Source organism: Pseudorca crassidens, chromosome 7 (assembly GCF_039906515.1).
Source record: "Pseudorca crassidens isolate mPseCra1 chromosome 7, mPseCra1.hap1, whole genome shotgun sequence".
NCBI lineage: Eukaryota > Metazoa > Chordata > Mammalia > Artiodactyla > Delphinidae > Pseudorca > Pseudorca crassidens.
Window position 1 is genome coordinate 88,093,103 of NC_090302.1, and position 120,391 is coordinate 88,213,493.

General features: G+C 39.7%; 1 protein-coding gene and 1 pseudogene across 2 annotated transcripts; one reads left to right on the forward strand and one right to left on the reverse strand.

The window, feature by feature from the left end:
- Window positions 1–13,414: 13,414 nt before the first annotated feature.
- Window positions 13,415–66,907, reverse strand: ZNF169 (zinc finger protein 169). Of its 2 annotated transcripts, none has more exons than XM_067744880.1 (5): window positions 66,770–66,907; window positions 53,985–54,072; window positions 36,664–36,790; window positions 36,088–36,183; window positions 13,415–18,587 (listed from the first exon to the last, which is right to left on the reverse strand). In XM_067744880.1, the coding sequence occupies exons 2-5, from the start codon at window positions 54,015–54,017 to the stop codon at window positions 17,041–17,043; spliced, it is 1,803 nt and encodes a 600-aa protein (XP_067600981.1). In that variant the 5' UTR covers window positions 54,018–54,072; window positions 66,770–66,907; the 3' UTR covers window positions 13,415–17,040. The 2 variants fall into 2 exon arrangements, with proteins under 2 accessions (XP_067600981.1, XP_067600980.1); XM_067744879.1 differs by having other exon boundaries at window positions 13,415–18,590.
- Window positions 66,771–70,326, forward strand: LOC137228373 (heterogeneous nuclear ribonucleoproteins A2/B1-like; annotated as a pseudogene).
- Window positions 70,327–120,391: the final 50,065 nt, after the last annotated feature.

Below are 120,391 nucleotides of genomic sequence, written 5' to 3' on the forward strand. Positions count from 1 at the left end.
ACGCTCTGTTGTTTTTTGTATAAAGCAGCCACTTTTCCCAGTTTTGACAGATTGGCCTTGTGTAGGATATGAACCTCCTTAATCAGCCTGGGCTGGTGGTTGAAATCATTGTCTTTGTTCTTAGTGGCTTCCATAGTTGAGGGTGTTCTAAGACCCATCAGTGTCCTCAAAGATGTGGTTAATGCTCATATGCCTGTTTAGGCTCCTGGACAACTGCTAGTTGCCTGCTGCTTTAACTCCCTGATGCAGGTAAATTGGAAGCCCAATTATCAGGCAGGAGCTGGAAAAGTCAGAATATGACATATGTAGTCTAGCCCCTATCAAGAAGAATCCAGGAGCTGGATGTTTCTGCTTCCTCACTCTGTGCTGAGGCAAGGGAAATAGTTGCTCTGAATGCTTCTGTGTCCAAGTAAAACAGCCTTTGTTTTTAGTGGTCCCAGGGACTTATGAATGCCGAACCCTTTCAGCTCCCAGAGTTAGGTGATTTGGGGATTAGTCCCTTAGGTGGCAGTTGAAAACTAGGGTGCTATGTGTGTGGACAAGCTCCTTCCAGGAGAGAAGATAAAAAATTGGTCTTACTTGGAGCTGGGGGAGATAGCAGGGGACATGCCCACCAGCTTTACCAGGCTCACAAAAGGATCCCAGTGAGCTTCCACATGCAGACTAACTGGAAGCCAGAACCACAGGCAGCAGCTAGGAAAATATACAGCTTCCTTCCAGGCAGAAACTGGGAAATGGGCATTTTTTTGTCCTCTCCCTCCATGCTGGCTCTGGGTGTATAGATATGGGTAGTCCTCATCCATTTAAAAACTCTTTCTTTGTTTGCTGTAGTACTGTGGGACTCAGGAATGCAAGCCCAATTGACTTTCAGAGGTAGGTTATTTTGGGGTCCATCCCTCAGGTGGCAGTTTTTAAAGTCAGGGTTCTAAATGTGTAGACAAGCTCCCTCCAGGGCCATGCAGGAGATTTGGCTTTATTGTTGAAGGAAGCTGGGGGAGAGGGCAGAGTAAGTACCCACTGGCTCTTTTGGGCTCTGGGCAGGATTCCAGTCAGCTGAAATGCAAGCTGATTAGAAGCTGGACCTTCAGACAGTAGGTGGGAAAGTATGTAGTCCAACACCCTCCAGGAAGAAATTGGGAGATAAGCGTTTGTGTGTGTTCCCTCTGCTCTGAGCTTGTGGAGATAGCCAGAGGGAGTGCTCAAGCACCTTGTAAAAACTGCTTATTTTTTTGCTATAATACTATGGGACTTGTGAAGGGAAGCCCTTTTGGCTCTCAGAGCTAGATGATTTGGGGGGCTGTCCCTCAGGTGGCAGCCTTAAAAGTTGGGGCATTAGAAATATGGTCCAAACACTGCACTAATTGGGAAGAGGCTGGAGTTGGTGGTTTCAAAAAGATTATAAGGCAGTGTTCTTGGGTGGGGTTTATAGTAAGAGTGTGTCTCATCCTTTCCTATACATTTCTGAGTGGGTATTTTCTGTTTCCCAATGTGTAGGAGTCACTAAAGTAGTTTCTTGATATCTTTCAGAGGGAATTGATCTGTGTGTAGCTGTATATTCAGTGCATCCATGGAAGGAGGAAAATTCAGGAGTCTCTTGTGTGACCATCTTGAGGTACCTGTTGATCTTTTCTAATAACCGACTCTTGGTTTCATCAACTTTCCATTTGTTTTTCTGTTTTGTTTATATATGGTGTAATATTTATTTTCCCATCTGCTGGCCTTGGGTTAAGGTTTTTCTACTTCCTTAAGGCAAAAAGTTAGATTGTTGATATGAGATCTTTATTCTTTTTTAATGTAAGCCTTTACAGCTATAAATTTCCCTCTCATCACTTCTTGTGCTGCATCCCGTGTTTCTTTTCATTAGTCTCAAGGTATTTTGTAGTTTCTCTTGTAATTTCTTCCTCGACCCATTGGTTGTTTAAAAGCGTGCTGTTTAATTTCCACATATTTGTGAATTTTCGTTTCCCTTCTGTTACTGAGTTCTAGTTTTATTCCATTGTGATAGCAAAAGACTCATTGTATGATTTCAGTAGTTTTTTTGTTTTTTTGCGGTACACGGGCCTCTCACTGTTATGGCCTCTCCTGTTGTGGAGCACAGGCTCCGGACGCACAGGCTCAGCAGCCATGGCCCACGGGCCCAACCACTCTGCGGCGTGTAGGATCTTCCCGGACTGGGGCACGAACCCGTGTCCCTTGCATCGGCAGGCGGACTCTCAACCACTCCGTCACTAGGGAAGCCCATCCTTGTTGATTTTTGTTCCAGTAGTTCTGTAGTTGATAGAATACCAACAATTGTCAATAATAATGAATTTTCTCAATTTCTCTTTCTGCTCTATCAGGTTTTGCTTCATGCATTCCCTCATTTGATTCCTATACATATAGGAACGTTGCATCTTCCTGGTGGATTGATTCATGATTATTAAGTAATGTCCCTCTGTCTCTAATAAATTTCTTTGCTCTGAAATCTACTTTAGTATCCTACTGATTTTTAAAATTGACTGCGTGATATGTCTTTTTCCGCCCTTTTGCTTTCAATCTACCTATGTCATTGACTTTGATAAACAGCATATATTATGATTTTTAATCCACCCTCACAATCTCTGTTTCGAATGGTGTAATGAGAACTGTTACTTGCTGATATGTCTGGGCTTATGTTTAGCCCTTTTATTGTTTATTTTACATTTGTTTCCTCTGGTTCTCATTTTTCTGTTACTTGTTTTTCTGTGGGTTATTTGATTATTATTTAAGATTCCATTTGGATTCATTCTTAATGTTTTTTAGTGCATCTCTTTGTAGTTTTCTTAGTGGTTGCTCTGAGTATTAGACAGTATACATACATGCCTTTTCATGGTATATTACCACTTGTAGTTAAGTGTGAAAACATTACTTTCATTTAGGTCCCTTTATCTTTTCCATTTTTAAATATCATTTTCTAGAGTATGAGTATTATAATTTTTGCTTCAGTCATCACATGTGATTTTAAATATCTTGTGGGTAGAAGGAAGATCTATTATATAAACTCACATTTGTGTTTTCATTTTTTCTTCCTAATACTCCAGTATTTCTTTTTATCATTTACTTCCATTTGAAGAACTTCCTTTAGACATTGTTTAAGGGTAGGTCTGCTAGCAACAAATTCTTTTAGTTTTCCTTCATCTAAAAACATGTTCATTGCACTTCATTACTAAAGAACAGTTTTGCCAGATGCACATTCATCAGCTGACAGTCTTTTCTTTCAGCACTTGCAGAAAAAGATTTGCCATCTCCTTGTAAGCTCCAATGTTTCAAATGATATCTGCTGTCATCTGAATTGGTGTGTTCCCCTCTCTCCTATGGGTAATGAGTCATTTCTTTCTGGCTGCTTTCAATACTTTTTTTGGCTTTAGTTTTCATAATTTTAAATATGATGTCTTAGTGTGGATATATTAGGATTTACTTAATAGTCACTTGGCTTCTTGAATCTGCACACTTAGGTCTTTTGCCAAATATGGGAAGTTTTCAGCCATTATTTATTTAAATAGTTTATCAGTCCCATTCTCTCTTTCTGGGACTCTGATAACATAAATGTTAGCTTTTTTATTCTTGTCCCAGATATTCTTTTTTTATCCCAGTCTATTTACTCTCTGTTTTTCAGATTTGCTAAGTTCTATTGACCTATCCTCAAATTCTCTGATTCCATTTTCTGTCATATCAACTCTACCATCGACCCACTCCAATGAGTTTTAAATTTTCTAATTTTTAATTGTATCATTTCCACCTCACTTTTTGTATACCTTCTTTTTGTTGGAATTTTGTACTTTTTCCTTTGTTTCAAGAGAACTGACAATTGCTTGAAGCATTTTTATGATGTCTGTTTACTGTCCCATCTCAGTATTGGTGTCAGGTGATTATCTTTTCTAATTTGCGATTCCTGGTTCTTGGTATGATGGGTAATTTTCTATTGTATCCTGAACATTTAGCTGTGATGTTAAGGGACTCTGAATCTTATTTAAATGTTTCATTTTAGCAGAAAGTCACTCTGTCTTTAGGTTTGACCCCCAGGTCCTGGCCTAGCACTATGGGCTGTGTTTGTTCCAATGACAGTTTTCAAAACTCTTGTGATACTATGAATGTGTTTGGTTTATTTGGTAACAGTGTTGCTCCCACTTTTCCCTGCTGGTATTTTTGGAGAGTGTGGATGGAGCTTCCCAAAACAGGCTTCTTTGTGTCTCTAGGTAGGGGATGCTGTGGCCCAAAATAGGAAAAGTTTCACTGGCTGAGCCACCGATGTATCAGGGTCCCCCTTCCCAGTGTCTCCTGGCCATCTGGTATCTGTCAGTAGGGGAGGAGAATCTCTTCCTCTGCTGGGCAATTTAAGGTGGGGGAGAGGGGACATGTCCTTGCTGGTGCTGCCTAGCTGCCAGGTGTCTTGCATGTAGATAGGGAGTCTCAGGTATGTGGGGATAAAGAACACTTTGTGGGACAGGGGGACAGGTTATTTCTTTGGCAGAATTGCCCTGCCTGCTACCAGCCAACTACCTAGTGTCTCTAGGTGAGGGGAGGGGAGTGTCAGTCCTGTGAGAAAAGAGAGCACCTCTCTTCTCCATTTACTGTTATCAGTGGTCCTAATTGATACCACCTGCAGGTGCTGCTGGGCTCACCTGGTGTTGTCAGCAGGACTTCCGTTCTACCCAGGGATAAATGAGCCTATTTGGGCTGTCTTTTGCTAGTTTTGGATCCAGGAAATACTGGGCCACTTTCTTCTATAGGGTGGGGGAGTGTAAGAAGCACTGTCACTATGTTGTTATTCTAGTCACAAGGTCCATTCTCCAGGAAGTAGAGCTTATTCCCCCCCCCCCCCCCCCCCAGGAGTATGAGCTGCACTTAGTAATTACTTTTAACGAACAGGGTATGCAAAGAGAAAAATGGTTGATTTTGTAGTGGAGAAACCTGTCCTACACTACTTTATCAAGTGATCAAGGTTAACATCACCAGGATTAATCATGTTGGCATCATGTACCCCTTGATATGGTACACTTCACTTCTGTGGTATTCTTGCAAAAAGTCCATGATGCAAGTCTAAGGAGAAAACTTCAGAAAATCCCAAACTGAGGGGCATTCAATAAAATAGCTGACTACCTCTTTTCAAGTGTCAAGGTCATGAAAGATGGAAACAGTGAAACTGTCAGAGATTTGAGGAGACTAAAGAGACATGATGACTAAATGCAGTGTCAGATCCTAGACTGGATCCTAGATCATAAAAAGGACAATAGTGGAAAATCTGAATACAGTGTGCAGCTCCTAATAGTGATGTCCCAATGTTACTTCCTTAGCTTTAATAAATGTACTATGATTATATAAGCTGTTGATATTAGGAGGAAAAAGTGAAGTTACCAGTTGCCACTGGCATTCTACTGTAAGCAATAGACTTCATTGACTTATATATTTATTGTTATAGACTTGTAAGTTTCTCTTTTTCTTCCCAGTGGTTTATAAGTGTACTCAAGTAGTTTGGTGCTCAAATCATCCCAGATTTGGCCAGCGGGTGGGAATCCCTTCTAACTGGCTCCCCAGTCCTGGTGTCATCCTCCAACATGTTTTTTTTTTTTTAATCACTTTTTTACTTTCTGGATCCAGAATCATCTTGTACTTACCCTATCCTAACCCTGGAAGCAGCCAGTAAGCCAAGAAGCCAGGGTTTCCACTAATGGAAAATGGTGTTAGAGACTAAGATCTGGATGCTAGATGTGCTCACTGCTACTGGAGCATTCTTCTTGCACTTATCAGTGGACGTAGAAAATACACGGGTGTATACACACATATACAAATATATATGCATACAAATATGCATGGGCACATAAGCATGTACAGACACACGTATACAGATCTTACCAAATCTTAAGTTCACACCAATACTTCCCAATTCCCACTCATCCTCATGGGATTCTTCCCTGCTTTGTCCCATTCCATATTTGTATGACTTCTCTTCCACAGTGAGAACCCAGTCTCCCAAGAACATAGACATAGGTACTCATTTGCTGAATCCTATAATGCATCCAAAATAGTTTCAAAACTGCTTCACCATACTGCTATAAGAACCAAACCTACTAAAGAGTGAAAGAGTTCTTTGTAATTCTAACACACATATAAAAATAAACTGCCCAAGACTGAGGATATATAGTCAAATACTATGTTCATTATTTTTCCTTCTTTCTGACACAAGAGGTAAAAAACTATATATGCTTCTTTCCCTTTTCTCTTTTCACTTCATAACATTTTCTCCATAATATTTCATTAATATCTTCTTTCTCAGACTTTTTCTCACATGCATTTTACTCCATTGTGTATATGCTACAGTTGATACAGCCTCCTATGCTTAAACATTCAAGCAATTTTCAATATTTTGCAACTGTAAATAATGCTGTGAAAAAGAACTGTGTGCCTGTGTATATTCATAAAATTGCAAGTGACTCTTTAGATTCTTAGAAGTGTGCTTGCTGTGTCAATAGGTATGTATGTATATACAGTTTAAATATTGGCCAGTTCCCCTCTAAAAGGCTTCTACCATTCTGCATTCCCACCAACAATGTAGTAAAATGTCTATTTCCTAACAGCCTCACATATAGCAGAGTACTGTCAAGCTTTTGAATTTTTGTCAAGCTGATGAGAAATGGTATCTCAGTGTAGTTATAATCTGCATTTCTCTTATCATGAGTGAAGTTGAACATCTTTTCATTTCTTTATACCTCTTTTGGTAAACTGTCTGATCATGTCTTGTGTCCATTTTTCTATAGGACATCTGGTATTTTCCTCTTGATTTTTAAAAGTTCTTATAAAGTGGGGATATTCACCCTTGAACTGTGAAGGATGTTGATTTATATGTTGATATACTTTTCTTCCAATCATTTGTCTTTTGATGTTACTTACAGTATTTTTTTGCCATGTGAAAGGTTTTTGGTTTTTTTTGTTTTTGTTGTTTTTTTGTATACTATACTTTATTAATCTTTTATTGCCTCTGGACTTTAAGCCAGCAAAGCCATCTGGGCCTGGGAGAAATGACGCTGTAGTGACCATTCAGTGCCCAAGGCAAGGGCACACAGCCAGTCACAGCCTGGGTATTTTTCAGACTCTGGATATTAGAGAAATTGAGAAACAATGGTCAATGCCTGGATATAAAGCTGGGTGCTCCCGTTCCTTAGCCCCTGACTGGAGGACTAGGGAGGGCTGTGACTGAAGGCCATGTGTCCTTCGGCTAAATCAGTGGCATGTATGCACAGCCAATGGGCCTAGGACTGCAGGGTTGGGTATTAATGGATGCCTTTCAATCAGCTGTTGGGGGTGGTGCTGAGTGTATGGCTTGGAGCTCTCATATGGCTTTGGAGGACTTAAGAAGGGTAAAGATGAAGGCTATTATAATATTGCTCTCCCTCTACAGAACTAGAGTCCAGAACAAAATAGACAGTGACTTTCTCATGTCCCCCAAGAGGCTGAGTACCTTGAGGCTCTTGAGAGGTGAGTGAATAAGGTACATAACCAGGTGTGCAACTTTGTAAAGAAGCAGTTTATTAAAACACGAAGCCATAAAATATAGAGAAGGACTGCTGCTTAGAAAGCAAGTGATAGACCAACTAATGAACATTGAAAGAAAGCAACATTTTCCCCCTCCATTCCATTTCAGGAAAGCAGAACATTTCTTAGTGATTTCTGCCACGTTCACACTCACGGGGAAAGAAAAGCAAAGGTCAGAACACACCTTTATGGCATAGTTGTTGGCCAGATATAAATTTGGGGTATCCAGAAGGCAGTGTTATAAACTGAATCCTTCCCCCCAGAAGTCACAGGTTGAAGCCCTAATCCCCCAGTATTTGGATGTAGGGCTTATAAGGAGGTAATTAAGATTAAATGGTGTAATCAACAACAACAAAAAAGGATTAAATGGTAGCATAAAGCTGGGGCCCTAATCCAATAGAGCTGGGGCCCTAATCCAATAGGGCTGGTGTCCTTGTAAGAGTAAGAGCCACCAGAGCTCACTCCCTCTCTCCAGCACATGTACAGAAGAAAGCCTATGTGAGGATGCAGCAAGAAGGCCAAGAAGAGAGACTTCAATAGAAAATAACCCTGCTGACACCTTGCCGTTGGACTTCAGCTTCCAAAACTGAAAAAATAAATTTCTGTTGCTTAACCCATCCAGCTTCTGGTTTTGTTATGGCAGCGTTAGCAAAAGAATAGTTTTGGTACTGAGAGTTATATCTAAAAATATGGAATGGCTTTGGAAATGGGTGATAGATAGAGGCTGGAAGAGGTCTGAGGCACTTGTTATAAAAAGCCTGGATTGCCTCGAACAGACTGTTGGTAGGAATACAGACATTACAAGTGATTATGGTGCAGTCTCAGATAGAAATAAGGAACATGATACTGGAAACTGGAGGAAAGACAGTCCTTGTTATAAAGCGGTAAAGAACCTGGCTTGTGTTCCAGTATTTTGTGGAAAGTAGAAATTGTGATATGAGTGACAAATATTTAGCTGAGGAGATTTCTAAGCAAGGCGTTGAAGGTGCAACCTGGTTTCTCCTTCCTCCTTGTAGTAAAATGTGGGAGTACAGATATAACTTGAAGGAAATGTCAAGCAGAATTTTGAGAACCAGAATTTAGAGATTTGGAAATTTCTCAGCCTATCCATATTGTAAAAAATGAGAAAGCATGTTCTGGAAAGAATACTGTGGTGTGGCTAGACAATGTTTAGGGACTTCCTTGATGGCACAGTGGTTAAGAATCTGCCTGCCAGGGAAGAGTGTAGGAAGATGGCGGAAGAGTAAGACACGGAGATCACCTTCCTCCCCAAGATACACGAGAAATACATCTACACGTGGAACAACTCCTACAGAACACCTACTGAACGCTGGCAGAAGACCTCAGACCTCCCAAAAGGCAAGGAAGTCCCCACATACCTGGGTAGGGCAAAAGAAGAAAGAATAAACAGAGACAAAAGGATAGGGATGGGACCTGCAGTAGTGGGAGGAAGCTGTGAAGGAGGAAAGGTTTCCACACACTAGGAAGGCCCTTTGTGGGTGGAGACTGCAGTTGGTGGAGGGGGAAGCTTCGGAGCCAAGGAGGAGAGCATGGCAACAGGGGTGCGGAGGGCAAAGCGGAGAGATTCCCACACAGAGGATCGGTGCCGACCAGCACTCACCAGCCCGAGAGGCTTGTCTGCTCACCCACCGGGGCGGGCGGGGCTGCGAGCTGAGGCTCGGCTTCGGTCGGAGCACAGGGAGAGGACTGGGGTTGGCGGCGTGAACACAGCCTGCATGGGGTTAGTGCACCACAGCTAGCCAGGAGGGAGTCCAGGGAAAAGTCTGGACCTGCCAAAGAGGCAAGAGACTTTTTCTTCCCTCTTTGTTTCCTGGTGCACCAGGAGAGGAGATTAAGAGTGCTGCTTAAAGGAGCTCCAGAAACAGGCGTGAGCTGCGGGATCAGTGCGGACCCCAGAGATGGGCCTGAGACGCAAAGGCTGCTGCTGCCGCCACCAAAAAGCCTGTGTGGAAGCACAGGTCACCATCCCCACCTCCGCTCCCAGGAGCCTGTGCAGCCCACCACTGCCAGGGCCCCGTGATCCAGGGACAACTTCCCCAGAAGAACACACGGCGCACCTCAGGCTGATGCAACGTCATGCCAGCCTCTGCCACCGCAGGCTCACCCCGCACTCCGTACCCCACCCTTGCCCAGGCCTGAGTGAGCCAGAGCCCCCAAATCAGCTGCTCCTTTAACCCCGTCCTGTCTGAGTGACGAACAGACGCCCTCCGGTGACCTACACACAGAGGCGGGGCCAAATCCAAAGCCGAACCCCGGAAGCTGTGTGGACAAAGAACAGAAAGGGAAATTTCTCCCAGGAGCCTCGGGAGCAGCGGATTAAATATCCACAGTCAACTAGATACACCCTGCATCTGCGGAATACCTGAATAGACAAAGAATCATCCCAAATTGAGGTGGACTTCGGGAACAACGGTGTATTATTTTTTACCCCTTTTCCTCTTTTTGTGACTGTGTATATGTATGCTTCTGTGAGAGATTTTTGTCTCTATAGTTTTGCTTTCACCATTTGTCCTAGGGTTCTGTCCGTCCATTTTCTTTTGGGGTTTTTTGTTGTTTTTTTCTTTAACAAAAATTGTTTTCCTTGATAATTATTTTTTATTTTAATAACTTTATTTTATTTTATCTTAATTTATTTACTTTTATCCTTTCTTTCTTTCTTTCTTTCTTTCTTTCTTTCTTTCTTTCTTTCTTTCTTTCTTTCTTTCTTTCTGTTTCCCTTTCTCTCTCTCTCTCTCTCTTGCTCTCTCTCTCTCTCTCTCTCTTTCTTTCTTTCTTCCTTCCTTTCCTCCCTTTTATTCTGAGCCGTGTGGATAAAAGGCTCTTGGTGCTGCAGCCAGGATTCAGTGCTGTGCCTCTGAGGTGGGAGACCCAACTTCAGGACATTGATCCACAAGAGACCTCCCAGCTCCACGTAATATCAAACAGTGAAAATCTCCCAGAGATCTCCATCTCAACCCAACACCTAGCTTCAAGCAACAACAAGCAAGCTACAGTGCTGGACACCCTATGCCAGACAACTAGCAAGACAGAAACACACACACACCCATTAGCAGAGAGGCTGCCTAAAATCATAATAAGTCCACAAACACCCCAAAACACACCACCAGACGTGGACCTACCCACCAGAAAGACAAGACCCAGCCTCATCCACCAGAACACAGGCACTAGTCCCCTCCACCAGAAAGCCTACACAACCCGCTGAACCAACTTTAACCACTGGGGACAGACACCAAAAACAATGGGAACTACGAACCTACACCCTGCAAAAAGGAGACCCCAAACACAGTAACATAAGCAAAATGAGAAGACAGAAAAACACAGAGCAGATGAAGAAACAAGATAAACACCGACCAGACCTAACAAATAAAGAGGAAATAGGCAGTCTACCTGAAAAAGAATTCAGAATAATGATAGTAAAGGTGATCCAAAATCTTGGAAATAGAATAGACAAAATGCAAGAAACATTTAACAAGGACCTAGAAGAACTAAAGAGGGAAAAGGAATGATGAACAACACAAAAAATGAAATTAAAAATACTCTGGAAGGGATCAATAGCAGAATAACTGAGGCAGAAGAACAGATAAGTGACCTGGAAGATAAAATAGTGGAAATTACTACTGCAGAGCAGAATAAAGAAAAAAGAATGAAAAGAACTGAGGACCGTCTCAGAGACCTCTGGGACAACATTAAACGCACCAACATTCAAATTATAGGGGTCCCAGAAGAAGAAGAAAAAACGAAAGGGACTGAGACAATATTTTAAGAGATTATAGTTGAAAACTTCCCTAATATGGGAAAGGAAATAGTTAATCAAGTCCAGGAAGCACAGAGAGTCCCATACATGATAAATCCAAGGAGAAACACACCAAGACACATATTAAACAAACTGTCAAAAATTAAATACAAAGAAAATATATTAAAAGCAGCAAGGGAAAAAGAACAAATAACACACAAGGGAATCCCCATAACGTTAACAGCTGATCTCTCAGCGGTAACTCTGCAAGCCAGAAGGGAGTGGCTGGACATATTTAAAGTGATGAAGGAGAAAAACCTACAACCAAGATTACTCTACCCAGCAAGGATCTCATTCAGATTTGATGGAGAAATTAAAACCTTTACAGACAAGCAAAGGTGAGAGAGTTCAGCACCACCAAGCCAGCTTTACAACAAATGCTAAAGGAACTTCTCTAAGCAAGAAACACAAGAGAAAGAAAAGACCTACAATAACAAACCAAAAGCAATTAAGAAAATGGGAATAGGAACATACATATCGATAATTACCTTAAATGTAAATGGATTAAATGCTCCCACCAAAAGACACAGACTGGCTGAAAGGATACAAAAACAAGACCCATATATATGCTGTCTACAAGAGACCCACTTCAGACCTAGGGACACATACACACTGAAAGTGAGGGGATGGAAAAAGATATTACATGCAAATGGAAATCAAAACAAAGCTGGAGTAGCAATTCTCATATCAGACAAAATAGATGTTAAAATAAAGACTATTACAAGAGACAAAGAAGGACGCTACATAATTGAACAAGGGATCAATCCAAGAAGAAGATGTAACAATTGTAAATATGTATGCACCCAACATAGGAGCACCTCAATACATAAGGCAAATACTAACAGCCATAAAAGGGGAAATCAACAGTAACACATTCATAGTAGGGGACTTTAACACCCCACTTTCACCAATGGACAGATCATCCAAAATGAAAATAAATAAGGAAACACAAGCTTTAAATGATACATTAAACAAGATGGACTTAATTGATATGTATAGGACATTCCATCCAAAAACAGCAGAATACACATTTTTCTCATGTGCTCATGGAACATTCTCCAGGATAGATCATATCTTGGGTCACAAATCAAGCCTTAGTAAATTTAAGAAAATTGAAATCGTATCAAGTATCTTTTCCGACCACAACGCTATAAGACTAGATATCAATTACAGGAAAAGATCTGTAAAAAATACAAACACATGGAGGCTAAACAATACACTACTTAATAACGAAGTGTTCACTGAAGAAATCAAAGAGCAAATCAAAAAATACCTAGACACAAATGACAATGGATACAAAACAACCCAAAACCTATGGGATGCAGCAAAAGCAGTTCTAAGAGCGAAGTTTATAGCAATACAATCCTACCTTGAGAAACAGGAAACATCTCAAATAAACAACCTAAACTTGCAGCTAAAGCAATAAGACAAAGAAGAACAAAAAAACCCCCCAAAACTTAGCATAAGGAAAGAAATCATAAAGATCAGATCAGAAATAAAAAGAAATGAAGGAAACGATAGCAAAGATCAATAAAACTAAAAGCTGGTTCTTTGAGAAGATAAACAAAATTGATAAACCATTAGCCAGACCCATAAGGAAAAAAAGGAAGAAGACTCAAATAAATGGAATTAGAAATGAAAAAGGAGAAGTAACAACTGACACTGCAGAAATACAAAAGATCATGAGAGATTACTACAAGCAACTCTATGCCAATAAAATGGACAACCTGGAAGAAATGGACACATTCTTAGAAATGCACAACCTGCCAAGACTGAATCAGGAAGAAATAGAAAATATGAACAGACCAATCACAAGCACTGAAATTGAAACTGTGATTATAAATCTTCCAACAAGGCTTCCCTGGTGGCGCATTGTTTGGGAGTACGCCTGCCAATGCAGGGGGCGCAGATTCGTGTCCTGGTCTGGGAGGATCCCACGTGCCGTGCAACGGCTGGGCCCGTGAGCCATGTCTGCTGAGCCTGCGTGTCTGGAGCCTGTTACTCCGCGGTGGGAGAGGCCACAACAGTGAGAGGCCCGTGTACTGCAAAAAAAAAAAAACAAGAACAAACAAACAAAAAATAAAAACAAAAAGAAAACAAAACAAAACAAAAATCTTCCAACAAACAAAAGCCCAGGACCAGATGACTTCACAGGTGAATTCTATCAAACATTTAGAGAAGAGCTAACACCTATCCTTCTCAAACTTCCAAAATATAGCAGAGGGAGGAACACTCCCAAACTCATTCTACGAGGCCACCATCATCCTGATACCAAAACCAGACAAGGATGTCACAAAGAAAGAAAACTACAGGCCAATATCACTGATGAATATAGATACAAAAATCCTCAACAAAATACTAGCACACAGAATCCAACAGCACAGTAAAAGGATCATACACCATGATCAAGTGGGGTTTATTCCAGGAATGCAAGGATTCTTCAATATACGCAAATCAATCAATGTGATACACCATATTAACAAACTGAAGGAGAAAAACCATATGATCATCTCAATAGATGCAGAGAAAGCTTTTGACAAAATTCAACACCCATTTATGATAAAAACCCTGCAGAAAGTAGGCATAGAGGGAACTTTCCTCAACATAATAAAGGCCATTTACGACAAACCCACAGCCAAGATCGTCCTCAATGGTGAAAAACTGAAACCATTTCCACTAAGATCAGGAAGAAGACAAGGTTGCCCACTCTCACCACTATTATTCAACATAGTTTTGGAAGTTTTAGCCACAGCAATCAGAGAAGAAAAGGAAATAAAAGGAATCCAAATTGGAAAAGAAGGAGTAAAGCTGTCACTGTTTGCAGATGACATGATACTATACATAGAGAATCCTAAAGATGCTACCAGAAAACTACTAGAGCTAATCAATGAATTTGGAAAAGTAGCAGTATATAAAATTAACGCACAGAAATCTCTGGCATTCCTATACACTAATGATGAAAAATCTGAAAGTGAAATCAAGAAAACACTCCCATTTACCATTGCAACAAAAAGAATAAAATATCTAGGAAGGAACCTACCTAAGGAGACAAAAGAACTGTATGCAGAAAATTATAAGAGAATGAAGAAAAAAATTAAAGATGATACAAATAGATGGAGAGATATACCATGTTCTTGGATTGGAAGAATCAACATTGTGAAAATGACTACTACCCAAAGCAATCTACAGATTCAATGCAATCCCTATCAAACTACCACTGGCATTTTTCACAGAACTAGAACAAAAAATTTCACAATTTGTATGGAAACACAAAAGACCCCGAATAGCCAAAGCAATCTTGAGAACGAAAAACGGAGCTGGAGGAATCAGGCTCCCTGACTTCAGACTATATTACAAAGGTACAGTAATCAAGACAGTATGGTACTGGCAGAAAAAGAGAAATATAGATCAATGGAACAGGATAGAAAGCCCAGAGATAAACCCATGCACATATGGTCACCTTATCTTTGACAAAGGATGCAGGAATGTACAGTGGAGAAAGGACAGCCTCTTCAATAAGTGGTGCTGGGAAAACTGGACAGCTACATGTAAAAGTATGAGATTAGAACACTCCCTAACACCATACACAAAAATAAGCTCGAAATGGAGTAAAGACCTAAATGTAAGGCCAAAAACTATCAAACTCTTAGAGGAAAACATAGGCAGAACACTCTATGACATAAATCACAGCAAGATCCTTTTTGACCCACCTGCTAGAGAAATGGAAATAAAAACAAAAATAAACAAATGGGACCTATTGAATTTAAAAGCTTTTGCACAGCAACGGAAACCATAAAGAAGACTAAAAGACAACACTCAGAATGGGAGAAAATAAGCTGCGACAAAGTGAGAGAGTGGCATGGACATATATACACTACCAATTGTAAAACAGCTAGTTTTACAGCAGCCGCATAGCACAGGGAGATCAACTCGGTGCTTTGTGACCACCTAGAGGGGTGGGATAGGGAGGGCGGGAGGGAGGGAGACGCAAGAGGGAAGAGATATGGGAACATATGTATATGTATAACTGATTCATTTTGTTATAAAGCAGAAACTAACACACCATTGTAAAGCAATTATACTCCAATAAGGATTTAAAAAAAAAAAAAAAAAAGAATCTGCCTGCCAGTGCAGGGAACACGGGTTCAAGCCCTGGTCCAGAAAGATCCCACATGCCGTGGAGCAACTAAGCCTGTGTGCCACAAGTACTGAGCTTGCACTCTAGAGCCTATAAGGCACAACTACTGAGCCCTTTTCCCACAACTACTGAAGCCCACATGCCACAACTACTGAAGCCTACGTGCCTAGAGCCCATGCTCCACAACAAGAGAAGCCACCTCAATGAGAAGCACGCGCAACACAACGAAGAGTAGCCCCCACTCGCCGCAACTTGAGAAAGTGCGTACGCAACAAAGAAGACCCAACACAGCCAAAAATAAATAAATAAAATAAATAAATAAATAAGACAGAGAGGTAAGTTTGGAACCAGTCAACCATCTTAGTAGAACTAAAGGTGACCTAGATGGGACAGAATGAAGGCAGGCTGTCAGATTTCTGAGATTCTACAAGAAGGGAAAATAGAGCTATCTATCTGACTACAAACACATTATCCATCAAGAAAAGGAAAGAATGACCCCAAAGGTGAAAGAGAGACCAGCAGGTCTGCCATTTCCAAAACAGGCCCAGAGAATAAATGTCTGAGGAGCCGTATGGTTCTTCCATGGTTTCAGTGGGCCAGGTATCACCGCTGCCTTCCCAGTGAGACCAGAAGGTGGGGCTGCCACCCCAGTGGGACCAGAGGGCAGGATACATAGCTAAAGATTATTCTCAAGCCTTAACAACTAACATAATTTGCCTTGCAAGGTTTTAAACTTGCTTGGGACCCAGAAATCCTTCTTTCCACTTTTAGAATGGAAATGTGAATTCTCTGATTATCCTATCATTGTATTTTGGAAGCGAATAACTTGTCTGGTTCACAGGTTCACAGCTGGAAAGAAATTGTGCCAAAGGATGAAACATACCTCTACTCTCATCCACACTCAATTTAGAAGAGATTTAGGTGAGATTTTGAATTTAGAGTTGATACTGGAATGGGTTAAGATGTTTGCAGCTTTTAAGATGGGGTGAATGTATTTTGTATGTGAAGAATATGAATCTGGGGGGTCCAGAGGGCTGAGTTGTTAAGACTGAATTGTTCCCCCAAATTCATACACTGAAGCCATAACCTACAATGTGACTTTTAAAGGTAAATATTATGAGGTTATAGGGTGGAGCCCTAACCCACTATGGCTGGTGTCCTCAGAAGAAGAGAGATACCAGGGAAGCACACACACAGAAAAAAGGCCATTCAGGACTCAGCAAGAATGCAATCATCTGCAAGCCAAGGGGCGAGACTTCAGTAAAAACCAAACTGCCTACACATTGATCTTAGACTTCCAGTCTCAAGAACTTTGAAAAAACAAACTTCTGTTCTTTAAGCCACCACGTCTGTGGTATTTTGTTATGGCAGCCCTAGCAAATTAAAACACAATGTTAGTGCAAGAAGTAAACCATAAATCAACTATCTTAAGATCACTGAAAGAATGCAACATTTTTTTCCTCGACTGAATTTAAGGAAAGTGGAACATTTCCTAGTGATTTCTGCCATCTACACACTCATGGGGAAAAGAAAGGAAACGTCAAGAGAACAGCTCTTGTGGCAGGAGGTGATGGCCAGACTTGGTCCTCTTATGTCTGTGGAGGTGAGACTTCTGGCTAAAGCCACGACCGCACTCCCTGCACACATATGGCTTCTCTCCTGAATGGGTCCGCTGATGTCTGATGAGGGCTGACTTGAAGCCAAAGCCACGTCCACACTCATCACACACACACGGCTTTTCTCCTGAGTATGTCCTCTGGTCAGAGGTGAGGTGGGTCTTCTGACCAAGTCTTTGCTCACATACTCCGTACACATCAGCCTCCTCCCCTGAATGTGTCCTCTGGTGTCTGGTGAGGAGTGACTTGAAGCCAAAGGTACGTCCACACTCAGAGCACAGATAAGGCTTCTCCCCAGTATGCGTCCTCTGGTGTCTGATGAGGGTGACCTTCTGACCAAAACCACGCCCACACTCAGGGCACACATAAGGCTTCTCACCCGTGTGTGTCCTCTGGTGGCCCATGAGGGAGACTTTCTGGCTAAAGCCACGCCCACACTCAGAGCACATGTAAGGCTTCTCCCCTGTGTGTGTTCTCTGGTGTCTGATGAGAGTGACCTTTTGGCGAAAGCTGTGCCCACACTCGGCACAAACATAAGGCTTCTCCCCTGAGTGTGTGACTTGATGACTGAGGAGCAGCGACTGCTGCCTGAAGCCGCGCCCACACTCAAGGCACAAGAAGGGCCTCTCAGCCGAATGTGAGCTACGGTGTTGGAGGAGTGATGCCTTCTGGCAAAAGCCTCTTCCACACTCTGGACACACAAAAGGCTTCTCCTCCAAGTGTGTCCTCTGGTGCAGGATGAGGGCAATCTTCTGGCGAAAGCCTCGCCCACACTCCTGACATACAAAGGGTCTCTCCCCAGAGTGTATCCTCTTATGGTTAGTTAGGGAGGATGTATACCTGAAGTGTCGCCCACACTCCCTACACATGTAGGGCTTCTCCCCTGAGTGTTTCCTCTGGTGTATGGTGAGGGAGGACTTCCGGCCAAAGCCTCGCCCACACTCCCTACAACTATAGGGCTTCTCCCCCGTGTGTGTCCTCTGGTGCTTGATAAGGTCTGACCTCTGGTAGAAGCTTCTGCCACATTCAGGGCACACATGAAGCTTCTGGAGGCTAAAGAGGCTTGACTTTGTGCTAAGTCCTAGTCTGTATTTTTCACATATGACTGCTCCAGATTCTGAGATGTCTGCCCCTGTCAACATTGCATCTGTCTCCTCAGGGATCACCCCCTGATCTATTCCTCCACCACTGTTGCCTTCCTGGTCTACTGGCTGACCTTGAGATGGGCTGAAGAATGCCCTTGAAGTCCCGCTCAGCCGCGGCCTCCCAAACACAGTGCAAGAGCCTTCTCTCTCTCCATCTTCTGCTTTGTTACTCGAGCAGCTTGGAGCTTCTAGTAGGAAGTGGCTTCCTGCAGATGAACCTGGGAAGATCTGAGGGAAGTGACCGCAGAGCACATACTGATGGAGGAACTGTGGACTGGAAAAACTCACTGGGCAGGAGAGATGGGGCTGGAATTCTGTTCTTGGTTCTGCTGGAGAGAAAGTGTCGGTCAGAATCACCACAGGTACCTTGTGGATGGTAACACTTGTCCAGCAGTCATTCCTCAGATGTTCCCACAGCAAAGATTTCCTTCACAGACCTACCTTTCATCCCAGGGTGACACATTAATGTATATCCTTTTACAACACATAAAACCCACACAATGAGCCAGCTCTAAATATCAGCCCAGCTTAAATAGTTTTAAGAAAGCATCACAGGCAGCTCTAGCCCTATAAATTGCTGCCATTAGAGTTGTACATCTGCCCCCAATACAATTATCTTACAAGCCGCAGTCATTAACACTGATGTAAACAATATCTGCAAATATATGCTTTTACTGAGAGTTAAACTACATAACTTATTACAAATTTCTTTAGGGACATTTCCTACAAGAAAGGATGGAGTCAAAAAAGGGAGTCACTCCACCTAGAGGCCCCATGGTGGAGGCAATAGAGAGGACAGGTCAGAGACCCATGTGGGAAATGAACTGGAAGGTGTTTCCCCCATCCTAAACAAGTATTTCCTAGAGCATTATGCAGTGGGTTCTCTATCTGGGAGTGTGAATTCAGCAGTAAAACACAAAAACATAGTCTAGGCCTGCAACCCATTAAAGGATTTTGACTCCACCAAGACCTGCTTTTCGCAGTGTTGTTTTTTTTTTTTTAACTGTTGTAAATGGAAAAATTTCCACCTAAAATAGCTCTAACAGATATCAAATTTGTATGCCTTGCTCCATTACTCTGCTTCTATCTGCCAGAAGCCTTTGCAGACCTACCTGATTCTTTCTTCATCAATCAAAAGTATTTTATGAACCATCTATAATACTGGGCAGCAAACTACAGCCAACTAGGTGTTTTGTAAATAAAGGTCTATTAGACCACAGCCACACTCTGTCTTCATGTTGTGTCTATGGAAGCTTTCACATACAACAACAAAGGTGAGTAGTTGCAACACAGAACATAAAGGCTACAAAGACTAAAATATTTACGACCTGACCCTTTTACAGAAAACTACTCATTCCATCTGGTCTAAGAGGCTAGTTTTCAATACTAATAAGAAGAGCTACCATGAAACCCCTTCCTAACACTTAAAAGCCCCTCAGCAAACAATTCAGTAAATTTAGTTCTGTGTGTGTGTGTGTGTGTGTGTGTGTGTTGCTAGACCTAGAAGCTCCTGTGAAATGGCCTTGATAATCACAAGTGCTGACCCTGCTGGACTTTCACTGTGAAAGTGAACATCCTTTCAGTCAGGGGTCCCACCATGGTTGGTCTCTAGTTCAGCTCATTGAACTATCAGTCAGTTTATTTTGTTAAGCTAGGCTGTCCACATTTTCGAAATTCGTGGCATGTATGTACGTTTCTGGCCTGCAGTTTCCAAGAAATACTTTGTTGTAATTCTAAAGTTCTGACAGCTGAGCTTTCAGTATTGCACTACGGTCTCCTTGTCTGTGATGGGGAGAGAAAAGCAGCCCCTGCCTTCTCCTTGGCCTGTTTATTCTCCTGCCTAGGCATAAAGTCTAAGGCCAGTGGTAAATGGCACATCATTACAGGTGTGCCGTTCAGTGTCTTCTGTATAAAATACGGTGACTGATTTAAATAGTTAACGCTGCCCTTATCGGAACTATAGCCTCTAATATGACTACTCATTCATCATTTTTGTGCCTATCTAGTAATGTGGCAAATTTTAGCTAAAAGTGATTAAGAATTACAAAGTTCACTTTGGTTTTAAACATCCAGAAGTTCCTCAATAGAAGGAGAAATAAAAAACAAAATGTTACCAAGGTAATGCTTTTCACTTAGTCACAAAAATTTCCATGATGTAGAAAAAAGTTAATCAGTTTATAAATTCTTTTATAATCTACAGCTGCTCTCATGCCAATTGATTTTTCAGACCAGTAACTACTTCAGTAATTGTACATGAACTTAAACGTTCCAAAGGAAAAAAAAATCCATGTCTAATGGCTCCTTAAAGAAATTTTGCCTTCTGCAGCTGCAGTTGTGAGAAAGGAAAGTATAGCAGTGAGTTAAACAAATGACCATAGACACTGGATTACAGCAGAAGAAGGAATGCTGTGCATTCACTGCTTTTAAACAATTTAAAGAATTTTAAGACTTGGTCCACAAATGTAGAAAGGGAACATGTTCAATATTAATCAGAATTAATCCCTGGAAATTGGACAACTTTCATAATATGCCATCTCTGTGATTTTAAGAAAATATAAAAGAAATATTAGCATATGTGATGGTTAATTTTATGTATTAACTTTGCTGGTCACAGGTTGCCATGACAGAGGAAAATTAGACTTCCTCAATATTAAATATCTGCTCATCAGAAGTTATTGTTAAGAAAATGAACAGAAAAGTTTCAGACTGAGAGGATGTTTGCAAAATGTACAAATGACAATGGACTGGTATCCAGGATTAATAAAGAACTCATAGAACTCAATAATAAAAACAATGCAGAAAAATTGGAAAAAGATTTGAATGTATACCTCACAAAGTAAGGTATATGATGCATATTAATGATCAAAAAGCATACAGAAGGTTTCACTGTCATTAAGTGTCAGCAAAATGGAAACCCCCATGAGATAACTCTACACATCCATCACCAGAAATAAAATGAAAACTGTCGGGGAAGATGTGAAGTGACAGGAACTCTCATGTGTTTGTTATTCATGGAAGTGAGAAATTGTACAACCACTCTGGAAAAGTTCTAGTCGTTTCTTATAAAACTACACATACAGTTACCCTATGACTCAGTGTACTGAGTTGAATGAATATTATCCCACCAAAATTAATATCAACCTGGAACATGTGAATGTGGCCTTCTTTTGAAATAGAGTCTTTGCAGATGTAATCAAGTTAAGATGAGGTTATACTGGATTAGAATGAGCTTTAATTCAATGACTGGAATCCTCACAAGGAGAGGGTGATTTGGATACAGATACATATAGAAGGAAGCAGCCTATGTAACCACAGAGGCAGAGATTAGAGTGATACGGCTACAAGCCAAGGAATACTAGGGATTGTAAGCAACCACCAGAACCTAAGGGAGACAAAGAACAGACTCCATTTCAAAACCTCCAGAAGGAACCAGCCCCTCCAGTATGTTGATGCTGAACTGTGAAAGAATAAATTTCTTTGTTTTAAGCCTCTAAGTTTGTGGTAATTTATTACAGCAACCCTAGAAAACTAATATACCCTAGGTATTTATCCAAAGGAAATGAAAACAAAGGTTTACCAAAAACAAACAAAAAATTCTCAGCAGAAGAATGTTAATAGCAACTTTTTTTTTTTTCTTTTTGCGGTACGCGGGCCTCTCCCTGTTGTGGCCTCTCCCGTTGTGGAGCACAGGCTCCGAACGCGCAGGCTCAGCTGCCATGGCTCACGGGCCCAGCCGCTCTGCAGCATGTGGGATCTTCCCAGACCAGGGCACGAACCCATGTCCCCTGCATCGGCAGGCGGACTCTCAACCACTGCACCACCAGGGAAGCCCAATAGCAACTTTTTTAAAATGACTAAAAACTGGAAGCCATCAAGGTGTCTATTAAGGAGAATGAATAAACAGTCATATATTCATATAATTGAATGCTATTTGATGTTAAAAAAAAGAACAGACTACTGATGTATGCAACAACATGGATGAAGTTTAAAAACTATACCGAGTCGGGCTTCCCTGGTGGTGCAGTAGTTGGGAGTCCGCCTGCCGATGCAGGGGACACAGGTTCATGCCTCAGCCCGGGAATATCCCACATGCCACGGAGCGGCTAGGCCCGTGAGCCATGGCTGCTAAGCCTGCGCATCTGGAGCCTGTGCTCCACAACGGGAGAGGCCACAGCAGTGAGAGGCCCGCATACCGCAAGAAAAACAAAAACAAAAACAAAAAACAAACTACTGAGTGAAAGAAGCCTTAAACAAACAACATATTAAATGATTCCATTAATGCAAAATTGTATGGTGGGCCAAACTAATCAATGGTGAAATAAAATCAGAACAGTGGTACCTCTGAGGGGTAGGAGCAGGGGTTTACTGGGATGGGCCGCAAGGGAACTATGTGGATAACAGTAATGATCTGTATTTTGATAAAGTTTGGGTTTTGGAGGTATATGCATCGTTTGAACTCACAGACCAGTACACTTAAGATTTCGCGGGTATTTTCAGGAAGACGGCGGAAGAGTAAGACGCAGAGATCACCTTCCTCCCCACAGATACATCAGAAATACATCTACATGTGGAACAACTCCTACAGAACACCTACTGAATGCTGGCAGAAGACCTAAGACCTTCCAAAAGGCAAGAAACTCCCCACATAACTGGGTAGGGCAAAAGAAACAAGAATAAACAGAGACAAAAGAATAGGGATGGGACCTGCACCAGTGGGAGGGAGCTATGAAGGAGGAAAGGTTTCCACACACTAGGAAGCCCCTTCCCGGGCGGAGACTGCAGTTGGCAGAGGGGGGAAGATTCAAGGCCGCGGAGGAGAGCATAGCAACAGGGGTGCAGAGGGCAAAGCGGAGAGATTCCTGCACAGAGGATCAGTGCCAACCAGCACTCATTAGCCTGAGAGGCTTCTCTGCTCACCCGCCGGGGTGGGCGGGGATGGGAGCTGAGGCTTGGGCTTTGGTTGGAGCGCAGGGAGAGGACTGGCGGCGTGAACACACCCTGAAGGGGTTAGTGCACGACGGCTAGCCAGGAGGGAGTCCGGGAAAAAGTTTGGACCTGCTGAAGAGGCAAGAGACTTTTTCTTCCCTTTTTGTTTCCTGGTGCACGAGGAGAGGGGATTAAGAGCGCTGCTTAAAGGAGCTCCAGAGACGGGCGCAAGCCGTGGCTACCAGCGCGGACCCCAGAGACGGGTATGAGACGCTAAGGCTGCTGCTGTCGCCACCAAGAAGCCTGTGTGCGAGCACAGGTCACTATCCACACCTCCCTTCCGGGTAGCCTGTGGAGCCTGCCACAGCCAGGGTCCTGGGATCCAGGGACAACTTCCCCGGGAGAACGCACAGTGCACCTCAGGCTGGTGCAACATCATGCCAGCCTCTGTCGCCGCAGGCTCGCCCCGCATCGTGCCCCTCCCTCTCCACAGCCTGTGTAAGCCAGAGCCCCCGAATCAGTGGCTTCTTTAACCTGTCCTGTCTGAGCGACGAACAGATGCCCTCCAGCGACCTACATGCAGAGGCGGGGCCAAATCCAAAGCTGAACCCAGGGAGCTGTGAGAACAAAGAAGACAAAGGGAAATCTCTCCCAGCAGCCTCAGGAGCAGCGGATTAAATCTCCAGTCAACTAGATACACCCAGCATCTGTGGAATACCTGAATAGACAATGGATCATCCCAAATTGAGGAGGTGGATGTTGAGAGCAACATTTATTATTTTTTCCCCTTTTGCTCTTTTTCTGAGTGTGTATGTGTATGCTTCTGTGTGAGCTTTACTCTGTATAGCTTTGCTTTCACCATTTGTCCTAGGGTTCTATCTGTCCGGTTTTTTTGTTTTACTTTCTAAAAACACTTTTTTCTTAATAATTATTTTTTATTTTAATAACTTTATTTTATCTTTCTTTATTTTCTTTCATCCTCTTTCTTTCCTTCTATATTTTCTCCCTTTTATTCTGAGCCGTGTGGATGAAACGCTCTTGGTGCTGCAGCCAGGAGTCAGTGCTGTGCCGCTGAGGTGGGAGAGCCAACTTCAGGACACTGGTCCACAAGAGACCTCCCAGGTGCACGTAATATCAAACAGCAAAAATCTCCCAGCGATCTCCATCTCAATACCAACACCCAGCTTCACTCAACGACAAGCAAGCTACAGTGCTGGACACCCTATGCCAAACAACTAGCAAAACAGGAACACAACCCCACCCATTAGCAGAGAGGCTGCCTAAAATCATAATAAGTCCACAGACATGCCAAAACACACCACCAGACATGGACCTGCCCACCAGAAAGACAAGACCCAGCCTCATCCACCAGAACACAGGCACGAGTCCCCTCCACCAGGAAGCCTACACAACCCACGTTAACAACATTAGCCACTGGGGACAGATACCAAAAACAACGGGAACTATGAACCTGCAGCCTGCAATAAGGAGACCCCAAACACAGTAAGATAAGCAAAATGAGAAGACAGAAAAACACACAGCAGATGAAGGAGCAAGATAAAAACCCACCAGACCTAACAATGAAGAGGAAATAGGCAGTCTACTTGAAAAAGAATTCAGAATAATGGTAGTAAAGATGATCCAAAATCTTGGAAATAGAATAGACAAAATCAAGAAACATTTAACAAGGACCTAGAAGAACTAAAGAGGAAACAAGCAACGATGAACAACACAATAAATGAAATTAAAAATACTCTAGAAGGGACCAATAGCAGAATAACTGAGGCAGAAGAACGGATAATTGACCTAGAAGATAAAATAGTGGAAATAACTACTGCCGAGCAGAATAAAGAAAAAAGAATGAAAAGAACTGAGGACAGTCTCAGAGACCTCTGGGACAACATTAAATGCACCAACAGTCGAATCATAGGGGTTCCAGAAGAAGAAGAGAAAAAGAAAGTGACTGAGAAAATATTTGAAGAGATTATAGTTGAAAACTTCCCTAATATGGGAAGGGAAATAGTTAATCAAGTCCAGGAAGCACAGAGAGTCCCATACAGAGTAAATCCAAGGAGAAACACACCAAGACACATATTAATCAAACTATCAAAAATTAAATACAAAGAAAACAGATTAAAAGCAGCAAGGGAAAAACAACAAATAACACACAAGGGAATCCCCATAAGGTTAACAGCTGATCTTTCAGCAGAAACTCTGCAAGCCAGAAGGGACTGGCAGGATATATTTAAAGTGATGAAGGAGAAAAACCTACAACCAAGATTACTCTACCCAGCAAGGATCTCATTCACATTTGATGGAGAAATTAAAACCTTTACAGACAAGCAAAAGCTGAGAGAGTTCAGCACCACAAAACCAGCTTTTCAACAAATGGTAAAGAACCTTTTCTAGGCAAGAAACACAAGAGAAAGAAAAGACCTACAATAACAAACCCAAAGCAATTAAGAAAATGGGAATAGGAACATACATATCGATAATTACCTTAAATGTAAATGGATTAAAAGCTCCGACCAGAAGACACAGACTGGCTGAATGGATACAAAAACAAGACCCATATATATGCTGTCTACAAGAGACCCACTTCAGACCTAGAGACACATACATACTGAAAGTGAGTGGATGGAAAAAGATATTACATGCAAATGAAAATCAAAACAAAGCTGGAGTAGCAATACACATATCAGACAAAATAGACTTTAAAATAAAGACTATTACAAGAGACAAGGAAGGACACTACATAATGATCAAGGGATCGATCCAAGAAGAACATATAACAATTGTAAATATTTGTGCACCCAACATAGGAGCACCTCAATACATAAGTCAAATACTAACAGCCATAAAATGGGAAATCAGCAGTAACACATTCATAGTAGGGGACTTTAACACCCCACTTTCACCAATGGACAGATCATCCAAAATGAAAATAAATAAGGAAACACAAGCTTTAAATGATACATTAAACAAGATGGACTTAATTGATATGTATAGGACATTCCATCCAAAAACAACAGAATACACATTTTTCTCAAGTCCTCATGGAACATTCTCCAGGATAGATCATATCTTGGATCACAAATCAAACCTTGGTAAATTTAAGAAAATTAAAATTTTATCAAGTATCTTTTCCGACCACAATGCTATGAGACTAGATATCAATTACAGGAAAAGATCTGTAAAAAATACAAACACATGGAGGCTAAACAATACACTACTTAATAACGAGGTGATCACTGAAGAAATCAAAGAGGAAATCAAAAGATACCTAGAAACAAATGACAATGGAGACACGACAACCCAAAACTGATGGGATGCAGCAAAAGCAGTTCTAAGAGCGAAGTGTATAGCAATACAATCCTACCTTAAGAAACAGGAAACATCTTGAATAAACAACCTAAACTTGCACCTAAAGCAATTAGAGAAAGAAGAACAAAAAAACCCAAAGTTAGCAGAAGGAAAGAAATCATAAAAATCAGATCAGAAATAAACGAAGGGACTTCCCTGGTGGCGTGGTGGTTGGGAATCTGCCTGCCAACACAGGGGACATGGGTTCAAGCCCTGGCCTGGGAAGATCCCACATGCCCTGGCAACGAACAGTGGCTTCTGCTCGCCACAGCTAGAGAAAGCCCGCATGCCGCAGGGAAGGCCCAACACAGCCATAAATAAATTAATTAATTAAAAAAAAAAAAAGAAATAAATGAAAAAGAAATGAAGGAAATGATAGTAAAGATCAATAAAACTAAAAGCTGGTTCTTTGAGAAGATAAAAAAATTGATAAACCATTAGCCAGACTCATCAAGAAAAAAAGGGAGAAGACTCAAATCAATAGAATTAGAAATGAAAAAGGAGAAGTAATAACTGACACTGCAGAAATACAAAAGATCACGAGAGATTACTACAAGCAACCCTATGCCAATAAAATGGACAACCTGGAAAAAATGGACAAGTTCTTAGAAATGCACAACCTGCCAAGACTGAATCAGGAAGAAGTAGAAAATATGAACAGACCAATCACAAGCACTGAAATTGAAACTGTGATTAAAAATCTTCCAACAAACAAAAGCCCAGGACTGGATGGCTTCACAGGCGAATTCTATCAAACATTCAGAGAAGAGCTAACACCTATCCTTCTCAAACTCTTCCAAAATATAGCAGAGGGAGGAACACTCCCAAACTCATTCTACGAGGCCACCATCACCCTGATATCAAAACCAGACAAGGATATCACAAAGAAAGAAAACTACAGGCCAATATCATTGATGAACATAGATGCAAAAATCCTCAATAAAAACTAGCAAACATAATCCAACAGCACATTAAGAGGATCATACACCATGATCAAGTGGGGTTTATTCCAGGAATGCAAGGATTCTTCAATATACGCAAATCAATCAATGTGATACACCATATTAACAAACTGAAGGAGAAAAACCATATGGTCATCTCAATGGATGCAGAGAAAGCTTTCGACAAAGTTCAACACCCATGTATGATAAAAACCCTGCAGAAAGTAGGCATAGAGAGAACTTTCCTCAACATAATAAAAGACATATATGACAAACCCACAGCCAACATCGTCCTGAACGGTGAAAAACTGAAAGCATTTCCACTAAGATCAGGAACAAGACAAGGTTGCCCACTCTCACCACTATTATTCAACATAGTTCTGGAAGTTTTAGCCACAGCAATCAGAGAAGAAAAGGAAATAAAAGGGATCCAAATCGGAAAAGAAGAAATAAAGCTGTCACTGTTTGCAGAAGACATGATACTATACACAGAGAATCCTAAAGATGCTACCAGAAAACTACTAGAGCTAACCAATGAATTTGGTAAAGTAGCAGGATACAAAATTAATGCACAGAAATCTCTGGCATTCTTACATACTAAGGATGAAAAATCTGAAAGTGAAATCAAGAAAACACTCCCATTTACCATTGCAACAAAAAGAATAAAATATCTAGGAATAAACCTACCTAAGGAGACAAAAGACATGTATGAAGAAAATTATAAGACACTGATGAAAGAAATTAAAGATGATACAAATAGATGGAGAGATATACCATGTTCTTGGATTGGTAGAATCAACATTGTGAAAATGACTCTACTACCCAAAGCAATCTACAGATTCAATGCAATCCCTATCAAACTACCACTGGCATTTTTCACAGAATTAGAACAAAAGTTTCACAATTTGTAATGGAGACACAAAAGATTCCGAATAGGCAAAGCAAGCTTGAGAACAAAAAACGGAGCTGGAGGAATCAGGCTCCCGGACTTCAGACTATACTACAAAGCTACCGTAATCAAGACAGTATGGTACTGGCACAAAAACAGAAATAGATCAATGGAACAGGATAGAAAGCCCAGAGTTAAACCCACGCACATATGGTCACTTATGTTTGACAAAGGATGCAGGAATGTACAGTGGAGAAAGAACAGCCTATTCAATAAGTGGTGCTGGGTAAAGTGGACAGGTACATGTAAAAGTATGAGATTAGAACACTCTCTAACACCATACACAAAAATAAGCTCAAAATGGATTAAAGACCTAAACGTAAGGCCAGAAACTATCAAAGTCTAAGAGGAAAACATAGGCACAACACTCTATGACATAAATGACAGCAAGATCCTTTGTGACCCACCTCCTAGAGAAATGGAAATAAAAAGAACAATAACCAAATGGGACCTATTGAAACTTAAAAGCTTTTGCACAGCAAAGGAAAGCATAAACAAGACCAAAAGACAAATCTCAGAATGGGAGAAAATGTTGGCAAATGAAGCAACTGACAAAGGATTAATCTGCAAAATTTACAAGCAGCTCATGCAGCTCAATAACAAAAAAACAAACAACGCAATCCAAGAATGGGCAGAAGACCTAAATAGACATTTCTCCAAAGAAGATATACAGAGTTTGAACAAACACATGAAAGAATGCTCAACATCATTAATCATTAGAGTAATGCAAATCAAAAGTACAATGAGATATCATCTCACACCAGTCAGAATGGCCATCATCAAAAAATCTAGAAACAATAATGCTGGAGAGGGTGTGGAAGAAAGGGAACACTCTTGCACTGCTGGTGGGAATGTGAATTGGTACAGCCACTATGGAGAACAGTATGGAGGTTCCATAAAAAACTACAAATAGAACTACCATAGGACCCAGCAATCCCACTACTGGGCATATACCCTGAGGAAACCATAATTCAAAAAGAGTCATGTACCCGAATGTTCATTGCAGCTCTATTTACAATAGCCAGGAGATGGAAACAACCTAAGTGTCCATCATCGGATGAATGGATAAAGATGTGGCACATATATACAATGGAATATTATTCAGCCATAAAAAGAAACGAAATTGAGTTATTTGTAGTGAGGTGGATGGACCTAGAGTCTGTCATACAGAGTGAAGTAAGTCAGAAAGAGAAAAACAAATACCGTATGCTAACACATATATACGGAATCTAAGAAAAAAATAAATGTCATGAAGAACCTAGTGGTAAGACAGGAATAAAGACACAGATCTACTAGAGAATGGACTTGAGGATATGGGGAGGGGGAAGGGTAAGCTGTGACAAAGTGAGAGAGTGGCATGGACTTATATACACTACCAAATGTAAAACAGCTAGTGGGAAGCAGCCGCATAGCACAGGGAGATCAGCTCGGTGCTTTGTGACCACCTAGAGAGGTGGGATAGGGAGGGCGGGAGGGAGGGAGACACAAGAGGGAGAGATATGGGAACATATGTATATGTATAACTGATTCACTTTGTTATACAGCCGAAACTAACACACCATTGTAAAGCAATTATACTCCAATAAAGATGTAAAAAAAAAAAAAAATTTCACATTTCCTTTTAAGTTATTTCCACCTTAAACAAATAAACAACTCTAGGTAATCATACGCATGCTACCCATTACTCCTGGGGCCAACCACCTTTCATGGGGCCCACTAAGCTGAGATGAGCTGCCAGAAGTTGGCCCTTTTAAAACTGCAGTGTCTGGAGATGCTCAAGTGGACACCCTGGAACTGAGTCCATGGGTCCCTTCCTGCCAACCACTCACATGAGCTAACCCAGGAGTAGACTCTGCCTTTCCTCTCAGCACTTGTTAGATTGTCTTTGCCAGAACGATTTGCTGTTCAGATCAGATCTTAAGACACACTTATATCTGCCAGCCACCTGGGGATAAAGATCGTCTGAGCAGAATGAGTAGATGCTAAGGACATGCCATGAAGACCTCACAAAATGACAGCAATAGCCACCCATAAACAGGGACTCATGCTTTTTACCTACCCATGGGAGAACACAAGTCTCTTTCTAAGAAGAGTAAAGCCTTGATACAGTGCACTTAACTCAGATATGCTCAGCTACTCAGCTCTCTCCAGAGAGGAACTGCTTGCACTAAACTACTTACTCTTACCAACTAAGGAGATACTGCTAGAAATCTATTAGAATGGCTAAAATAAAAAATAGTGCTGGGACTTCCCTGGTGGCACAGTGGTTAAGGCTCCACACTCCCAATGCAAGGGGCCCGGGTTCGACCCCTGCTCAGGGAACCAGATCCCACATGCATGCCACAATTAAGAGTTCGCATGCTGCAACTAAGGAGCCCGTGAGCCGCAACTAAGGAGCCCACCTGCTGCAATTAAGACCCGGTGCAACCAAATAAATAAATAAATGTTTTTTTTTTAAAATAGTGCTAACACCAAATCCTGGCAAGAATGCAGACAAACTGGATCACTCAAACACTGCTGGTGGGAATGTAAAATGGTTTAGCCCTTCTGGAAATGAGTATGGCACTTTATTACAAAACTAAACATATTGATATATTTATACAAGCCAGAAACTTGCACTTTTGGGCATTTATGCCAGAAATGAAAACCTTACGTTCACACAAAAACCTATACACAAATGTCCATAGCAGCTCTATTCATAATAGCCAAAAACTATACAGAACCCAGATGTCCTTAAATGGATGAATGGTTTAACAAACTGTGGTACCTTCATACATTGGACTACTACTCAGCAATAAAAGGAATGGAATACTGATACATGCAACAATTTGGATGGATCTCAAAAGAAAATTATGCTGAGTGAAAAAAAGCAATCCCCAAAGGTAACATATGATATGACTTCTTCCATATAACATTCTTGAAGTGACAAAGTTATAGAGACAAAGAACAGATTAGTGGTTGCCAGAAGAAGAGAAGGGGAGGAGTGAGGGAGTTGGCTGTGACTATAAAAGGGTAGCAGAATGGATCCTCGTGATGGAACTGTCCTGTATCTTTGAATATAGTGGTAGTTACATGAATGTACATGTATAAAATTTCATAGAACTAAATAAACATACACATACACAAAAGTGAAGGTCAAACTGGTAAAATCTGAATAAGGTCAGTGCATTGCATTACAGAAATACAAGGCTGGTTTAAGAAGAAAAAAAAACCCTGTAATTTACCAAATTAAAAGACTAAAAAAGAAAAACACACATGATCATCTCTAAAGATGCCAAAAAAAAGTGGACAAAATCCAGCATTCATTCCCAATAAAAACTCATCAAACAAGGAATAGAAGGGAAGTTTGTCAAGCTGCTGAAGGGCAGCTATAAAACTTCCACTTAGGAGGACAGTATTTCCCATAAGATCAGGAAGAAGGAAAGGATGTCTACTCTCACCATTTAAATTCATCATTGCACTGATTTTCTCACCATGCAATGAGGCAAGAAAAAGAAATTAAAGACATAAAGAATGGAAAGAAGTAAACTATACTTACTTACAAATAACTTAATCATCTATTTAGAAAATCCTATACAATCTACAAAACCTGCTAGGACTGAGAAGTAAGTTTTGAAAATTTACCAGATACAAGATCATTATACATAAATTAATTGTATTTCTATATACTATCAACAAACAATTGAAAACTGAAATTTTAAAGTACCTTAAATAGCACCAAAAATATGAAACACAGAGGGATAAATCTGACAAGATGCATAAGACCTGTGTATGAAAAACTACAAAACAATGCTGACAAAAATTAAGAAGTCCCATAAAAATAGAGATTGACTGTGTTCATATACTGGATGACAGAGTATTATTTACATGTAAATTCTCTTCAAATTGATGTACATTCAACTCAGTCCCAATCAAAATCCCAGCAGGCCTTTTTTTTGTGAAAATTGCCAAGCTGAGTCTAAAATTCATGTGGAAATGCAAAGAATCTAGCACAACTTGAAAAAAGAAAAAATGTTAAAGGATTTATACTAAGTTCCAGACTTACTATAAAGCTTCAGTAATCAAGACTACATAGTATTGGGACTTCCCTGGTGGCACAGTGGTTAAGAATCTACCTGCCAATGCAGGGGAGATGGGTGTGAGCCCTGGTCCAGGAAGATCCCACATGCCACAGAGCAACTAAGCCCACGCACCACAACTACTGAGCCTACTCTCTAGAGACCGCAAGCCACAACTACTGAACCCACATGCTGCAACTACTGAAACCCGCATGCCTAGAGCCTGTGCTCTGCAACAAGAGAAGCCACCGCAACGAGAAGCCCACACGCTGCCCCTATTCGCCGCAACTAGAGAAAGCCCGCACGCAGCAACAGAGACCCAATACAGCCAAAAAATAAATAAAATAAATAAATAGGGCTTCCCTGGTGGCACAGTGGTTAAGAATCCGCCTGCCAATGCAGGGTACATGGGTTCAAGCCCTGGTCTGGGAAGATCCCACATGCTGTGAAGCCACTAAGCCCGTGCACCACAACTACTTAGCCTGTGCTCTAGAGCCCGTGAGCCACAACTACTGAAGCCCGCGTGCCCTAGAGCCCATGCTCTGCAACAAGAGAAGCCACCGTAATGAGAAGCCTGCACACCACAATGAAGAGTAGCCCCCACTCGCTGCAACTAGAGAAAGCCTGCGCACCGCAACTAGAGAAAGCTCACACACAGCAATGAAGACCCAATGTGGCCAAAAAAAACCTAATAAAATAAAATTAATTAAAACTAATTAATTAATTAAAAAGACTATGTGGTATTGACATCAAGATAGATAAAGAAAGGAGTGAAAAAGAGTCTGGACATAGACCCATACACAACTGATTTACCACAAAGGTTCACAGGAAATTCAGTAAAGAAAGGGTTGTCTTTTCAATAAATGGTGCTGGAAAATTGGATATTTGTATACAAAAGAAAAGAAAGAAAGAAAAATTGTACTTAAATCCAGACCTGGTACCAAGTATAAAAATTTATTCAAGATATAGACCTAAATGTAAAGTAAAAATTATAAAACTTTTAGAAGAAAAAATATATGAAACTCTTTTTGGCCTTCATTTTGGGAAAGATTTCTTAAATATGTCACCAAAAGTGAAATTCATGAAAGAAAAAATTGAAACTTTGGACTTCACCAAAATTAAGAAATTCTCATTGAAAGACACTATTAAGAGAATAAAAAGCAAGCCACAGAGAAAATACTTGTAAATCAAATATCTGATACTGGAGTTCTATACAGAATATATGAAAAACTTGCAAAATTCAATAATAAAAACATAAGAAACCAACTTTTCAAATGGGCCAAAGATTTGAGAAGACATTTCACCAAAGAAGATACACAGATAGCAAATAAGCACTTGAAAAGGTTCTCAACATCACCAGTCATTAGAAAAATGTCAAGTAAAACCACATAAGATGCCACTACATGGCTATGAAAATGCTTAAAATTGAAATCATAATACCTAAGCGTTGACAAATATGTGGAGCATCCAGAATTCTCATATACTGCTGGTGGAAATGTGAAATAGTGCAGCCACTTTGTGAGTTTCATAAAGTTAAATATACCCTGTATCATCCAACCCCAGCCACTCCAGTCCCAGGTATTTATCCAAAAGAAATAAAAGCATATGTTCACACAAAGACTTTTCATGAGTGTTCATACAGGCTTTATTTGTATTCATCAAAACTGGAGACTACTCAAATTTCTTTTAACAGGTGAGTGGCTAAATAATTGTGATATCTATATTACTACTCAGCAATAAAAAGAAATGAACTATTGATACATGCAACATTATGGATAAAATTCAAAATAATTATGTTAAGTGAAAGAATCCAGTATGTATTCTACATGATTCAATTTATATGAATTCTAAAAATGCAAACAAATCTATGACGGAAAGCAGATCAGTGGTTGCCTGGGTATGGGAGGAAGGGGAGGACTGGGAGAGGCAGGAGATAGAGATTACAGTGAGGCACAAGGAAACTTTGGGGTGAAAGGTATGCTCAGGATATCGATCATGACAATGGTTTCATGGCTGTGTAGATGTCAAAACTTACCAAATTATACACTTTAAATATATGTAGTTTATTACACTTTGATAATATACCTTATAATTATCCCTTAACTATTATACCATAATAACGTTTTTCTATTATAATTATAGTTTATATAATAGTTCTTTTTTAAAAAAGAAAAAATCACTGAGTTTGCTGTAAAGTACAAGTACAGATATATGGTTGTACTTAGAAGCAAATAAATAAATAAATAACAGAAGAAAAATAAAATGCCAGGAATGTTGAAAATAAAAGAATGAAAAAAAAGGGCAGAAATTTATCCTTACCTCCCAACATTCACATAAAACTAATTCCACTTGGATTAAAGACCTAAATGTTCCCAGAATGTGTATGGAATTTCTACAAGTCAATGACAGAAATGGCCCAAATCAAAAGTAGGGAAATACCCTGAACAGTCAAATCACAGAAAAGGAAACACCAATGGCCAATCAACACAGGAAGAGATGCTCTTGCTCACTGGAAAGCAAAACCCATATGAGATTTCACCACAAACCTAACAGATAGGTGAAAAATGTGAGGATGTGGAACAAGAACTCATCACTGCTGCTGGGAGTATAAAATGGTGTTGAACAGCTTCAGAACACAATGTGGCAATCTAATCAAGTTGAGGCTACCCATGCCCATGAACCAGCCACTGTGCTCCTAGGTATGCATCTTGAGAGAAACTCTCGCATGTGTTTCCAAGGAGGTAGCAAGAATATACAGCAACGTTATTTCATAGCCAAAAACTGGAGGTAACTCAAATGTCCAAAAGAAGGGACAAGATAATTCATTTGCATTAAAATATTCATATAATAGAATCATATATAACCATTTTTAAAAGTATAAACTAAACCTACACATTTTAATATGAATCTCACATAAAACTGGTGAAAAAAGGCATGTTCCAGAAGGAGGTATACAATATGATACTACGTGCAGAGAAGTTTACAGACATGCAAAACAACTCTCTATATGGTTGAAAGACCTGCTGAATGGTTAAAAGGCTAAAGGCAATCATGGGCATGCTAATGCAGAAGTCGGATTCTCAGGGGCAGGAGGAGTGGGACATAACCAGGGGGTGTCACCTGGTCTTATAATGGTCTATTTCTTAGGCTGCAGGGAAGGCAGATTGGCACTCGTATAATTCTTCATACCCTGTTGTAATCTTAAATAACCCATCACTGAAGAAACAAAGTAATGGGGTAGAACCAATGCACAAAAACGTTACCAGGTTACTGGACAGAAATCTAGCAGGGTAGATGACTTAGTCTCAGAGGATAAGTGCTATGTTAAAGGTCAGGCCAACCAACAAAAGTTCAAGAATGGAGAGATCCTAGAAGTGCTGGACAAGGGACACCAAATGAGCGGAGTGTGGCTCTATGGGGGAGGAAAGAGGGGGTTGCCAGGGAAGCCCTCTCTGGGCTGAGTGGGATAGCATAGAAGGGAGGCCTGCAGAAGAGCTTTCTCCCCAGAAGCTCACAGATGCTCCTCTTTCCTCACCTGCTAAGCGCCTCACTGCCTTGTCTCCTTGTATGCCTGGTGTTTCCTACTTACCTGGACAAAGGTCCAGAAGACTTTCACTCTCCTCTCTCCAGGGCTCGTCCCCTTGCTCCAGTTGTATGATGAGTTTTGGTTTAGGAAAGGCAATTCCTACTCACAGGGGAAAAAAAACAAGGTGATCTTGGGTTAGTGACTTAAGAGGCTATCACAGAACTTGGACTCAGCTGGGGAATGCAATGACTAAGAGGGTAGGGAAGCATGCCAGGGCGGGTGGAGGGGGACAAAGTTTCTCTGAATGCTGAGAAAAGATGACTAAGGGGAGGGAGGAATCCTGGATCTAAAGGCAGTATATGATTCTCCCCTGTGCTTGAGTAAATACAAATATTTACCCATTTGAAGCAAGATCACTTTGGAGGAGGGCCCAGCCTTGGAAGAGGCCTGGAAATGCAACATCATAACCCCCCAGCAACACACACACACAAAACTTCACTATTTCCAACTCTATAGAATCCAGATACTCTCTGGGTGTAGGGAAAATATGTTTCTTTCTAAGCCCAAAGAATGGTGGCTGCTCCACAAAATCTTAAGATGCCCACAGGCAGTCTGAGACATGAGACAGGCCAACCTTACCCAGCGACACCATATGGCTGTAGTTCTCCAGCATTACATCCCGATACAGGGTCCTCTGAGCAGGACTCAGTAGCTTCCACTCCTTCTGGGTGAAGGCCACAGCCACATCCTTGAAGGCCATTAATGCCTGTAACACAAACACATCCCTGCTCACCCAGAAGCCACCCATGCCCACTAGTCAACTTAACCTAAGCCACTAACCAGAGCCATGGCAGCAGTAAGGCTAGCGTGGGGCACGCGGGTGAGATAGATAGATAGATCCTGCTTTCAACCTGAACCCTTTTGCCATGTGTTCAAGACTACTAATCCTTCTCCCACATTGCTGGTGGCTCTATTCAGGGGTTCTCTATTCTGTTGATCTTTATGTCTATGATGCTGTGAAAATCAGTTTTGATTACTGTAGATATCCTGTAGGTCTTGAAATCAGGTAGAGTGTTTCCTCCCCCTTTATTCTTCATTTTAAAGATATCTTACCTATTCTAAGGCATGTGCCTTTCCATATAAATTTTAGAATAATCTCATCTATATCTACCAAAAAACCCTGCTGGAATTTTGACAAGATTTGCATTAAACCTGTATATCAATTTAGGAAGAAATGACATCTTTACCATGTTGACTCTTCAAATCTATGAACATGAGATGTCTCTCCATTTACTGAGATGTTCTTTGATGTTTTTCATCAGCATGTTGTGGTTTTCAGCATACAAATCCTAAGTAGGTTTTGTTTAAAAACTGATCCCTAAAAATTCCTTCATTTTTCTTTTTTTTAGTGATTTTAATGGTATTATATTTTTAGTTCAGTTAAAAATGATATAGATTTTGTTCATTGCTATGATATAGAAATAAATTGTATGCTTATCTTGAATCCTGCAACATGGCTGAACTCACTTATTAACTCTAGGAGTTTTTCTTCTCCTAGATTCCTTAAGATTTCCTATATAGACAATCATGGTATTTGCATATAGGGACAGATTTATTTCTTTCCTTATAATCTATATGTATTTTATTTCCTGTCTTGCCTTACTATAGAATTTCTAGCACAAAAGTGAATAAGAGTGGTGGGGGCTTCCCTGGTGGCGCAGTGGTTGAGAGTCTGCCTGCCGATGCAGGGGACACGGGTTCGTGCCCCAGTCCGGGAAGATCCCACATGCCGCGGAGTGGCTGGGCCCGTGAGCCATGGCCGCTGAGCCTGCGCGTCCGGAGCCTGTGCTCCTCAACGGGAGAGGCCACAACAGTGAGAGGCCCGTGTACCGCAGAAAAAAAAAAAGAGTGGTGGGAGCAGACATCCTTTCCTTGTTCTTCATATGGGGAGGAAAACATAATGTCTCAAAGCATTAAGAATACTGTTCCACAAAGATACCACATCACACCCATTAGGATAGCTATTACCAAAGAAACAGAAAAAAACAGGTTTTGGGAGGGAGTGAAGAAACTGGAACCTTTGTGCACTGTTGTGGAAAAAGTAAAATGGTATGGTTTCTGTGGAAAAGAGTTCAGCAGCTCCTCAAAAAGTTAAACATACAAAAAAAAAAAAGTTAAACATACAATTTACCATATGATCCAGCAATTTTAATCCTCAGTATATATACCCCAAAGAATCAAAAGCAAGGACTCAGATACTCATACACCAATGCCCATAACAGCATTATGCACAATAGCTCAAAGGTGGCAACAACCCAAATGTCCATCAACAGATAAATAGATAAGAAAATGTAGTACATATATACAAAAAACTGTACATTATTCAGCCTTAAAAAGGAAGGAAATTCTGATACATGCTACATCAGAGATTAGCCTTGAAAACATTATGCTAAGTGAAATAAGCCAGTCACAAAGGACAAATATTGTTTGATTCCACTTATAGCAGGTACCTGGAATAGGCAAATTCATAGAGACAAAGTAAAATAAAGGTTACTAGGAGCTGGGGGGGAGTGGAGAATGGGGAGTTATTATATAATGGATAGAGTTTCAGTCTAGGAAGATGAAAAAGTTTTGGAAATGAAGAAAAGTGATGACTGCACAATGGTGTGAATGAACTTAATGCCAATGAACTGGACATTTTAAAATGGTGAAAATTTTGTTATGTATATTTTATATTTTAAAAAAAAAGAATTATGCTACTTATAGATGTTTTTGTAGATGTCCCTAATCAAGTAGAGGAGTTCCCCTGTTTCTATTGTTCTAAGGTGTTTTTTTCCCCCACAAATGGTTATTGAATTCTGCCAAATACTTGTACTGAATAAACTGATATTAATATAATCATGTGGTCTTTCTTCTTTAGCCTGTTAATATGGGGGATTACACTGATTGAGTTTCAAATATGAAACCAGTCTTGTGTCCCTGGAATAAATCACACTTGATAATGGTGTACAGTTATTTTTATATATTGTTGAATTCAATCTGCTAATAATTTAAGGATTTTCATGTCTATATTCATGAGAGAGGTTGAACTGTAGTTTTCATTTTTCCTATTATCCTTGTCTGGTTTTATTACCAGCGTAATATCCATAAAGTGAATTAGAAAGTGTTCCCTCCTATTTTCCGAAACAAAAATCATGTAGCATTGGTGTTTAAGTCTCCTGTAAAAATTTGGCAGAATTCCACAGTAAAATCACCTGGGCCTATAAATTTCTTTTGTGGAGTTTTTAAATTATAAATTGGATTTTCCTAATAGTTATAGCCCTGTTCAAATTATCTACTCCATATTGGTCAAGTTAAAGTACAACAGTTTGTTTTTCAAGGAAACCAGTCCTGTTTCATCTAAGTTGTCAAATTTATGGGTGGATATTCTGTTGATGGCTACAGAGTATGTAGTAATACCCCTTGTTTCATTCCTGATACTGGTAATTTGTGTCTACCCTTTTTTTCTTAGTCTTGCTAAAGTTTAGTCAATTTTATTGTTTTCAAAGAATCAGCTATTTCACTGATTTTCTCTATTTTTATTTTCAATTTCATTGATTTTTGCCTTTATCACTATTATTTCCTTCCATTTTGTTCTTCTGAGTTTACTTTGCTCTTATTTTTCTAGGTTCTTGAGGCAGAAGCCTGGATTATTGACTTGAGACTTCCTGTTTTCTAACATATACATTTAGTGCTACAGGTTTTTCTCTCAAGACTGCTTTAACTGCATCCCACATACTTTGATATCTCATAGTTTCCTTTTCATTCACTTTCATGCAGGTTTTTTTATTTCCCTTGAGATGTCATTTTTGATGCCCAGATTATTTAGCAGTGTGTTATTTTCTAAGTGCTTAGAGATTTTTCTGTTAACTTTCTCTTATTGATGTCAAGTTTGATTCCATTGTGGTCAGACAACATACTTTGCATGATTTAAATTTTTTTAATTCACTAAGGTAAACAAATTTTTTTGTTTCACGTGTTGTTTTGTGGCCCAGAATACATCTATCTTCATACAGTCATCCCTCAGTATCCACAGAGGACTGGTTCCAGAACCCCGCCTCAGATACCAAAATCCACAGATGCTCAAGTCCTGTATATTAAATGGCATGGTATTTGTATATAACCTCATACATCCTCCTGTATACTTTAAGTCATCTCTAGATTACTTATAATGCCTAATACAATGTAATGCCATGTAAATAGTTGTAAATATAATGTAAATGCTACGTAAATAGTTGCTGGCACACAGCAAATTCAAATTTTGCTTTTTGGAACTTTCAGGAAAAAATTTTTTTTTAATTTTTGATCTGCAGTTGGTTGAATCTGCAGATGTGGAACCCATGGATATGGAGGGCTGACTGTAAGAATATGCATTTTGCTATCGTTAGGTGGAACGTTCTGTAAATGTTGATTAGGTTCTGTTGGTTGATGGCGTTGTTGAGCTCCTACTGATTTGGGGTCTAATTATTCTATATAACATTGAGAGAAGGGTGTTGAAGTCTCTAATTGTTGATTTGTCTATTTCTCCTTTCAGTTTTCTCTTCACATCTTTTGAAGCTCAGTTATTTGATGCATACACATTAAGGATCCTATCTTGCTGATGAATTGACCAATTTATCACCCTCTGTATCTGGTAATTTTCTTTGAAGTCTATCTTACCTGATATTAATATAGCCACTCTTGCTTTCCTTTGATTAATGTCTGCATGATGTATCTCTTTTTTATGATTCCTCTTCATTTGTGAAAAATATTTTCATTTCATACAGGATTTGGCGTTTACAATTCTTTTACTTCAGTGCCTGAAAAACATCACACCACTTTCCATCTAGCCTCTCATTTCTGATGAGAAATTCACTACCATTCTAATAGTTTTCTTCCTCTGTAAGAAATGTGTTATTTTTTTTAGCTGATTTCAAGATGTTTTCTTCATTTTTAGTGTTCAGGAGTTTCATTATAATGTATCCTGGTGTGGATTTCAGTGGGCTTATCATGTTTGGGATACACTCAGCTTTTTGAATCTGTAGGTTTACATCTCTTGCCAAATTTAGGAACTTTTCAGCAATTAATTATTCTAATACTTTTTCAACCCTGCCCTTCTTTGCTTCTTCTTCCAGAACTGCAGTAACACAAATGTTAGATATTTTGTTATACTCTCACAATTCTTGAGACTCTGTTCGTCTTTTTCCCCATATATTTTCTTCCTGTTGCACAGATTGGGTAATTTCTATTATTCCATCTTATAGTCCAATAATTTCTCTGTTAACTCCAATCTGCTCTTAAGCCCATCTTCTGAACTTTTTCTTTCAGGTACATATTTCTCAGTTCTGAAATTTCCATATGCTTATTCATTACATCTTCTATTTCTTTGCAGAGGCTTTCTAATTTTTCATTTTTCTCAAGTGTGTTCTTTTAGTTCTGGATATCCAGTTGTCCAAGCACCACTTGTATAGACCGTTCTTTTTCAATTGAATAGTTTTGGCATCCTTGTCAAAAATCAATTGATCATATGTAAGAGGAATATTTTTCTGGGCTCTCAGTTCTATTCCAATGATCTATATGTTTATACTTATGGCAGTATAACACTGTTTTGCCGCTGTTTGTAGCTTGGAGCTAAGTATTGAAATCAAGCAAAGTGAGTCCTCCAACTTTCTTTTCCTTTTTCAAGATTGTTTTGACTATTCAGGGTCCTATGAGATTCCAAATGAATTTTAGGATAGGTTCTTCTATTTATGTAAAACATGAATGGTACTTTGATAGGGACTGTATTGAATCCATAGATCACTTTGGATATTACTGTCATCTTAGCAATATTGTCTTCCAATCCATAGCATGGGAAGTCTTTCCATTTATTTAGGTCTCCTTTAATTTCAGCAATGTTTTGCACTTTTCAGTGAACAAGGCTTTTGCCTGCTTGGTTTATTACTGAATATTTTATTATTTTTGATGCTATTGTAAGTGGGATTTTAAAAAATATTTGCTGTTTGAATAGTTCTTTGAAAACGTACATAAATACAACTGACTTTTGTGTGTTGATTTTGTGTCCTGAAACTTCGCTGAATTCCTTTTTAGCTCTAACAATTTTTTTTGTGGATTCTAGGGTTGTATAGATTTGAGATAATGTCTGGAGGAAAGAAATAATTTTACTTCTGTTTGAATGTGGATGCTGTTTCTTTTTCTGCCTAATTATTCTGGCTAGAACTGCCAGTACTATGTTGAACAGAAGTGGCAAAAGCTGACATCCTTATCTTGTACTGTTTTTCAGGGAAAAGCTTTCAGTCTTTCACCATAAAGAACAACATTAGTGTGGATTTTTCATATAAGGCCTTTATCACGTTGAAGAAGTTTTCATCTATTCCTAGTTTACTGAATGTTTTTACCATGAAAGGGTACTGAATTTTGTCAAGTGCTTTTTCATCATCAATTGAAATGATCATGCAGTTTTTATCCTTCATTCTCTGAATGAAGTATATTATAGGATTTTAATATTTTGAAACATCATTGTAAATCTCACTTGGTCATGAGTTACAGCATTTTGGTGAGGATTTTTGCCCCTATATTCATAAGGGATATTAGCCTGTAGTTTTCTTTTCTTGTAGTGTCTTTGTCTGAGACCTCTGTAGTCAGAGCAATGTGTCACAGAATGAGACAGAAAGTGTCCTCTCCAGTATTTTGGAATAGTTTGAGAAAGATTTGTGTTAACTCTTCTTTATATATTTAGTAGAATTAACAAGTGAAGCCATCTCATTGTGAGCTTTTCTCTGTTGGGAGGTTTTTTTAATGACTGCTCCAATATCCTCACTAGTTACAGATCTATCCATAATTTCTATTCTTTCCTGAGTCAGTTGAGATAAACTGTGCATGTCTCAAAATTTGTCCATTTCACCTTGGGTAGCAAATTTGTTGGCATACAGCTGTTAATAGTATTCCCTTATAATCCTCTATATTTTTAAAAAATTGATAATAAAGTTTCCAATTTCATTTCTGATTTTAGTAACTTGAGTCTTTTTTGGTTAGTCAATTTAGATAAAGGTTTGTCAATTTTGTTAATATTTTTAAGGAACCAACTTTAGGTTTTGTTGATTTCTCTATCATTTTTCTATTCTCTATTTTGTCTTTGCTCTTTTATTATTTCCTGCCTTCTGCTAGCTTGAGTTTAGTTGGTGCTTCTTTTTCTAGTTACATAGGTTATACAGTTAGGTTATTAATTTGAGTTTTCCCTTAATACATGTATTTACAGCTATAAATTTCCCTCTAAGCACTGTTTTCACCATATTCCATAAGTTTTGGTATGTCATGTTTTCATTTCCATGTCTCCTAAAGTATTTTCTACTTTGTGATTTTTCTTCTTGACACATTAGTTGTTTAAGAGTGTCCTACTTAGTTTCCACATATTTGTGAATTTTCCAAAGTTCTGTTATTCATTTCTAGTTTCATTCCATTGTGAACAGAAAAGTTACTTTGTAAGATTTCAATCATTTCAAACTGAAGACTTACCTGTGGCCTAACATATGGTCTATCCTGGAGAACATTCCATGTGCGCTTGAGTGGAATATATATTTTGCTGTTGTTGGGTGGTGTGTTCTGTACATATGTTAGGTGAAACTGATTTACAGTGTAGTTCAAGTTCTATATTTCCTTGTTGATTTCCTGTCTGGCTGCCCTATGCAGTATAGAAAGCTGAGTATTGAAGTCACCAACCATTATTGCAGACCTATTTTTCTCTCAATTCTGTCCATTTTTACTCCATATATTTTCGGACTATATTGCTAGGTTATGTTTATATTTATAATTGCTATATATTATTTCTGTAGTGAATCTTTTATAAATATGTCTTTCTTCATTTTATTATCTTTTCCTAATTTAAAATCTGTTTTGTCTCATGATACAGCCATCCCAACTCTCTTTTGATTACTATTTGTATGAAATATATTTTCCCATCCTTTTACTTTCAACCTCTTTATGTCCATATTATCTAAAGTGAGTCTCTTGTAGGCAGTATATGTATAGATCTTGGGTTTTTTTTTTAATCCAAACTGCTAACCTAGGCCTTTTGATTGGGGAGTTTATTCAATTTATATTTAATGTGATTACTGAAAAGGAAGGATTTACTTTTGCCATTTAGCCTTTTGTTTTCTGTGTATATCTTTTGTTCCCCAGTTCCTCCATTACTGCCTTTTAAAATATTTATTGATTTTTTCTTGTATTTTTTTCACTTTTATCATTTCTTTCATTTTCTGTATATTTTTAAGTATTTTCTTAGTGGTTACCATGTTAACATGTTAAGCCTGTAAAAATCTACTAACTTAGTTTCAATAGTATACAAACACTCTGCTCCTATACTTTTCCATCCCTCTCCCCTTATTTTGTAATTGTCCAAGATTACATCTTTATACAGTGTATGCCCATTAACATAGATGTATATTTTTTGTGTTTGCCTGAAATCATACAGAAAAAGCAGAAGTCATAAACCAAACAAAAAGCACAATAATACTGGCTTTTATACAAGCCTCTGTACTAGTGTTCACTTTTCTTTCTTATGGTTTAGAGTTACTATCTAGTGTCCTTTTCAAATCAGCTTGAACGTTTTGGTTTGGTTTGGTTTGGTTTTGGGGTTTTTGTAGAGCAGATCTACTGTTAATGAGCTCTCTCAGATTTTATCTGGTAACATCTTAATTTCTCCCTCATTCTTCAAGAATAATTTGCCAGATATAGAATTCTTAGTTGACAGTTTTTCTTCTAAGACTTAAAGTGTGTTATGTCTCTGACTGGTGGCCTCCATGGTTTCTGGTGAGAAATTGGCTGTTAATCTATCTGAGGGTCCCTTGTAGGTAACAAACAACTTCTCACTTGCTGCTTTCAAAATTCTGTCTTTGGGTTTTGACAATTTGGTGTGGATCTTTTTGAGTTTATCCTACTTGGAGTCTGTTGAGTGTCAGGGATATATAGATTTGTTCTTTTATCAAATTTGGGAAGTTTCTGGATATTATTTCTTGAAATTTTCTCTCTCCCCTTTCCTTCTGCAATTCCCATTATGTGTATGTAAGTAAACCTGATGGTGTCACACAGGTTTTTCAAGCTAATCTTTTCTTTCTGTTCCTCACAATGGGTAACCTCAGTTGAAATATTTCCAAGTGTACAGATTTAATTTTACCTGTTTAAATATGCTGTTGAACCCCTTTAATGAATTTTTCCCTTCAGTTATTGTACTTTGCAGCTCCAAGATTCCTATATGGTTCCCTTCTATAATTTCTCTTTATTGATAATCTCTATTGGTTCAAACATTGTTGACATATTTGTTGACCTAGTTCCTTTCGTTCCATGTCCATGGTTTTCTTTAGCTCTTTATGCATATTTAAGATAGTTGATTTAAAGTCTTTGTGCTGGGGCTTCCTCATGGATAGTTGGTAGGCAGGCAGTTTAAAATGCCACAGTACTCTCCTGCCACAAACTAAGGAGCTTCTTTCTTCACCAAATCTTCCAGTTTTGACTAGATTCCAAAGTTTTACAAAAGTTAATTCTGACAGTTTCTGGCAGCCCATTAGTTGCTTTTGAGCAGGTACGATCATGGATTTCCCTTACTCTGTCATTTTTCATATCACAAAGTTTTTTTGTTAATTGTATGATTCCATTTATATGAAATATCCACAACAGTTAAAACCACAGAGACACAAGAGGGTTAGTGGTTGTCAGTATCTGGGAAGAGGAGCAAATAGGGAGTGATTGCTTAATGATAAAAATGCTGAAACTAGATAGAGGTGATGGTTGCACAACACTGTGAATGTACTAAATGTCACTGAATTGTACATATTAAAACGGCTAACTGGGCTTCCCTGGTGGTGCAGTGGTTGAGAGTCCACCCGCTGATGCAGGGGACATGGGTTCGTGCCCCTGTCCAGGAAGATCCCACATGCCGTGGAGCGGCTGGGCCCGTGAGCCATGGCCGCTGAGCCTGCACGTCCGGAGCCTCTGCTCCGCAACGGGAGAGGCCACAACAGTGAGAGGCCTGCATAATGCAAACAAAAACAAAAACAAAACAAAACAAAAAAAAACGGCTAACTTTATGTTATGTGAATTTCACATCAACAAAAAATTTTAAAGTCACTTTTGAGGAGATGTGTTTCCAAGGGCACTTTCCACATCCTAGTAGATGGCCCAGACCAATACTTTCAACAAATTGGAAAGAGATTATTCACAGGGCTCTCATGATCTTACATACACTGAATATCATCAGAATCTTCCTCATGTTCCTTACACTTCCTGGTGTCAACACTCTGATGTGGAGTCAGGCTCCATATGGGCTTAGCACATTGAAGCTTCCTACATGTCACTTGTATCTATGGCCTTTCTCCCTCTATCAGTCTTCTTGACACTGAACAAATCCAGAGTTTCACATTCACTGTATTTAAGGGTTCTCTCCACCCCTGTGAATTTTTACTTGTGTACTCTCTGATGCTTGTGAATTTTGACTAAAGGTTTTTCCACACTCATAACATTTGTGGGGTGCTATGGACTAAACTGTGTCCTCTCAAAATTCATGTTGACCCCTTATTCTCAATGTGTCTATATGTGGAGATATGGCATGCAAGGGATAAGTTTAAATGAGGTCAGAAAGGTAGGGCCCTGATAGGGTTGGTACTTTATAAGATGAGACCAGAGCTTACTCTCTTTCTGATGCTGCTGTGAGCACACAGCAAGAAGGCAGCAGTATGAAAGCCAGGAAGAGAGCCCTCACCAGGAACCAAATCAGCCAGTACCCTAATTTTAACTTCCCAGCTTTGAAAACTGTGAGAAATAAATTTCTGTTGTTTAAGTCACCAGTCGATGGTATTTTGTTATGGGAGCCCTAGCAGACTAATACAGATTTTGGTACTGACAGTGGGGTGCTGCCGTAACAAATTCCTAAAACTGCGGACATGGCTTTGAAACTGTATGATGGGTAGAGATTGAAAGAATTTTGTGGTGCATGCTAGAAAAATCTGAGATTGACGTGAAGGGACTGTTGGTAGAAATACAGACATTAAAGGTGATTTTTATGAGGGCTCAGAAAGAGAAGAGCTGAAAAGAAAAGTTCCACCTTCTTAGAGAATACATAAATAATCATGAAAAAAATGACGGCAGAAATATAGATGTTAAAGGACATTTGGTGATGTCTCAGATGGAAATGAGGAACAGGTTACTGGAAACTGGAGGAAAGGTGATCCTTGCTATAAAGTGGCAAAGAACTCGAGTGAACTGTGTTCTAGTGTTCTATGGAAGGTTGAACTTGTGAGTAATGAGACTGGATATTTAACCGAGATTTCAAAGCAGTGTTAAGGAGTGGCTTGGTTCCTCCTGACTACTTATGGTAAAATGTAAAAGAAGAGAGATGAAGTGAAGAAGGAATTGTTAAGTAAAAATGAACCCATACTGAAGACTGGAAAATTCTTAACTTATCTACATTGTAAAAAAAGAGAGAGAAAACTTGTTCTGAGGAGAACACTGAGGGCATGTCTGAACAATTTGATAAGGTAATTAGTATGGGTGTGAACCATGAATTTAATCAGCCATCTCAGCAGAAGCCAGGAAGAGATGGACATATACCCACAAAAACACTGCAGCTGGCACTAAAGTAGGCACAGAAAATGGGATGAAACAGGAAGAGTGTGAATATGCATTATCCTTCAAGGAAAGAGAGGCTAGTCGTAAGTTGTCAGGGCTGCTAATCCCACCACAGGCCCAGAGGGCAAGGCTGCCACTCCTTGCTTACAGCAGGGCCCTCTCAGAAAGCCACAGAGGCAGGGTCACCCCTCTGGGCCAAAGGGGTACTGCCAATCCAGTGGGCCTGGAGAGTAGAACATCAAACCAGAGGGTTATTCTCCAGCCTTAGGATCTAATACAATTTACCTTGCTAGGTTTGGACTTATTTAGAATCCTTCACCCTATCTTCCTTCTGATTTCTCCCTTTTAGAATGGGAATGTGTATCCTACTCCTGTCCATCATTTTATTTTGCAAGTACATAACTTGCCTGGTTTCACAGGTTCACAACTGGAGAGGAATTTTACCTTAGGGAAATGGTACCTTTACTCATGTCTCACCTGTATCTGATTTAGATATTTAGATGAGACTTTGAGCTTTAAAGTTGATACTGGTATGAGTTAAGATCTAGGGGGCTGTTAAGATGAAATACTGTATGTTCATGTCAGAAGGACATGAATTTTGAAGGGCCAGGTGTGGAATGCCATGGAGTGAATGATGTCCCACAAAATTATGTTGAAGCCTTAACCCCAATTTGATTGTATTTAGAGATGGGGCCTCTAAGGAAGTATTGAGGCTAAGTGAGGTCATAAGGGTGGGGCCCTGATCCAATAGGAATGGTGTCTCATAAGAGGAAGAGATACCAGAACTCTGTCTCTGCCATATGAACACACAGCAAGAAGCCAGCCATCTACAAGCCAGGAATAATCCTCACCAGGAACTGAATTGGCTGCACCTGGATCTTACATTTTCCAGCCCCCAGAACTGTGATAAAATAAAATTTCTGTTGTTTAGGTCACCTAGTGTGTGATACTCTTTTATGGCAGCCCTAGCAGTGTAATACAGAGAGTTTCTCTCCAGTATAAACTTCCTGATGCTGAATAAGATTTGCAATTTGACAAAAGGCTTTCCCACACTTATCACATCCATAGAGTTTCTCACCAGTGGGGATTCTGTGGTGGTAATGATGGTAGAAGCTCTGGCTGAAGCACTCCCTATAGTACTACATTTGTATGGCTTTTTTCCCATGCTGTAACTTCTTTGGTGCTGGCCAAGTTGTGAGTTCAAACAGAAGCCCCTCCCACATTTATCACATCTGTAGGGCTTCTCTCTGAAGTAGATTCTTTGGTGTTGGGTTAGATATAAGCTATAGATAAAGGATTTCCCACACACCTTACACTCATAGGGCTTCTCCCTATGAGTTTGTAAGTTTGCCTATGTGGAACAAGGTATGAGTTCTAACTAAAGGCTATCTATCTCACACTTAACAGATTTTTAAGTTTCTCTCCCAAATGGATGCTCTGGTGCTGAAAGAGATTTGAGATGGATTTAAATCCTTTCTTTTCCTACACTGTTACATCCATAGGGTTTCTCTCCAGTGTGAAATCTCTAATGCTGAAGATTAGAATTTTGACTGAAGCTTTTCAAATATTCAGTATACTTGTAATGTTTCTCTCCAGTATGAATCCTCTGATAGTAAGTTTTGAGCTTTCAATGAAGCATTTACTTCCATTATCACACACATAGGGTTTCTCAACAAAATGAATTTTCTGATGTTGCCCGAGTTCATAATTGAATCTGAAGCCTCTGCCATAAATGACACAATTGTGGGTTCTTCTTCCTGAAGTATCACTCTCCGTGTAGGAAAGTCTGAGTTTAGACTGACGTTGCTCCTACACTCATCAAATCCCTTGGTTCTTGTTCCTGCAGAATTTGGGGAGGCATGGTCACTTGCCAGAAATACAAGAGAATTCCTCAGGGAGGGTCTTGAAGGAATCTAACCTGAGCCAATGTTACAAGCTTTCCCCAAACCAGGCTCCCAAGGACCATGCCTCAAGACCATCCCCAGTACCAAGAAGGAACCATAATCTGAGATTTCTTCTCTCACAAAATAAGATGATTTATCTCCATCTTTATTGCAGAATTGCCTGTTTTGATTTAGGTTGTATACATGAATTTTCTCCTATTCAACATTAGTCCACTGAAGGCAGAGCCTATGATGTTTCTGTCCTGAAGTTCTTTCTGATTAGGCAAAGGAGATCTTGCTTTTGGGCGCAATGTGCCTGATACCAAAGTAATTCAGATAAAGTCCAGAGTGGCTCATCAGCCAATTGGCGAGCTAGCACTGTGGCCACATGTAGCTGCCTCTATCCCAGTCTAAGAAAGCAAGCAGGTGATGGCTCTGGGGTGTTCATTCCAGTCACTTCCCAACTGCTAATCCTTGTAACCTCATCAGCAAATCACAGACCATGAGCTTCCCCAACAAGGAACAGAAAGTCAAGTGAGAGAGAGAATATGGGGGCCCAATCAGCAATACTCTGTCTTCCTCTCAGTCCCTCTGGGGACACTGCATGGGTCTCCAAGTTGGATGTCAGAGGTGGGGCTAGCACAGAGACCCTAGCCCCAGAAGTGGTGGAGGGCACTGCTAGAGGGCTGGCAAGGGAGAACTACCCAGGTTAGCCTCCCACAAGCTTTGATATGTTATATTTCCATCATCACTCTGTTCTAATTTCTCTTACAATTTCTTCTTTGATGTAAGGATTAGTAAACAGTGTGTTGTTTAATTTCCAATATTTTAAATTTATATTATTGTTGACTTCTAATACAATTCTCTTGAGTCATAGAATATACTTTGTATTCTTTAAATCTTTTTAAATTTATTAAGACTTCCTTTATAGACCCCTCATGTAGTCTGTCTTGGTGAGCACACCAAATGTACTTGAAAAGAATGTGTATTCTACAGTTGTAGGGTGCAGTGTTCTATAATTATCAACCAGGATAACACAGTTGCTAGTTTTCTTCAGATCATCTATGTCTTTACTAATTTTTTACCTAGTTGTTCTATCAATTACTCAAAAGGGGGCCTTTTTCTCCCTTTAATTCTGACAATTATTTTGAAGCTTTGTTATTTTGAACCGTTATATACACACATAACTCTTATGTCCTCCTGATGAAGTGACTCCTTTATCATTCCGAAATGGTCTTCTTTCCCTCTGTCTTGAAGTTGATTTTATCTGATAGCTGATAGTGAGTGCTATGTTTTCCTTTCCTCATTGGGCATAGTTAATGTAGACACTTTAAAGTCCTTGTCTGATAATTTCATCCACAGGGTGAATTATGGTATGTAAACTATATATCAGAAAAAATTAAAATTTAAAAGATGAGTAAGATTCAGAATAGTTGAGGAAAAAGCAGAGGGCTAAGAATCAAGATGAGGCATGTAGGGAGGAAGGGAACACAGATGCCATGAGCAGGAGAGGGAGAAAGCCTATGATATGGGTAGGGTAAAACATCTGGCAGGAGGGAAAGGTAAGCTAGTGGTAGAACAGAGAGCAGAGGTGTTAGAGCATCTTGTGGATGGTTTTGAAAGCAGACAAAAGAACACAGATACTCTACTATAGAGTTGTAGCTCATATGATTTAAAACACTCATGTCTCTTCACTTGGCCATATTTTGTGGTAAGTCCAAAATTCATTTCATGAACAAAATTTCCTACAGAAATAGGTTCTCAAACATTGAGAACAGGTTAAATTTCCAATGACTGAGAAACAGTGGGATGGAATAGTGAAAATCTGTGAATAATTTTAACCTGTAGAGTCATTGATTTCAATATGAATGTTTGTGGTTTCTTCACTTTAAAGGTATGACAGTGGGGTAGTCACTAGTTTTAATACACTACAATTTTATCATTAAAATCAGATGCACACAGACCAAAAATATTAATTAAATTCAAGTGATAGGAATAATTGAAATGTCTATCAATAGATAAATGAATAAACAAAATTTCTCATAGCCATACAATGGAATACTATTCAACCTTAAAGCAGAATGAAATATTACTGATTTGGGCTACAATGTGGATGAATCTTGAAAATATTACGCTAAGTGAAAGAAAACAGACACAAAAGACCACATATTATATGAGTCCAATTATTTGAAACATCCAGAACAACCAAATCTATAAAAATAGATAAGTGGTTGTAAAGAGCTGGGGGAGGGGAGAATGGGGAGTGACTCCTAATGCGTGCAGGGTTTCTTTGGGGTGGGGGTGGGTCTGAAAACATTATGGAATTAGATAGTGGTGAATGTTGCACAACTTTGTGAATATATTAAAATCTACTGAATTGTACTCTTTAAAAGGGCAAATTTTATTGGAAATGAATTATATGTCAATGAAAACTTTTCAAAATATTTAATTCCAGTGATTGGTAAACCCCTAAAAAAGCTGGAAGTCTTATAAGAATGGAGGCTGTGCTACAGGTAACACTGTAAACCATCAAAGGCTCCTGCACACAGCAGACATTCAAAAAAATTTTTTGAGATTAAATAAAAGAGTGCTAATTTCCTACTAGTTAATAGCCTCTAGGTACAACCCCCTTCTATGTCACAACTCTAATGCATATTCCAATTTCTCCTCTCAGGTAAAAGCCCTTAGGAAAAAATGCCTAAATGTCATGATGTATATATAGGTCAGAAAATTCTATATAATTCAGAACTGACACATAACAAAGTACCTGAAAATGCAATTTAAAGAACCCTAAAATATATAATTTCTATGCCTCAAATAACAAACATAAAAACAAACAAACCCCTTTGTTCTTTTGTACTTTCAAAGTAAGTTAAGATAGGGTCCATTTATGAAACAGCTATGTTATAAGTGTCTTACATTTGCAGGTACGGAAACTTCATCTTAAAAAACAAACCTACTCAGATGCTCATGCCCTGGAATCAATTTTTCATGAATGAATAAAAGAAAAAATGTATACTGAGAAATGTTGGTCATAGATAGGATAAGGTTCAGGGTGTGCTAAGGATCCCATAGGAAGTGGCAGAATAGGGACAGGAAAAGTAATGTTCCATTTTGGCCAAGAATGCTTCTCTATTAACATCAGAAATGGTAAAGTGAAACATACAAAAGAAAAGCCCCCCACCCCCACCCCCACCCCGGGAACATTCTGAATTGCATGCACTACATAAAACATTTTCTCTCAAAGGTATAAAAGATTTGACAACTGAGGGACATACAACCCTCAACGATATCTGATAACATCAAAACCAATCATTTTTAACTGATACAGTAACAGACAAATATCCACTATATGAGCTCAGTATTAAGATCAAGTTCAGATCTTACAAAAAAATTCTACACTTGTCATATTTTTAGGACAGGCAAAGCAAAACTTAATTAGCCCAACTGACACTATTTTTGGTAATTGATATAATCATCATAAGCATCCCACCTGGCATCTGTTTAGGTGGTCAGTAAATGTTAACTCCATATGATTACGTCATGTTCACAATATGCCTAGTCTCAGGGATTAGAAAATCTTCCCTTCAGGACATACATTCATTCGATTACCATTTATGGCAAATTCCTTCTCAGAATCCTTCAAAACCGAACTTGTTCCAGGCTCAAGTCCACACTCCTCAGCCTGGCTTTCAGGATTCTGGCTGAACTACTTCCATCCAGGCTCAGAGGGGGTGAAAGCAAAGCCTTCAGGGGCAAGGCAAGTAATGAATGAATCAGGCACCTCAGCCATGGGGTTAAGGGGCACAAGGGGGTGTGACTACACCATGGAGACGCCATTTGGCTCCAGCTACTTGTCATACACACCAGGAGTGTGGACTCAGGACTTAGGTGTAATCTTCCAGTTTTTAAGTGTGGAAAATATAAAGCATGGGGTCAGCAAACTAAATCTACCCACGAATCACCAGCAGACAGCAGATCAGCATCCTCACCTCTAAACAGAGAAAAATGATGTGACGAAAGGCCACTGACTGCTCCAAGCTTCCCATATGATGAGGGACAGTCTGCAGGTCACCTGCTCTCTGAGACGTGCTAGGCTTCCAGCCACATTCCCACAAGAATGCATTCCCTCAGCTCTTCAACTTGCCAAATCTGTCAGGGGCAGCTCAGGTAGCTTCTTCCTTGAAAGCCTTCCTTCACTTTTTTAGGCCTTGGGAGTCACTGGGCACATAAGCATGATTGTGTTTTAACTGTATTGATAACACTTTACTACTTGATGAATGCATAGGTCATGAATGGAGCAGAGGAGTCTGAGAAAAGGCTCCAGGTAAGATGAACCACACCTCCAAGATCAGGGCTAGGTACCAACAAGGCAGCTCCAAGACAAGAAAAGGCAATGGGTCCATCCTGCAAGAGCTAGGAAGAAATTTCAGGACTTACCTCATCCCTGGTTGTCAGGAGCCCTGGGGCCATATTCTTGGTCTGCTGAGTGCTCTTCCTAGACAAGAGTCAAGTTGCAGAGGCAGAGCTGGGGAAAGAGAAGAGAAGTGAGGGGGTGCTTGGGAGAAGTACCCTTCTATCCAGCCTCCAAGTTCAGCATAGGCAAGAAGGAGGTAAGGAAGGCAGGTTGCAGAGGGCATCAGAGCCATCCATTCTTAACCAGTGTCCTGTAAGTAAGGCTCCCAGAGCTGGGCCAGCAACAGGTTTAGTCCCAATCTCCAGCTGGGAAATGAAGTCCACAGCCCCAGCAGCTGGATGAGACTCTATTAAGTCACTGTGTGGACTCTATTAAGAGGAAAGGGCCTCATAGTGCCCACAGATAAGCATTCACATTGAGAAATAAAGTGACCTATCATAGTGAAAATAGAAGCTCCCCATCCACATCAGCCCTGAGGCCAAAGGACAAGGCCTAGGAAATTCAAAACAGAAAGACCACTACAGCTCAGGACAGAATGTAGATTTGGGGGACAGGGAGACTTGAAGCACGGAAGAAGCCATAACCTGGCTGCACCTTCCCCTTCACATATATACCTAAGATTTGAAATGTGACTTGAAATTTAAGAATGGGCGGTCATAAAATACCTTAGGTCTTCAACAAGTCAATTTCATGACAAATTTTTTTTTTTTTTTTTTTTTTTTTGCGGTATGCGGGCCTCTCACTGTTGTGGCCTCTCCCGTTGCGGAGCACAGGCTCCGGACACGCAGGCTCAGTGGCCATGGCCCACGGGCCCAGCCGCTCCGCGGCATGTGGGATCTTCCCAGACCGGGGCATGAACCCGTGTCCCCTGCATCGGCAGGCGGACTCTCAACCACTGCACCACCAGAGAAGCCCCCATGACAAAATTTTTAAGAGGAGAGATTGTCCTTAATGCAAATCCACTTAAGAGATAAACCATTCTTCAGATGTCATCTATTAGCCTTGACTGACTAGTCTGCACAAATGAACTGAAGAACATTCTGGGGACTATGAAGGCCAATTCAAATGAACTGGGTATTAGATGATGTTAGATAATTATTGTGAATATTGTTAGGTAGGATCATGATATTCTGGATATAGAGAAAAACAAGTCACAATTAGAAATGATGCTGAAGTACTGAGGGCGAACTGACATAATTTGTAATTTTTAAAAAATATGAAGGTTTCAACAAGTTAATAGCATAAAAAGAGGGAGGTCTTATGGAATAAAAGGAAGACTTAAGTGACACAGCAATCAAATACAATGTGTGGACCTTGTTATATGAACACTGATAAGATATTAGATGACAGTAAAGAATCAGTATTAATTTTGTTAGGATTAGGCTAAAAATGGGCTGTGCTGATACTCTCTGCAAATAATTGTGGCTATATAATAAAAAGTGCAAAATCTACAACTAACATCGTATTTAATGCTGAGAAACTAGATGCTATCCACTAAGATCAAAAACAAGGCAAGAATGTCACCTTTCACCACTCCTATTCAACACCATGCTGGAATTCCAAGCTAATGTAAGACGATAAGAAAGGGAAATAAAAGGTATACTGATTGGGAAGGAAGAAATAAAACTGTCTTTGTCCGCAGATGACCTGATTGTCTATGCACAAAATCCCAAAGAATCAACAAGAAATTTCGAGAGCAAGTGATATATCAAAGCTGCAGGATACAAGGTAAAAATCAGCTGCTTTCCTATACCAGCCATGAACAGATGGATTTTGAAATCAACAACATTAGCAACCAGAAAAATGAAATACTTAGGTATAAATCTTTTTAAATTTTTCATATAAGATCTATATGAGGAAAACTACAAAACTCTGCTGAAAAAAAATCAAAGATCTAATAAAATGGATAGTCCATATTATGGATAGGGAGACCTGATATTGTTAAGATGTCAGTTCTTCCCAACTTGATCTATACATTCAATCCATTAAAATCCCAGCAAGTTACTTTGAAGATATCAACAAGCTGGTTCTAAAGTTTATACAGAAAGGCAAGGGCCCAGAAGAGCCAACACAATACTGAAGAACAACAAAGTCAGAAGACTGACGTGACCAGATTTTGCAACTTACTATAAAGCTACAGGAATTAAGAAAGTGTGGTATTGGCAAAAAATAAATTTAAAAAATAGACAAATGGATCAATGGAACAGAATAGAGAGCATAGAAATAGACTCACATAAATAAAGTCAACTGAGCAAGGAAAATTTAATGGAGAAAGGACTATCTTTTCAATAAATGGCAGTACTGGAACAATTGAACATCCACATACACAGACCTTATACCTTCCACAAAAATTAACTCAAAATGGATAGTAGGGACTTCCCTCGTGGAGCAGTGGTTAAGAATCCTCCTGCCAATGCAGGAGACACAGGTTTGAGCCCTGGTCTAGGAAGATCCCACATGCTGCGGAGCAACTAAGCCCGTGCACCACAACTACTGAGTCTGCGCTCCAGAGCCCGCAAGCCACAACTACTGAGCCTGCGTGCCACAACTACTGAAGCCTGTGTGCCTAGAGCCTGTGCTCCAGAACAAGAGAAGCCACTACCATAAGAAGCCTGCATACTGCAACGAAGACCGAACACAGCCATTAATTAATTAATTAATTGATTGATTTTTTAAAAATGGATAGCAGAGCTAAAGGTAAAATATGAAACTATAAAACTCCTAGAAAATAACATGGGAGAAAATTTAGGTGACCAGGGACTTGGCAGTGTCTCTTCAGATATAACACCAAAAATACAACCAATGAAAGAAAAATATTGATAAGGTGGATTCTGTTAGGATTAAAAGACTTCTGTTCTGCAAAAGATACTGGCAAGAAAATAAAAAGTCAAGTCATAGACTGGAAAAAATACATGAAGGAAAAAAATGACAGAGTGGAAAAGAAAACAATCATAATCACAGTTAAAAAAAACTTGATACACCTCTCAGTAAATGAAAAAGCAAACTAACAGTAAAGAAGAAAAACAGAAGGTTTAAAAAATACTATCAGGCAGTATTGATCAAATTGACATTTATAGAATGCTAAACCCTGCAAGTGTAAAAGGGGCACAAAGAATATTAACCAAGGAAAATGAAATTCCAAGGCATATAAAACAAGTCACCAATTTCAAAGGACTGAAACTTAAAAAGAGTATGTTCTTTGCCCAAGATGGAATTAAAGTAGGAATCAGTAAAGCAACGCTGGTCTAAAGGAGATACGGATGAAAGAAAAAATTCCATGGGACATTTAGAAATACTTTTAACTGAATGATTCTAATAAACACAACATATCGAAACATATGACAACTAACCAAATTTGTGATATAGATCTATTACAGGTGTATTGTGTCCCCTATGAAATTCATATGTGAATTCATAACCTCCAGTGCCTTAAAATGTGATTGTATTTTTAGATAGGTCTTCAAAGAGGTAATTAGGTTAAAATGGCATTATTAGGGTGGGCCCTAATCCAATATAACTGGTGTCCTTATAAGAGGAAATTTGAACACAGACAGGTCCAGAGGGAAGCCCATGTAAACAGGGAGAAGACAGCCAGCTACAAGCCAAAGAAGGGCCTCAGAAGAAACCAACACTGCCAACACCTTGATCTTTAACTTCTAGCCTCCAGAATTGAGAGAAAATCAATCTCTGTCGTTTAAGCCACCCAGTCTGTGGTGCATTATTATGGCAATTCTAGCAATAAACACAGCAGCTAAGGCAGTTCTTAAAGGGAAACTTATAGCTTTAAATGAATACACCAGAAAAGTTTTAATTTAAAGAAACAACTCCAGCTCCCACCTTAAGACGCTAGGAAATGAAAAGGAAAAAAAAATAGAAAATAATAAAGAGGAAAAAATATCAATGAAATATAAATGAAACTCCAAAGAAAATTAAAAAGCCAAAGGTTGATTATTTGCAAATATTAAAATTGCTAAACCCCAGGCCTGAAACTATAAAACTCCTAGAAGGAAACATAAGGGAGAAACTTCATGACATTGGAATAGGCAATAATTTCTTGGATATAACACGAAAAGCACAAGCAACAAAAGCAAAAATAAACAAATGAGACTACATTAAACTTAAAAACTTCTGTGCAGCAAGGGGAACAAACAACAAAGTGAAAAGGCAATTTATGGAATGAGAGAAAATCGATGCAAACCATGTATCAGATAAAGGGTTAATATCCCGAATATATAAAGAACTCCAGCTCACTAACAAAAAACATATATCCAGATTAAAAAGTGGACTAAGGACTTAAATAAACAGCATATGGCCAACAGCATATGAAAAGACACTAAGCATTACAAATTATCAGGGAAATACAAATCAATACCACAATGAGATAGCACCTCTACCCATTAAAATGGCCATTATTTAAAAAAACAACACACACACACAGACAAAATAACAAGTTTTGGCAAGGATGTGGAGAAACTGAAACCCTAGTGCACTGTATAGACACTGTGGAAAACACTATGAAGGTTCTTTGACTTGAATGGAATTGAATAAGAAATCAGTAACAATAAATTATCTAAAAAAATCCCAAATAGCTGGAAATTAATTAGAGATTGGGCAGAAAAAAACTGGACTATCAAACATAGAAAACTCTCTTGATGATTTCCATTCTAAAGGAGAACACAGAGATGAAGTAATAACTGAAGGAGGAAATGATAAGCCTTCTCTGCTCAAAACCCTGCAGTGGGTCCCAATGACCACACAAAAAGGTCCACACCTATTATCTTGGCACCCACGGTCTACCCCAATAATAGCCTAACCCTCTTTTCTACTTGAGTTTCCATCAGTCCTCCTACAAACCTTTCCAGGCAGAAAGGACAAACCCTCATATCCTCACAGTTGGGTGCCAATCAGTGACCCATGAGGAGCAGACAAGGTGCCCGTCCCTCAAAGCACCATCTCAAAACCAGTGGGACAAACAGGATATACCATGCAAGCCCTGGAGTCCTCACGTATAAGGTGCTCTGGGGCTAAAGGGAACAATAGGAATAATTCTGCCAGAGAACATTCAGAAATCTTTGCACTGGAGAAACATCTGAGCTACTTAGATAACAAGAGTGAATCTGTGAAGCATAAAGGCATGAAGGAAGAGATTGGTTCAAGATGGCAGAGTAGAAGGACATGCTCTTGCTCCCTCTTGTGAGAGCACTGGAATCACAACTAACTGCTGAACAATCATTGACAGGAAGACACTGGGACTCACCAAAAAAGATACCCCACATCCAAAGACAAGGAGAAGCCACAATGAGACGGTAGGAGAGGCGCAATCACAAAAAAATCAAATCCCATAACTGCTGGGTGGGTAACTCACAAACTGGAGAACACTTATGCCACAGAAGTCCACCCACTGGAGTGAAGGTTCTGAGCCCCAAGTCAGGTTTCCCAAGCTGGGGGTCCAGCAACAGGAGGAGGAATTCCTAGAGAATCAGACTTTGAAGGCTAGCGGGATTTGATTGCAGGACTTCGACAAGGCTGGGGGAAACAGAAACTCCACTCTTACAGGGCACACACAAAGCAGTGTGCTCATTGGGACCCAGGGGAAGGAGCAGTGACCCCATAGGAGAATGAACCAGACCTACCTGCTAGTGTTAGAGGGCCTCCTGCAGAGGCAGGCAGTGGCTGTGTCTCACCATGAGGACAAGGACACTGGCAGCAGAAGTTCTCGGAAGTACTGCTTGGCATGAGCCCTCCCAGAGTCCGCCATTAGCCCCACCAAAGAGCCCAGGTAGGCTCCAGTGTTGGGTTGACTCAGGCCAAACAACCAACAGGGAGGGAACCCAGACCCACCCATCAGCAGACAAGTGGATTAAAGTTTTACTGAGCTCTACCCACCAGAGCAACAGCCAGCTCTACCCACCACCAGTCCCTCCCATCAGGAAACCTTCACAAGCCTCTTAGATAGCCTCATCCACCAGAGGGCAGACAGCAGAAGCAAGAAGAACTACAATCCTGCAGCCTGTGGAACAAAAACCGTATTCACAGAAAGACAGACAAGATGAAAAGGCAGAGGGCTATGTACCAGATGAAGGAACAAGATAAAACCCCAGAAAAACAACTGAATGAAGTGGAGATAGGCAACCATCCAGAAAAAGAATTCAGAATAATGAGAGTGAAGATTTAATTAATATTTATAGGACATTCCATCCAAAAACTGCAGATTACACTTTCTTCTCAAGTGCACACGAAACATTCTCCAGGACAGATCACATCTTGGGTCACAAATCACACCTCAGTAAATTTAAGAAAACTGAAATCATATCAAGTATCTTTTCTGACCACAACACTATGAGATTAGAAATCAATTACAGGGAAAAAAACGTAAAAAACACAAATACATGGAGGCTAAACAATACGTTACAAAATAACCAAGAGATCACTGAAGAAATCAAAGAGGAAATCAAAAAATACCTATAGACAAATGACAATGAAAACACGACGATCCAAAACCTATGGGATGTAGCAAAAGCAGTTCTAAGAGGTAAGTTTTTAGTGATACAAGCCTACCTCAAGAAACAAGAAAAATCTCAACAAACGTTCTAAACTTACACCTAAAGGAACTAGAGAAAGAACAAACAAAACCCAAAGTTAGTAGAAGGAAAGAAATCATAAAGGTCAGAGCAGAAATAAATAGAAACAAAGAAAACAATAGCAAAGATCAATAAAACTAAAAGCTGGTTCTTTGAGAAGAGAAACAAAATTGATAAACCATTGGCCAGACTCTTCAAGAAAAAGAGGGAGAGGACTCAAATCAATAAAATTAGAAAAGAAAAAGGAGAAGTTACAACAGATACCACAGAAATACAAAGCATCCTAAGAGACTACTACAAGCAACTCTCTGCCAGTGAAATAGACAACCCGGAAGAAATGGACAAATTCTTAAAAAAGCACAACCTTCCAAGACTGAACCAGGAAGAATTAGAAAATATGAACAGACCAATCACAAGTAATGAAATTGAAACTGTCATTAAAAATCTTCCAACAAACAAAATGCAGGACCAGATGGCTTCACAGGTGAATTCTATCAAACATTTAGAGAAGAGCTAACACCCATCCTTCTCAAACTCTTCCAAAAAAATTGCAGAGGAAGGAACATTCCCAAACTCATCCTATGAGGCCACCATCACCCTGACACCAAAAAGAGACAAAGACACTACAAAAAAAGAAAATTACAGACCAATATCACTGATGAATATAGATGCAAAAATCCTCAACAAAATACTAGCAAACAGAATCCAACAACACATTAAAAGGATCATACACCATGATCAAGTGGGGTTTATCCCAGGGATGCAAGGATTCTTCAATATATGCAAATCAATCAATGTGATACACCATATTAACAAATTGAAGAAGAAAAACCGTATGATTATCTCAATAGATTCAGAAAAAGCTTATGACAAAATTCAACACCCATTTATGATAAAAACTCTCCAGAAAGTGGGCATAGAGGGAACCTACCTCAACATAATAAAGCCCATATATGACAAACCCACAGCAAACACCATTCTCAATGGTGAAAAACTGAAAGCATTTCTTCTAATATCAGGAACAAGACAAGGATGTCCACTGTCACCACTATTATTCAACATAGTTTTGGAAGTCCTAGCCACGGCAATCAGAGAAGAAAAGGAAATAAAAGGAATACAAATTGGAAAAGAAGGAGTAAAACTGTCACTGTTTGCAGATGACATGATACTATACATAGAGAATCCTCAAGATGCTACCAGAAAACTACTAGAGCTAATCAATGAATTTGGTAAAGTTGCAGGATACAAAATTAATGCACAGAAATCTCTTGCATTCCTATACACTAATGATGAAAAATCTTAAAGAGAAATTAAGGAAACACTCTCATTTGCCACTGCAACAAAAAGAATAAAATACCTAGGAATAAACCTACCTAGGGAGACAAAAGACCTGTATGCAGAAAACTATAAGACACTGATGAAAGAAAATAAAGACGATACAAACACATGGAGAGATATACCATGTTCTTGGATTGGAAGAATCAATATTGTGAAAATGACTCTACTACCCAAAGCAATCTACAGAATCAATGCAATCCCTATCAAATTACCAATGGCATTTTTTACAGAACTGGAACAAAAAATATTAAAATTTGTATGGAGACACAAAAGACCCCGAATAGCCAAAGCAGTCTTGAGGGAAATAAAACAGAACTGGAGGAATCAGACTCCCTGACTTCAGACTATACTACAAAGCTACAGTCATCAAGACAATATGGTACTGGCACAAAAACAGAAATACAGATCAATGGAACAGGATAGAAAGCCCAGAGATAAACTCATGCACCTATGGCCAACTGATCTATGAAAAAGGAGGCAAGGATATACAATGGAGAAAAGACAGTCTCTTCAATAAGTGGTGCTGGGAAAACTGGACAGCTACATGTAAAAGAATGAAATTAGGACACTCCCTAACACCATACACAAAAATAAACTCAAAATGGATTAAAGACCTAAATGTAAGACCGGACACTATAAAACTCTTAGAGGAAAACATAGGAAGAACACTCTTTGACGTAAATCACAGCAAGATATTTTTTGATCCACCTCCTAGAGTAATGGAAATAAAAACAAAAATAAACAAATGGGACCTAATGAAACTTAAAAGCTTTTTCAAAGCAAAAGAAACTACAAACAAGATGAAAGGACAACCCTCAGAATGGGAAAAAGTATTTGCAAATGAATCAACGGACAAAGGATTAATCTCCAAAACATACAAACAGCTCATGCAGCTCAATATTAAAAAAACAAATAACCCAATCCAAAAATGGGCAGAAGACCTAAATAGACATTTCTCCAAGGAAGACATACAGATGGCCAAGAAGCACATGAAAAGCTGCTCAACATCACTTATTAGAGAAATGCAAATCAAAACTATAGTGAGGTATCACCTCACACCAGTTAGAATGGGCATCATCAGAAAATCTACAAATAGCAAATGCTGGAGAGGGTGTGGAGAAAAGGGAGCCCTCCTGCACTGTTGGCGGGAATGTAAACTGATACAGCCACTATGGAGAACAGTATGGAGGTTCCTTAAAAAACTAAAAATAGAATTACCATATGACCCAGCAATCTCACTACTGGGCATATACCCAGAGAAAACCATAATTCAAAAAGACACACGCACCACAATGTTCATTGCAGCACTATTTACGATAGCCAGGTCATGGAAGCAACCTAAATGCCCATCGACAGACGAATGGATAAAGAATATGCAGTACATATATACAATGGAATATTACTCAGCCATAAAAAGGAATGAAATTGGGTCATTTGTAGAGACGTGGATGGATCTAGAGACTGTCATACAGAGTGAAGTAAGTCAGAAAGAGAAAAACAAATATCGTATAGTAACACATATATGTGGAACCTAGAAAAATGGTACAGATGAACCAGTTAGCAGGGCAGAAATTGAGACACAGATGTAGAGAACAAACGTATGGACACCAAGGGGGGAAAGTGGTGGGGGTGGTGGTGGTAGTGGTATGAATTGGGAGATTGGGATTGACATATATACACTAATATGTTTAAAATTGATAACTACTAAGAACCTGTTATATAAAAAAATAAATAAAATAAAATTCAAAAATAAAGGCATGAAGGAATACAACTGCATGGAATAGAATATATTCCCATATGACTGTAAGACAGAGTCCAATCAGTGTGAAGAGTAAAGGATAATTCTGGAAAGGTGGGTTGGGGGGGCAATTCAGAATTGATAATCATCACCACAACTCACTTTTCCCTGAGCACTCACTGTGCGCCAGGCACCCTAACCACTTCAGAAGCACAGGCGCACTTCCACCTCACAACAACCCTGACATTGCTATCAACCCCATTTTACAGATAAGGAAAAAGGAGGCACATAGAACAGAAGCAATATCCAAGGTCACAGAGTCAATAGGTGGTGGAGGCTAAGAGTCCAGCTTCAGAGCCCAAAGGGCGGGTCCTTTTTTAACAGACAAACTAGAACATGGGGAAAGACAAATTATGCTGAGCTAACACAAAGGTGAGGGGAGAGGAGAAAGGGAAGAATTGACAGGATTTAACAGCTCATCAGATTAGTGAGAAAATCTGTGAAACACAAGGAGGCAAGAAGAACGCTGAGGTCAAGGAGCAAGTGCCCAGAGGTGGACTCCTGCTATTAACAAAGATCAGCAAGGCAAGAGTGGGTATAAAGAAAGGGGAAGGGGGGATTCAGAAGACAGAATTCCAGATATTTCCCTGTTCATGCCTCTTAACTGGGTTAAGAGAGTAGGATTTAAACTGTAGAAAGGCATTTTGAGACAAATGGGGTAAATGAACACAGGCTGAATATTAGATGACATTAAGGAATTATGGTTAATTTTGTTGGGTGTGCCATTTGGTATAAAGGTTATTTTCTATAAAGTCCTTATTCAAAAACGATGCACACTGAAGTATTTACAGGTAAAATACCTGGGATTTGCTGCAAAATACTACAACAGAGAAAACTAAAAGAAAGAGAAGAGCAGAATGTTAACAACTGCTGAAGCTGAGTGAGAGGTACAAAGATGCTCTATCAGTATTCTCACTACTTTTGGCTGCATTTGTAAAATTTTCATAATAAACTTTAAGTGTGATAACTCCATCTCCTTCTATACCCCCAAAAAAGGAAAGGAGAAAAAACTTTATGGGGGTGGGGGTAGGGGTGGGTGGTATGTGGACTTCAAACACTGGTCTGATTCCAGCCTTCTGCTGGTGTCATTAATGTCACCATTACTGTTAGGGGCTGAGACCAATGATCAGGAGAAAATGAACATATATTTTATCTTTATCAGCATTAGATGTATGAGACAAACGTGAAAAATAGAGCAGCTCCTTTTAAATTTTCATTAAAACTTTGAAAGTTTTAATAGCTCCAAAGTAAAAGTTACTTAATCCTCTACTACACCATTTCCCTCTCTAGAAAATGAGAATTCAACTACCTAATGTGCAAGGTGACTGAGAAAATAAAATATGGCAGTGAATAGAAAGCACACTGCCAACACAGGTCTACTGCTAACAAAACAGTACTTTTCACCATCGTTGTTTTGGCAGCACTCTAAGGCCCTGAGAATACAACAGTGTGAATGTATATGGAGAGAAACAATGCAGGACAATGCAGGAGCAACTCCGGAGAAGATAGAAAGCCCTGAATGAGGGCACAGGAATGTGCCCCTTCAAGAACAAGCCTGGCTTCCTGGGAGACCACCTGCAGCTGTGCCGCAAAGGGATTATGACTTTGGCATAGGATATCAAGGACACACCCTCCATTATGACCAAAGACAAGAACACAACAAGGAAGTGGTACCCATCTGAGGCAGGGCTGCCAGGCCCCTAGGAGTTCCCTCCTCCCTAACGGGCAGTCCCCTCTGGATGTGAGGGAGCAGAGTGCTCCAGGGCAAACCTGGTACAACAGAAGTGGTTCTGGCCTCAGGATTCTCTCCCAGCACAGAGAGCAGGCTGGAAACCCCCAAGCCTGCAGATGGCTTCACTAAAGTAAGGTATCAGAACCAGGTATGGAAGGGAAGGACAATACGCGGGACAGAATCAGGGTATGGGTTTTAGAATAAGCCTTCTCTCATGTCATGCTGATGTCCAGCATGACATTAATCTTCTATGTGCCTATGGGGGTTATTGAACCCTATTGAAATGAACGTCATATTAGCATGTACCAGACACCCGTTTTCCCCTTTCCACACTCCCAACAGCCCCAGGAGGTTCAGTACCTTGCTTAAAGTGACTATGAGAAAGAGGCAGACCTGGATTTGAACTCTCTCTATGGAGGGCGGGGCTCCCACAGCAGGCCTGGGATAGGCCCCGAGGGAAAGGCAATGCCCAAAGAGATGCACACCTGAGGTTGCAGATTTGGAAGAGAAAGATAGGGCTCTCATTCGTAAGTGGTGAATCTGAGCGATGAATCCAGGAGACCTCACGGCTACTTCTGTGTATATTTACAACGTTTTCATAATGCAAAATTTAAAATAAAACTTAAGTCTGGACGTCTTACCACCCACTCCTCTCTTCCATCCCCAGTAATTCAGGGAGTCAGCCACCAGCCCCCTGGGGGTTGAGGAAAGTTCCCTGCCCCGTGGGCTGCACTCCACTTGCTCCACCCCAAGCTCCTGGAACAGCCCCAGCGCCGCAGGAGCCAGACAACTTCTGGAGTCGTAGATCTGGGCACAAGGACGCCCCACACAAACCCGGGGATGTCTGACTCCCACCAGGCCCTTCCAACTCCCCCAGGAGCCTGCGGGCCCCGATGCCGCTGACCCAAGTTGTCCTCCCCACCCCAATCAAGGCAAGTCTGGGTGTTTGCCCAGGCCAGTCCTTCCCCCAAAATCCGGGACATCGAGGCCAAGCGGCGCCTCCATCACCATGGTTGGCACCACCCAGCCGCGCTCCCCAATTAAGACCCAGGAAGGATGCCCGAGCCGCGCGCCCCAGCAGTGGAGACGTCTGCTCCGGGCGAGGGGTACTTATGTCCTCCAAATCACCTGCACCAGTCCAGACCCCTCCGGGACAGGACGCTGGCTCCCCAGCACCGCCGGACAGCACGAGACCCGAGACCCAGCCCACAACCCCTACTAGGCGGACTGCGTCCGACCCCGTCCGGAAAACAAACCTCAAGGAACCCGCGGACAGGGCAGACCAACCCCGCCTGCCCTCGCCAAGGTTTCCCAACCCTCTATCCCCGGGACTCAGCGGCCATGGTCGGGCTTGCTCACCATGAGCTTTAAAAGATGGTCACAATGTCCAGAAATACAACAGCGCGAAGCGGAAGTGCGATACCCACAATACCTCTGGGAGGGACTACAATACCCAAAATGCTCAGAGGGCGCCGAAGCTCAAGATCGTACTCGCCAGATCACCGGTGGGCGCGGGACTACATTACCCACAATGCGCCGGGGGCGCGGGCACATTTCCCCACTGGACCCAGTTGCTGAGCTCCAGTACGCCTCCCTTCTGCTCCGCTGGAACCCGCGCTCAAGATACATAATTACAGCCACTTGGGCTCTGGGAGAAATTGTGGAAAATTAGATAAGTAAAGTCTAGTAAAGTGACTTTCAGGTGCATTAGAAGGGTGGTTCAGGTGAGCACTAAAATCTTTCCTTTTTAACTTGTGGGGTCCTCTTAGTTTTTAGTCACCTGGGTGTGTACTTGTCCTCCATACTGCAGATTCACCCTAGTGTTTTTATATTTAAATAACAGCGCGTAATGAATGAACTTCTAAAATATGCCAAAGGTCCTGGCATTTTTCTTTCTCTTTTTTTTTTTTTTTTTTTTTTTGCGGTACGCGGGCCTCTCACTGTTGTGGCCTCTCCCGTTGCGGAGCACAGGCTCCAGACGCACAGGCCCAGCGGCCATGGCTCACGGGCCCAGCCGCTCCGCGGCACGTGGGATCTTCCCGGAGCGGGGCACGAACCTGTGTCCCCTGCATTGGCAGGCGGACTCTCAACCACTGCGCCACCAGGGAAACCCTATTTTTCTTTTTCAAAGAGGAAAAATTCTGAAGTTTATTAAAAATAATAACAATCAGAAGAAAAAATGAGGAAAAACTAAGCATGAAGACATTTAAAGCTACAGTAACTAAAATTAAAATTATTTTACTAATACAAAAATCGCTGATTAGATGTAACAGAATAGGAAGCTTAGAAACATTTCAAAGTATTAATAAACAGGGCTTCCCTGGTGGTGCAGTGGTTAAGAATCTGTCTGCCAATGCAGGGGACACAGGTTCAAACCCTGGTCTGGGAAGATCCTACATGCCACAGAGCAACTAAACCTGTGTGCCACAACTACTGAACCTGTGCTCTAGGGCCCGTGTGCCACAACTACTGAGCCCACGTGCCACAGCTACTGAAGCCCGTGTGCCTAGAGCCCATTCTCCACCACAATGAGAAGCCCATGCACAGCAGAGTATCTCCCGCTTGCCACAACTAGAGAAAGCCTGCGTGCAGCAACGAAGACCCAACGCAGCCAAAATAAAAAATAATAATTTATATTAAAAACGTATTAATAAGCAGACATACTCTTTTTCTAGGAATTTGATGAAAGTGTTTTCAAATTACTTCCTATTTACTCAAAATGAAGTAATGAGAACCAGATTTAACCTCTTGCCTAAATCAACTTTAAAAAAACAAAATATATGAAATGACAGGTTTGAAGACATCGGACATAAGACAATGAAGAGCAATGAACCCTGAGAAAGAGGTAAGAAACCAGATGAGACTTTGAACATCACTAGATGGAGAGAAATTTCAGGCTACAGGACAGAGAAGGGAAATCCAGGTGGAGGGTCCTCTTCCTCAAGTGTCAGTTGAGTGCCAACCAATGTGCACATGTGCAACCCCCCAAGAAAGAAACTGAAAAAGATTAGAGAGAAATACCGTGAGCTCACATAGGGCCAGGAATAGTGCCTGCTCCTGCCAGACAGTGGAAATCTTCATAATTCACATGGTGTGGAGTAAAGAATTCTCACAAGAATTTTGCCTCAATGACAGGGGCAAAATTAGGCCTAAATGCCTGATTGAGAGAATCTTTATGTTAAATTTAGGGGAGAAGTGTGTCAAATATGTTTCAGAAATCTTAAAAGTCACTTCCATTTTTATATGAATCGTGTATGCAGAAATATACATATTATATAAAAACATTTTGAACAAACTAGGTTCAAGATTTCCCATAAAATGAGCAGTAAATTTAATAAAATTCACTTAAAATAGCATTTGCATATATTTCAACACCACAAAGTAATTCTAATATATATCTGGATGACTATATTGATGATATTATCAAAAAATGGTGATAAATAATAAAACCCAGTTTGCTCTATTATTAGCATTTTAATGTAAAACTATAATAATCAGTGTGACAGTAATGCAAGTCAGCTGAAAGGAACTAAAGGGAAAGTCAATACAATGGAAGGGAGAGAGGGAGGAAAATTGAGAAAGATGGAAAACTTCAGTTTGGAAAGTGAGAAAAAATAGTTATTTGGGGAAATTAAGCTAGCTCACAAAACAAATATAAAAAGAGAACTCAGAGATCTAACATGAAATATAAGTGATTTTGAAAACCATCTTGTGGTACGGAAGGTCTCTGCATGCATTACACTGAAGCAGAGACCATCAAGAAAAGAATGCCTCAAGAGAACAGTGTCAGGACAAGTATGCTCATGCTCATTGGTGGATATCTCTCTCATCTGTCTGGGTTGAAATCCAGCTGAAGTGACTGAGTCTGCTATTGAGAGAGAAAAGGGACATTTCTATAAACATTATTGGTGGCTTAAGCTTTGAAACCACAGAAGAAAGCTTGAGGGACTACTATGAGCCATGGGGAAAACTTACAGACGCTGGTAATGAGAGATCCTGCAAGCAAAACTCAAAAGAGTATTTGGTTTTGTAACTTTTCCATCCATAGATAAGGTTGATGCTGCCATGGCTGCAAAATCTCTTTCAATTGATGGAAGAATGATTGAGCCAAAATGTGCCAGAGAGGAATCTGGACAACCTGGCACTCATGTAACTGAAAAGCTGTTTGTTGGTGGAACTAAAGAAGATACCAAAGAACATCAGCTTAGAGATTACTGCAAGGACTATGGAAAAGCTGATGTCATTTGAGATGATTACTGATAGGCAGTGTGGAAAGAAAGGAGGCATTGACAGTCTGGAAAGAAAAGAAGCATTGGGTTTATTACTTTTTTTTTTTGGCTGCGCTGTGCAGCACATGGGATCCCTCATCAGGGATTGAACCCACATCCCCCGCTTTGAAAGGGCAGAGCCTTAACCACTTGACCACAAGGGAAGTTCTGGGTTTACTACTTTTGATAACCATGATCATGTGGATTAAACTGTACTGCAGCAATACCATACCATCGGTGGTCAGAAGTAAGAAAGGCTTTATCTAGACAAGAAACACAGGAAGTCCAAAGTTCTAGGAGTGGCAGAGGAGACTTTGAGGGATTCGTGCAGAGGCAGTGAATTTTGGGACCAGGATCATGAGGCAAGTGTAGAGTAGGATCTGATGGATATGGAAGAGGACATGGATTTGGGGATAGCTATAATGGGTATGGAGGAAGATCTGGAGGTGGCAATTTTAGAGGTAGCACAGGTTATGAAGAAGGAAGATGAAGATATACTAGTGGAGAACCTGGATCTGGCAGCCGGAGGCGAGTAGTGGGGAGGCTACAGAGGTGATTATGACAACTATGCAGGAAAAATTTATGGAAGTAGAAATTAGAATGTTTTTAGAAATTATAATTAGCAACCTTATATCTATGGTCCAGTGAAGACTGGAAATTTTGGTGGCAGTAGGAACATAAGAGAAACTTACGGTGGAGGAAACTATGGTCCAAGAGGCAGTGGCACAGTAAGGGATATGAGGCAGGAACCAACACTCAACTTCTTCCCATTTGCCCTGGGCTTTACTGTGTAACTTGGAGAGGACAAGAGCCCAGAAGTAACAACAGGTTCAGGTTATCAAAATAAGAATGTTTAGAACACTTATTATCTCACACATGCATAAATATAGAATGATATGGTAGAAGACACTACAGCAGATATGGGGAGCTGTTTGTGGATGGACTGGATTATTTAATAGCATTACCTTACTATAAAGGAAGGACTGTAAAAAAATGCCTTTGAGATAGTTTCTTTTTGTTTCTTTTAAACATTTATGGGAGTATAATTGTTTTACAATGTTGGGTTAGTTTCTGGTGTATAAAAAAGTGAATCAGCTGTATGTGTGTGTGTGTATATATATATATATATATATATATATATATATATATCCCCATATCCCCTCCCTCTTGCGCCTCCCTCCCACCCTCCCTATCCCACCCCTCTAGGGGATAACAAAGCACTAGGCTGGACTCCCTGTGCTGTGCAACAGCTTCCCACTAGCTAGCTGTTTTACATTTGGTAGTGTATCTATATCAGTGCTACTCTCTCATTTTGTCCCAGCGTACCCTTCCCATCCCATGTCCTCAAGTCCATTATCTATGTCTGTGTTATTATTCTGGTTCTGGCTGTAAATTCATTCAAGCAATTTTTTTTTCTGGACTCCATATATATGTGTTAGCATACAATATTTGTTTTTCTCTTTCTGGCATCCTTCACTCTGTATGACAGACTCTAGGTCCATCCACCTCTCACAAATAACTCAATTTCCTTTCTTTTTTATACCTGAGTAATATTCCATTGTGTATATGTGCCACATCTTCTTTATGCATTCATCTGTCGGTGGACACTTAGGTTGCTTCCATGTCCTGGCTATTCTAAATAGTGCTGCAATGAACATTGTGGTACATGTCTCTTTTTGAATTACAGTTTTCTCAGGGTATGTGCCCGGTAGTGGGATTGCTGGGTCATAGGGTAGTTCTGTTTTTAGCTTTTTTTTTTTTTAACATCTTTATTGGAGTATAATTGCTTTACAGTATTGTGTTAGTTTCTGCTTTATAACAAAGTGAATCAGTTATACATATACATATGTTCCCATATCTCTTACCTCTTGCGTCTCCCTCCCTCCACCCTCCCTATCCCACCCCTCTAGGTGGTCACAAAGCACCGAGCTAATCTCCCTGTGCTATGTGGCTGCTTCCCACTAGCTACCTATTTTACGTTTGATAGTGTATATATGTCCATGCCACTCTCTCGCTTTGTCACAGCTTACCCTTCCCCCTCCCCATATCCTCAAGTCCATTCTCTAGTAAGTCTGTGTCTTTATTCCTGTCTTACCCCTAGGTTCTTCATGACATTTTTTCCCCTAAATTCCATATATATGTGTTAGCATATGGTATTTGTCTTTCTCTTTCTGACATACTTCACTCTGTATGACACACTCTAGGTCCATCTACCTCATTACAAATAGCTCAATTTCGTTTCTTTTTATGGCTGAGTAATATTCCATTGTATATATGAGCGACATCTTCTTTATCCATTCATCCGATGATGGATACTTAGGTTGTTTCCATCTCCGGACAATTGTAAATAGACCTGCAATGAACATTTTGGTACATGACTATATTTGAATTATGGTTTTCTCAGGTTCTATGCCCAGTAGTGGGATTGCTGGGTCATATGGTAGTTCTATTTGTAGTTTTTTAAGGAACCTCCATACTGTTCTGCATAGTGGCTGTACCAATTCACATTCCCACCAGCAGTGCAAGAGTGTTCCCTTTTCACCACACCCTCTCCAGCATTTATTGTTACTAGATTTTTTTGATGATGGCCATTCTGACTGGTGGGAGATGATATCTCATTGTACTTTTGATTTGCATTTCTCTAATGATTAATGATGTGGAGCATTCTTTCACGTGTTTGTTGGCAGTCTGTATATCTTCTTTGGAGAAATGTCTATTTAGGTCTTCTGCACAATTAAGGATTGGGTTCTTTATTTTTTTGTTATTGAGCTGCATGAGCTGCTTATAAAATATGGAAATTAATCCTCTGTCAGTAGCTTCATTTGCAAATATTTCTCCCATTCTGAGGGTTGTCTTTTGGTCTTTTTTATGGTTTCCTTTGCTGTGCAAAAGCTTTTAAGTTTCATTAAGTCCCATTTGTTTGTTTTTATTTCCGTTTCTCTAGGAGGTGGGTCAAAAAAGATCTTGCTGTGATTTATGTCACAGAGTGTTCTGCCTATGTTTTCCTCTAAGAGTTTGATAGTTTCTGGCCTTACATTTAGGTCTTTAATCCATTTTGAGCTTATTTTTTGGTATGGTGTTAGGGAGTGATCTAATCTCATACTTTCACATGTACCTGTCCAGTTCTCCCAGCACCACTTATTGAAGGGGCTGTCCTTTTTCCACTGTACGTTCCTGCCTCCTTTATCAAAGATAAGATGACCATATGTGCGTGGGTTTATCTCTGTGCTTTCTATACTGTTCCATTGATCTATCTTTCTGTTTCTCTGCGAGTACCATACTGTCTTGATTACTGTAGCTTTGTAGTATAGTCTGAAGTCAGGGAGCCTGATTCCTCCAGCTCCGTTTTTCATTCTCAAGATTGATTTGGTTATTTGGGGTCTTTGTGTTTCCATAAAAATTGTGAAATTTTTTGTTCTAGTTCTGTGAAAAATGCCAGTGGTAGTTTGATAGGGATTGCATTGAATCTGTAGATTGCTTTGGGTAGTAGAGTCGTTTTCACAATGTTGATTCTTCCAATCCAAGAACATGGTATATCTCTCCATCTATTTGTATCATCTTTAATTTCTTTCATCAGTGTCTTATAATTCTCTGCATACAGGTCTTTTGTCTCCTTAGGTAGGTTTATTCCTAGATATTTTATTCATTTTGTTGCAATGGTAAATGGGAATGTTTCCTTGATTTCACTTTCAGATTTTTCATCACTAGTGTATAGGAATGTTAGAGATTTCTGTGCATTAATTTTGTATCCTGCTACTTTACCAAATTCATTGATTAGCTCTAGTAGTTTTCTGGTGGCATCTTTAGGATTCTCTATGTATAGGATCATGTCATCTGCAAACAGTGACAGCTTTACTTCTTCTTTTCCGATTTGGATTCCTTTTATTTCCTTTTCTTCTCTGATTGCTGTGGCTAACAATTCCAAAACTGTGTTGAATAAGAGTGGTCAGAGTGGGCAACCTTGTCTTGTTCCTGATCTTGTTGGAAATGGTTTCAGTTTTTCACCATTGATGCCGATGTTGGCTGTGGGTTTGTCATATACGGCCTTTATTATGTTGAGGAAAATTGCCTCTAGCCCTACTTTCTGCAGGGTTTTTATCATAAATAGGTGTTGAATTTTGTCGAAAGTGTTCTCTGCATCTATTGAGATGATCATATGGTTTTTCTCCTTCAATTAGTTAATATGGTATATCACATTGATTGATTTATGTATATTGAAGAATCCTTGCATTCCTGGAATAAACCCCAGTTGATCATGGTGTATGATCCTTTTACTCTGCTGTTGGATTCTGTTTGCTAGTATTTTGTTGAGGATTTTTGCATCTATGTTCATCAGTGATATTGGCCTGTACTTTTCTTTCTTTGTGACATCCTTGTCTGGTTTTGGTATCAAGGTGATGATGGCCTCGTAAAATGAGTTTGGGAGTGTTCCTCCCTCTGCTATATATTGGAAGAGTTTGAGAAGGATAGGTGTTAGCTCTTCTCTAAATGTTTGATAGAATTCGCCTGGGAAGCCATCTGGTCCTGGGCTTCTGTTTGTTGGACGATTTTTAATCACAGTTTCAATTTCAGTGCTTGTAATTGGTCTGTTCATATTTTCTATTTCTTCCTGATTCAGTCTTGGCAGTTTGTACATATCTAAGAATTTGTCCATTTCTTCCAGGTTGTCCATTTTATTGGCACAGAGTTGCTTGTAGTAATCTCTCATGATCTTTTGTATTTCTGCAGTGTCAGTTGTTACTTCTCCTTTTTCATTTCTAATTCTATTGATTTGAATCTTCTCCCTTTTTTTCTTGATGAGTCTGGCTAATGGTTTATCAATTTTGTTTATCTTCTCAAAGAACCAGCTTTTATTTTTATTGATTGGTGCTATTGTTTCCTTTATTTCTTTTTTGCTTATTTCTGATCTGATCATTATTATTTCTTTCCTTCTGCCAACTTTGGGGTTTTTTTGTTTTTCTTTCTCTAATTGCTTTAGGTGCAAGGTTAGGTTGTTTTTTTGAGATGTTTCCTGTTTCTTAAGGTAGGATTGTATTGCTATAAACTTCCCTCTTAGAACTGCTTTTGCTGCATCCCATAGGTTTTGGCTCATCGTGTCTCCATTGTCATTTGTTTCTAGGTATTTTTTTATTTCCTCTTTGATTTCTTCACTGATCACTTGGTTATTAAGTAGTGTATTTTTTAGCTTCCATGTGTTTGTATTTTTTACAGATTTTTTCCTGTAATTGATATCTAGTCTCATAGTGTTGTGGTTGGAAAAGATACTTTATACCATTTCAATTTTCTTAAATTTACCAAGGCTTGATTTGTGACCCAAGATATGATCTATCCTGGAGAATGTTCCATGAGCATTTGAGAAAAATGTGTATTCTGTTGTTTTTGCATGGAATGTCCTATACATTTCAATTAAGTCCATCTTGTTTAATGTATCATTTGAAGCTTGTGTTTCCTTATTTACTTTCATTTTGGATGATCTGTCCATTGGTGAAAGTGGCTTGTTAATGTCCCATACTATGATTGTGTTACTCTAGATTTCCCCTTTTATGGTTGTTAGTATTTGCCTTATGTACTGAGTTGCTCATATGTTGGGTGCACAAATATTTACAATTGTTATATCTTCTTCTTGGATAGATCACTTGATCATTCTGTAGTGTCCTTCTTTGTTTTGTAATTGTCTTTATTTTAAAGTCTATTTTGTCTGAAATGAGAATTGCTACTCCTGGTTTCTTTTGATTTCCATTTGCATGGAATATCTTTTTCCATCCCCTCACTTTCAGTCTGTATGTCCCTAGGTCTGAAGTGGGTCTGTTGTAGACAGCATATATACGGGTCTTGTTTTTGTATCCATTCAGCCAATCTGTGTCTTTTTGTGGGAGCCTTTAATGCATTTACATTTAAGGTAGTTATCCATATGTATGTTCCTATTCCCATTTTCTAATTGTTTGGGGTTTATTATTGTAGGTCTTTTCCTTCTCTTTTGTTTCTTGCCTAGAGAAGTTCCTTTAGCAGTTTTTGTAAAGCTGGTTTGGTGGTGCTGAACTTTCTCAGGCTTTGCTTGTCTGTGAAGGTTTTAATTTCTCCATCAAATCTGAATGAGATCCTTGCTGGGTAGAGTAATCTTGGTTGTAGGTTTTTCTCCTTCATCACTTTAAATATGTCCTTCCACTCCTTTCTGGCTTGCAGTTTCTGCTGAAGGATCATATGTTAACCTATGTTAACCTTATGGGGATTCCTTTGTGTGTTATTTGTTGTTTTTCCTTTGCTGCTTTTAATATGTTTTCTTTGTATTTAATTTTCATTAGTTGACTTATATGTGTGTTGGCATGTTTCTCCTTGGATGTATCCTGTATGGGACTCTCTGTGCTTCCTGCACTTGATTAACTTTCCTTTCCCATATTAGGGAAGTTTTCGACTATAATCTCTTAAAATATTGTCTCAGTCCTTTTTTCTTTTCTCTTCCTCTTCTAGGACCCCTATAATTCGAATGTCAGTCTTTTTAATGTTGTCCCAGAGGTCTCTGAGACTGTCCTCAGTTCTTTTCATTCTTTTTTCTTTATTCTGCTCTGTAGTAGTTATTTCCACTATTTTATCTTCCAGGTCACTTATCTGTTCTTCAGCCTCAGTTATTCTGCTACTGATCCCTTCTAGAGTATTTTTAATTTCATTTATTGTGTTGTTCATCGTTGCTTGTTTCCTCTTTAGTTCTTCTAGGTCCTTGTTAAATGTTTTTTGTATTTTCTCTACTCTGTTTGTAAGATTTTGGATCATCTTTCCTATCATTCTGAATTCTTTTTCAGGTAGACTGCCTATTTCCTCTTCATTTGTTAGGTCTGGTGTGTTTTTACCTTGCTCCGGCATCTGCTGTGTGTTTTTCTGTCTTCTCATTTTGCTTATCTTACTGTGTTTGTGGTCTCCTTTTAACAGGCTGCAGGTTCGTAGTTCCCATTGTTTTTGGTGTCTGTCCCCAGTGGCTAAGGTTGGTTCAGTGGGTTGTGTAGGCTTCATGGTGGAGGGGACTAATGCCTGTGTTCCGGTGGAGGAGGCTGGATCTTGTCTTCTGGTGGGCAAGTCCACGTCTGGTGGTGTGTTTTGGTGTGTCTGTGGACTTATTATGATTTTAGGCAACCTCTCTACTAATGGATGGGGCTGTGTTCCCATCTTGCTAGTTGTTTGGCATAGGGTGTCCAGCACTGTAGCATGCTGGTCATTGAGTGAATCTGGGTGTTGGTGTTGAGATGGAGATCTCTTGCGGATTTTCACCATTTGATATTACGTGGAGCTCGGAGGTCTCTTGTGGACCAGTGACCTGAAGTTGGCTCTCCCACCTCAGAGGCACAGCACTGACTCCTGGCTGTAGCACCAAGAGCCTTTCATCCACACAGCTCAGAATAAAAGGGAGAAAAAATAGAAAGAGTGAAAGAGGATAAAATGAAATAAAATAAAGTAAGATAAAATAAAGTTTTTAAAATAAAAATAATTTTTAAGAAGAAATTTTTTAAAAAAGTAAAAAAAAAAACAGATGGACTGAATCCTCGGAGAAATGGTGAAAGCAGAGCTATACAGACAAAATCTCACACAGAAGCATACACATACAGACTCACAAAAAGAGGAAAAAATATATTTATCTTGCTCCCAATGTCCACCTCGTCAATTTGGGATGATTCGTTGTCTATTCAGGTATTCTGCAGATGCATGGTACATCAAGTTGATTGTGGAGATTTAATCCCCTGCTTCTGAGGCTGCTGGAAGGGATTTCCCTTTCCCTTCTTTGTTTGCACAGCTCCTGGTGTTCACCTTTGGATTTGGCCCCACCTCTGTGTGTAGGTCACCTGAGGGCGTCTGTTCTTCGCTCAGAGAGGACAGGGGTAAAGAAGCAGCTGATTCGGGGGCTCTGGCTCTCTCAGGCCTGGGGGAAGGAGGGGTATGGATGTGGGGCGAGCCTGTGGCGGCAGAGGCCGGTGTGATGTTGCAGCACCCTGAGGCACGCCTTGCATTCTCCCAAGGAAGTTGTCCCTGGATTACGGGACCCTGGCAGTGGCGAGCTGCACAGGCTCCCATTAGGGGAGGTGAGGATAGTGACCTGTGCTTGCACACAGGCTTCTTGGTAGTGGCAGCAGCTGGCTTAGCGTCTCATGCCCATCTTTGGGGTCCACGCTGATAGCCGCGGGTCGCGCCCATTTCTGGAGCTACTTTAAGCAGCGCTCTTAGTCCCCTCTCCTCACGCACCAGAAAACAAAGAGGGAAGAAAAATTCTCTTGTCTCTTCGGCAGGTCCAGACTTTTCCCCAGACTCCCTGCCAGCTAGCTGTGATGCGCTAACCCCTTCAGGCTGTGTTCACGCCACCAACCCCAGTCCTCTCCCTGTGCTCCAACCAAAGCCCGAGCCTCAGCTTCCAGCCCCTGCCCACCCCGGTGGGTGAGCAGACAACCTCTCGGGCTGGTGAGTGCAGGTCGGCACCGATCCTCCGTGCAGTAATCTCTTCATTTGCCCTCTACACCCCTGTTGCTGTGCTGTCCTCCGCAGCTCCGAAACATCCCCCCTCCGCCACCCGCAGTCTCCGTCCGCGAAAGTGCTTCCTAGTGTGTGGAAACCTTTCCTCCTTCACAGCTCCCACCCACTGGTGCAGGTCCCGTCCCTATTCTTTTGTCTCTGTTTTTTCTTTTTTATTTTGCCCTACCCAGGTACGTGAGGAGTTTCTTGCCTTTTGGGAGGTCTGAGGTCTTCTGCCAGAGTTCAGTGGATGTTCTATAGGAGCAGTTCCACGTGTAGATGTATTTCTGATGTATCTTTGGGAAGGAAGGTGATCTCCGTGTCTCATTCTTCTGCCATCTTCCTCTCTTGTTATAGTCTTTATTTTAAAGTCTATTTTGTCTGTTATGAGTATTGCTACTCCAACTTTCTTTTGATTTCCATTTGCATGGAATATGTTTTTCCATCCTGTCACTTTCAGTCTGTATGTGTCCATAGGTCTGAAGTGGGTCTCTTGTAGACAGCATATATACAAGTCTTGTTTTTGTATCCATTCAGCCAGTCTGTGTCTTTTGATTGGAGCATTTAATCCATTTACATTTAAAGTAATTATCAATATGTATGTTCTATTACCATTTTCTTAATTGTTTTGGCTTTGTTTTTGTACGTCTTTTCCTTCTCTTGTGTTTCTTGCTTAGAGAAGTTCCTTTAGCATTTGTTGTAAAGCTGGTTTGTTGGTGCTGAATTCTCTTAACGTTTGCTTGTCTGTAAATATTTTAACTTCTCCATCGAATCTGAATGAGATCCTTGCTGGGTAGAGTAATTTTGGCTGTAGGTTTTTCCCTTTCATGACTTTGAATACGGCCTGCCACTCCCTCTGGCTTGCAGTTTCTGCTGATAGGTCAGCTGTTAACCTTATGGGGATTCCCTTGTATGTTGTTTGTTGCTTTTCCCTTGCTGCTTGTAATATTTTTTCTTTGTGTTTAAGTTTTGATAGTTTGATTAATATGTGTCTTGGCGTGTTTCTCCTTGGATTTATCCTGTATGGGACTCTCTGTGCTTCCTGGACTTGATTAACTTTCGTTTCCCATATTAGGAAAGTTTTCAACTATAATCTCTTCAAATAATTCCTCAGTCCCTTCCTTTTTCTCTTCTTCTTCCGGGACCCCTATAATTCAAATGTTGGTGCATTTAATATTGTCCCTGACATCTCTGAGGCTGTCCTCAATTCTTTTCATTCTTTTTCCTTTATTCTGCTCTGTGGCAGTTATTTTCACTATTTTACCTTCCAGGTCACTTATCCATTCTTCTGCCTCAGTTATTCTGCTATTGATTCCTTCTAGAGAATTTTTAATTTCATTTATTCTGTTGTTCATCATTGTTTGTTTGCTCTTTAGTTCTTCTACATTCTTATTAAACATTTCTTATAGTTTTCTTCATTCTACTTCTGTGATTTTGGATCATGTTTACTATCATTACTGTGAATTCTTTTTCAGGTAGACTGCTTATTTCTTCTTCATTTGTTTGGTCTGGTGGGTTTTTACCTTTCTCCTTCATCTGCTGCATATTTCTCTGTCTTCTCATTTTGTTTGACTTGCTGTGTTTGGTTCCCCTTTTCAAAGGCTGTAAGTTTATAGTTCCCTTTTTTTTTTTTTTTTTTTTTTTTTTTTTGGTGTCTACCCCAGTGAGTGAGGTTTGTTCATTGGCTTGTGTAGGCTTCCTGGTGGAGGGGACTGGTGCCTGTGCTCTGTTGTGTTGGGCTGAATCTTGTCCTTCTGGTGGTTAAGGCTGCGTCTGGTGGTGTGTTTTGGGGTGTCTGTGAACTTAGTATGACTTCCAGCAGCCTCTCTGATAATAGGTGAAGTTGTATTCCTGTGTTGCTAGTTGTTTGGCATGGGCTATACAGCACTAGAGCTTGCTGGCTGTTGAGTGGAGCTGGGTCTTAGTGTTGAGATAGAGATCTCTGTGAGAGCTCTCACTGATTGATATTACATGGGGCTAGGAGATCTCTGGTGGTCCAGTGTTCTGGACTTGGCTCTCCCACCTCAGAGGCTGAGGCCTGACACCTGGCCAGAGGACCAAGACGACCTTGCCAGCCACATGGCTCAGAAAAATGAAGGAAAGAAAGAAAATAACAAACAGGTATAATCCCAAACAAAATGGTAAAAGCAAAACTAAACAGACAAAAATCACACAAAGAAACACACAAACACACTCATAAAAAGAGAAAAAAACAAACAAACAAAGAAAAACCCAGACAGAACCCTAGGACAAATGGTAAAAGCAAACCTAAACAGACAAAGTCACACAAAGAAACGTACACATACACACTCACAAAAAGAGAAAAAGGGGAAAACAATAATAATTTTAAAATAAATAAATAAGGAAGAGAGCAACCAAACGAATAAACAAACCCACCAGTGATAACAAGCACTAAAAACTAAACTAAAATAAACATAAAACCAAAAACAAATCAGATGCAGAAAGCAAACCCCAAGTCTACAGTTGCTCCCAAAGTCTACCACCTCAATTTTGGGAACATTCGTTGTCTATTCAAGTATTGCGCAGATGCAGGGTTTATCAAGTTGATTGTGGGGATTTAATTTGCTGCTCCTGAGGCTGCTGGAAGAAATTTCCCTTCCTCTTCTTTGTTTGCACAGCTCCTGGGGTTCAGCTTTGGTTTTAGCCCTGCCTCTGGGTGTAGGCTGCCCTCAGGCATCTTTTCCCCACCCAGACAGGAGGGGGTTAAAGCAGCAGCTGATTAGGGCTCTCTTGCTCACTCAGGCCGGGAAGAGGGAGGGGTATGGTAGTCATAATTGGAATGCAGGGTGAGCCTGCAGCAGCAGAGGCTGGCATGACATTGCAACAGCCTGAGGTGCTCTGTATGTTTTCCCAGGGAAGTTGTCCCTGGATCATGCCCATCTCTGGAGTTCACTTAGGCAGTGCTGTGTCTTCTGTGGGCACACCAAACAGGAATCCCCTCTCCTCACGCACCCCAAAACAATGGTCTCTTGCCTCTCTGGCAGGTCCAGACTTTTTTCTGGACTCCCTCCTGGCTAGCCTCCTTCAGGTTGTTTTCACACAGCCAATCTAGTCCTCTCCTTGGGGTCTGACCTCTTAAGGTGCAAGCCTCAGTTCCCAGCCCCCACCCACCCCAGCGGGTGAGCAGACAAGTGTCTCAGGTTGGTTAGTGCTGGTCAGCATTGATCCTCTGTGCCAGAATCTCTCCGCTTTGTCCTCTGCACCCCTGTTGCTGCACTCTCCTCCATGGCTCCGAATCATCGCCCCCCCATCCAACCCCCATCCCTGCCAGTGAAGGGGCTCCATAGTGTGTGGAAACTTTTCCTCCTTCACAGCTCCATCCCAGAGGTGCAGGTCCCATCCCTATTCTTTTGTCTCTGTTTATTCTTTTTTCTTTTTCCCTACTCAGGTACATGGGGATTTTCTTGCCTTTTGGGAAGTCTGAAGTCTTCTTCCAGCGTTCAGTAGGTGTTCCGTAGGAGTTGTTCCACATGTAGATGTATTTTTGATGTATTTGTGGGGAGGAATACATCTTATTCCTCCACCTTCCTGAAGGTCTCTCAGCATTCCTAAGATAGTTTCTTACCTTTTTAATTCTTTTTTTTCTGTATCAGGTCTTAGTTGTGGCACGTGGGCTTCTCTCTAGTTGTGGCATGCGGGTTTTCTCTCTCTGGTTGTGATGTGCAGGCTCCAGAGCACGTGGGCTCTGTAGTTGTGGCACACAGTCTCTGTAGATGTGGTGCATGGGCTTAGTTGCAGGATGTGGGATCTTAGTTTTCCAACCAGGGATCAAACCTGCCTCCCCTGCATTGGAAGGTGGATTCTTTACCACTGGACCACTCGGGAAGTCCCTAATTGTTGTTTCTTTCTAGTGGCCTTTGTAAGAGTATAGAAACATTCCTTCGTTGGTAGTGTTAAATGTGTAAATTTTAGGTTTCATGTGAAACCTTTTAAAACAATTTTCTGAAAATATTGAAAAGCTACTAGCCAGGATCACGTTTTCCTTTTTAAAAATTTAAATACAGGGCTTCCCTGGTGGTGCAGTGGTTGAGAGTCCGCCTGCCGATGCAGGGGACATGGGTTCGTGCCCCGGTCCGGGAAGATCCCACATGCCGCGGAGTGGCTGGGCCCGTGAGCCATGGCCGCTGAACCTGTGCGTCCGGAGCCTGTGCTCTACAATGGGAGAGGTCACAGCAGTGAGAGGCCCGCGTACCACAAAAAACAAAAAACAACAACAACAACAAAAATTTAAATACATATGTAGAGTTAGGAAGCTATTGTACATTTATGATTTAATAAAATAAATGAAAAAATGCCTCTTGAATTCCAGCCAAAATAGAATTAGCCCCCTTCCTCCCAGGTTCTTCCTCTTACCACTAAAAAACTCTGGACATAACACAACAAAAAAGCATAGGCAGAATCTGAATGTGGAAGGAAGAAGGAAGACTGTCAATGGGCCATGGGATTTGAGGATCCATACAGTAGTGGATTCTCTATGTTTCTGCTGCCTCTTGTATATACTGGACAGGGTGCTGAAGAAGCCTCCAACCAGGAACAGCCCAACAGGCATGGATAAAAAAACCCTCCAAGAGCAAGAAAATTTTGTTCTCCCTAGCCAAAGGACCAGGAAAAGATTTAGTTACCATCAGATAACCTTTTCCGCAATACCCACCCTACTCTACCCAAACACCAGTGAAAAAAACCTCATCCTGCTCCATAGTTTCATAGAGCCAAGCAGAGAGCTGATCTTCCACCTTATTATCTCCCACTGTGCAAGTAGCCCTCCAAGTCCAAGTGGTGTCAGTAGGCTGATGGAGAGTTGATCTTCCAACCTCCACTAGGTGGAAACACTCAATGCTCCAATTTCCCCCACTTTCTTACGCTTACCCCTAGAGTAGTGTCAGTGGAGTCCTACAGAAATTTGAACCTCCTCCCCACCTGGCAGTAACAAAACTTAATGAGAAGATGCAATATGAGGCTAGTCACACTACACTAATACCACCACCAACAACAACCCTCCACCCAATCAGCAAGGCCCACACCCATATCCAGCATCCAGACTGAACAACGCAATGCAATTCTGGCCCAGTGAGCATTCCACTCTACTCCACCCCCACCTGGTGTCAGCAGAGCCCAAGAGGGAGCTAAACCTCCACCCCCACCTGCCAGCAATGAGATTGAACAGGCAGAATGAAGCACAGCTAGTAAGCAATTCACTCACCCTAACCTCCCATGAAGAAGACCCCTTGGGAACTGAAGCCATCACCCTAGGTGGCATTATTAAGGCAGAACAAGGTGGTGCTGGGGAGGTGGTCATCACTCTGCTTCACTCCTCTCCTGGTACCAGGGGGCCAAGTGGGAAGGTGAGTTTCCCTTACCCTGGGATTAATGAAGTAAAGTAAGGTGGTAGGTGGTGGGACTAACTAGCACTTTGCTTGCCCCCCTTTCTCCAGGTGTCAGTGGTGCCAGCCAAGAGCTGAGCTAACACTTTCACTCAGAGGCAATAAGTAGATATGAGTTGGTGACCCCCTTTGGCTAGAAAGGTGTCAGCAGCAAAAAGGGGGAGCTGAACTTTTACCTATCCATTGCAATGGCACAATGTAAGTGCTCCATTTTCACCAGGGTAGTGTTTCTGGGGTCCAGTGGGAAGCTGAACAGCTACACTCAGCTGGTCCTCATTCTAAACCCCAACTTCTAAAAGAAAAAGAAGGTAGTATCCAGAGTCTCTAATCTAATATCAATCACCCAAAATGGCAAGATAACCAAACCCCAGAATGAATCAGATAATGGAATTTATGACAAGAATTTTAAAGCAGAGATTATAAAAATGCTTTAACAAGCAAGTACAAAGTCTTTTGAAAAAAAAGAAAAAATAGAAAATCTAAGTTATGAGATAATTTATTTTTAAAAAGCAAATGAAAATTATATAACTGAAAAATATAATAACCAATACACGCACACACAAGAAAATGTTTGACTGAATGAGCTTGCTAGAGTCTTCATCTGCACCATCAGCTCTCCTGGGTCTTAATCCTGCTGGCTCCCACTGCAGATTTTGGACTTTCCAGCTTCCATAATTGCATGAGCCAATTTCTCATGATAAATCTCAATAGCTCTCCCTCCCTCCCTCCCTCCGCCTCTCCCTTTCCTCCCTCTCTATTTCCCTCTCCCTTTCCCCCTCCCTCAATAGATAGGTAGATACATACATACATACATACATACATAGATTCCTCTCCTATTGATTCTGTTTCTCTGGAGAACCCTGACTAATACAGTATGGTATATGGATTATAGCCCCATAAAGCTGTTATGAAATAAGTGATAGAACTGGTAGAGGTAAAAGAGGATAGAATCAGTGAAATAGAGGGCAGATCAACAGAATTTACCCAATGTGAGCAATGGGAAGAAAATAGACTAAAGCAAAAGAACAGTCTCAGGAAACTGCAAGAAAACAAAAGAACTTTTTCATATTCATGTATTAAAATTCCCAAAGAGAGTCTGACTAGAAAGTATTTAAAGAAATTTACAAGAATTTGACTATGTTCACATTATCTATTTTATGTTATTGATTTAGAGTTTGATTGAGTTGTAGTCAGAAAACTTACTCTGTATTTCAATTATTTTGAATTTGCTAGAATATTATCTACCTTGGTATATTTCTGTGAGTACTTTTTTTAAGTACAGTAAGTCCCCTTCATATAAATGAGTTCCATTCCGAGAGTGCATTCGTAAGTCCAATTTATTCATAAGTCCAACAAAGTTAGCCTAGGTACCCAACTAACACAACTGGCTACATATTACTGTACTGTAATAGGTTTATAATACTTTTCACACAAATAATACATAAAAAACAAACACAAAAAATAAAACATTTAAAATCTTACAGTATAGTAAGATTAAAAGTACAGTAGTAATAACAGCTGGCATAAAGGGGCTGGCATCAAGTGAACAGGCAAGAAGATTTAATGACTGGAGGATGGAAAGGAGGTGGGAGATGGTAGAACAGAAGGATCATCAGCAATAGGAGACGGAGGGCAAGCTGCAATTTCACTCACACCGGACGTTAATGGCATGCATGTTTGTATCTTTGAAAGTTCACAACATGGAGGTTCATATGTAGGGGACTTACCTTACGTATTCTTCGGCTGTTGGATAGAATGTTCTGTAAATGATGATTAGGCCTTGTTGGTTGATGATTTTCTGTATGTCAATTGCTGAGAGATAGGTGTGAAGCATCCAACAATAATTGTGCATTAGTCTACTCCGTTTACCTCCATCAGTTGTTTCACACACACCCCACACCAACATATTCATAACAAATAAGGAAGAAATAACCATGTCAATTATGTTTCTGTAACTGGTCACATGGTTGCAACTGGTATTTATAACTACCTTCTTCCACTACCCACTCCATATTCCCTTTCCTCTCCACAAGCACCTCAGCTGGTCATGGTTCTTTACCTGGTAGAGTGACCCAAAACTTCATTCCTGGAGGGTTTGGCCAGTAGTACTGCTGCCTAGATGATGTTGTTGTAGTTTTCCATTGACATTAATCACAGAGCATGGCAATACTAAGAGACCCTAAGGAATCTCCTATATTCCAGACATACTCACTTACCTCCATTGTGGAGTAGCAGTTCAATTTCTTTGGACAGTCAAGATCAATCACGCCAGCCAGCATAGTAACTCCCTTCTTTGTCTCTTGATTCAGAGGCATGAGGAGTCCAAAATGGCCAAATGGCTGTCTTAATTTCACTGTCTCCTGGTGGAATCATTTATTCCTTTGGAACAAAGACCTCTAAGCCAACAGAGAATAAGGTTGTGGGAACAGTGGGTCGCTAGGGGTAATAGTGAGTGCTGCCACTCCCGATTCCACCCAATTCCTGGACCTATGAATCCTGACAATGGAAGAAACAGCACCATATATTGGTTACTGATTCAGAGCATATACAGCTTCCTGGAGAACCTTGTCTCACTGCTATAAGGTTTTGCCACTTGAATGGGGATTTGGTGTGAAGCACCACCCCTGCATCTTTCCAGTCCTTCATGGTTGCACTAACCTCTCCAATCCCTCCAGGAACGTAGCACTGTTACCCCAAAACTGGATTCACTTCTTGTTGGATGTTAAGCCAAAAGACACACCAAACTGAAGATCAGGAGAAGGAAAGATTTATTACTTGCAGCAAGTAAGGAGAACACCAGGGATCTTTCCCAAAGTGGTGTGTTCCTGAACAGCAAAACTAGGGAAGTTTTAAGCTGAGGGTATATGTATATTCATGAAGGGGCTTAGGCAGTAGGCAGAGTCCAAGCTTTAGTTGATTGAAGTCATGAGGGTCAGAAAAAATCAACATCATCATCCCTTCGGTTCCATTTGATCTGGTGTTTGAGTGCTTCAGGCTAAGTTTACCATTGAAACACAACTGGGAGTCTTTACAACTGATATATTATCTTTGCTATTGCTGTTCTCTTCCTGATAACATAATGTTCCTTCATTCTTTTGTACCTTTAAGAGTATTAATTACTGAGACCTGTTCAAGGGCAAGCATTGTGGTCTAAGCTTGCTTAGATCACAAAATGTCTTAGGCCAAAAATGGCTTCCCTTATGTCAAGAAAGCCATGCCTGTTCTCTTTCTCTGGGGACCCCTACCCTATTTGCTTACAGTACTACTTTTACTTTACTATTTTTCTAGGTTGAGGCAGCTGTAATTGGCTTCTACTTGGTCTTTCCCATGATGGTAGCCCTTATTCCATAGGTCAGGGAATCAGTGTGAGAATTCTTCCAGTTATTGAGTAAATCTATTCCAATTATGCATTCTAGAACAGGGGAAATAACCAGAGGATGGGTTTTGGTACCCACTGGACCTGAGCTAAATCTTCATTCATCATGTGACCTCCATAAGCCCTTACTCTGGTGGACCACAGTGACATTTTGAGTCTCCTGAGTTAGTTCAGAGACAATGTCCAGTAGTACCCAAAAGGTTTGATTATTCAATTTTCCCCAGTGCACATAAACCTTGGTATAGGCTATAGGTCCCTTTGGGAAAGGCTGGGAGAATGATTAACATATTAAAGTTTTGGCAATAGACCAGGGTCCTTCCTCAAGCCTCCCCTTCATTCAAGGAGTTCTGGATTGTAAACTGGCTTAAGTCTGGGAATTGATTCAGGGGCTATGACTCTGTTTTATGAATCAAGTTTGACATTTGTTCACTTGACTTAGAACTTTTCTGCTTACAAAGTCAAGTAAAAATTTAGTAGGCTTTCTATCTATTTCTAGGAAACTGGCAATCAACTAGCCAATACCATAGGTCTAGAAGCAAAGAAGAGTGGTGGGGGTGGATTCTGAGGAGAACTGGCATTGTCTTGCAAGGCAACTGCCCCAGGGGAGGCTGTTAACGTTTCCTGAAGGAAGGCAGGGCTAATCTCAGACTGGGGTAGAGAAGCTGCTTCCATTGGCAAAGAAGATTCATCAGAATTTAGGCGTTTCCTCAAAGTCTTTCAATGCATCCCCTTTCCAACTTTCAGGATTCCATTCCTTCCCAATCAATGCCCTTACTTTAACAATAGACATCCTGCAAAGATGGAAATTCAGTTTGCCCTGTAAGTCTTGCAAAATAAGATTCTCAGTTTGATTTTCAGCAATCTTAGCCTGGTGGCTACAGGACATAAGATTCGCTTTCAGGACAGGCATAGAAGTTTTCTGATCACTTATGTGGCACTTGAGCTGGGAATTCAAATCCCTGAGTTCATCCTTTTCTTTCCTTACTTTGTCCATGACATTGGGAGCAACCAGTGAAACCATATCCTTTATCTTACATGTTCAAGGCCCTTAAGATAGAAACAAGATGGAAACAAAATGATACACTGAGAACACCAAGCTTGTTTTGTAGAGTACCAGGGAAATCACAGATACAGAAACAAGTTGCTGATAGCCCCTTCCACTGAGCATCTTGCAGAGTGCATGCAGATGCATTGAGGGATTAGGATGACTGATAGTGAACTTTAGACATCACAGGCTGAAAATCCACTACATGTTACATATGTGTGCAAATGCAACCCATGAAGAGGCATGAAAGAGGGTCATTGTTGCACCTGCACAGAGGACTCTTGAAATGTACATTGAAACTTACACTTACTTTCCACTAATCATTTCTGAACCCCCTCCCTCTTCAGCTTCCTACATCCAAGATAAATATCCTGCTCAAAATCTGACCAGGGAGACAGATCTGAGCATTGCCTCCTGTTTCCTTGCTTGGCCAACCTGCAATAAAGCATTTTTCTTTCTTCAAAATACTGTTGCCTCGGTATTTTGTCTTTCCATTGTGCAGCCAGCAACTTGCCCACTTGTTCAGTTACACCAGCAAATTTCATTATACTCATTAGTTTGATAAAAATGTTTAAAAGTAGTATATACATTGTCACTCAGACCCTAGGTTCTTATAAGTGTTTGATTAGAAATATTCAATGATGATATTTTATGTATTTCTATTTCCAGAGCACACTAAGGGCTATCAATACTCTCTTTACTAACAGAAAGAGTCATCAGTGTCTTTAAATCTTATCAGTTTAGAGAGTCAATTCTAGAAACTTCAGAACAAATTCCAAAAATTCATCCTTGAGATTCTATTCCTAGAGGATTCTGGGAGGATGGTGGAGTAGGAAGCACCAAAAATCTGTCTCCCCACCTAGACAAAAATTGCACTGGCAAAATCTAACTAGTGTAACTACTTTGGAACTCTGGAGTCTGTTGAAGGCTTGCAAAGTCCAGTGGAAGGCCTGAATGGTAGATTGCAGTCAACTTCATCAATTTCAGCTCTCAGCACAGTAGCAGCTACCTATCCCCCACCACTGGCCACATGGCATACAGCTGTGCACATGGTCCTGGGGCAGTTTGCACACAGCCTGTGGGAGTAAGCGAGCATGGGCAAATAAAATTCTGACCCCCAAATACTGGGGATCTGTGCTCTGATCACTACAGAGCACAGAGATGCAGACAAAAAGGCAAGCAACCATTGTTGATGCACCTCCCCCACATTGTTGGAAGCCCCTCCTCCTTAAGGGTTAAGTGACTTCCAGAAGAGTTAAAGGGCCAGAATCCATTTTTTCCCTTCATTTTTTGCTTTTCTCCTTTGGGATCCAGACATTAAAGACTAGACTATTCAAAAACAACTGCATATATGAGGAAAATTAGAAAGTGACTGTGCATGCACAATGAAAGGGTCAGAAAACACATAAGAAGATGCCTTAGGCTGTTGATCAATAAAGAGAGACTACAACAATTTAAAAAATAATAACAAAAAAGAGCAAACCCTGGAGAAGGGAAAGAATCTGATTTCCAGAGCTACAACATTATTAGATTCAAATGTCCAGTGTTGAACAGAAAATCTTAAGGCATAGAAAGAAAAAGAAAAGTATGGCCCATTCAAAGGAAAAAAAAGTAATTAAACCCAGTCTGTCCTGAAAAAGATTTAATGGAATATATAAGACAAATAATTTAAAATAACAGTCTTAAGAATAGTCAAAAAACTAAAGGAAGATGTGAATAAAGAAAATGACATATTAACAAACTGAAAATATCACTAAAGAGATATAAAACCTGAAGAGAAACCGCAAAGAATTTCTGAAGCTGGAAACTACAATAACTGAAATGAAAAATACACTAGAAGGACTCAAAGGCATATTTGAGCAGGCAGAAGAAAAATCAGTGAACTTGAAGATATGACAGGGGAAATTATCAAGGCTGAGGAGCAAAAGAAAAAAGATTGAAGAAGAGTACAGAGCCTAAGATACTTATGGACACCATCCACCAAAAGCACCAACGTATATATTGTGGGAACCCCAGGAGAAAGAGACAGAGAGAAAGAGACAGAGAGAATATTTGAAGAAATAATGGCTGAAAACTCCCCAAATTTGGCTGAAGACATGAATATAAACATCCAAGAAGCTAAACAAACTCCATGTAAGACGAAGTCAAAGAGACCCACCATGAGGCACATTAAATCAAACTTTCAAAAGCCAAAGAAAAAGAGCAAATCCTGAGAGGATCAAGAGAGAAGTGAATCATCAACATACAAGGGCTATTCAATGATATTATCTGCAAAGTTCTCATCAAAAGTTTTGGAGGTCAGAAGATAGCGAGTCATTATATTCAGAGTGCTTAAAGAAAAAAAACTGTCAACAAAGAATCCTATATCTGCCAAAACTGTCCTTCAAAAGTGAGGGAGAAATCAAGACATTCCCAGATAAACAAAAACTGAGAGAGTTTGTGACCATTGAACCTGCCCTGCAAGAAATGCTCAAGGAAATCCAGCAAGGTGAAACAAAAGGACACTAGACAGTAACTCAAAGCCATAGGGAGAAAAAAAGATATCAGTAAAGGTAAATACACATACAGTTATAAAAACTAGTATTATTGTAACAATGGCTTGTAACTATACTTTTAGTTTTCTTTATGATTTAAGAGACTACTACATTTAAAGGAAAAAACTGTTATTAATGTAAAAGATAGTATTACATAACTTTGGTTTGGAACTCCAAATCTAGTTTTTTGCATAGTTTAGGAGACTAATACACTAAAAATAATTATTAGTTTAGGTTTGGGGGCACAAAATATATAAAGATGTAATTCTGTGACAACTGAAAGGGATGGTGATGGTGCTGTGAAGAAGCAGAATTTTGTGTGTTATTGAAGTTAAGCTGCTATAAATTCAAGTTAGAAGAGTGTAACTTCAGGATGTTAAGTGTAACCTCTCCTGGTAACCACAAAGAAAATAGCTATGGAACATACACAAAAGGAAATTGAGAAGGAATTTAAACCTCTCACTACAAAAAAATCAAGTAAACACAAAAGAAGACAGCAATGCAGGAAATGAGGGGAAAAAAGCTATAGAACATATAGAAAACAAATAACACAATGGCAGAAATAAGTTCCTCAGTACTAGTAATTACTTTAAATTGTAAGTGGATTAAACTCTTCAATCAAAAGCCAGAGATTGGGGGAGAGACCTTCAAGATGGCAGAGGACTAAGACGTGGAGATCACCTCCCTCTCCACAAATACATCAGAAATACATCTACATGTGGAACAACCCCTACAGAACACCTACTGAACACTGGCAGAAGAACTCAGACCTCCCAAAATGCAAGAAACTCCCCACGTACTGGGTAGGGTAAAAGAAAAAAGAAAAAACAGAGACAAAAGAATAGGGACAGGACCTGCACCTTGGAGAGGGAGCTGTGAAGGAGGAAAAGTTTCCACACACAGGAAGCCCCTTCACTTGCAGAGACAGAGGTGGGCAGGGGGGAAGCTTTGGAGCCATGGAGGAGAGTGCAGCAACAGGGCTGCAGAGGGCAAAGCATAGAGACTCCCACACAGATGATCAGTGCCGACCAGCACTCACCAGCCCGAGAGGCTTCTCTACTCACCTGCCAGGACGGGTGGGGGCTGGGAGCTGAGGTTTAGGCTTCGGAGGTCAGATCTCTCCCTGGGAACACAGCCTGAAGGGGGCTAGTGCACCACAGCTAGCTTGGAGGGAGTCTGGGGAAAAGTCTGGACCCGCCTAAGAGGCAAGAGACCATTGTTTCGGGTTGCACGAGGAGAGGGGATTCAGAGCACCACCTAAACGAGCTCCAGAGATGGGTGTGAGCCACGGCTATCAGCGTGGACACCAGAAACGGGCATGAAATGGTAAGGCTGCTGCTGCAGCCACCAAGAAACATGTGCAAGCACAGGTCACTATCCACACCTCCCCTCCCGAGAGCCTGTGCAGCCCACCACTGCCAGGGTCCCATGAACCAGGGACAACTTCCCCAGGAGAACACATGGCACGCCTCACACTGTTGCAACATCACACCAGCCTCTGCCGCTGCAGGTTCGCCCTGCATTCCGAGCCCCTCCCTCCCCCTCAGCCTGAGTGAGCCAGAGCACCCTAATCAGCTGCTCCTTTAACCCTGTCCTGTCTGGGCAAGAACAGACGCCCTCAGTGACCTACATGCAGAGGGAGGGCCAAATCCAAAGCTGAACCCCAGGAGCTGTGCGAACAAAGAAGACAAAGGGAAATTTCTCCCAGCAGCCTCAGGAGCAGCGGATTAAATCTCCACAATCAACTTGATGTACCTTGCATCTGTGGAATACCTGAAGAGACAACAAATCATTCCAAAATTGAGGTGGTGTACTTTGGGAGCAACTGTAGACTTGGAGTTTACTGTATGAGACAGACTGGTTTCTGGTTTTATGTTTATCTTAGTTTAGTATTTAGACTTTATTATCATTAGTAGCTTTCTTTATTGATTTGGTTGCTCTCTTCCTTTTCTTTTTATATATAGATATATATATTTTTTCCTTTTTCTCAGTGAGTATGTCTATGCTTCTGTGTGATTTTGTCTGTATAGCTTTGCTTTTACCATTTGTCCTAGGGTTCTGTCTGTCCGTTTTTGGGTTTTCTTTTTTTTTTTTTTTTTAGTATACTTTTTAGAGCTTGTTATCATTGGTGGATTTGTTTTTTTGGATTGGTTGCTCTCTTCTTTTTTTCTTTTTATTACTTTTAAATGTTTTTATTTAAAAATTTTTTTATTTTAATAACTTTACTTCTTTTTATTTCATTTCACTTCTTTCCTTCTTTCTTTTTTCTCCCTTTTGTTCTGAGCTGTGTGGCTGACAGGGTCTTGGTGCTCAAGCCAGGTGTCAGGCTTGTGCCTCTGAGATGGAAGAGCTGAGTTCAGGACATTGGTCCACCAGAGACTTCCCGCTCCACATAATATCAAATGACAAAAGCTCTCCCAGAGATTTCCACTTCAACGCTAAGACCCAGCTCCACTTAACAATGAGCAAGCTACAGTGCTGGACACCCTATGCCTAACAACTAGCAACACAGGAACACAACCCCACTCATTAGCAGAGAGGCTGTCTAAAATCAAAATAAGATCACAGACAACCTAACACACACCACCAGACATGGTCCTGCCCACCAGAAAGACAAGATCCAGCCTCATCCACCAGAACACAGACACTAGTCCCCTCCACCAGGAAGCTTACACAACCCACTGAACCAACCTTAGCCAATGGGGCAAACACCAAAAACAACAGGAACAACAAACTTGCAGCCTGCGAAAAGGAAACCCCAAACACAGTAAGTTAAGCAAAACGAGAAGACAGCGAAACACACAGCAGATAAAGGAGCAAGGTAAAAACCCACCAGACAAAACAAATGAAGAGGAAATAGGCAGTTTTCCATAAAAATAATTCAGAGTAATGATAGTAAACATGATCCAAAATCTTGGAGATAGAATGAAGAAAATAAAAGAAACGTTTAACAAGGACCTAGAAGAACTAAAGAGGAAACAAACAATGATCAACATCACAATAAATGAAATAAAAAATTCTCTAGAAGAATCAATAGCATGATAACTGAGGCAGAAGAATGCATAAGTGGCCTGGAAGATAAAATAGTTGAAAAAATTACTGGAGAGCAGAATAAACATAAGAGCATTCAAAAGAATTGAGGACAGTCTGAGACAACTCTGGGACAACATTAAACGCACCAACATTTGAATTACAGGGGTTCCAGAAGAAGAAGAGAAAAAGAAATGGACTGAGAAAATATTTGAAGAGATTATAGTTGAAAACTTCCCTAATATGGGAAAACAAATAGTCAATCAAGTCGAGGAAGCTCAGAGAGTCCCACACAGGATAAATCCAAGGAGAAACATGCCAAGACACACATATTAACTCTCAAAAATTAAATACAAAGAAAAAATATTAAAAGTAGCAAGGGAGAAACAACAAATAACATATAAAGGAATCCCCATAAGGTTAACACCTGATCTTTCAGCAGGAACTCAGTAAGCCAGACGGGAGTGACAAGACATATTTAAAGTGAGGAAAGGTAAAAACCTACAACCAAGGTTACTTTACCCAGCAAGGATCTCATTCAAATATGATGGAGAAATTAAAAGCTTTACAGATAAGCAAAAGCTAAGAGAATTCAGCACCACCAAACCAGCTCTACAACAAATGCTACAGGAACTTCTCTATGCAGGAAACATAAGAGAAAAAAAAGACCTACAATAACAAACCCAAAAGAATTAAGAAATTGGGAATAGGAACATACCTATCAATAATTACCTTAACTGGAAATGGATTAAATGCTCCCACCAAAAGACACAGACTGGCTGAATGGATACAAAAAAAACACCCACATGTATTCTGTCTACAAGAGACCCACTTCAGACCTAGAGACACATACAGACTGAAAGTAAGGGGATGGAAAAAGATATTCCATGCAAATGGAAACCAAAAGAAAGCTGGAGTAGCAATTCTCATATCAGACAAAATGGACTTTAAAATAAAGACTATTAGAAGAGACAAAGAAGGACACTACATAATGATCAAGGGATCGATCCATGAAGAAGATATAACAATTGTAAATATTTATGCACCCAACATAGAAGCACCTCAATACATAAGGCAAATACTAACAGCCATAAAAGGGGAAATCGACAGTAACACATTCACAGTAGGGGACTTTAACACCCCACTTTCACCAATGGACAGATCATCCAAAATGAAAATAAATAAGAAAACACAAGTTTTAAATGATACCTTAAACCAGGTGGACTTAATTGATATTTATAGGACATTCCATCCAAAAACAACAGAATACATATTTTTCTCGAGTGCACATGGAACATTATCCAGGATAGATCATATCTTGGGCCACAAATCAAGCTTTGGTAAATTTAAGAAAATTGAAAGCGTATCAAGTATCTTTTCCGACCACAGTGTTATGAGACTAGATATCAATTACAGGAAAAGATCTGTAAAAAATACAAACACATGGAGGCTAAACAATACACTACTTACTAACGAGGTGATCACTGAAGAAATCAAAGAGGAAATCAAAAAATACCTAGAAACAAACGACAATGGAGACATGACGACCCAAAACCTATGGGATGCAGCAAAAGCAGTTCTAAGAGGGAAGTTTATAAAAATAGAGTCCTACCTTAAGAAACAGGAAACATCTCGAATAAACAACTTAACCTTGCACCTAAAGCAATTAGAGCAAGAAGAACAAAAAAAACCCAAAGTTAGCAGAAGGAAAGAAATCATAAAGATCAGATGAGAAATAAATGAAAAAGAAATGAAGGAAATGATGACAAAGATCAATAAAACTAAAAGCTGGTTCTTTGAGAAGATAAACAAAATTGATAAACCATTAGCCAGACTCATCAAGAAAAAAAGGGAGAAGATACAAATCAATAGAATTAGAAATGGAAAAGGAGAAGTAACAACTGACACTGCAGAAATACAAAAGATCATGAGAGATTACTACAAGCAACTCTATGCCAATAAAATGGACAACCTGGAAGAAATGGACAAATTCTTAGAAATGCACAAACTGCCAAGACTGAATCAGGAAGAAATAGAAAATATGAGCAGACCAATCACAAGCACTGAAATTGAAACTGTGATTAAAAATCTTCCAACAAACAGAAGCCCGGGACCAGATGTCTTCACAGGCGAATTCTATCAAACATTTAGAGAAGAGCTAACACCTATCCTCAAACTCCCCAAAAATATAGCAGAGGGAAGAACACTCCCAAACTCATTCTATGAGGCCACCATCACCCTGATACCCAAAACAGACAAGGATGTCACAAAGAAAGAAAAGTACAGGCCAATATCACTGATGAACATAGATGCAAAAATCCTCAACAAAATACTAGCAAACAGAAAACAACAGCACGTTAAAAGGATCATACACCATGATCAAGTGGGGTTTATTCCAGGAATGCAAGGACTCTTCAATATATGCAAATCAATCAATGTGATACACCATATTAACAAATTGAAGGAGAAGAACCATATGATCATCTCAATAGATGCAGAGAAAGCTTTTGACAAAATTCAACACCCATTTATGTTAAAAACTCCGCAGAAAATAGGCATAGAGGGAACTTTCCTCAACATAATAAAGGCCATATATGTCAAACCCACAGCCAACATCATCCTCAATGGTGAAAAACTGAAAGCATTTCCACTAAGATCAGGAACCAGACAAGGTTGGCCACTCCCACCACTCTTATTGAACATAGATTTGTAAGTTTTAGCCACAGCAATCAGAGAAGAAAAGGAAATTAAAGAATCCAAATCAGAAAAGAAGAAGTAAAGCTGTCACTGGTTGCAGATGACATGATACTATACATAGAGAATCCTAAAGATGCTACCAGAAAACTACTAGAGCTAATCAATGAATTTGGTAAAGTAACAGGATACAAAATTAATGCACAGAAATCTCTGGCATTCCTATACACTAATGATGAAAAATCTGAAAGTGAAATCAAGGAAACACTCCCATTTACCATTGCAACAAAAAGAATGAAATATCAAGGAATAAACCTACCTAAGGAGACAAAAGACCTGTATGCAGAAAATTATAAGACACTGATGAAAGAAATTAAAGATGATACAAATAGATGGAGAGATATACCATGTTCTTGGATTGGTAGAATCAACATTGTGAAAATGACTCTACTACCCAAAGCAATCTACAGATTCAATGCAATCCCTATCAAACTACCACTGGCATTTTTCACAGAACTAGAACAGAAACTTTCACAATTTGTACGGAAATAAAAAAGACCTCAAATAGCCGAAGCAATATTGAGAATGAAAAACGGAGCTGGAGGAATCAGGCTCCCTGACTTCAGACTATACTACAAAGCTACAGTAATCAAGACAGTATGGTACTGGCACAAAAACGGAAAGATAGATCAATGAAACAGGATAGAAATCCCAGAGATAAACCCACACTCATAAGGTCACCTTATCTTTGATAAGGAGGCAGGAATGTACAGTGGAGAAAGGACAGCCTCTTCAATAAGTGGTGCTGGGAAAACTGGACAGGTACATGTAAAAGTATGAGATTAGATCACTCCCTAACACCATACACAAACTAAGCTCAAAATGGATTAAAGACCTAAATGTAAGGCAAGAAACTATCAAATTCTTAGAGGAAAACATAGGCAGAACACTCTATGACATAAATCACAGCAAGATCCTTTTTGACCCACCTCCTAGAGAAATGTAAATAAAAATAAAAATAAACAAATGGGACCTAATGAAACTTAAAAGCTTATACACAGCAAAGGAAACCATAAACAAGACCAAAAGACAATTCTCAGAATGGGAGAAAATATTTGCAAATGAAGCAACTGACAAAGGATTAATCTGCAAACTTTACAAGCAGCTCATGTAGCTCAATAACAAAAAAAAAAACAACCCAATCCAAAAATGGGCAGAAGACCTAAATAGACATTTCTCCAAAGAAGATATACAGACTGCCAACAAACACATGCAAGAATGCTCAACATCATTAATCATTAGAGAAATGCAAATCAAAACTACAATGAGATATCATCTCACACCAGTCAGAATGGCCATCATCAAAAAATCTAGAAACAATAAATGCTGGAGAGGGTGTGGTGAAAAGGGAACACTCTTGCACGCCTGGTGGGAAAGTGAATTGGTTCAGCCTGTATGGAGAACAGTATGGAGGTTTCTTAAAAAATTACAAATAGAACTACCATATGACCTAGCAATCCCACTACTGGGCATATACCCTGAGAAAACCAAAATTCAAAAAGAGTCATGTACCAAAATGTTCATTGCAGCTCTATTTACAATAGCCTGGAGATGGAAACAACCTAAGTGCCCATCATCGGATGAATGGATAAAGAAGATGTGGCACATATATACAATGGAATATTACTCAGCCATAAAAAAAACGAAATTGAGCTATTTGTAATGAAGTGGATGGACATAGAGTGTGTCTTATAGAGTAAGTATGTCAGAAAGAGAAAGACAAATACTGTATGCTAACACATATATATGGAATTTAAGGAAAAAAATGTTATGAAGAACCTAAGGGTAAGACAGGAATAAAGACACAGACCTAATTGAGAACAGACTTGAAGACATGGGGAGGGGGTAGGGTGAGCTGTGACAGGGCGAGAGAGAGACATGGACATATATACATTAAAAAACGTAAGGTAGATAGCTAGTGGGCAGCAGCCGCATAGGACAGGGAGATCAGCTCGGTGCTTTGTGACCGCCTGGAAGGGTGGGATAGGGAGGGTGGGAGGGAGGGAGACACAAGAGGGAAGAGATATGGGAACATATGTATATATATAACTGATTCATTTTGTTGTAAAGCAGAGCCTAACACACCATTGTAAAGCAATTATACTCCAATACAGATGTTAAAAAAAAAAAAAGAATTGGCACATATATACAATGGAATATTATTCAGCCATAAAATGAAATGAAATTGAGTTATTTGTAGTGAGGTGGATGGACCTAGAGTCTGTCATACAGAGTGAAGTAAATCAGAAAGAAAAAAATATACCATATGCTAACACATATATATGGAATCTATGAAAAAATGGTAATGAAGAACCTAGGGGCAGGAAGGGAATAATGACACAGACCTACTAGAGAATGGACTTGAGGACACGGGGAGGGGAAAAGTAAGCTGTGACAAAGTGACAGTGGCATCGACATATATACACTACCAAGTGTTAAACCAATAGCTAGTGGGAAACAGCCACAAAGCTCAGGGAGATTAGCTCTGGTCTTTGTGACAACCTAGAATGGTGAGATAGGGAGTGTAGGAGGGAGGGAGACGCAAGAGGGAAGAGATATGGGGATATATGTATATGTATAGCTGATTCACTATGTTATAAAGCAGAAACTAACACACCATTGTAAGGCAATTATACTCCATAAAGATGTTTAAAAATAATAAATAAAAATAAAGTAATTATCGATATATATGTATTTATGCCATTTTGTTATTACCTCTATTTATTTGTTATTTATTACCTCTACTATATTTGCCTTTACCAATAAGCATTTTCCTTTCATGATTTTCATTTCTAGTTGTGGCCTTTCCTTTTTCACTTAGAGTAGTCCCTTTAACATTTCTTGTAAAGCTGGTTGGTGGTGCTGAGCTCTGTTAGGTTTTGTTTGTCTGTACAACTTTTGATTTCTCCATCAAATCTGAATGAGAACTTGGCCATGTTGAGTATTCTTGGTTGCAGATTTTCCCTTTCATCACTTTAAATGTATCATGCCACTCCCTTTTGGCATGCAGAGTTTCTGCTGAAAAGTCAGCTGATAGCCTTATGAGAGTTCCCTTGTGCATAACTTGTTTATCCCTTGCTGCTTTTAATATTTCCTCTTTATCTTTAATTTTTGCCACTTAATTACAATGTTTTTGGTGTGGTGCTCTTTAGGTTGATCCTGTTTGGGACTCTCTGTGATCCCTGGACTTGAATATCTGTTTCGTTTCCCAGGTAGGGAAGTTTTCAGCTGTTATGTCTTCAGATATGTACCCTGCACCTTTCTCTCTCCCTTCTCCTTCTGAGACCCCTAAAATGTGAATGTTAGTATGTTTAATGCTGTCAGAGATCTGAAACTGTACTCATTTCTTTTTTTTTCTTTTTTCTGTTCATCCTCAGTGATTTCCACAACTCTGTCTTCCAACTCATTGATCCATTCTTCTGTATCATTTAGTTTACTGTTGATTCCTTCTAATGTATTTTTCATTACAGTTATTGTAGTCTTCATTTCTGTTTGGCTGTTCTTTATATTTTCTAACTCTGTAAAAACTTCTAACTTCTCACTGTGTTCGTCCATTCTTCTCCTGAATTCTATGATCATCTTTACAACTATTACATTGAACTCTTTCTTGGGTAGGTTGGCTAGCTCCACTTCATTTAGTTTTTCTTCTGGGGTTTTATCTTGTTCCTTCATTTGGAACATGTTCCTCCTTTGCCTCATTTTGCTTAATTTGTTGTTATTATTTCTAAGTATCTGGTAGGTTGTTATGTTTCCTGACCTTGGAGAAATGCCCTTTCATAGGAGACATCCTATGAGTCCCATCAGCACACACCCCTCTGGTCACTAGAGGCGCTAGGGATTCCCCCTATGTGGGATGCTTGTTTCCTTCTGTTGTGGTGAGCTGACTACTCTCAGCAGTCTCTTAAGCTTGGCTGGTCCCTGGTCTGATTGGTTGCCAGGCCCTGCCTTGTGCAGAGGTTGCTGGCTGCTTCTCGGTGGGGCCAGGTCATGAGGAGGCTAGCTGCAGAATCCTGGGGTGCCCTAGGTCTAGTGCTGATTCACTGGTGGTTTGAGTCAGGGTCCAGGAGATCCTGGTGCTGGTGCTCACCAACCAGTGTGTTAAGGCAGGTGCTGGGGCAAGTGCTGGCCCACTGACAGGCAGAGTCATGTCTTGAGGTCCAAGAGCTGTTGTTGGACCATGGTGGGTGGGGCCACTTCCTGACACAGCTGGCTGCAGTGTCCAAGGTCCACTCTTAAAGGGAGTCTTTATTTCCCACAGCTCTCTTGTGCTCCCAAATGTAAGCTCCACTGGACTTAAAAGACAAACATTCTAGGGGCTCATCTCAGTGCAGGACCCTCAGGTTGGGGATCCCAATGTAGGACTGAGACCTCTCACTCCTTGGGGAGAACCTCTGCAATTGTAATTATTCTACCATTTGTGAGTTGCCCACCCAAGTGTAGGGGTCTTGACTATATTGTGGCTCTGCCTCTCCTACCACCTCATTGTGTTTCAATCTTTATATCTTCAGTTGTAGATCTTTTCTGGTAAGTTATAGTCTTTTTCATTGATAGGTGTTCTGTAAATAGTTGTAATTTTGATGTTCCTGCGAGAGGAGGTGAGCTCAGGGTCTTTCTACTCTGCCATCTTGGCTGATCTCCCCAGAAATTAAACACACTTTTAAGCAATCAATGGATCAAAGAAGAAATCACAAAGGAAATTGCAAAATACTTACAGAAGAATGAAAATGAAAACACAATATAGCAAAACTTATGGGACGCAGCAAAAGCAGTGTTAAGTGGGAAATGTATAGCTATAAATACTTACATTAAAAAATAATAAAGATCTCAAATCAACAACCTAACTTTACAACTTAAGGAGCTAAAAAAAGAAAAACTAAAAGTCCAGAGCTAGCAGAAGGAAGGAAATAATAAAGATTAGAGCATAGATAAATAAAATAGAGACTAGAAAAAACAAGAGATAATCAATGAGACCAAAAGCTGATTTTTTGAAAAGATCAACAAAATTGACAAAACTTTATAGCTCTATGGATTAAGAAAAAAAGAGAGAAGACTCAGAGTACTAAAATCAGAAATAAAAGTAGGGACATTACTATCAATTTTACACAAATAAAAAGGATAAGAGAGTACTGTGAAAAATTGTATGCCAAAAAATTGGATAATTTGGATGAAATTCCTAGAAACACAAAACCTCCCAAGACTAAATCATGAAAAAAATAGACAATCTGAATAGACTTATAACTAATAAGGAGATTGAATGAATAATATATATCTCCTAACAAATTAAAGCTCTGTATCTGATCGCTTCACTGGTGAATTCTATCAAACATTTAAAGAACTACTACCAATTCTTCTCAAGCTTTTCCAAAAAATTGAAGAAGAAGGAACACTTCCAAATTCATTTTACAAGGCCATCATAACCCTGATACCAAACCCAGGCAAAGACACTACAAGAAAAGAAAACTACAGATCAATATTTCGTATGAACATTGATGTGCAAATTGCCAACAAAATACTAACAAACAGAATTCAGCATCATATTTTTTAAAAATTACATACCATAACAAAGTAGGATTTATTTCTGATATGCAAGTTTGGCTCAACATATGAAAATCAATTAATGTACCATCCATATCAACAACATGAAGTGAAAAGAAAAAAAACATGATTATCTCAATTGATGCAGAACAGGCATTTTACAAAATTCAACACCCCTTCATGATGAAAACACTAAACAAAATAGGAATAGAAGGAAACCACTTCCACATAATAGAAGCCATATATGAAAACCCCACAGCAAACATAATACCAAATGGTAAAAGACTAAGAACTTTTCCTCTAAGATCACAAACAAGGCAAGGATGACCACTTTTACCACTTCTATTTAACATAGTACTGGAAATTTAAGCCAGAGCAATTAGGCAAGAAAAAGATACAAAAGTCATACAAATTGGAAAGGAAGGGACTTCCCTGGTGGTCCAGTGGTAAAGAATCTGCCTTATGATACAGGGGACACAGGTTCAATCCCTGGTCAGGGAACTAAGATTCCACATGCCGTGGGACAACTAAGCCCATGCACCACAACTACTGAGCTCACATGTCTCAATGAGAGAGCCCATGTGCTGCAAACTACAGAGCCCATGTGCTCTGGAGCCCACATGCCACAACTACAGAGCACACGTGCCCTGGAGCCTGAGCACCACAACTAGAGAAGAGAAAACCCACACACCACAACTAGAGAGAAGCCCAAGCACCACAACGAAAGATCCTGCATGCTTCAACAAAGATCTCATGTGCTGCAAGACCCAATGCAGCCAAAAATAAATAAATTAAATAGATAAATAATAAATAACTCTTTTTAAAAAAATTGGAAAGGAAGAAGTAAAATTGTTTCTGTTTGCAAATATCTCATATGTAAAAAATTCTAAAGACTCCACAAAAGAACTGTTAGAACTAATAACTGAATTCAGCAAAGTAGCAGAATACAAAGTCAACACACAAAAATCCATTGCATTTTTGTACACAAACAATGAACAATCTGAAAAGGAAACTACAAAAACAATCCATTTACAATAGCACCAAAAAGAATAAAATATGTAGGAATTAACTAAACCAAGGAGGTGAAAATCTTGAACAATGAAAACTACAAAATATTGCTGAAAGAAATGACATAAGTAAATAGAAATCATACCATGTTTATAGATTGGAAGACTTAATATTTTTTAAATGTCAGTATTACCCGAACTGATCTACAGATTCAATGCAGTTCATATCAAAATCCCAAAGACATTTTTTGCAGAACTAGAAAACTCATCCTAAAATTCAAATGGAATCTTGAGGGACCTGGAATAACCAAAATAATCTTGAAAAATTAGAAAAAACTGGAGGATTCACACTTCATAATTTGCAAGCCTACTACAAAGCTACAGTAATCAAAATAGTGTGGTATTGGCATAAAGACAGACATATAGACCAGTAGAACAGAATAGAGAGCCCAAGAATAAACTGTTGCATATACAGTCAAATGATTTATGACAAGGTTGCCATTCAATGGGAAAAGGACAGTCTTTCAACAAATGGTGCTGAGAAAACTGGATACCCACATGCAAAAGAATGAAGTTGAAGCCTTACCTAACACCATATACAAAAATTAACTCAAAATGCATCAAGGACTTCAATATAAGACCTAAAACAATAAAAACTCTTAGAAGAAAACATAGGACAAAAGCTTCATGACATTGGATTTAATAATTTCTTGGATATAACACCAAAAGCATAGACAGTGAAAGAAAAATCAAATTGGGCTTCATGAAAAATTAAACAATTTGTACATTGAGAGACATAGGAAAAAGACAACCCAGAGTATAGGAGAAAGTATTTGCAAATAATATATTTGATTAGAGATTAATATCCAGGATATATAGAGAACCCCTGAAATGCAACAACAACAAAAAACCTGATTCAAAAATGGAAAAAGGGGCTTCCCTGGTGGCGCAGTGGTTTAGAGTCCACCTGCCGATGCAGGGGACACGGGTTCGTGCCCCGATCCGGGAAGATCCCACATGCCGCGGAGCAGCTGGGCCCGTGAGCCATGGCCTCTGAGTCTGTGCGTCTGGAGCCTGTGCTCTGCAAGGGGAGAGGCCACAACAGTGAGAGGCCCACGTACCACAAAAAAAAAAAAAAAAAAGGAAAAGGGACTTGAATAGACATTTCTCCAAAGAAGATATGTGAATAGCCGATAAGCCCATGAAAAGATGCTCAACATCACTAATCATTAGGGAAATGCTTATCAAAGCTACAATGAGACACCACCTCATATCCATTAGGATGGCTACTATCAAAAAACCAGGAAACAAGTGCTGGCAAGGATTTGGAGAAATTGGAACTTTTGTGCACCATTGATAGGAATGTAAATGGTACAGGCACTGTGGAAAACATTATGGAAGTTGTAAAAAAAATTAAATACAGAATTACCATATGACCCAGCAATTCCAATTCTGAGTATATATCCAAAAGAAATGAAAGCAGTGTCTTGAGCAGGTATTTGTTCACCAATGTTCATAGCATTATTCACAATAGGTAAAACATAGAAGCAATACAATTATCCATCAGCTGATGAATATATAAGCAAAAGGTGGTAAATACGTACAATGAAATATTACCTAGCCTTAAAGAGGAAGGAAAATTGCAATGCAGTACAACATGAATGAACCTTGAGGACATTATGCTAAGAACTAAGCCAGTCACAAATAGAAAAATACTATATGATTCCACTTATGTGAAGTACTTCGGGGTAGTCAAAATCAGAAAGACAGAAAGTAAAAAATGGTGGTTTCAAGGGACTTGAGGGAGGGGAGAAAGGAGAGTTATTGTTTAATAGGTATGGAGTTTCAAATTTACAAGAGTTATGGGATGAATGGTGGTGATGGCTGCACAATATATTTAATACACTGAACTATATACTAAAAATAGTAAGATGGTAAACTTTTATGTATATTTTAACTCAATAAAAAAGAAAACGGTTCTTTTCCTCCAGAACCACTTTCATCACCAAAATCTGTATTACTCAGGGTTCTCAAGAGAACAACAATAAGGTATCACATTGATCTATTTGCCTACTTTATGCCAGTACAACATTGTCTTTATACAGTAGCTTTCTGGTCAGTTTTGAAACAGGGAAGTGTGAATCTTGCAATCCTCTTCTTTTTAAGATTGCTTTGTAACTCTATGCTCGTAGAATTTTTATATGCATTTTAGATCAGTTTGTCAATCTCTGCAAAGGAGCCAGCTGGGATTTTGATAGGAATTGATTTGAATCTGTAGATATATTAGGGGAATATTGCCATCTCAACAACATTAAGTCTTCCAATTCATGAATATGGGATATTTTTCCATCTGTTTAAATTTTATTTCTTTCAACAATTTTTTATAGTTTACAGAGTATAAGATTTACATTTTTTTTTTGTTAAATTTGTTCCTGAGAAAGTTATTCTTGTGAATGAAATTGTTTTCTTTGTTTCATTTTTGAATTGTTAATTGAAACTTTATGGAAATAAAATTGATTTTTGTATCTTGATCTCATATCCTGAAACCTACGGAATTCACCTATGAGTTCTGTTAACATTTTCGTGGGTACTTTAAGAATTTATATATTCAAAATTATGTCATTACAATAGAGAAAGCATTAATTCTTCCTTTGTGATCTGGATGGCTTTTATTTTATTTTCTTGCCTAATTCTCCCCGCTAAAATCCCCAAGAAAATGTTGAATAAAAGTGGCAAGAGGATATTTTTATCCTGTTCTTGATCTTAGAAGAAAGGAAATGTTCAGTCTTTGAACATTTATTATAATGCTAGATTTTTTTATATATGTCCTTTACCAGGTTGATGCATTTACCTTCTCCTCCTAATTTATTGAATGTTTTTATCTTGAAGATGTGTTAAATGTTGTCAAATGCTTTCTCTGAGTCTATTGAAATAATCATGTGGGTTCAGTCCTTTGTTCTATTGATATGGGTACATTACATTAATTGATTTTGGCATGTTAAATCAACCTTGCATTTCTGGGATAATACAACTTAGATGAGGTACATATCCTTTTAATCTGTTGCTGGATTCAGTAGGCTAGTATTTTATAGAGGAATTTGCATCTATATTCATAAGAGGTATTAGTTCAGAGTTTTCTTATGATGTCTTTGTCTGATTTTGGTATTAGGGTAATATTGGTCTCATAGAATGAATTGAGAACATTCTCTAGTCTTCTATTTTTGGGAAAACTTTTTGAAACATTGCTATGCATTTATCCTTAAATGTTTGGTAGAATTCACCATCAAAGGTATCTGAGCCTCAACTTTTCTTTGTGGGTAATGTTTTGATACTAATTTAATCTATTTTTAAAAATTATAGGCCTATTTACATTTTCTATTTCACCCTGAATCACATTCAGTAGTTTGTATTAGTCTAAGAATTTGTTGATTTCCTCTAATTTGTTGACAAACTGTTGTTCATAGCGTTCCCTTATAATCATTTTCATTTCCATAAGGTCAGTAGAAATAACCCCTCTGTTATTCTTGATTCATCACTTGAGTATTCTCTTTTTTTCTTGATCAATCTAGTCAAATGTTTGCCAATTTTGTTGATCTTTTCAAGAACCAACTTTTGGTTTCATTTGTTGTTGGTTTGTATTATTACTATTTGCTATTTCTTTGATTTCCACTCCACTCTTTTTTTTTAACATCTTTATTGGAGTATAATTGCTTTACAATGGTATGTTAGTTTCTGCTTCATAACAAAGTGAATCAGTTATACATATACATATGTTCCCATATCTCTTACCTCTTGCGTCTCCCTCCCTCCCACTCTCCCTATCACACCCTTCTAGGTGGTCAAAAAACACCGAGCTGATTTCCCTGTGCTATGCGGCTGCTTCCCACTAGCTATCTATTTTACGTTTGGTAGTGTATATATGTCCATGCCACTCTCTCACTTTGTCACAGCTTACCCTTCCCCCTCCCCATAGCTTCAAGTCCATTCTCTAGTAGGTTTGTGTCTTTATTCCCGTCAAGAAAAAAGGTTCTTCATGACCTTTTTTTTCTTTCTTTCTTAGATTCCATATATATGTGTTAGCATACTGCATTTGTTTTTCTCTTTCTGACTTACTTCACTCTGTATGACACACTCTAGGTCCATCCACCTCACTACAAATAACTCAATTTTGTTTCTTTTTATGGCTGGGTAATATTCTATTGTATATATGTGCCATATCTTCTTTATCCATTCATCTGATGATGGACACTTAGATTGCTTCCATGTCCTGGCTATTGTAAATAGTGCTGCAATGAACATTTTGGTACATGACTCTTTTTGAATTATGGTTTTCTCAGGGTATATGCCCAGTAGTGGGATTGCTGTATCATATGGTAGATAATGTATTTATTTCCCCTTGATTTGAAAGATAGTTTAGCTGACTATAGAATTCTGGTTTCACAGGGTTTTCTTCTTTCAACACTTTGACTATGTTAATTTGTTCTAGCCTCTAATGACAGAACTTTGAATACATCAATATGTTCTGGCCTCAAATATATGACTTTCTAATAAGAAGTCACCTAGTTAAACTTATTGAGGTTCCCTTATACATAATGAGCTGTGGGGTTTTTATTGTTGTTTTTTTCTACATTCAAATTTTTCTTTTTGTCTTTGTCTTTCAACATTTTTACTATGATGTTATTGAGTGTGGATCTCCTACTAGTAGTTAATTGAGCCTCTTGATATGTACATAAATGTTTTCATCAGGTTTGAAAAGTTGTCAGCCATTATTTCTTCTAATTTCTTTTTCTGCTCCTTTCTCTCTCTCCTCTCCTCTGGTATTTCCATTATGCCTATGGCACACTTAATGCTGTTCAACATTTCTCTGAGGTTCTGTTCATTTCTCTTCATTCTTTTTTTCTCTCTGTTACTCAGATTACATAATCTCTATAAATCTATTTCCAGGTTTTCTGATTCTTCTGCCAGTTCAAATCTACTGTTGAGTTCCAGTGAATTTTTTATTATGCCTATTGTACTTTTAAACTCCAGAATTTCTATATGGTTCTTTTCAACATTTCTTTCTCTTTATTGATATTTTTAATTTGATGACATTGTTATCATAGTTTTCTTTAAGTTTGGTTTCCTTTAGTTCTTTGAACATATATATAATGGCTTCTTTGAAGTCTTTGCTAAATATGCCATCTAGTCTCTTTCACAGGCAATTCTTTTGCCTGCTATTTTTTCTGTGTATGGATCACAGTTGCATGCTTCTTTGCAATCTTATAACTTTTGCTGTAAACAACATTTTTGTTAATATACTGTAGTAACTGGATGCTGATTACCCTACACCCTCTCCATGGCTTTTTTTGTTGTTGTTTGCTGGTTTATTTGTTTAGTGATTTGGCTAAATGATTTTAGTTACCTCTATTTCACCTGTAGTTTGAAGCCTCTGATGTCACTTCTCAGACGATACAGCCCTGACATTCACAATTACCCTGGGATGACAAAGGCTTTTAGCAAAGCTCTCTTTGTCTTTTTCCCTGATCCCTGTTAAACTGTCACCCTTGATTGATATTACACCCAGTTGTTAGGCTCCATTAATTGCTTGCTTATCACTCTATTGTTTGAAATTCCTGGGGGCATAAACTGCTCTACGGTCATATCTAATTAAACTCAGCCAGGTTTATTTTTTGAGACCAGTCTTTGAGGTTTGTTCTAAACCCTGGACCCTGGAGGGTTCTTCTTCTTTCCTTCCTTCCTTCTTTTCTTTTTCTTTCTTCCTTTCTTTTTCTTTCTTTCTTTCTCTTTCTTTTAATTAAAAATTTTTTATTTATTATTATTATTTGGTTGTGCTGCATGGCTTGTAGGATCTCAGTTCCCTGACAAGGGTTTGAACCCAAGCCACAGCAGTGAAAGCCCAGAATCCTAATCACTAGGCCACCAGGGAACTCCCTGTAGGGTTCTTCTTAGCTTTCTTTTTCCCCAGTTCCCTCTGTTTAACTAGCTGACCTACAACTAGCTTGTTGCTCTCATACAGCTATTGGTCTCCTCTTAATTGCTTACCACCAAAATCTCCATTGCTTTTGAGATTGCACTTAGACTTGAACTTCCCAATGCTTTGTTTTAAATAAAGTTGTTTTTTGGGGGGAGAGCTTTGGAGCTCTCTGTTCTTAAGGACTGCTACTCTCCCTGCATAAAATCTCTGACTCTGACTCTGACTCACACTGCTTTTGGCACTCTGTCAGTTTGGTGGCCTCTGGCTTTCTTAGCTTGGCTCTTCTGGCATGAAACATCCATCCTATGAAGGAGCTAAGGTGAATATGATCAGGGACCCAGTTTTCTTGTCCTGCCTGCTTTTATGGTCCTAGGAGTGAGAGCTGGGTGGAAGAAGGGAGCCCCAAACCTCTCAGTCTCTCTTACCAGGAATTTAGCCTCTTCAATTTGGAGTTGGATGAGATGAGGAATGCTGAAAGCTACACCTCCTGTGATATTTTATTTTCTTTAATTAGTAGCTGGGTGAGAGGGATCCCTGTCTTCATGGCCACAATGACCTAGAGTAGAGCTTCCAAAAAGCTGAGCTGGGAGTAGGGAGGAAGTGTGCCATGGCTCAGGTGCCAAAGACCCCCACTTTTCTTACCAAGATTTGGTAGGCTTTCTTGAATAAAAGTTTCTTCATTTTCTGTACACCCTTAGGATGATTTCCAAAAGCATGCCCTTAGGATCATTTCCAAAATAGTTGTTTTTTAAAAAAATAATTATGGGTAAATAATCTGATGTAGAGATTGAGATATAGAAATAAATTCAGGGGACAAAGGGAAGATGGTGGAAGAGTAGGATGCGGAGATCACCTTCCTCCCCACAGAGACACCAGAAATACATCTACACGTGGAACAACTCCTATATAACACCTACTGAAGGCTGGCAGAAGACCTCAGACCTCTCAAAAGGCAAGAAACTCCCCATGTACCTGGATAGGGCGAAAGAAAAAAGAATAAACAGAGACAAAATGATAGGGACAAGACCTGCACCAGTGGGAGGGAGCTGTGAAGTAAGAAAGGTTTCCACACACTAGAAGCCCCTTCGCGGGTGGAGACTGAAGGTGGCGGAAGGGGAAAGCTACGGAGCCGCAGAGGACAGCACAGCAACAGCGGTGTGGAGGGCAAAGCGGAGAGGTTCCCGCACAGAGGATCGGTGCCAACCAGCACTCACCAGCCCGAGAGGCTTGTCTGCTCACCCGCCGAGGTGGGCGGGGATGGGAGCTGAGGCTCCGGCTTTGGTCGGAGCGCAGGGAGAGGACTGGGGTTGGCGGCGTGAACACAGCCTGCAGGGGGTTAGTGCACCACGGCTAGCTGGGAGGGAGTCCGGGGAAAAGTCTGAACCTGCCAAAGAGGCAAGAGACCTTTTCTTCCCTCTTTCTTTCCTGGTGCGCGAGGAGAGGGGATTAAGAGCACTGCTTAAAGGAGCTCCAGAGACGGGCGCGAGCCGTGGCTAAAAGCACGGACCCCAGAGACGGGCATGAGATGCTAAGGCTGCTGCTGCCGCCACCAAGGGGCCTGTGTGCGAGCACAGGTCACTATCCACACCCCTCTTTCGGGAAGCCTGTGCAGCCCGCCACTGCCAGGGTCCCGGGATCCAGGGACAACTTCCCCAGGAGAACGCACGGCAAGCCTCAGGCTGGTGCAACATCACGCTGGTCTCTGCCGCCGCAGACCTGCCCCGAACTCCATGCCCCTCCCTCCCCACGGCCTCAGTGAGCCACAGTCCCTGAAGCAGCTGCTCCTTTAACCCCGTCCTGTCTGAGCGAAGAACAGACACCCTCCGGCGACCTACACACAGAGGCGGGGCCAAATCCTGGGAGCTGAGCCCCTGGGAGCCGTGAGAACAAAGAAGAGAAAGGGAAATCTCTCCCAGCAGCCTCAGAAGCAGAGGATTAAAGCTCCACAATCAACTTGATGTACCCTGCATCTGTGGAATACGTGAATAGACAACGAATCATCCCAAATTGAGGAGGTGAACTTTGAGAGCAAGATATATGATTTTTTCCCCTTTTCCTCTTTTTGTGGGTGTGTATGTGTATGCTTCTCTGTGAGATTGTGTCTGTATAGCTTTGCTTCCACCATTTGTCCTAGGGATCTATCCATCCATTTTTTTTTTCTAATTTTTTTCTTAATAATTATTTTTTATTTTAATAACTTTATTTTATTTTACTTTATCTTCTTCCTTCCCTTCCTTCCTTCCTTCCTTCCTTCCTTCCTCCCTCCCTCCCTCCTCCCTCCCTCCCTCCCTCCCTTCCTTCCTTCCTTGCTTCCTTCCTTCCTTCCTTCCTTCCTTCCTTCCCTCCCTCCTTTAGACAACGAATCATCCCAAATTGAGGAGGTGGACTTTGAGAGCAATATTTATGATTTTTTCCCCTTTTCCTCTCTTTGTGAGTGTGTATGTGTGTGCTTCTGTGTGAGATTTTGTCTGTATAGCTTTGCTTCCACCATTTGTCCTAGGGGTCAATCCGTCTGTTTTTTTTCCTTAATAATTATTTTTTATTTTAATAACTTTATTATATTTTATCTTACTTTAGTTTATTTTATCTTCTTTCTTTTTCTTCCTTCCTTCCCTCCCTCCTTCCTTCCTTCCTCCCTTCCTCCCTCCCTCCTTTCTTTCTTTCTTTCTACTTCTACTAATTCTTTATTTCTAATTTTTTTCCCTTTTGTTCTGAGCTGTGAGGATGAAAGGCTCTTGGTGCTGCAGCCAGGAGTCAGTGCTGTGCCTCTGAGGTGGGAGATCCAACTTCAGGACACTGGGCCACAAGAGACCTCCCAGCTCCACATAATATCAAATGGCAAAAATCTCCCAGAGATCTCCATCTCAACACCAGCACCCAGCTTCACTCACCGACCAGCAAGCTACAGTGCTGGACACCCTATGCCAAACAACTAGCAAAACAGGAACACACCCCCACCCATTTGCAGAGAGGCTGCCTAAAATCATAATAAGTCCACAGACACCCCAAAACACACCACCAGACGTGGACCTACCCACCAGAAAGACAAGATCCAGCCTCATCCACCAGAACACAGGCACTAGTCCCCTCCACCAGGAAGCCTTACACAACCCACTGAACAAACCTTAGCCACTGGGGAGAGACACCAAAAACAACGGGAACTACGAACTTGCAGCCTGCAAAAAGGAGATCCCAAACACAGTATGATAAGCAAAATGAGAAGACAGAAAAACACACAGCAGATGAAGGAGCAAGATAAAACCCCACCAGACCTAACAAATGAAGAGGAAATAGGCAGTCTACCTGAAAAAGAATTCAGAATACTGATTAAAGATGATCCAAAATCTTGGAAATAGAATAGACAAAATGCAAGAAACATTTAACAGGACGTAGAAGAACTAAAGATGAAACAAACAACGATGAAACAACGATGAAATTAAAAATACTCTAGATGGGATCAATAACAGAATAACTGAAGCAGAAGAATGGATAAGTGACCTGGAAGATAAAACAGTGGAAATAACTACTGCACAGCAGAATTTTTAAAAAGTTTGAAAAGAACTGAGAACAGTCCCAGAGACCTCTGGGACAACACTAAATGCACCAACATTCAAATTATACAAGTTCCAGAAGAAGAAGAGAAAAAGAAAGGGACTGAGAAAATATTTGAAGAGATTATAGTTGAAAACTTCCCTAATATGGGAAAGGAAATAGTTAAACAGTCCAGGTAGCACAGAGAGTCCTATACAGGATAAATCCAAGGAGAAATACCCCAAGACACATATTAATCAAACTGTCAAAAATTAAATACAAAGAAAACATAATAAAAGCAGCAAGGGAAAAACAACAAAAAACACACAAGGGAATCCCCATAAGGTTAACAGTGGATCTTTCAGCAGAAACTCTGCAAGCCAGAAGGGACAGGCAGGACATATTTAAAGTGATGAAGCAGAAAAACCTGCAACCAAGATTCCTCTACCCAGCAAGGATCTCATTCAGATTTGATGGAGAAATTAAAACCTTTACAGACAAGCAAAAGCTGAGAGAGTTCAGCACCACCAAACCAGCTTTACAACAAATGCTAAAGGAACTTATCCAGGCAAGAAACAGAAGAGAAGGAAAAGACCTACAATAACGAACCCAAAACAATTTAGAAAATGGGAATATGAACATACATATCAATAATTACCTTAAATGTAAACGGAATAAATGCTCCCACCAAGAGACACAGATTGGCTGAATGGATACAAAAACAAGACCTATATATATGCTGTCTACAAGAGACCCACTTCAGACCTAGAGACACATAGAGACTGAAAGTAAGGGGATGGAAAAAGGTATTACATGCAAATGGAAACCAAAAGAAAGCTGGAGTAGGAATTCTCATATCAGACAAAATAGATTTTAAAATAAAGACTATTAGAAGAGACAAAGAAGGACAGTACATAATGATCAAGGGATCAATCCAAGAAGAAGATATAACAATTGTAAATATTTACGCACCCAACATATGAGCAACTCAATACATAAGGCAAATTCTAACAGCCAAAAAGGGGAAATTGACAGCAACACATTCATAGTAGGGGACTTTAACACCCACTTTCACCAATGGACAGATCATCCAAAATCAAAATAAATAAGGAAACACAAGCTTTAAATAATACTTTAAACAAGATGGACTTAATTGATATGTATAGGACATTCCATCCAAAAACAACAGAATACACATTTTTCTCAAGTGTTCATGGAACATTCTCCAGGATAGATCATATCGTGGGTCACAAATCAAGCCTTGGTAAATTTAAGAAAATTGAAATTGTATCAAATATCTTTAACGACCACAACGCTATGAGACTAGATATCAATTACAGGAAAAGATCTGTAAAAAATACAAACACATGGAGACTAAACAATACACTACTTAATAATGAAGTTATCACTGAAAAATATCAAAGAGGAAATAATAAAATACCTAGAAACAAATGACAATGGAGACACGATGACCCAAAATCTATGGGATGCAGCAAAAGCAGTTCTAAGAGGGAAGTATATAGCAATACAATCCTACCTTAAGAAACAGGAAACATCTCGAATAAACAACCTAACCTTGCACCTAAAGCAATTAGAGAAAGAAGAACAAAAAATCCCCAAATTTAGCAGAAGGAAAGAAATCATAAAAATCACATCAGAAATAAATGAAAAAGAAATGAAGGAAATGATGACAAACATAAATAAAGTTAAAAGCTGGTTCTTTGAGAAGATAAACAAAATTGATAAACCATTAGCCAGACTCATCAAGAAAAAAAGGGAGAAGATTCAAATCAATAGAATTAGAAATGAAAAAGGAGAAGTAACAACGGACACTGCAGAAATACAAAAGCTCATGAGAGATTACTACAAGCAACCCTATGCCAATAAAATGGACAACCTGGAAGAAATGGACAAATTCTTAGAAATGCACTACCTGCCAAGACTGAATCAGGAAGAAATAGAAAATATGAGCAGACCAATCACAAGCACTGAAATTGAAACTGTGATTAAAAATCTTCCAACAAACAAAAGTCCAGGACCAGATGGCTTCCCAGGCGAATTCTATCAAACATTTAGAGAAGAGCTAACACCTATCCTTCTCAAACTCTTCCAAAATACAGCAGAGGGAGGAACACTCCCAAACTCATTCTACGAGGCCACCATCACCTTGATACCAAAACCAGACAAGGATGTCACAAAGAAAGCAATCTACAGGCCAATATCACTAATGAACATAGATGCAAAAATCCTCAACAAAATACTAGCAAACAGAATCCAACAGCAGAGTAAAAGGATCATACACCATGATCAAGTGGGGTTTATTCCAGGAATGCAAGGATTCTTCAATATACGCAAATCAATCAATGTGATAAACCATATTAACACATTGAAGGAGAAAAACCATATGATCATCTCAATAGATGCAGAGAAAGCTTTTGACAAAATTCAACACCCATTTATGATAAAAAAAAAAAAAGAACCCTGCAGAAAGTAGGCATAGAGGGAACTTTCCTCAACATAGTAAAGGCAATATATGACAAACCCACAGCCAACATCGTCCTCAATGGTGAAAAACTGAAAGCATTTCCACTAAGATCAGGAACAAGACAAGGTTGCCCACTCTGAACACTCTTATTCAACATAGTTTTGGAATTGTTAGCCACAGCAATCAGAGAAGAAAAGGAAATAAAAGGAATCCAAATCGGAAAAGAAGCAGTAAAGCTGTCACTGTTTGCAGATGACATGATCCTATACATAGAGAATCCTAAAGATGCTACCAGAAAACTACTAGAGCTAATCAATGAATTTGGTAAAGTAGCAGGATACAAAATTAATGCACAGTAATCTCTGGCATTCCTATACACTAATGATGAAAAATCTGAAAGTGAAATCAAGGAAAAACTCCCATTTACCATTGCAACAAAAAGAATGAAATATCAAGGAATAAACCTACCTAAGGAGACAACAGACCTGTATGCAGAGAATTATAAAACACTGATGAAAGAAATTAAAGATGATACAAATAGATGGAGAGATATACCATGTTCTTGGATTGGAAGAATCAACATTGTGAAAATGACTCTACTACCCAAAGCAATCTACAGATTCAATGCAATCCCTATCAAACTACCACTGGCATTTTTCACAGAACTAGAACAAAAAAGTTCACCATTTGTATGGAAACACAAAAGACCCCGAATAGCCAAAGCAATCTTGAGAACGAAAAACGGAGCTGGAAGAATCAGGCTCCCTGACTTCAGACTATATTACAAAGCTACAGTAATCAAGACAGTATGGTACTGGTAGAAAAACAGAAAGATAGATCATTGGAACAGGATAGAAAGCCCAGAGATAAACCCACGCACATATGTTCACCTTATCTTTGATAAAGGAGTCAGGAAGGTACAGTGGAAAAAGGACAGCCTCTTCAATAAGTGGTGCTGGGAAAACTGGACAGGTACATGTAAAAGTATGAGATTAGAACACTCCTTAACACCATACACAAAAATAAGCTTATAATGGAGTAAAGACCTAAATGTAAGGTCAGAAACTATCAAACTCTTAGAGGAAAACATAGGCAGAACACTCTGTGACATAAATCACAGCAAGATCCTTTCTGACCCACCTCCTAGAGAAATGGAAATAAAAACAAAAATAAACAAATGGGACCTAATGAAACTTCCAAGCTTTTGCATAGCAAAGGAAACCATAAACAAGACCAAAAGACAACCCTCAGAATAGGAGAAAATACTTGCAAATAAAGCAACTGACAAAGGATTAATCTCCAAAATTTACAAGCAGCTCATGCAGCTCAATAACAAAAAAACAAACAACCCAATCCAAAAATGGGCAGAAGACCTAAATAGACATTTCTCCAAAGAAGATATATAGATTGCCAACAAACACATGAAAGAATGCTCAACATCATTAATCATTAGAGAAATGCAAATCAAAACTACAGTGAGATATCATCTCACACCAGTCAGAATGGCCATCATCAAAAAATCTAGAAACAATAAATGCTGGAGAGGGTGTGGAGAAAAGGGCACACTCTTGCACTCCTGGTGGAAATGTGAATTGGTAGAGACACTATGGAGAACAGTATGGAGGTTCCATAAAAAACTACAAATAGAACTACCATATGACCCAGCAATCCCACTACTGGGCATATACCCTGAGAAAACCATAATTCAATAAGAGTCGTGTACCAAAATGTTCACTGCAGCTCTATTTACAATAGCCAGGAGATGGAAACAACCTCAGTGTCCATCATCGGATGAATGGATAAAGAAGATGTGGCACATATATACGATGGAATATTACTCAGCCATAAAAAGAAATGAAATTGAGCTCTTTGTAATGAGGTGGATAGACCTAGAGTCTGTCATACAGAGTGAAGTAAGTCAGAAAGAGAAAGACAAATACCGTATGCTAACACATATATATGGAATTTAAGAAAAAAATATGTCATGAAGAACCTAGGGGTAAGACAGGAATAAAGACACAGACCTACTAGAGAGTGGACTTGAAGATATGGGGAGGGGGAAGTGTAAGCTGTGATAAAGTGAGAGAGTGGCATGGACATATATACACTACCAAACGTAAGGTAGATAGCTAGTGGGAAGCAGCTGCATAGCACAGGGAGATCAGCTTGGTGCTTTGTGACCGCCTGGAGGGGTGGGATAGGGAGGGTGGGAGGGAGGGACACACAAGAAGGAAGAGATATGGGAACATATGTATATGTATAACTGATTCACTTTGTTATAAAGCAGAAAGTAACACACCATTGCAAAGCAATTATACCCCAATAAAGATGTTTAAAAAAAAAAAAGAGTGAAAAGGCCGTCCACAGAATAAGGAAAATATTTGTAAATCATAACAACTGATAAGGGATTATTATCCATTATATATAAAGAACTCCTACAACTCAACTCATTGACAAAAAAAAAAAAAAAAAAAAAACCCAGTTCAAAAATTGCCAAAGACTTGAATAGACATTTTTCCAAAGAAGATATACCAAGGGCCAATGAGCACATGAAAAGATGCTCAATATCATTAGCCATTAGAGAAATGTGAATTTAAACCATAAAAGATAAGATATGATGCTTATAATTTTAAAAAATAGAAAATAATAAGTATTGGCAAGTATGTGCGAAAGTTGGAACACTGAGCATTGCTGATAGGAATATAACATAGTGCCACTGCTGTGGAAAACAGTTTGTTCCTCAAAAAGTTAAACAGAATTATCATATGATCCAGCAATTCTACTCTTAGGTATATAATCCAAAAGAATTGAAAGCACGAACTTGAATAGATATCTATACACCAGTGTTCATAGAAGCAATATCTACTCACGTATTCACAACACCCAAAAGGTGGGAAAAAACCCCAAGTGTCCATCAACAGTTGAGTGGATAAAAAAATGTGGTGGAATCTTATTCAATTATAAAAAGTAATAGCTTTTTTTTTAATATGCCACAACATAGGTGAAACTTGAAAACATGGTGAATGTATTTAATGTCACAGAATTGTACACTTACAAATGGTTAAAATGATAAATATTATATTATGTATATTTTACCACAATAAAAAACAGTTTTTAAAAAATCAGTATATTCTTGACCAAAGAGTGAAGAGATCTCTAATTTTACTTGGTTCTACAAAACTACCTCAGGAGTATGTACTGTTGTTAGTTTCATTTGTTTCTTTCCAGAATTGTTTAACAATTACAAACCATGTTACAATGAATATTCTTGAACATGCCTCATTTTACACATTAGCAATTGTTCTTTAAAGAACATTTCAAGAAATGAAATATTCTGAGTCATATGGTATTTACATATAATTTTAAAATATTTTGAAAGCCAGTTCTCCAAAGTGGCTATACCAGTTTACATTACCATACAGTTTACAATTTACATTCCCAACATATGCTAGCCAACACAGATACTCGACTTCTTTAAGCCTTTGCCAATGTTATAGACAAAAATTCTTCTTATTGATCCCTAAATTTTCATTTCCCTAATTACATTTTTTCACTGGTGGTGTTAAGCATCTCTTCATGTTTATCCTTCTGTGAAGGATATACATGTTTATAGGATATACTGATTATAAATTTTCCTATTTTTTTAAAGTTGTATGTTGGTTGGGTTCACCGGGAAGCAGATGCTGAGATAGAGTTAAGAATGAAAAAAGTTTATCAGGAAGTAATTTTCCTGTGAAAGGAAAAGGGAGGAAGCAGGATTGGGCGAGGAAGCTATCAGTAATCAACACAGATGGCCAGTCACAGAGTCCCACGTCAGGCAGATATGCCAGTGTTGCTCAGCCATTGGCAAGGGCCACCCCAAGAACAGTGTGACCTCGGCATCAAAGTTTAGGTGAACCTGAAGGAGTCTGCTGCTGAAGGCCATTAGCTAACTACACTCCACAAGTTGTCATTTTCTGACTGGATTGTAGATTTTCCTTATATATAACAATTATTAATCTTTTGTTAAATATTTTGTATGTTCTAGCTTTTGTATCTTTCGTAGACATAGCTTCCTCATGTTGTCATTATAAAAATATTCTCCCATATTTTCTTCTAATACATTTAGGCACTTTATTTACTACCAATTTTATATGGTGTGAATCATAAATAAAGGTGGTAGAGGTGTAAATGTATTATTTTCTAAATAGATATCCACTAGCCCAACAGCTTTTACTGAGCTCTTAGTCTTTCCCACTTATCAGGCAAGCTATCTTAATCTTATATTACTGAAGCCTGCATTTCAGTAATCCAAAATCCACAGGATTGACATAATAGATAAAAATAAAAGAGAAACCACAACTTGCAAAATGTAACCTGACTCACAAAACAGATAAACTCTACCAAACCAAAACTATGACATGCATCACAAAGTCTCAAAATTAAAACTCTTTTAACACCAGTTTGTTCTGACCCATATGTTCTAAGACCACAGAAAAACTAGCCTAAGAGTAACATAAACAGACTCATACATTCTAAAAATAAGACCACCATTTGTAACACTAAGTCCTTAGTTTATAAGTTCTTAATAATCCCCGCCAATACCATCCTATGACTAATGCCAATACCATCCTATGACTAACTCCAACCCCCAGAGCTACCCTAACAACCCCTGTCCCATTCTGAGGTCCTTATGGTGTATGTTCTCCCTTACTGCAGAGTAATAAATCTGTCTTTGACTACAGGGCAATGGCTTTATCAATTTTATTAATTATAAATTTAAACCTGAAAAAAAATACTGTTGTCTCAATAAACTGAAAAAGGTGACAATTCCTTGAAACAGGGGAAGAGGACAGTTAATGGAAGACATGGCCACAGACAATAAATAGCACACAACCCTGACCCAAGGCAAGAGAATTCTGCCTCAGTCAGTGAGAACCAGAAGAAAGGTTTTCTTGCCCTGTGGTGATGAAGCCAAGAAAAGGAGTAGCCCAGGGACAACAAATAGGGAAACTGGAGAACTTCATCAAAATTAAAAACATTTGTTCATTGAAAGACACTAATAAGACAATGAATAGGCCACAGACAGAAATTACTTACAAAACATATATCCGACAAAAGACCTGTATATATAAAGATACCTTATAACTTGATAATAAGAAAACTAGCAACTCAATTTAAAAATGGGCAAAAGAATTGAACAGGCACTTCAGCAGAGAATGTATAAAAACAGGAAATAAGCCCGTAGACAACATGTAGCATCAGTCAAATGTAAATTTAAACTGCAATGAGACACCACTACACACCTACTAGAATAGCTAAAATGAAAAAGATAACCTGTACCAAGTATTAGTGAGGGTGTAGAGCAACTGGAACTCTCATTGCTGGTGGCAATACAAAATGGTACAGTTACTTTGGAAAACAGTATGGCAGTTTCTTATAAAGTTAACTATCACTTAACATATGACCCAGAAATTCCAATCCTAGGTATGTACCTAGGAGAACTGAAAGCTTAAAGACTTGTACTTGAATGTTCATAAAAAGCTTTATAGCCGCAAATTGGAAACCACC

Bases quoted from the DNA above. Each gene is read 5' to 3' on its own strand.
- ZNF169 (XM_067744879.1), bottom strand. From the start codon at position 54,017: ATGGCCCCAGGGCTCCTGACAACCAGGGATGAG. The intron at 36,791-53,984 runs GTAAGTCCTGAA...TTTGTGTTACAG, and splicing joins TCCTGACAACCAGGGATGAG to GCATTAATGGCCTTCAAGGA. The intron at 18,591-36,087 runs GTAAGTAGGAAA...CTTTCTCTCCAG, and splicing joins TCTTCTGGACCTTTGTCCAG to CAGAACCAAGAACAGAATTC.